The 144,179-nt window shown below is 45.0% G+C and overlaps 4 protein-coding genes across 7 annotated transcripts in view; all 4 read right to left on the reverse strand.

The window, feature by feature from the left end:
• Positions 1-43,960: 43,960 nt before the first annotated feature.
• LOC137326197 (ovarian cancer G-protein coupled receptor 1-like) lies at positions 43,961-45,278 on the reverse strand. The gene has a single exon (XM_067991069.1). The coding sequence runs from the start codon at positions 45,070-45,072 to the stop codon at positions 44,080-44,082; it is 993 nt and encodes a 330-aa protein (XP_067847170.1). The 5' UTR covers positions 45,073-45,278; the 3' UTR covers positions 43,961-44,079.
• Positions 45,279-48,036: 2,758 nt separating this feature from the next.
• Positions 48,037-51,688, reverse strand: LOC137326721 (ovarian cancer G-protein coupled receptor 1-like). Its single transcript, XM_067992079.1, has one exon. The coding sequence runs from the start codon at positions 51,686-51,688 to the stop codon at positions 50,687-50,689; it is 1,002 nt and encodes a 333-aa protein (XP_067848180.1). The 3' UTR covers positions 48,037-50,686.
• LOC137326720 (ovarian cancer G-protein coupled receptor 1-like) lies at positions 51,686-115,584 on the reverse strand. The gene is made up of 3 exons (XM_067992078.1): positions 115,488-115,584; positions 53,286-54,439; positions 51,686-51,772 (listed from the first exon to the last, which is right to left on the reverse strand). The coding sequence occupies exons 2-3, from the start codon at positions 54,306-54,308 to the stop codon at positions 51,755-51,757; spliced, it is 1,041 nt and encodes a 346-aa protein (XP_067848179.1). The 5' UTR covers positions 54,309-54,439; positions 115,488-115,584; the 3' UTR covers positions 51,686-51,754.
• Positions 115,585-138,753: 23,169 nt separating this feature from the next.
• The window catches only part of ccdc88c (coiled-coil domain containing 88C), a 290,680-nt gene continuing 285,254 nt past the window's right edge, over positions 138,754-144,179 (reverse strand). For all 4 annotated transcript variants that reach the window (XM_067992076.1, XM_067992075.1, XM_067992074.1 and 1 more), the window contains one exon: positions 138,754-142,193. In XM_067992076.1, the coding sequence (XP_067848177.1) occupies positions 141,126-142,193 (1,068 nt within the window). In that variant the 3' untranslated portion in view covers positions 138,754-141,125. The remainder of the gene's footprint in view (positions 142,194-144,179) is intronic.

The following is a 144,179-nucleotide window of genomic DNA, read 5'->3' on the forward strand; positions in this document are numbered from 1 at the left end:
ATGTTCAATCTCTACCAAAGGTAGCATATTATATGCAATACCTACAACAGTACCAGAGTACATTCAATCTCGACCAACAGTACCATAGTACATTCAATCTCAACCAATAGTACCATAGTATATTCAATCTCTACCAATAGTACCATAGTACATTCAATCTCTACCAACAGTACCATAATATCTTCAATCTCTACCAACAGTACCACAGTATATTCAATCTCTACCAATAGTACCATAGTACATTCAATCTCTACCAACAGTACCTAAGTATATTCAATCTCTACTAACAGTACCACAGTATATTCAATCTCTACCATCAGTACCATCGTACATTCAATCTCTACCAACAGTACCATAGTACATTCAATCTCTACCAACAGTACCATAGTACATTCAAACTCTACCAACAGTACCAAAGTATGTTCAATCTCTACCAAAGGTAGCATATTATATTCAATACCTACCAACTGTACCATAGTATATTCAATCTCCACCAATAGCAACATAGTATATGCAATCCCTACCAATAGCAACATAGTATATTCAATCTCTACCAACAGTACCATAGTACATTCAATCTCTACCAAGAGTACCATAGTATATTCAATCTCCACCAACAGTCCCATAGTACATTCAATCCCGAACAACAGTACCAAAGCACATTCAATCTCTACCAACAGTACCATAGTACATTCAATCTCTACCAACAGTACCACAGTATACTCAATCTCGACCAACCGTACCATAGTATATTCAATCCTGAACAACAGTACCAAAGCACATTCAATCTCCACCAACAGTACCATAGTACATTCAATAACTACCAACAGTACCATAGTACATTCAATCTCTACCAACAGTACCATAGTATATTCTATCTCCACCAACAGTACCACAGTATATTCAATCTCTACCAATAGTACCATAGTACATTCAATCTCTACCAACAGTACCATAGTATATTCAATCTCTCCCAACAGTACCATAATATATTCAATCTCTACCAACAGTACAAGAGGACATTCAATCTCCACCAACAGTACCACAGTATATTCAATCCCGAACAACAGTACCAAAGCACATTAAATCTCTACCAACAGTACCACAGTATATTCAATCTCCACCAACAGTGCCATTCTATATTCAATCTCCAACAACAGTACCACATTACATTCAATCTCTACCAACAGTACCAGAGTACATTCAATCTCCACCAACAGTACCTGAGTAAATTCAATCTCTACCAAAAGTACCACAGTGTACTCAATCTCGACCAACCGTACCATAGTATATTCAATCCCGAACAACAGTACCAAAGCACATTCATTGTCTACCAACAGTGCCATAATATATTCAATCTCTACCAACAGTAGAGGTTAGACAGACTGTAACTTCTATGATTCTATGATTCTATGATTCTAGTACCATAGTATATTCAATCTCTACCAATAGTACCAGAGTACATTCAATCTCGACCAACCGTACCATAGTATATTCAATCTCAACGAACAGCACAAAATACATTCAATCTCTACCAACAGTACCAGAGCATATTCAATCTCCAACAACAGGACCATAGTATATTCAATCTCCACCAACAGTACCATAGTATATTCAATCTCCAACTACAGGGCCATAGTATATTCAATCTCTACCAACAGTACCACAGTATATTCAATCTCTACCAACAGTACCATAGTACATTCAATCTCTACCAATCGTACCATAGTACATTCAATATCGACCAACAGTGCCACAGTATATTCAATCTCCACCAACAGTGCCATAGTATGTTCAATCTCTACCAACAGTACCAGAGTATAGTCAATCTCGACCAACAGTACCATAGTATATTCAATCTCCACCAACAGTACCATAGTATATTCAATCTCTACCAACAGTACCATAGTACATTCAATCTCTACCAACAGTACCATAGTATATTCAATCTCTACCAACAGCGCCACAGTATATTCAATCTCCACCAACAGTGCCATAGTATATTCAATCTCTACCAACAGTACCACAGTATACTCAATCTCGACCAACCGTACCATAGTATATTCAATCCCGACCAACAGTACCAAAGCACATTCAATCTCCACCAACAGTACCATAGTACATTCAATAACTACCAACAGTACCATAGTACATTCAATCTCTACCAACAGTACCATAGTATATTCAATCTCCACCAACAGTACCACAGTTTATTCAATCTCTACCAACAGTACCATAATATATTCAATCTCGACCAAAAGTACCATAGTATATTCAATCTCTACCAATAGTACCATAGTACATTCAATCTCTACCAACAGTACAATAATATATTCAATCTCTACCAACAGTACCATAGCATAGTCAATCTCTACCAATCGTACCATAGTACATTCAATATCGACCAACAGTGCCACAGTATATTCAATCTCCACCAACAGTGCCATAGTATGTTCAATCTCTACCAACAGTACCAGAGTATATTCAATCTCGACCAACAGTACCATAGTATATTCAATCTCCAACAACAGTACCACAGTACATTCAATCTCTACTAACATTGCCATAGTACGTTCAATCTCCACCAACAGTACCATAGTAAATTCAATCTCCAACAACAGGACCATAGTATATTCAAACTCCACCAACAGTACCATAGTATATTCATTCTCCAACAACAGGACCATAGTATATTCAAACTCCACCAACAGTACCATAGTATATTCATTCTCCAACAACAGGACCATAGTATATTCAAACTCCACCAACAGTACCATGGTATATTCAATCTCGAACAACATTGCCATAGTACATTCAATCTCGACGAACAGCACAAAGTACATTCAATCTCTACCAACAGTACCAGAGTATATTCAATCTCAAACAACAGGACCATAGTATATTTAATCTCCACCAACAGTACCATAGTATATTCAATCTCCAACAACAGGGCCATAGTATATTCAATCTCTACCAACAGTACCACAGTATATTCAATCTCTACCAACATTACCATTGTTCATTCAATCTAAACCAACAGTACCATAGAATATTCAATCTCTACCAACAGCGCCACAGTATATTCAATCTCCACCAAAAGTACCACAGTATATTCAATCTCCACCAACAGTACCATAGTATATTCAATCTCCAACAACAGTACCAGAGTATATTCAATCTCTACCAACAGTACCATAGTATATTCAATCTCCAACAACAGTACCACAGTACATTCAATCTCTACCAACATTGCCATAGTACGTTCAATCTCCACCAACAGTACCATGGTAAATTCAATCTCCAACAACAGGACCATAGTATATTCAATCTCCACCAACAGCACCATAGTATATTCAATCTCCAACAACAGGGCCATAGTATATTCAATCTCTACCAACGGTACCATAGTATATTCAATCTCGAACAACAGTGCCATAGTACATTCAATCTCGACGAACAGCACAAAATACATTCAATCTCTACCAACAGGACCAGAGCATATTCAATCTCCAACAACAGGACCATAGTATATTCAATCTCCACCAACAGTACCATAGTATATTCAATATCCAACAACAGCGCCACAGTATATTCAATCTCTACCAACAGTACCACAGTATATTCAATCTCTACCAACAGTACCATAGTACATTCAATCTCTACCAACAGTACCTTAGTATATTCAATCTCTACCAACAGCGCCACAGTATATTCAATCTCCACCAACAGTGCCATAGTATATTCAATTTCTACCAACAGTACCACAGTATACTCAATCTCGACCAACCGTACCATAGTATATTCAATCCCGACCAACAGTACCAAAGCACATTCAATCTCCACCAACAGTACCATAGTACATTCAATAACTACCAACAGTACCATAGTACATTCAATCTCTACCAACAGTACCATAGTATATTCAATCTCCACCAAGAGTACCACAGTTTATTCAATCTCTACCAATAGTACCATAGTACATTCAATCTCTACCAACAGTACCATAGCATATTCAATCTCTACCAACAGTACCATAATCTATTCAATCTCTACCAACAGTACCATAGCATATTCAATCTCTACCAATCGTACCATAGTACATTCAATATCGACCAACAGTGCCACAGTATATTCAATCTCCACCAACAGTACCACAGTATATTCAATCTCTACCAATAGTACCATAGTACATTTAATAACTACCAACAGTACCATAGTATATTCAATCTCTACCAACAGTTCCATAATATATTCAATCTCTACCAACAGTAGCATAGTATATTCAATCTCGACCAACAGTACCATAATATATTCAATCTCTACCAACAGTACCATATTACATTCAATCTCTACCAACAGTACCATAGTATATTCAATCTCTACCAATAGTACCATAGTACATTCAATCTCTACCAACAGTACAATAATATATTCAATCTCTACCAACAGTACCATAGCATAGTCAATCTCTACCAATCGTACCATAGTACATTCAATATCGACCAACAGTGCCACAGTATATTCAATCACCACCAACAGTGCCATAGTATGTTCAATCTCTACCAACAGTACCACAGTATATTCAATCTCTACCAACAGTACCATAGTACATTCAATCTCTACCAACAGTACCATAGTATATTCAATCTCTACCAACAGCGCCACAGTATATTCAATCTCCACCAACAGTGCCATAGTATATTCAATCTCTACCAACAGTACCACAGTATACTCAATCTCGACCAACCGTACCATAGTATATTCAATCCCGACCAACAGTACCAAAGCACATTCAATCTCCACCAACAGTACCATAGTACATTCAATAACTACCAACAGTACCATAGTACATTCAATCTCTACCAACAGTACCATAGTATATTAAATCTCCACCAACAGTACCACAGTTTATTCAATCTCTACCAACAGTACCATAATATATTCAATCTCGACCAACAGTACCATAGTATATTCAATCTCTACCAATAGTACCATAGTACATTCAATCTCTACCAACAGTACAATAATATATTCAATCTCTACCAACAGTACTATAGTATAGTCAATCTCTACCAATCGTACCATAGTACATTCAATATCGACCAACAGTGCCACAGTATATTCAATCTCCACCAACAGTGCCATAGTATGTTCAATCTCTACCAACAGTACCAGAGTATATTCAATCTCGACCAACAGTACCATAGTATATTCAATCTCCAACAACAGTACCACAGTACATTCAATCTCTACTAACATTGCCATAGTACGTTCAATCTCCACCAACAGTACCATAGTAAATTCAATCTCCAACAACAGGCCCATAGTATATTCAAACTCCACCAACAGTACCATAGTATATTCATTCTCCAACAACAGGACCATAGTATATTCAAACTCCACCAACAGTACCATAGTATATTCATTCTCCAACAACAGGACCATAGTATATTCAAACTCCACCAACAGTACCATAGTATATTCAATCTCGAACAACATTGCCATAGTACATTCAATCTCGACGAACAGCACAAAGTACATTCAATCTCTACCAACAGTACCAGAGTATATTCAATCTCAAACAACAGGACCATAGTATATTTAATCTCCACCAACAGTACCATAGTATATTCAATCTCCAACAACAGGGCCATAGTATATTCAATCTCTACCAACAGTACCACAGTATATTCAATCTCCACCAACAGTGCCATAGTATATTCAATCTCTACCAACAGTACCACAGTCTACTCAATCTCGACCAACCGTACCATAGTATATTCAATCCCGACCAACAGTACCATAGTATATTCAATCTCTACCAATCGTACCATAGTACATTCAATATCGACCAACAGTGCCACAGTATATTCAATCTCCACCAACAGTGCCATAGTATGTTCAATCTCTACCAACAGTACCAGAGTATAGTCAATCTCGACCAACAGTACCATAGTATATTCAATCTCCACCAACAGTACCATAGTATATTCAATCTCTACCAACAGTACCATAGTACATTCAATCTCTACCAACAGTACCATAGTATATTCAATCTCTACCAACAGCGCCACAGTATATTCAATCTCCACCAACAGTGCCATAGTATATTCAATCTCTACCAACAGTACCACAGTATACTCAATCTCGACCAACCGTACCATAGTATATTCAATCCCGACCAACAGTACCAAAGCACATTCAATCTCCACCAACAGTACCATAGTACATTCAATAACTACCAACAGTACCATAGTACATTCAATCTCTACCAACAGTACCATAGTATATTCAATCTCCACCAACAGTACCACAGTTTATTCAATCTCTACCAACAGTACCATAATATATTCAATCTCGACCAAAAGTACCATAGTATATTCAATCTCTACCAATAGTACCATAGTACATTCAATCTCTACCAACAGTACAATAATATATTCAATCTCTACCAACAGTACCATAGCATAGTCAATCTCTACCAATCGTACCATAGTACATTCAATATCGACCAACAGTGCCACAGTATATTCAATCTCCACCAACAGTGCCATAGTATGTTCAATCTCTACCAACAGTACCAGAGTATATTCAATCTCGACCAACAGTACCATAGTATATTCAATCTCCAACAACAGTACCACAGTACATTCAATCTCTACTAACATTGCCATAGTACGTTCAATCTCCACCAACAGTACCATAGTAAATTCAATCTCCAACAACAGGACCATAGTATATTCATTCTCCAACAACAGGACCATAGTATATTCAAACTCCACCAACAGTACCATAGTATATTCATTCTCCAACAACAGGACCATAGTATATTCAAACTCCACCAACAGTACCATAGTATATTTATTCTCCAACAACAGGACCATAGTATATTCAAACTCCACCAACAGTACCATGGTATATTCAATCTCGAACAACATTGCCATAGTACATTCAATCTCGACGAACAGCACAAAGTACATTCAATCTCTACCAACAGTACCAGAGTATATTCAATCTCAAACAACAGGACCATAGTATATTTAATCTCCACCAACAGTACCATAGTATATTCAATCTCCAACAACAGGGCCATAGTATATTCAATCTCTACCAACAGTACCACAGTATATTCAATCTCTACCAACATTACCATTGTTCATTCAATCTAAACCAACAGTACCATAGAATATTCAATCTCTACCAACAGCGCCACAGTATATTCAATCTCCACCAAAAGTACCATAGTATATTCAATCTCCACCAACAGTACCATAGTATATTCAATCTCCAACAACAGTACCAGAGTATATTCAATCTCTACCAACAGTACCATAGTATATTCAATCTCCAACAACAGTACCACAGTACATTCAATCTCTACCAACATTGCCATAGTACGTTCAATCTCCACCAACAGTACCATGGTAAATTCAATCTCCAACAACAGGACCATAGTATATTCAATCTCCACCAACAGTACCATAGTATATTCAATCTCCAACAACAGGGCCATAGTATATTCAATCTCTACCAACGGTACCATAGTATATTCAATCTCGAACAACAGTGCCATAGTACATTCAATCTCGACGAACAGCACAAAATACATTCAATCTCTACCAACTGGACCAGAGCATATTCAATCTCCAACAACAGGACCATAGTATATTCAATCTCCACCAACAGTACCATAGTATATTCAATCTCCAACAACAGCGCCACAGTATATTCAATCTCTACCAACAGTACCACAGTATATTCAATCTCTACCAACAGTACCATAGTACATTCAATCTCTACCAACAGTACCATAGTATATTCAATCTCTACCAACAGCGCCACAGTATATTCAATCTCCACCAACAGTGCCATAGTCTATTCAATTTCTACCAACAGTACCACAGTATACTCAATCTCGACCAACCGTACCATAGTATATTCAATCCCGACCAACAGTACCAAAGCACATTCAATCTCCACCAACAGTACCATAGTACATTCAATAACTACCAACAGTACCATAGTACATTCAATCTCTACCAACAGTACCATAGTATATTCAATCTCCACCAAGAGTACCACAGTTTATTCAATCTCTACCAATAGTACCATAGTACATTCAATCTCTACCAACAGTACCATAGCATATTCAATCTCTACCAACAGTACCATAATATATTCAATCTCTACCAACAGTACCATAGCATATTCAATCTCTACCAATCGTACCATAGTACATTCAATATCGACCAACAGTGCCACAGTATATTCAATCTCTACCAACAGTACCATAATATATTCAATCTCTACCAACAGTACCATAGTATATTCAATCTCTACCAATAGTACCATAGTATATTCAATCTCTACCAATAGTACCATAGTACATTCAATCTCTACCAACAGTACCATAATATATTCAATCTCTACCAACAGTACCATAGTATATTCAATCTCTACCAATAGTACCATAGTATATTCAATCTCTACCAATAGTACCATAGTACATTCAATCTCTACCAACAGTACCATAATATATTCAATCTCTACCAACAGTACCATAGTATATTCAATCTCTACCAATAGTACCACAGTACATTCAATCTCTACCAACAGTTTCGGAGCACATTAAATCTCGACCAACAATACCGTAGTTTTTTCAATCTCAACCAACAGTGAATTTATGTAAGGAATCTTACAACACCAGGTTATGGTGAATTTGATTGTGTTTTTTTAAGGGGTAACCAAGAAGATAGATGAGGGCTGTGCAGTCGACGTGGTCTACATGGACTTCAGCAAAGCCTTTGACAAGGTACCGCATGGTAGGTTGTTACATAAGGTTAAATCTCATGGGATCCAAGGTGAGGTCGTCAATTGGATACAAATTTGGCTTGACGACAGAAGACAGAGGGTGGTTGTAGAGGGTTGTTTTTCAAACTGGAGGCCTGTGTCCAGCGGTGTGCCTCAGGGATCGGTGCTGGGTCCGCTGTTATTTGTTATTTATATTAATGATTTGGATGAGAATTTAGGAGGCATGGTTGGTAAATTTGCAGATGACACCAAGATTGGTGGCATTGTGGACAGTGAAGAAGGTTATCTAGGATTGCAACGGGACCTTGATAAATTGGGCCAGTGGGCCGATGAATGGCAGATGGAGTTTAATTTAGATAAATGTGAGGTGATGCATTTTGGTAGATCGAATCGGGCCAGGACCTACTCCGTTAATGGTAGGGCGTTGGGGAGAGTTATAGAACAAAGCGATCTAGGAGTACAGGTTCATAGCTCCTTGAAAGTGGAGTCACAGGTGGATAGGGGGGTGAAGAAGGCATTCGGCATGCTTGGTTTCATTGGTCAGAACATTGAATACAGGAGTTGGGATGTCTTGTTGAAGTTGTACAGGACATTAGTAAGGCCATACTTGGAATACTGTGTACAGTTCTGGTCACCCTATTATAGAAAGGATATTATTAAACTAGGAAGAGTGCAGAAACGATTTACTAGGATGCTACCGGGACTTGATGGTTTGACTTATAGGGAGAGGTTAGATAGACTGGGACTTTTTTCCCTGGAGAGTAGGAGGTTAAGGGTTGATCTTATAGAAGTCTATAAAATAATGAGGAGCATAGATAAGGTAGATAGTCAAAATCTTTTCCCAAAGGTAGGGGTGTCTATAACGAGGGGACATAGATTTAAGGTGAGAGGGGAGAGATACAAAAGGGTCCAGAGGGGCAATTTTTTCACTCAAAGGGTGGTGAGTGTCTGGAACGAGCTGCCAGAGGCAGTAGAAGAGGCGGGTACAATTTTGTCTTTTAAAAAGCATTTGGACAGTTACATGGGTAAGATGGGTATCGAGGGATATGGGCCAAGTGCAGGCAATTGGGACTAGCTTAGTGGTATAAACTGGGCGACATGGACATGTTGGGCCGAAGGGCCTGTTTCCATGTTGTAACTTCCATGATTCTATACCATAGTACATTCAATCTTGACCAACAGTACCATAGTATAATCAATCTCTACCAAAAGTACCACAGTACATTCAATGTCGATCAACAATATCATTGTACATTCAATCTCTACCAACAGTACAATAGTATATTCAATCTCGACCAACAGTACCACAGAACTTTATAATCACAACCAAAAGTACAAAAGAAAGTTCAATGTCGACCAAAAGTACCATAGTACATTCAATCTCTTCAAACAGCACCAGAGGATATACTATCTCGATCAAAAGCACCATAGTATATTCAATCCCGAACAACAGTACCAAAGTACATTAAATCTCAACTAACAGTGCAACAGTATATTCAATTTCTACCAATAGTACCATAGTACATTCAATCTTGGCCAACAGTACCATCGTACATTCAATCTCGACCAACAGTACCATAGTACATTCAATAACTACCAACAGTACCATAGTACATTCAATCTCTACCAACAGTACCATAGTATATTCAATCTCCACCAAGAGTACCACAGTTTATTCAATCTCTACCAATAGTACCATAGTACATTCAATCTCTACCAACAGTACCATAGCATATTCAATCTCTACCAACAGTACCATAATCTATTCAATCTCTACCAACAGTACCATAGCATATTCAATCTCTACCAATCGTACCATAGTACATTCAATATCGACCAACAGTGCCACAGTATATTCAATCTCCACCAACAGTACCACAGTATATTCAATCTCTACCAATAGTACCATAGTACATTTAATAACTACCAACAGTACCATAGTATATTCAATCTCTACCAACAGTTCCATAATATATTCAATCTCTACCAACAGTAGCATAGTATATTCAATCTCGACCAACAGTACCATAATATATTCAATCTCTACCAACAGTACCATATTACATTCAATCTCTACCAACAGTACCATAGTATATTCAATCTCTACCAATAGTACCATAGTACATTCAATCTCTACCAACAGTACAATAATATATTCAATCTCTACCAACAGTACCATAGCATAGTCAATCTCTACCAATCGTACCATAGTACATTCAATATCGACCAACAGTGCCACAGTATATTCAATCACCACCAACAGTGCCATAGTATGTTCAATCTCTACCAACAGTACCACAGTATATTCAATCTCTACCAACAGTACCATAGTACATTCAATCTCTACCAACAGTACCATAGTATATTCAATCTCTACCAACAGCGCCACAGTATATTCAATCTCCACCAACAGTGCCATAGTATATTCAATCTCTACCAACAGTACCACAGTATACTCAATCTCGACCAACCGTACCATAGTATATTCAATCCCGACCAACAGTACCAAAGCACATTCAATCTCCACCAACAGTACCATAGTACATTCAATAACTACCAACAGTACCATAGTACATTCAATCTCTACCAACAGTACCATAGTATATTAAATCTCCACCAACAGTACCACAGTTTATTCAATCTCTACCAACAGTACCATAATATATTCAATCTCGACCAACAGTACCATAGTATATTCAATCTCTACCAATAGTACCATAGTACATTCAATCTCTACCAACAGTACAATAATATATTCAATCTCTACCAACAGTACTATAGTATAGTCAATCTCTACCAATCGTACCATAGTACATTCAATATCGACCAACAGTGCCACAGTATATTCAATCTCCACCAACAGTGCCAAAGTATGTTCAATCTCTACCAACAGTACCAGAGTATATTCAATCTCGACCAACAGTACCATAGTATATTCAATCTCCAACAACAGTACCACAGTACATTCAATCTCTACTAACATTGCCATAGTACGTTCAATCTCCACCAACAGTACCATAGTAAATTCAATCTCCAACAACAGGCCCATAGTATATTCAAACTCCACCAACAGTACCATAGTATATTCATTCTCCAACAACAGGACCATAGTATATTCAAACTCCACCAACAGTACCATAGTATATTCATTCTCCAACAACAGGACCATAGTATATTCAAACTCCACCAACAGTACCATAGTATATTCAATCTCGAACAACATTGCCATAGTACATTCAATCTCGACGAACAGCACAAAGTACATTCAATCTCTACCAACAGTACCAGAGTATATTCAATCTCAAACAACAGGACCATAGTATATTTAATCTCCACCAACAGTACCATAGTATATTCAATCTCCAACAACAGGGCCATAGTATATTCAATCTCTACCAACAGTACCACAGTATATTCAATCTCCACCAACAGTGCCATAGTATATTCAATCTCTACCAACAGTACCACAGTCTACTCAATCTCGACCAACCGTACCATAGTATATTCAATCCCGACCAACAGTACCAAAGCACATTCAATCTCCACCAACAGTACCATAGTACATTCAATAACTACCAACAGTACCATAGTACATTCAATCTCTACCAACAGTACCATAGTATATTCAATCTCCACCAACAGTACCACAGTTTATTCAATCTCTACCAACAGTACCATAATATATTCAATCTCGACCAACAGTACCATAGTACATTCAATCTCTACCAATCGTACCATAGTACATTCAATATCGACCAACAGTGCCACAGTATATTCAATCTCCACCAACAGTGCCATAGTATGTTCAATCTCTACCAACAGTACCAGAGTATAGTCAATCTCGACCAACAGTACCATAGTATATTCAATCTCCACCAACAGTACCATAGTATATTCAATCTCTACCAACAGCGCCACAGTATATTCAATCTCCACCAACAGTGCCATAGTATATTCAATCTCTACCAACAGTACCACAGTATACTCAATCTCGACCAACCGTACCATAGTATATTCAATCCCGACCAACAGTACCAAAGCACATTCAATCTCCACCAACAGTACCATAGTACATTCAATAACTACCAACAGTACCATAGTACATTCAATCTCTACCAACAGTACCATAGTATATTCAATCTCCACCAACAGTACCACAGTTTATTCAATCTCTACCAACAGTACCATAATATATTCAATCTCGACCAAAAGTACCATAGTACATTCAATCTCTACCAACAGTACAATAATATATTCAATCTCTACCAACAGTACCATAGCATAGTCAATCTCTACCAATCGTACCATAGTACATTCAATATCGACCAACAGTGCCACAGTATATTCAATCTCCACCAACAGTGCCATAGTATGTTCAATCTCTACCAACAGTACCAGAGTATATTCAATCTCGACCAACAGTACCATAGTATATTCAATCTCCAACAACAGTACCACAGTACATTCAATCTCTACTAACATTGCCATAGTACGTTCAATCTCCACCAACAGTACCATAGTAAATTCAATCTCCAACAACAGGACCATAGTATATTCATTCTCCAACAACAGGACCATAGTATATTCAAACTCCACCAACAGTACCATAGTATATTCATTCTCCAACAACAGGACCATAGTATATTCAAACTCCACCAACAGTACCATAGTATATTTATTCTCCAACAACAGGACCATAGTATATTCAAACTCCACCAACAGTACCATGGTATATTCAATCTCGAACAACATTGCCATAGTACATTCAATCTCGACGAACAGCACAAAGTACATTCAATCTCTACCAACAGTACCAGAGTATATTCAATCTCAAACAACAGGACCATAGTATATTTAATCTCCACCAACAGTACCATAGTATATTCAATCTCCAACAACAGGGCCATAGTATATTCAATCTCTACCAACAGTACCACAGTATATTCAATCTCTACCAACATTACCATTGTTCATTCAATCTAAACCAACAGTACCATAGAATATTCAATCTCTACCAACAGCGCCACAGTATATTCAATCTCCACCAAAAGTACCATAGTATATTCAATCTCCACCAACAGTACCATAGTATATTCAATCTCCAACAACAGTACCAGAGTATATTCAATCTCTACCAACAGTACCATAGTATATTCAATCTCCAACAACAGTACCACAGTACATTCAATCTCTACCAACATTGCCATAGTACGTTCAATCTCCACCAACAGTACCATGGTAAATTCAATCTCCAACAACAGGACCATAGTATATTCAATCTCCACCAACAGTACCATAGTATATTCAATCTCCAACAACAGGGCCATAGTATATTCAATCTCTACCAACGGTACCATAGTATATTCAATCTCGAACAACAGTGCCATAGTACATTCAATCTCGACGAACAGCACAAAATACATTCAATCTCTACCAACAGGACCAGAGCATATTCAATCTCCAACAACAGGACCATAGTATATTCAATCTCCACCAACAGTACCATAGTATATTCAATCTCCAACAACAGCGCCACAGTATATTCAATCTCTACCAACAGTACCACAGTATATTCAATCTCTACCAACAGTACCATAGTACATTCAATCTCTACCAACAGTACCATAGTACATTCAATCTCTACCAACAGCGCCACAGTATATTCAATCTCCACCAACAGTGCCATAGTCTATTCAATTTCTACCAACAGTACCACAGTATACTCAATCTCGACCAACCGTACCATAGTATATTCAATCCCGACCAACAGTACCAAAGCACATTCAATCTCCACCAACAGTACCATAGTACATTCAATAACTACCAACAATACCATAGTACATTCAATCTCTACCAACAGTACCATAGTATATTCAATCTCCACCAAGAGTACCACAGTTTATTCAATCTCTACCAATAGTACCATAGTACATTCAATCTCTACCAACAGTACCATAGCATATTCAATCTCTACCAACAGTACCATAATATATTCAATCTCTACCAACAGTACCATAGCATATTCAATCTCTACCAATCGTACCATAGTACATTCAATATCGACCAACAGTGCCACAGTATATTCAATCTCTACCAACAGTACCATAATATATTCAATCTCTACCAACAGTACCATAGTATATTCAATCTCTACCAATAGTACCATAGTATATTCAATCTCTACCAATAGTACCATAGTACATTCAATCTCTACCAACAGTACCATAATATATTCAATCTCTACCAACAGTACCATAGTATATTCAATCTCTACCAATAGTACCATAGTATATTCAATCTCTACCAATAGTACCATAGTACATTCAATCTCTACCAACAGTACCATAATATATTCAATCTCTACCAACAGTACCATAGTATATTCAATCTCTACCAATAGTACCACAGTACATTCAATCTCTACCAACAGTTTCGGAGCACATTAAATCTCGACCAACAATACCGTAGTTTTTTCAATCTCAACCAACAGTGAATTTATGTAAGGAATCTTACAACACCAGGTTATGGTGAATTTGATTGTGTTTTTTTAAGGGGTAACCAAGAAGATAGATGAGGGCTGTGCAGTCGACGTGGTCTACATGGACTTCAGCAAAGCCTTTGACAAGGTACCGCATGGTAGGTTGTTACATAAGGTTAAATCTCATGGGATCCAAGGTGAGGTCGTCAATTGGATACAAATTTGGCTTGACGACAGAAGACAGAGGGTGGTTGTAGAGGGTTGTTTTTCAAACTGGAGGCCTGTGTCCAGCGGTGTGCCTCAGGGATCGGTGCTGGGTCCGCTGTTATTTGTTATTTATATTAATGATTTGGATGAGAATTTAGGAGGCATGGTTGGTAAATTTGCAGATGACACCAAGATTGGTGGCATTGTGGACAGTGAAGAAGGTTATCTAGGATTGCAACGGGACCTTGATAAATTGGGCCAGTGGGCCGATGAATGGCAGATGGAGTTTAATTTAGATAAATGTGAGGTGATGCATTTTGGTAGATCGAATCGGGCCAGGACCTACTCCGTTAATGGTAGGGCGTTGGGGAGAGTTATAGAACAAAGCGATCTAGGAGTACAGGTTCATAGCTCCTTGAAAGTGGAGTCACAGGTGGATAGGGGGGTGAAGAAGGCATTCGGCATGCTTGGTTTCATTGGTCAGAACATTGAATACAGGAGTTGGGATGTCTTGTTGAAGTTGTACAGGACATTAGTAAGGCCATACTTGGAATACTGTGTACAGTTCTGGTCACCCTATTATAGAAAGGATATTATTAAACTAGGAAGAGTGCAGAAACGATTTACTAGGATGCTACCGGGACTTGATGGTTTGACTTATAGGGAGAGGTTAGATAGACTGGGACTTTTTTCCCTGGAGAGTAGGAGGTTAAGGGTTGATCTTATAGAAGTCTATAAAATAATGAGGAGCATAGATAAGGTAGATAGTCAAAATCTTTTCCCAAAGGTAGGGGTGTCTATAACGAGGGGACATAGATTTAAGGTGAGAGGGGAGAGATACAAAAGGGTCCAGAGGGGCAATTTTTTCACTCAAAGGGTGGTGAGTGTCTGGAACGAGCTGCCAGAGGCAGTAGAAGAGGCGGGTACAATTTTGTCTTTTAAAAAGCATTTGGACAGTTACATGGGTAAGATGGGTATCGAGGGATATGGGCCAAGTGCAGGCAATTGGGACTAGCTTAGTGGTATAAACTGGGCGACATGGACATGTTGGGCCGAAGGGCCTGTTTCCATGTTGTAACTTCCATGATTCTATACCATAGTACATTCAATCTTGACCAACAGTACCATAGTATAATCAATCTCTACCAAAAGTACCACAGTACATTCAATGTCGATCAACAATATCATTGTACATTCAATCTCTACCAACAGTACAATAGTATATTCAATCTCGACCAACAGTACCACAGAACTTTATAATCACAACCAAAAGTACAAAAGAAAGTTCAATGTCGACCAAAAGTACCATAGTACATTCAATCTCTTCAAACAGCACCAGAGGATATACTATCTCGATCAAAAGCACCATAGTATATTCAATCCCGAACAACAGTACCAAAGTACATTAAATCTCAACTAACAGTGCAACAGTATATTCAATTTCTACCAATAGTACCATAGTACATTCAATCTTGGCCAACAGTACCATCGTACATTCAATCTCGACCAACATTACCATAGTACATTCAATCTCTACCAACAGTACCTCGTACATTCTATCTCTATCAACAGTACGATACTACATTCAATCTCTACCAATTGCACCATAGTATATTCAATCTCTACCAATAGCATATACAATCTCTACCAACAGTACCATACTACATTCAATCTCTACCAACAGTACCATAGTATATTCAATCTCCACTAACAGTGCCATAGTACGTTCAATCTCTACCAACAGTGCCAGAGTATATTCAATCTCGACCAAAAGTACCATGGTATTTTCAATCTCTATCAGCAGTACCATAGTACATTGAATCTCTACCAACAGTACCACAGGATATTCAATCTCTACCAACAGTGCCATAGTACATTCATTCTGTCCCAACAGTACAATTGTACATTTAATCTCGACCAAAAGTACCGTGGTAAATTCAATCTCTATCAGCAGTACCATCGTACATTCAATCTCTACCAACAGTACCATCGTACATTCAATCTCTACCAACTGTAACACAGTATATTCAATCTCGACCAACAGTATCATAGTCCGTTCAATCTCGACGATCAGTACCATAGTACGTTCAATAACTACCAGCAGTATCAAATTACATTCAATCTCTACCAGCAGTACCATACAAAATTCAATCTCTACCAGCAGTACCATACTACATTTAATCTCTACCAACAGTACCATAGAAAAATCAATCTCTACCAAGAGTACCATAGTATATTCAATCTCTAACAATAGTACCATAGTATATTCATTCTCTACCAACAGTACCATCGTACATTCAATCTCTACCAGCAGTACCATACAAAATTCAATCTCTACCAGCAGTACCATACTACATTTAATCTCTACCAACAGTACCATAGAAAAATCAATATCTAACAAGAGTACCATAGTATATTCAATCTCTAACAACAGTACCATAGTATATTCATTCTCTACCGACAGTACCATCGTACATTCAATCTCTACCAGCAGTAGCATCGTACATTCAATCACGATCAACAGTGCCATCCTACATTCAATTTCGACCAACAGTGCCATCGTATATTCAATCTTGAACAACATTGCCATCGTACATTCAATCTCGAACAACAGTGCCATAGCATATTCAATCTCTACCAACAGTACCATAGTATATTCAATCTCTACCAACAGTGCCATAGCACATTCAATCTCTACCGACAGTACCATCGTACATTCAATCTCTACCTACAGTGCCATAGCACATTCAATCTCTACCAATGGTACCAAAGTATACTCAATCTCTACCAGCAGTACCATAATATGTTCAATCTCTACCAACAATACCATAGCATATTCAATCTCGAACAACAGCACCACAGTACATTCAATCTCGACCAACAATACCAAAGTACATTCAATCTCGACCAATATTACCATAGTACATTCAATCTCTACCAACAGTGCCATCGTACATTCATTCTATACCAACAGTACCATAGTACATTCAATAACTACCAACAGTACCATAGTAAATTCAATCGCTTTCAAAAGTACCATGGTATATTCAATCACTACCAACAGTGCCAGAGTATATCCAACCTCGACCAACAGTGCCAGAGTATATCCAACCTCGACCAACAGTCCCATAGTATATTCAATCTCGACCAACATTACCATCGTACATTCAATCTCCACCAACAGTATCATAGTACATCCAATCTCGACCAGAAGTACCATCGTACATTCAATCTCGACCAACAATCTCATACTACATTCAACCTCGACCAACAGTATCATTGTACATTCAATCTCTACCAACAGTACCAAAGTACATTCAATCTCTTCCAACAGTACCATTGTACATTCAATCTTTACCTGCAGTGCCATAGTACATTCATTCTGTCCCAACAGTACAATAGTACATTGAATCTCGAGCAACAGTACCATAGTACATTTAATCTCTACCAAAAGTACCGTGGTAAATTCAATCTCTATCAGCAGTACCATCGTACATTCAATCTCTACCAACAGTACCATCGAAAATTCAATCTCTACCAGCAGTACCAAAGTGCCTTCAATCTCTACCAGCAGTACCATAGTATATTCAGTAACTACCAACAGTACCATAGTATATTCAATCTCTACCAGCAGTACCACAGTATATTCAATCTCTACCAACAGTACCATAGAAAATTCAATATCTACCAGCAGTACCACAGTACATTCAATCTGTACCAACAGTACCATAGAAAATACAATCTCTACCAGCAGTACCATAGAAAATTCAATCTCTACCAACAGTACCACAGCATATTCAATCTCGACCAGCAGTACCATACCACATTCATTCTCAACCGATAGTACCATAGTATATTCAATCTCTAACAACAGTACCATAGTACATTCATTCCCTACCGACACTACCATCGTACATTCAATCTCTAACAACACTACCATAGTACGTTCATTCTCTACGAACAGTATCATAGTACATTCATTTTCTACCAACAGTACCATCGTACATTCAATCTCTATTAACAGTACCACAGTACATTCAATCTCTACCAACAGGACCACAGTATATTCTATCTCCACCAACAGTGCCATAGTATATTCAATCTCTTCCAGCCGTATCATGGTACATTTAATCTCTACCAACAGTACCACACTACATTCAATCTCTATCAACGGTACCACGGTATAGTCTATCTCTACCAACAGTGCCATGGTTTATTCAATCTCTACCAACAGTACCATAGCACAATCATTCTCTACCAGCGGTACCATCGTACATTCAATCTCAACCAACGGTAACACAGTATATTCAATCTCTAACAACAGTGCCATAGCACATTCATTCGCTACCAACAGTACCAAAGAACATTCAATCTCGACCAACAGTATCATAGTACGTTCAATAACTACCAACAGTACCATAGTACATTCAATCTCGACCAACAGTACCAGAGTATATTCAATCTCTACCAACATTCCCATCGAACATTCAATCTCTACCACCAGTCTCATACTACATTCAATCTCGACCAACAGTACCAGAGTATATTCAATCTCAACCAACATTATCGTAGTACATTCAATCTCGACCAACAGTATCATTGTATATTCAATCTGGACCAACAGTACCATAGTACATTCAATCTCTAGGAACAGTACCAGAGTCTATTCAATCTCTACCAACATTCCCATAGTATATTCAATTCTACCAACAGTACCATTGTACATTCAATCCCTACCAACAGTACCAGAATATATTCAATCTCTCCAAACATTCCCATAGTACATTCAATCTCTACCAACAGTGCCATAGTAAATTCAATCTCTACCAACAGTATCATAGTATATTCAATCTCGACCAAAAGTACCATGGTATTTTCAATCTGTATCAGCAGTACCATAGTACATTCAATCTGTACCAACAGTACCATATTACATTGAATCTTGAGCAACAGTACCATAGTACATTTAATCTCGACCAAAAGTACCGTGGTAAATTCAATCTCTATCAGCAGTAGCATCGTACATTCAATCTCTACCAACAGTACCATCGTACATTCAATCTCTACCAACGGTAACACAGTATATTCAATCTCGACCAACAGTATCATAGTACGTTCAATCTCGACGATCAGTACCATAGTACGTTCAATAACTACCAACAGTATCAAATTACATTCAATCTCTACCAACAGTACCATAGAAAATTCAATCTCTACCAACAGTACCACAGTATATTCAATCTCTACCTGCAGTACCATACAAAATTCAATCTCTACCAGCAGTACCATACTACATTTAATCTCTACCAACAGTACCATAGAAAAATCAATCTCGACCAACAGTACCATAGTACGTTCAATAACTACCAACAGTACCATCATACATTCAATCTCTATCAAAAGTACCATGGTATATTCAATCACTACCAACAGTGCCAGAGTATATTCAACTTCGACCAACACTACCATAGTTCATTCAATCTCCACCAACAGTATCATAGTACATCCAATCTCGACCAGAAGTACCATCGTACATTCAATCTCGACCAACAGTCTCATACTACATTCAATCTCTACCAACAGTACCATAGCACATTCAATCTCTACCAGTAGTACCACAGTACATTCAATCTCAACTGGCAGTACCACAGTACATTCAATCTCTACCATCAGCACCATAGTATATTCAATCTCTACCAGCAGTACCATAGAAAATTCAATCTCAACCAACAGTACCATAGAAAATTCAATCTCAACCAACAGTACCATAGTATATTCAATCTCTACCAACAGTACCATAGTATATTCAATCTCTACCAACCGTACCATAGTATATTCAATCTCTAGCAACAGTACCTTAGTATATTCAATCTCTACCAACTGTACCATAGTATATTCAATCTCAACCAACAGTACCATAGTATATTCAATCTCTACCAACAGTACCATACTACATTCATTCTCTACCAACAGTACCATAGTATATTCAATCTCTACCAACCGTACCATAGTATATTCAATCTCTACCAACAGTACCATATTACATTCACTCTCTACCATCAGTACCATCAGTACCATCGTACATTCATTCTCTACGAACAGTACCATAGTACATTCAATCTCGAACAACAGTACCTTAGTACATTCATTCTCTACCGACAGTACCATCGTACATTCAATCTCGACCAACAGTGCCACAGTATATTCAATCTCTTCCAGCCGTACCATGGTACATTTAATCTGTACGAACAGTGCCATAGTACATTCAATCTCGACCAACAGTACCATAGTATATTCATTCTCTCCCAACAGTACCAAGGAACATTCAATCTCGACCAACAGTATCATAGTACGTTCAATCTCGACCAACAGTAACATAGTACGTTCAATAACTACCAACAGTACCATCGTACATTCAATCTCTATCAAAAGTTCCATGGTATATTCAATCACTACCAACAGTGCCAGAGTATATTCAACCTCAACCAACGGTGCCATAGTATATTCAATCTCGACCATCATTACCATAGTACATTCAATCTCTACCAACAGTACCAGAGTATATTCAATCTCTACCAACATTCCCATAGAACATTCAATCTCTACCACCAGTCTCATACTACATTCAATCTCGACCAACAGTACCAGAGTATCCTCAATCTCAACCAACATTATCGTAGTACATTCAATCTCGACGAACAGTATCATTGTATATTCAATCTGGACCAACAGTACCATAGTACATTCAATCTCTACCAACAGTACCAGAGTATATTCAATCTCTACCAACATTCCCATTGTACATTCAATCTCTACCAACAGTACCATAGTACATTCAATCTCTTCCAACAGTACCATAATACATTCAATCTTTACCTGCAGTGCCATAGTACATTCAATCTGTACCAACAGTACCATAGTACATTTAATCTCGACCAAAAGTACCGTGGTAAATTCAATCTCTATCGGCAGCACCATCGTACATTCAATCTCTACCAAACGTACCATGGTATATTCAATCTCTACCAACAGTACTGACGATCCGGATTCTTTCCCCTCAGTCTGGTTCAGTAAAATCTGAGTCGAATACATTTTAAAGTTCAACACAACTTTAATAGCAGGTCTTAGTCTGTAGCTTCAATTCAGATTCCTGAGAGAATCCGAACGATTCTAACAGAATAAGGAGACAAAGACAAAGACAAAAACTCATACCTTTATACAGATCGATAGGGGTTGGAACATCATTAACACAAGAGTCAACACCAATCATAAGCCGGGCACAGGTTGCCATGCGAGGTTACATTATTGCCGGCCAATCATAGATCGTCCATGTGCTGACCATGTTGCTGTTAGACATCAAAGGGGATACTTCCTCACCTTCCAACTTGGAATGTTCTTCCCTGTTCCTTCTGTTCCTTATCTCCCAACCTGGAATGTCTTTCAACTTTGGCTAAGCTCGTTACCTATATTGATCTGCCATAAACATGGAGACATTCAGACCAGTCCTTGAATCACATCAAAGACTCTACATTGATGAGACAATGCAAACCTGCTGACTACGCAAACATATGGCCCAGCAGGAGGCCAGGCCACCTGTACCAATCTCAGTTACTAACTAATTAACCCTTTCTAACCATTTTGCATTCTGCTTCTTTGCCACGTAGGCATTTTAATATTTTACCGAAAACTGACCACGTAGGGATTCTCATTCCCCCCTTTTATCATTTAATGATAACCAATTATTATGGTGCTCACTGGTTCTGCAGGTTCTGCAGCGCAGCAACATTTAAGTAAGCAATAAACTATAAGAATTCTAACAATGAATATGACTAGCCTTTGAACTAGAGAAGTCCCAATAGAACACAGACATGTTTCATCAATACGCCTTTGTACTCTTATCTGTTCTCAGGAACAGACTCCTTCTAAACATCTCTCAAGTAAGCTGCGAATGTCCTTGGTCAACTAAACCTATTCATGTTAGTTTGAAAAGGCTAACATAGTCAAATATCTCATGGTGCTTTATATTTTGTTTCCAGCCTAACTAGACTGAATGGTACCTTTCAGACCATTTTATACCTGTGAATTGGTGCCCTCCCCATTATATCTCTTAATCCAAATTCTCCCTACAACATCCCGTTAAATGCTGTACCTCATCTTAACCAGGTTCCCTTCGTGTTGGCCACCAGTCCGGGTGGAAGAGAGGCAGAGCATCTGATAATCCTATCAAACTATAATTGTCTTCCCTTTTACATGCACCTTACCCCAGCGGGTGCTACTCCCGGTACCATTAAGATGTGTTCTTAGTTGAAACCACAGAGACAATGGGGACATTCTCACCCAGGCTCTGTTTTACTATCTTTGCCAAACCCTTCATCCTCTGCTTACATTTATTACATGCAATGAAAATCAAGAAGCACATTACAACAAACTGCACTACGACTAATACATATGAAATTAATCCAATCCAAAGATGGATCTGTATATTCAGTCCCAAATTCCAGAGGTCATTTCACCAGGTGGTGACTTTAATTTGGTCAATGTCATGCTTAATGTTGTTATTGTCCTGTTGTAGGTTATAATAAACCTTCTGGGAGAGGCGTATCTCCATTCGCAATGCTTTCAAGTATTTAGGCAACAGGGGTGTCAGATACCCAAATGTGTCCTGATATGCTTTTAAGTCCTTTCTGACATTCTCAGAAACTTGTAAGGTGGTGAGGTTATGCCGGTGTATCTCTACCAGTTCCTCGGGTCCAATCCGAACCAGGACTTCAGAAATGGAGTCGAATTCTGGACTTAAAATATCACAAGTTAGATTGGCATATTTAAACGTTTTCAAATTAGTTGTAACACAATATTCGCCCTCTCCAGCATATGCCACTTAAGTGGGTTTTAGATCCGCCTCTAGGGCCTCCATGGTACAGTTAATATCCGGATTGGTACCGGTATTATTAAACGCACACTGTGCTTCTAGGCTGTGTCCAACACTATGTGGACACACAGTGACAGCATGTCTAGTAACACATCCCTTTAATTTTGTTCCAGCCAATCAGCTTAAATCTACGTCCTCTAGTTCTTGAACCCTCTGCTAGGGGAAACAGGTACTTCCTGTCTACTTTATCTGGGCCCCTCATAATCTTGTAATTTTGTATCCATCGTGCGGATATCTTCTAAATATTGTTTCTCCCAATTTTATTGTTAACTGATGGGAACCTAACCCTGAATTTTGGAAATCCAAATGACTGTGTCCCTCTTTACTTTAATTTCAGTCCTTTTGATTGATACCAGTGTTTCCTGACTGTTTCATTAATTAATTGGTTTCTCTATGGACCATGTGTCAGTGCCTTGTTTAAAAGGATTTCTCACTCGCCTGGACCACATTAACCATTTTCCTGTTGTGCTGTTGTCAAGTAACTGAGCCTGTCTGAGACTCATTCTTCAATGTATCTTCTTCATGTATCTCCGCATACTAGCAGCATCTCATTCGAATGAGCTTAGTGTTCTTGGATATTAACTTTCTGCTGGCCAGTCTCTTCTTCCTCATGGTATTTCTGAACATTTTCCATGGCACACATCATATGTCTTGTAGGATTCAGTCCTGTAAAAGCAACTGGTTTGTTTAAAGAGTGGTTGCAATAGCTCACCAGGCCATAGGCCTTTGTAATCATGTTCTTCATCCTGATCTCCGTTTCAGATGATGGCAACATACATTTGTATCTTTTATGTCCACTGTAGCCATTCTTAGGTTTTCAGGTTATCTTATCAAAAAGATCAGGGGTGTCTAGAGTGCTTATCTCCCCCTGCATGGTCCCGATGTCAGGGTAGTGGCCAGGCTATTGAGTGTAGTTTTCTCATTATTCATTATAGGCAAGGACACAAATATCTCCACGAGAAAGCTATCAATTTACTATTCTCAACTACACTTTCCTGACTTCCACTAGATTGTATATTTATGCCAGATTGATTTTTTTATCATGCCCAATTCAATGACTTTAGAGAAATTCCCATATCTCCCCACCTCGAGCATTCTGTCTCGGAAGACAACAAATAGGTTAAAACAAAACAAATCAAAATGTTTTCAAAAGAAGAGAATCAGGTTGATATCACCACGCTGTGACATTTGGTATCCGCTGATGTCTGCAGCTAAAGTCTTAAATCTTTAACACCACTGGATCGTTTCCTGCACCAAATTTCTCCAGCAAAGGTTGCACCGTAACTTTGTAACTACTCTTGGTAATCCTGCACCATCAACACTCACGTGGTCCCAAAAAAAACCAGGGTCACCTGTTTTAAAAGAAACACAGAAAATCCATTGCGGCTGTTCTTGAGAGCCCAAGTGATTAATTTGTCAAATCTTCATTTATTATTTATTTATCCAAAGGAATAATCCCTTTACCCGAAACAAATTCAGAAAACAAAACAGGAGAGAGAAATTGCCTAGTCCCTCTCTCGCTCTCTCTCTGAAGCACGCAGCCTGTCTGAAATAAACACAGTCTCTCCCACATACAGATGTACGCAGGGCTGCAGACTGGAATTTCTAACTCCAAGTCCTAATCTCTGTGTTTTCAAGATGTAACCACATTAAGCAGATATCATTAGCAGCCGCCTGCTAAGATACCTTATGTTCCTCTTTTATTAATTTATTAATGGTTTTGGCATGTGTTTCTAGCACTGTAGCTATCCTTTGCAAATATATGGTCAGCATTTGATCCTCAGACAATTCCTTATCTGTATTTTCATTTATCTTTTAATATATCTTTAATGCGAGACCCTAAATCTCTGACCTTTTGATCTAATGTTGTCAAACCAATGGTATTAACAACTATGGCAAAGGCAGTTGCTATATCACTTATCACAGATCTTTACGTCTCCATTTTTGCCTATCTCTTTTTACGATGTCCACCTCCATTCCATGTCGCTCTTTGTTTTAACACTTGAGTTAGGAGGTGTTGATCTAATTGTTGAGTTTTCTTAGCATTCTCAATGCGAGTTATATAATTTGTCAGGGAAGGTCTCCCCTCTTTGGTCAGATCTTGTATTCTACTATTAATTTCAAATAAAATTGAATAGCCCCAGAACTTGTCAAAACTTCCTTATCATACTGTCATGATGTGGAGATGCCGGTGATGGACTGGGGTTGACAATTGTAAACAATTTTACAACACCAAGTTATAGTCCAGCAATTTTATTTTAAATTCACAAGCTTTCGGAGGCTTCCTCCTTCGTCAGGTGAACGATGTGAATCATCGTTCACCTGAAGAAAAGCTTGTGATTTTTATACATCGTTCACCTGACGAAGGAGGAAGCCTCCGAAAGCTTGTGAATTTAAAATAAAATTGCTGGACTATAACTTGGTGTTGTAAAATTGTTTACAATTATCATACTGTGGCAGGGTAAAACTGATAGGCGTTTAGTACCCTGTGTCAGTACATAGCTCAAGTAATGGACTTCCAATTGTCTAACCTATGCTTCCTTTTCATATGATTTGTTTTACATTCCTTTCTTATCAATTTTTCACTGTAGCGTGAAAACTTATATCTCAGTCAATTGTAGCCTTTGGCATTTCCGAGTAATTGGGACAATTTTACTAATATAACCTATACCAATTATTACCTCATGTTCACCTGTGTTCTGGGCAAGCCTCAGACAGTTCTCAACCGACTGGGTCATTTCTATCTGTTTGAACTGGTCTTGGCATGACAGTCTGGCTTCTTGGGATGGAAGGGGTTAATATTAACTTGCTCTTGTGGTAGGAGTAACTTGATCCTTCTCCCTTTGAGATTAAGTTTCCACCTTCAAAATTCTCTTCACACAGGTTTGACTGATTTTTTACTTCTCACATTTGTGGATTGCTTTATACTATATTTTTGCACATTATTTTTTCACATACTTTTCGTGGATGTGATTATAATCAACGCTCCGAGCTGTTCCAGCTTTCCGACTTTTCCTATCACAGTGATACCAGATAGTTTTTTAGTCTATCCCGTTAATTTTTAACCTCTTTTTAAACCACAGCCAATCACAAAATAAACATTCAAAATGCCAATTTTTTGAAGATCCCATGTCTGGAATTTAACATGCCCACACTTTATAAGAACCAGAATTTAATAGGTCACTTAACCTCAATAACTCCAAATTTAATTCAGCAGTATCAGAATTAAACACACGACAAGACAGATACATTACACAAAGGAAGAAAACACGTAAGACACAGTAAGAAGGGGGCGTGGCCCACAACACCGACAAAAAAAACACTGATCAAGACAGGCTTTTTAAAGGGACAGTACACTTAAACAACAGAACCTTTCTTTTTCGGGTCTCTGTCTTTTAAACATTTGTCTAGTCACTTAATTCTATCCATTTTTTTTACAGTACTGTCTCCATAAAGCAATTAGTTCTTTGGCTGTGGTACCTCTGTTATTTTTCCAAATTAACTCCTGAGCCTTTTTGGCGGCATCTAAGTTTTATCAATAGTTCCTGTTTATATCCAATCACCAGGAACTTAAACCCTGACTACCCTCAGTGATATTAACCACTGACCTACCGCTTACAAGTTATTCCCTCAGTGATATTCGACCACTGACCTCTTCCTGCTATTTCTGTGTATTCGCCAGACTGACCTGAATCTTGTAAGGACGCCACACGAGTGTTAGCGATTGGACGATTCGTCGTCAGACTGACGGATTGGAGGAAAACCGACGTAGTAAATTAAGACGACTTACATCGGGGCGCCATTTCCTTCCTCCGTGTCTGAGACAATCCGCCTCTTACTCCGCGAACTCTCGGCGAACGACCGTTAAGATCCCCGTACGGGCCACCAAATGACGAACCGGATTCTTTCCCCTCAGTCTGGTTCAGTAAAAACTGAGTCGAGTACATTTTAAAGTTCATCACAACTTTAATAGCAGGTCTTAGTCTGTAGCTTCAATTCAGATTCCTGAGAGAATCCGAACGATTCTAACAGAATAAGGAGACAAAGACAAAGACAAAAACTCATACCTTTATACAGATCAATAGGGGTTAGAACATCATTAACACAAGAGTCAACACCAATCATAAGCCGGGCACAGGTTGCCATGCGAGGTTACATTATTTCCGGCCAATCATAGATAATCATGTGCTGACCATGTTGCTGTTAGACATCAAAGGGGTTACTTCCTCACCTTCCAACTTGGAATGTTCTTCCCTGTTCCTTCTGTTCCTTATCTCCCAACCTGGAATGTCTTTCAACTTTGGCTAAGCTCGTTACCTATATTGATCTGCCATAAACATGGAGACATTCAGACCAGTCCTTGAATCACATCAAAGACTCAACATTGATGAGACCATGCAAACCTGCTGACTACGCAAACATATGGCCCAGCAGGAGGCCAGGCCACCTGTACCAATCTCAGTTACTAACTAATTAACCCTTTCTAACCATTTTGCATTCTGCTTCTTTGCCACGTAGGCATCTTAATATTTTACTGAAAACTGACCACGTAGGGATTCTCAATAGTACATTTAATCTCGACCAAAAGTACCGTGGTAAATTCAATCTCTATCAGCAGTACCATCGTACATTCAATCTCTACCAACAGTACCATCGTACATTCAATCTCTACCAACAGTACCATCGTACATTCAATCTCGACCAACGGTAACACACTATATTCAATCTCGACCAACAGTATCATAGTACGTTCAATCTCGACGATCAGTACCATAGTACGTTCAATAACTACCAACAGTATCAAATTACATTCAATCTCTACCAACAGTACCATAGAAAAATCAATCTCCACCAAGAGTACCATAGTATATTCAATCTCTACCGACAGTACCATTGTACATTCAATCTCTACCTTAGAGTTCCATAGTATATTCAATCTCGACCAACAGTATCATAGAACGTTCAATCTTGACGAACAGTACCATAGTACGTTCAATAACTACCAACAGTACCATCGTACATTCAATCTCTATCAAAAGTACCATGGTATATTAAATCACTACCAACAGTGCCAGAGTATATTCAATCTCGACCAACATTACCATAGTTCATTCAATCTCCACCAACAGTATCATAGTACATCCAATCTCGACCAGAAGTACCATCGTACATTCAATCTCTACCAACAGCACCATAGTATATTCAATCTCTACCAACAGCACCATAGTATATTCAATCTCTACCAACGGTAACACAGTCTATTTAATCTCTACCAACAGTGCCATAGCACATTCAATCTCCACCAACAGTGCCATAGCACATTCAATCTCTACCAACGGTAACACAGTCTATTTAATCTCTACCAACAGTACCATACTACATTCAATCTCTAGCAATAGTACCATAGAATATTCAATCTCTACCAAAAGTACCATAGTATATTCAATCTCTACCAACTGTACCATGGTACATTCAATCCCTCCCAACAGTATCATAGTATATTCAATCTCGACCAAAAGTACCAGAGTATATTCAATCTCTACCAGCAGTACCATAGTACATTCATCCTCTACGAACACTACCATATTACATTAATTCTCTACCAACAGTACCATTGTACATTCAATCTCTACCAGCATTACCACAGTATATTCAATCACTACCAACAGTACCATAGAAAATTAAATCTCTACCAACAGTGTCATAGTGTATTCAATCTCTACCAACAGTACCATAGTACATTCAATCTCTACCAACAGTACCATAGTATATTCAATCTCGACCAAAAGTACCACAGTACATTCAATCTTGACCAACAGTTCCATTGTATATTCAATCTCGACCAACAGTACCACAGTATATTCAATCTCTACCAACAGTACCATGGTATATTCAATCTCTACCAATAGTGCCATTGCACATTCAATCTTGACCAACAGTTCCATTGTATATTCAATCTCGACCAACAGTGCCATAGTATATTCAATCTCGACCAACAGTACCATAGTATATTCAATAACTACCAACAGTACCATGGTACAATCATTCTCTACCAACAGTGCCATCGTACATTCAATCTCGACCAACAGTACCACGGTCCGTTCAATCTATACCAACAGTACCGTAGTATTTTCAATCTCGACAAATATTCCATGGTATATTCTATCTCTACCAACTGTACCATAGTACATTCAATATCTACCTACAGTGCCATAGTATATTCAATCTCTACCAATTCAGTTCCAATAATACATTAAGTCTCTACCAACAGTACCATAGTATATTCAATCTCTACCAACTGTACCATAGTAGATTCAATTTCTAATGATGGACCACAATTTTGCATTACGTCAGTTTATTAAACAATGAATTTAATAAACAGATGGAGAACAAGACTCAAAAGCAAAATAGTACTGATGCTGGAAGTCTTAAATAAAAACAGAAAATGCTGGAGAAACAAGACAGTCCGCTTCTCTGGAGAAAGAAACGGAGTTAATGTTTCAGGTTGAAGACCTTTCTTCAGAACTGGAAGATGCTAAAAGAGTTAAAGTTTTTGAGCAATACAGAGCCTGGGAAAGCAGTGGGGTGGAGGTAAGGGAGGGGAGGGGAGGAAAGAACAAAGGGAAGGTCTGTGATAGGGTAGAGGGTACGAGCGATTAAATGACAAAAGGGATGATGGTGCAAGGCAAGGAAGGTGATAATGGAACAGGTTAGTAAACAAAAGATTGATCTGTTGCAGCTGTAAATTGTAAACAATTTTACAACACCAAGTTATAGTCCAGCAATTTTATTTTAAATTCACAAGCTTTCGGAGGCTTCCTCCTTCCTCAGGTGAACGAAATGAAATCCTCGAAATGAAATCGCATTTATAATTCACAGAACAATGCTTGGTGATTACAGACAGTTTTTTCAACTGCCCGTTGCCAAGGCAATCAGTGTGCAGACAGACAGGTGTTACCTGCAAGGTCTCAGAATATACAAATCACCAAAAAAAAAACAACAAACAAAAAAAAACAGAGATAGAGAGGTAGAAACATAGAAAAGACAGCAACTGACCCGTTATATTAAAAACAGATAACAATTGTTCGCTGGTGGGGTAACGTGTAGCGTGACATGAACCCAAGATCCCGGTTGAGGCCGTCCTCATGGGTGCGGAACTTGGCTATCAATTTCTGCTCTACGATTTTGCGTTGTCGTGTGTCTCGAAGGCCGCCCTTGCAGTACGCTTACCCGAAGGTCGGTGGATGAATGTCCATGACTGCTGAAGTGTTCCCCGACTGGGAGGGAACCCTCCTGTTTGGCAATTGTTGCGCGGTGTCCGTTCATCCGTTGTCGCAGTGTCTGCATGGTCTCGCCAATGTACCATGCTCTGGGGCATCCTTTCCTGCAACGTATGAGGTAGACAACGTTGGCCGAGTCACAGGAGTATGAACCATGCACCTGGTGGGTGGTGTCCTCTCGTGTGATGGTGGTATCTGTGTCGATGATCTGGCATGTCTTGCAGAGGTTACCGTGGCAGGGTTGTGTGGTGTCGTGGACGCTGTTCTCTTGAAAGCTAGGTAATTTGCTGCGAGCGATGGTCTGTTTGAGGTTGGGTGGCTGTTTAAAGGCGAGTAGTGGAGGTGTGGGGATGGCCATAGCGAGGTGTTCATCGTCATTGATGACATGTTGAAGGCTGCGGAGAACATGGCGTAGTTTCTCCGCTCCGGGGAAGTACTGGACGACAAAGGGTACTCTGTTGGTTGCGTCCCGTGTTAGTCTCCTGAGGAGGTCTATGCGATTTTTTGCTGTGGCCTGTCGGAACTGTCGATCGATGAGTCGAGCGTCATATCCCGTTCTTACTAGGGCATCTTTCAGCGTCTGTAGGTGTCCATCACGTTCCTCCTCATCTGAGCAGACCCTGTGTATTCGCAGGGCCTGTCCATAGGGGATGGCCTCTTTGACGTGGTTAGGGTGGAAGCTGGAAAAGTGGAGCATCGTGAGGTTGTCTGTGTGCTTGCGGTAGAGTGAGGTGCTGAGGTGCCCGTCTTTGATGGAGATTCGTGTGTCCAAGAAAGAAACTGATTCTGAGGAGTAGTCCATGGTGAGCTTGATGGTGGGATGGAACTTGTTGATATTATCGTGTAGTCTCTTTAGTGATTCCTTGCCGTGGGTCCATAGAAAGAAAATGTCGTCGATGTATCTGGTGTATAGTGTTGGTTGGAGGTCTTGTGCAGTGAAGAAGTCCTGCTCGAACTTGTGCATGAAAATGTTGGCGTATTGGGGTGCGAATTTGGTCCCCATGGCTGTTCCGTGTGTTTGGGTAAAGAACTGGTTATCGAAGGTGAAGACATTGTGATCCAGGATGAAGCGGATGAGTTGTAGGATGGCGTCCGGAGATTGGCTGTTGTTGGTGTTGAGTATTGATGCTGTCGCAGCGATGCCGTCATCGTGGGGGATACTGGTGTATAGTGCCGAGACGTCCATCATGGTGAGAAGTGTTCCTGGTTCAACTGGTCCATGGGTACTGAGTTTTTGTAGGAAGTCTGTAGTGTCGCGACAGAAGCTGGGGGTTCCTTGTACGATGGGTTTCAGGATGCCCTCGATGTATCCAGAGAGGTTCTCACACAGGGTTCCGTTGCCTGATACGATAGGACGTCCGGGTGTGTTGGCTTTGTGTATCTTTGGGAGGCAGTAGAAGTCTCCCACGCGGGGAGTACGTGGGATGAGAGCGCGTAGGATGCTTTGAAGGTCTGGATGCCATCCTACAACTCATCCGCTTCATCCTGGATCACAATGTCTTCACCTTCGATAACCAGTTCTTTACCCAAACACACGGAACAGCCATGGGGACCAAATTCGCACCCCAATACGCCAACATTTTCATGCACAAGTTCGAGCAGGACTTCTTCACTGCACAGGACCTCCAACCAACGCTATACACCAGATACATCGACGACATTTTCTTTCTATGGACCCACGGCAAGGAATCACTAAAGAGACTACACGATAACATCAACAAGTTCCATCCCACCATCAAGCTCACCATGGACTACTCCTCAGAATCAGTTTCTTTCTTGGACACACGAATCTCCATCAAAGATGGGCACCTCAGCACCTCACTCTACCGCAAGCCCACGGACAACCTCACGATGCTCCACTTTTCCAGCTTCCACCCTAACCACGTCAAAGTGGTCATCCCCTATGGACAGGCCCTGCGAATGCACGGGGTCTGCTCAGACGAGGAGGAACGCGATGGACACCTACAGACGCTGAAAGACGCCCTAGTAAGAACGGGATATGACGCTCGACTCATCGATCGACAGTTCCGACGGGCCACAGCGAAAAATCGCATAGACCTCCTCAGGAGACTAACACGGGACGCAACCAACAGAGTACCCTTTGTCGTCCAGTACTTCCCCGGAGCGGAGAAACTACGCCATGTTCTCCGCAGCCTTCAACATGTCATCAATGACGACGAACACCTCGCTATGGCCATCCCCACACCTCCACTACTCGCCTTTAAACAGCCACCCAACCTCAAACAGACCATCGTTCGCAGCAACTTACCTAGCTTTCAAGAGAACAGCGTCCACGACACCACACAACCCTGCCACGGTAACCTCTGCAAGACATGCCAGATCATCGACACAGATACCACCATCACACGAGAGGACACCACCCACCAGGTGCATGGTTCATACTCCTGTGACTCGGCCAACGTTGTCTACCTCATACGTTGCAGGAAAGGATGCCCCAGAGCATGGTACATTGGCGAGACCATGCAGACGCTGCGACAACGGATGAACGGACACCGCGCAACAATCGCCAAACAGGAGGGTTCCCTCCCAGTCGGGGAACACTTCAGCAGTCATGGACATTCATCCACCGACCTTCGGGTAAGCATACTGCAAGGGCGGCCTTCGAGACACACGACAACGCAAAATCGTAGAGCAGAAATTGATAGCCAAGTTCCGCACCCATGAGGACGGCCTCAACTGGGATCTTGGGTTCATGTCACGCTACACGTTACCCCACCAGCGAACAAATGTTATCTGTTTTTAATATAACGGGTCAGTTGCTGTCTTTTCTATGTTTCTACCTCTCTATCTCTGTTTTTTTTTGTTTGTTGTTTTTTTTTGGTGATTTGTATATTCTGAGACCTTGCAGGTAACACCTGTCTGTCTGCACACTGATTGCCTTGGCAACGGGCAGTTGAAAAAACTGTCTGTAATCACCAAGCATTGTTCTGTGAATTATAAATGCGATTTCATTTCAAGGATTTCATTTTGTTCACCTGAGGAAGGAGGAAGCCTCCGAAAGCTTGTGAATTTAAAATAAAATTGCTGGACTATAACTTGGTGTTGTAAAATTGTTTACAGTTGTCAACCCCAGTCCATCACCGGCATCTCCACATCGCAGCTGTAAATGACAGCAGCAGACCCATCACCAGCACTAGCTGACCGTAAACATGGGAACAGTGGTTATAATCTGAAGTTATTTAAATCAATGTTGAGTCCAGAAGGTTATAAATTGCCCAATGGAAAGATGAGGTGCTGTTCCCGAGCTTACGTTGAGCTTCATTGGACCAGTGTAAGAGGCCGAGGACAAAGAGGTCAGAGTGGGAGTGGGAAGAGAAATTAAAATAGCAAGCGACCGGCAGGTCAGGGTTACACGGAGGTGTTCAGCAAAGCGATCACCCAGTCTGCGTTTGGTCTCCCCAATGCAGAGGAGGCCAAATTGTGTGCAGCGGTAAATTGCAAGAAGTACAAGTAAACTGCTGTTTCACCTGGCAGGAGTGTTTGGGGCCTTTGACGGTGGGAAGGGAGAAGGTGAAGAGGGAGGACTTGCATCTCCTGCGCTCGCATGGGAAGTTGCCATGGGGAAGAGAGTGGGTGTTGGGGGTGATGGAAGAGTGGACCAGGGTGTCACGGAGGGAGCGGTCCCTTTGAATTTTTTTTATTTTTCATTCATGGGGTGTGGGCGTCACTGGCAAGGCCAGCATTTATTGTCCATCCCTAATTGCCCTTGAGAAGGTGGTGGTCCAATTAAGTTTCTGGTCAATGGTGACCCCCAGGATGTTGATGGTGGGGGATTCAGCGATGGTAATGCCGGTGAATGTCAAGGGGAGGTGGTTACACTCTCTCTTGTTAGAGATGGTCATTGCCTGGCACTTGTCTGACGCGAATGTCACTTGCCACTTATCAGCCCAAGCCTGGATGTTGTCCAGGTCTTGCTGCATGCGGGCATGGACTGCTTCATTATCTGAGGGGTTGCGAATGGAACTGAACACTGTGCAATCATCAGCGAACATCCCCATTTCTGACCTTATGATGGAGGGAATGTCATTGATGAAAGCTGAAAGGGGAGGGGAGGGGAAGATGTGTTTGGTGGTGGGATCGTGCTGGAGGTGGCAGAAATGGCAGAATATGATACGTTGAATGTGGAGGCTGGTGGGGTGGAAGGTGAGGGCAAGGGGGACCCTATCATGGTTCTGGGAAGGAAGGGAAGGGGTGAGGGCAGAAGTGCGGGAAATTGGACAGACATGGTCGAGGGCCCTGTCAACTACAGTGGAGGGGAATCCTCGGTTGAGGAAAAAGGAAATCATATCGGAAGCACTGGTGCTGAAGGTGGCATCGTCAGAACAGATGTGACGTAGACGGAGAAACTGGGAGAAGAGAATAGAGTGGGAGGAAGTGTATTCAGGGTAGCTGTGGGAGTCAGTGGGCTTATAATAGATATTGGTTGACAGCCTATCCCCAGAAATGGAGATGGAGAAGTTGAGGAAGGGAAGGGAAGAGTTGGAGATGGACCATGTGAAGGCGAGGGAAGGGTGGAAATTGAAAGCAAAGTTGGTGAAATATTCCAGTTCGGGGCGAGAGCAGGAATTGGCACCAATTCAGTCATCAATGTACCGGAAAAAGAGGTGAGGGAGGGGACCCGAGTAGGACTGGAACAAAGAATGTTCCAGGTATACCACAAAAAGGCAGGCATAGCTGGGACCCATAGGGGTTCCCATAGCTTCATCTTTTATTTGGAGGTGAAGGAGTGTTTGGACGGTGGGAAGGGAGGAGGTGAAGGGGTGGGTGTTGCATCTCCTGCACTCGCACGGGAAGGTGTCGTGGGGAGGAGAGCGGGTGCTGGGGGTGATGGAAGAGTGGACCAGGGTGTTGCGGAGGGAGCGGTCCCTTCGGAATGCTGAAAGGGGAGGGGAGGGGAAGATAAATCAATCCCCTCATTCTTCCTGTCAAAATGTATCACTTTGCACTCGTCTGTGTTAAATCTCATCTGCCACGTGTCCGCCCATTCCACCAGCCTGTCTATGTCCTCTTGAAGTCTATCACTATCCTCCTCACCGTTTACTACCCTTCCAAGTTTGTGTCATCTGCAAATTTTGAAATTGTGCCCTGTACATCCAAGTCCAAGTTATTAATATATATATAAAAAAAAGCAGTGGTCCCAGTACCGACCCCTGGAGAACACCACCGTATACCTCCCTTCAATCCGAAAAACAACCATTCACCACGACTCTCTGTTTCCTGTCACTTAGCCAATTTTGTGTCCATGCTGCTACTGCCCCCTTTATTCCATGGGCTTCAATTTTGATGACAAGCCTAATATGTGGCACCATATCAAACGCCTTTTAAAAGTCCGTATACACAACATCAACCACAATGGCCTCATCGACCCTTTCTGTTCATTATCCGGTCATTATTATATGGGATCTAAAGCAAAATACTGCGGATGCTGGAAATCTGAAATAAAAACAGAAAATGCTGGAGGAGCTCAGCAAGTCAGCCTGACTTTACAACAGCGACTACACTTCAAAAAGTACTTCATTGGCTATAAAGTGCCTTGGGATGTCCTGAGGTCGTAAAAGGTGCTATACAATTGCAAATTCTTTCTTACTTATTCTTTCTTAAGCTTAACTTGATACAAATGCTTTAAGTTTTGCTCAGTCATCTCCGCAGGAGCAAAAGAAGACGCTGTCTTGTTCATTATTCCTGGACACATCACCTCGACGTGGAGGCTTGTGAAGATACTACTGAAGGTACAGGGGGTTTCGAGACACCCAAGAATGGCTAAAGTATGGGAGCAGAAAAAATAAATCTAGAATAAGAAGGATTGAAAAGACTCAAAACTGTAACAAGCCGTTTTAGCCTGCTTAGAACCTCAGTCCTGATCTAATAAATTCTGCCGTTAAATGCTGCAAAATATACCGTTAAATGCCGAATATTTTCTGAGGAGGAAGCATGTCTTAACGTACACATTGTACCCACTGTTAAGACTGAAGCTGCTCCGGTCACTTTGCTGCTGTGTGGCTGAGAGTCAGACCCTCCAGCTGCCAGTAGAGGGAGCTACATACTGATGTTTGCACAATGTTTGACTCTCTAATAGCCTTGCTGATCTAAATAGGAATTACAGAGAATTACACAGCACAGAAACAGTCCATTCGGCCCAACTGGTCCATGACGGTGCTTATGCTTCATACGAGCCTCCTCCCTCCTCTCTTCGTCTAACCCCATCAATATATCCTCCTATTCCTTTCTCCCTCATGTGTTAATCCAGCTTCCCCTTAAATGTATCTGTAATATTCGCCTCAACTACTCCTTGTGGCAGCGAGTTCCACATCCTAGCCACGCTCTGGGTAAAGAAGTTCCTCCTGCATTCCCTACTGGATTTATTAATGACTATCATATATTTATGTCCCCTAATCTTGGTCTCCCCCACACTTGGAAACATTTTCCCAATGTCTAAATTGAATTGAAGGGACATTAACAGAAGGAAATCCGATCCAGGTTTAAAAAGTTTCTACAATTCTGCGGCCAACATCTTAGGAAAGACGATTGTAAGATTTTGAGACTTAGGTGGCGGGGGTACAGCGGGGAGTCGGGGGAGTGAAATCGGTCTCGGGCGGCAGTGTAAAACCAGCGATAGCGAATCGGCGGCTTGAGGCACGTCCCGCCTGATTTTTGTTTACATTTTGTGGCAAAGAGATTTGGACCGGGTGTAAATCCAGCCGCCAATGCCCAAAGCAAGTTTCACCCCCACAATCACTCCCTCGAGTACTCCAGAGTCCAGAATGAACCAAGGACCACTGAAGCTCTTGGCCTGTCACGACCGCCAACTTTCAGTTTGCAGGAAGGAAATCCGTGTTATATTCTTGTAGCAATCGGCAGGTTTGGAATAGAAAGTATTGAATTTCTTAAATATGATGTCAAATTTAGATAGATGTAAACAAAACGAAAATCCCGATTCTGGGTCAGAAGAACTCAATGGAAAAAGCAATTGAAAGGGTTCGGATTTCAATCAAAATTGGAGAATTAACTGCGGCAATTTATCTCTCTGTGTCCCAGTCTTGGAAGACTATATTTTGGAAAAAAGGCTACACTGTCTTGTCATGAAATTTGAATTGGTTGGCTTCCCTTTTTAAATTAAAAAAAGCAGATTGTCGCCAGATCTTTATTGGTTCATTGTTTTGATCTGCAAAGTGGGTTGTTTCATGGATTGATTGATTCTTGCGCCTCGCTATCTGTCAATCCTGCTTAGCTCCACATTCAGAAAATGTATTTCATTCCTGAAGCATTGCTCAGCAGACGTTTGAATGTGACATTATCAATTTGCCTCGTCTCAACTTCGAAAGAATTAAAGGTTAAAAGTGAGAGTTTGCTTCAAGTTTAGTAGATCTACTGTGAGTACATACAGTAAATAAGGAGAAACTGTTTCCAGTGGCAGGATGGTCAGTAATCAGAGGACACAGATTTAAGATAATTGGTAAAAGAACCGGAGAGGAGATGAGAAGAAATGTTTTTACACAGCGAATTGTTACGATCTGGAATGCACTGCCTGAAAGGGTGGTGGATGCAGATTCAATAGTAACTTTCAAAAAGAAATTGGTTATATACTTGAAAAGGAAAAATTTTCAGGGCTATGGGGAAATAGCAGGAAGTGTGTGACTAACTGGATTGCTCTTTCAAAGAGCCGGCACAGGCGCAATGGGCTGAATGGCCTCCTTGTGTGCTGCAAGATTCTATGATTCTACTGAGTTTGGTATCGAGTCAGGTGAAGTTCTCCATTCTGCTCCTTGTGTGCGATCGCCAGCACATCGACATTCCTTGGCGAATTCTACTGGTCTCCCACCTTGAAATACTTACACCTGGAATTTCCTTAGGGTGGTGTGGGGTTCTCCTTAATGGCGGGCGATCGGGGTTTACGTTGATCTTCTGCCGAAGTTTCGGAGGCTGATCGGGTCCCCCCCCTCCCCCAGTTAATCTTGCTGTCTTCAGAGATCTCTGACTTCTGCCCCGGGTGGGGGGCGGGGGAGTGGGACGGGGCGGGTCGGGCGGACTGCTCTCTGACCAGCTTTGCCCGCTCTAATTCCATCCCAATCCTTCTTGGAAACTGTAATCCAATCCTAATCTTTCCTGAAATCTCTAATTCTTACTGGATGCGCAAAGTCAACACTAAACATAAAAGGAGTTCATGGCGTTCACATGTTCATTTATAAAGAAACTGATGCTTGGACTGGCTTTTGAAGCTTTGGTTAATTTTTAATGATTAACAACATTCAACATTAAAGGGGAGGAATACCAAGGGAAAGTACTTTGAACACAAAATCCTGCACTGAACTTCCCTCTCCCCTTTAAAGCAACATCACTTCATACCAACAGATTTTTTTTTTCCAAAAATTATACTTTATTCATAAAATTTGCAACAATACATACAATGCAGTTGTCATATCTCATTCCAATCATACACAATATCGATTATACAATTTGCAGGTTACATCAAGTACAGCTCAATGAACACATTAGACATAATTACAGTTCATGACACTCTAGGGTGCCTCATTGCATCACAATCAATACAGGTGATTCATTACAGATTCATTACAGGTACATTACATTTCATTACATCAATTTGAATTTTACATTCTGCCCGAGGGGGTTTTTCCCTGATTGCAGCCCCTCGGTATACAATGGCGGGAAGGCTCTAAATGGTTGCCTTTCCCCACAGAGCCTTTGCGGCGGCTGCACCCATCCTCAGTGCATCCCGGAGCACGTAGTCCTGGACCTTGGAATGTGCCAGTCTGCAACACTCGGTCGAGGACAGCTCCTTGCACTGGAAGACCAGCAGGTTTCGGGCAGACCAAAGGGCGTCTTTCACCGAGTTGATGCTTTCCAGCAGCAGTTGATGTCCGTCTCAGGGTGCGTCCCCGAGAACAGCCCATAGAGCACAGAATCCTGTGTTACGGAACTGCTCGGGACGAACCTGGACAGATACCACTGCATCTCTCTCCAGACCTTCTTTGCAAAGGCACATTCCAGAAGGAGATGGCTGACGGTCTCGTCTCCACCGCAGCCTCCTCGGGGACAGCGCGCGGTGGCGCTGAGAGTCCGGGGGTGCATGAAAGATCTGACGGGAAGGGCCCTTCTCACCACCAGCCAAGCTAGGTCTTGGTGCTTGTTTGAAAGCTCTGGCAATGAGGCTTTCTGCCAAATGACATTGACAGTCTGCTCGGGGAACCAACCGACAGGATCCACCATCTCCTTTTCCCTCAGGGTCTCGAGGACGTTACGTGCGGACCACTTGCTGATCGCCTTGTGGTCAAAGGTGTTTTTCTGCACAAACTTTTCCACGAAGGACAGGTGGGGCGGAACGGTCCAACTGAACGGAGCGGTCCGTGGCAGCGTGGCCAGGCCCATCCTTCTCAACACCGGGGACAGGTAGAACCTCAGCACGTAGTGACACTTTGTGTTTGCGTACCGAGGGTCTATGCACAGCTTGATGCAGCCGCACACAAAGGTGGCCATCAGGATGAGGGCCACGTTGGGCACGCCTTTCCCCCCTTTCTCTGGAGATTTGTACATCATGACCCTGCGGACACGGTCCATTTTTGATCTCCAGACGAAGCGGAAGATGGCTCGGGTGACTGTCGCAGCGCAGGAGCGAGGTATGGGCCAGACCTGCGCCACGTACAGCAACACCGAGAGCACCTCGCACCTGATGACCAGGTTTTTGCCCACGATCGAGAGGGATCGTCGATCCCACAGTCCCAGTTTCTGCTTAACCTTGGAGATACGCTCCTCCCAGTTTTTGTGCACGCCCCGGCCCCCCCGAACCAGATCCCCAGCACCTTCAGGTAATCCGACCTGACGGTGAAGGGGACAAAGGATCGGTCAGTCCAGTTCCCAAAGAACATGGCCTCGCTCTTGCTACGATTTACCCTGGCCCCCGAGGCCAGTTCGAAACGGTCGCAGATGCTCATCAATCTGCGGACCGACAGCTGATCCGAGCAAAAGACGGCGACGTCGTCCATGTACAGGGAGGCCTTGACCTGAGTGCCTCCGCTGCCTGGGATCGTCACCCCTCTTATGCCCGCGTCCCTCCTGATGGACTCGGCAAAGGTTCGATGCAACACACGAACAAGATGGAGGAGAGAGGACAGCCCTGCCTGACTCCAGATTTGATCGGAAAGCTTTCTGATTCCCACCCGTTGATTGAAACTGCGCTACTGATGTTTGTGTAGAGCAGTTGGATCCAATTGCGGATTCCCTCCCCAAACCCCATTTTGGAGAGCACGTCCATCATGTACGTGTGGGATATTCTGTCAATGGCCTTCTCCTGGTCCAGGCTGATCAGGCAGGTGTTCACCCCCCTGTCCTGTACGTAGGCGATCGTATCCCTAAGTAGCGCCAGGCTATCAGAGATCTTCCTGCCGGGTACGGCGCAGGTCTGATCGGGGTGGATCACCATCTCCAGGGCTGACTTGACCCGATTGGCAATGCCCTTGGACAGAATTTTGTAGTCCACGTTAAGTAGTGAGATGGGTCGCCAATTTTTGATTTCTTCCCTCTCCCCCTTCTGCTTGTAGATGAGGGTGATGATGCCTTTCCTCATGGAGTCTGACATGCTGCCTGCCAGGAGCATACCCCCGTACACTTCCAGCAGGTCTGGGCCTATCCAGTCCCACGGAGCCGAGTACAACTCCACCGGTAAGCCGTCGATTCCAGGAGTCCTACTCTTCTCGAAGGAACGGACGGCCTTTGTCAGTTCTTCCAGAGTTAGCGGGTGATTCAGACTCTCCCGCTTGCTGTCGTCTAGAACCTCCGTGATAGATGACAAGAAAGACTGTGAGGCCGCTCTGTCTGTGGACTTCGCGTCGTACAGTCCGGCATAAAAGGACTTGCAGATCCTCAGTATGTCGGGCTGCGAGGAGGTGACCGAGCCGTCCTCTTCCTTCAGGCTGCTGATCACAGAGCTTTCCCTGTGGATCTTTTGGAAGAAGAAATGTGAGCAAGTCTCGTCCTGCTCCACGGAGCGGATTCTGGACCGGAAGATGATCTTGGAGGCCTCGGAGGCAAAGAGCGAGGCTTGCTGGTCCTTCACCTCTCTGAGTTCATCCCCAACATCGATCCCCATCGACTGCAGCAGGAGAAGATTCTGCATGCTTTTCTGGAGTCGGGACGTTTCCCTCTGCCTCTCTTTCGCCTTCTGAACACCTTTGAGGATGAAGAACCTCTTGATGTTCGCCTTGATGGCTTCCCACCAGTGCACTGGGGAATCAAAGGGGGGCTTTACGGTTCTCCAACCTTTGTAATCCCTCTTCAGTTCCTCAATGTTTCCCGGGGTCAACAGTTTCACGTTCACCTTCCATATCCCCCTGCCCACTCTCTGATCGTCCTGTAGGTGACAGTTGGCCAGGAGGAGGCAGTGGTCAGAGAAGAACACCGTTGTGACCTTGGTGGATCTAACCTTGAGCTTCCGGGACACAAACAGGAAGTCTATCCTGGAACGGACGGACCCGTCTGGTCTGGACCAGGTGTATTGACGCGCCGCTCCGTCTGCAGGGTTGCTGAAGACATCGCACAGCTTGGCGTCTTTCACCGCTTCCATCAGGAGTTTGGACTGGCGTCCAGATTGCTGACAGATATGGTGCCAAAAACAGGTATCTTGGTGACTGAAGTTTTACTAACATCTCACTCACCAACTAATCCAGTCAGAGCCAAAACTCTTTTATGTGGCTGGGTGTCGAATTTTGTTTAATATCGCCCCTGTGAAGCGCCTTGGGATATTTTACAACCTTAAAGGCACGATATAAATGCAAGTTGTTGTTGAAGATAGATAAGTATATGAGGGAGAAAGGAATAGAAGGATATGTTGTTGGTTGAGATGAAGTAGAGTGGGAGGAGGCAAGTGTGGGGCATAAACGCTGGAGCGATGGCCAGGTTCTGTGCTGTAAATCCCATGTAATCCTGTGTACTAGAGGGTGATGGGCTTTGCGGAAAGGAACCTGGCAGAATTGCTCATTGACTTCAGGAGAGAGAAGAAAATTGGAAGGAAATTTTTTTTTAAAGATTAAGATATACACAGACAGAGATACACATGCATGCCGACATACATGCACACACACATATACACATGAACACATGCACACACAGGCATGCACATGCATATATACATGGACACATACAAATACACAGAAGTACACACATAACACATACATGCACACCTACATACATATGTGCCGACTTGTGCACACACACATACACACACGTGCACACACACACATTACCATTCCATCATGTGGCTCCATTACCCATCGTGCATTGCTCATTGGCCTTTACACATCTGACGTCTTTCCTCAAATTCCAGTGAAGGTTTAATTAGCGATTCACACCTTTGCTGAATTTTTGTAAACGTTATTTGTATCTGGTGATTTGATCTTCATCTCCAGCGTCTCAATTTCTTGTCTCTTTTTACAATGAAAGAAACTTGTTACAGGATCCAGGAACCTGGCCAACCAGCCCTGTGAGCTCTGAGATATAAAGCAGTACAAGATGGGATCAGCGACACAGTTTAAACTCGTTAGGAGAAGCCCAAAATGGTAAACGTCAAAAATATTATCAGCAAAGTCACAGTCACGCTCGAATATGGTCCGAATCATCAGGAAAACGTGATAGGGAGCAAAGCAAGCCAAAAAAATGATGATTGTCGCAGACACCAATCTTTTAATTTTTAATTTTCGACCTCCTTTGAGCCCACGGACCTTGTGGACAACCGTCAATACTTTGTAGTAAGAAAAGAGTAATAAGACAAAAGGGAGGAAGAACCCAATAGAGAGCCTGTAAATATTTAATTTCCTGTCCTTTGGGCGCAGTGGATAATGTTCGAAACACAAGGTTTCATTCTCCTCGTCTTTACTGAGAACCTTGGAGCCTATGAAAAATGTGCAGATGGCTATCTCCTTGACCCAGATGATGATACTGATGAGCACTGCAGTCTTCATGGTGTGTAAGGATTTAAAGTTTACAGGGTAGACAACGGCGAGGAAGCGATTAATGGAGATGAAGCAGAGGAACCCAATGCTGATGTAGATATTCTGGTAGAGAAGCAGGCCACTGACCTTGCAGAGTTCTCGGGATAAGATCCAGTCATCGTGTTGCAGCATATACTGAACCCATAAGGGCAAGGAAATGAGGTACAACAGGTCTGAGATGGTGAGATTGCAGAGGTAGATTCCCAACTCGTTCTTCTGTTTGATCTGCAGGTAGCCGTGATACAGGGACAGGAGATTCATTGGGAGACTAATGATGAAGACAAAGATGTAGACAGGGGGGAACAAGGCCTGGTGAATACTGTGGTCTATAGAACAGTTCGTCAGCATTCTGCACAATACTGGAACTTTTTCTTATACTTATTGGAGTTGGCTATAGTTGGGTAAAACCAAAGTTCTCCCTCTTAGGTTTACAGTGGCTGCTGTAGCACCGAGGTTCACAGTGGCTGCTGTAGCACTGAGCCTGGGTTGGAGAGATCACAGTTGCAAACTTAAACAGGCAAAAGATAGAATCACTAATGGAAACAAACAGCATAACCTCATGAAATTGAGAGCAGCGAAACCATCAATGTCTACATTGATAATAGAGGCTGAAAGATGTGTTTATCCAAAAGCACACACACATCCTGTGTTCAACGTGGAGCCATCACAGTCATTATACTGAAATCCCTCTTGAAACATAAGCACTGAACTCTACAGGTCAGGCAGGTCCCAGGCTCAGTGCCTGCTATTTTCTGAGTTAGCTGATCTTAGACAGGACATCAGATGGACTCTACTATTGGCCTCAGCATCCCTAAAGCAGGGAACACAAAAAAATTATAAGCTTTTTTTTGCGCCAGCAGGGTGTGAGACTTGTGGGGAGCCTGTCACTGTGTTGAAAGAGTCAAATCGATACCCCTGAGAAATCCGTGTAAGTAGACTTTCCATTTGCTCTAATATAGAGTGCAAGCTCTCTCTCCGTTACATTGCCCCCACCCCTGATCACCAACCAGTGATCCCTGTTGGACAATGCACGCATGTTGACAATGGGTTGGACTGTGATGCCTTCCATCCATTTGGTGCCCTCAGCCAGCCAGCTTTAGGTTAATGAGGCCCAGTCCTCGAAATAGACCGGGCCTCCTGTCAGCATTATCAGGAGGCCAGATGGTGAGCTGCACCGGTCGGCCGCCCGATAGTTAAAATCAACCCCAGAGAGCTGCACTTCTACCATTGGGGCTTCACTGCCATGGGACTGCACTGATCAGGGATGGTGTCAGTCCCTCCCACTGCCAGCAGAGAGAGCTTTATTCCCATTTACCGCAAAGTTTGAATTCCTAATAACCTTGGTTTATGAAAATATTAATTGAAGGCCACACAGCATTAGAAAAAGAATGTTTCCAAGTTTAACACAATTCTATAACATTCGGAGGCCAAAATCACAGGTAAGATTTCCTTGATTGGAATATTTTGGGACTACGGTACACAAGCTCTTCCCTCAGATGAGACTTTAAACCGAGGCCCCATCTGCTCTCTGAGGTGGACGTAAAAGATCCCATTGCCACTATTTTGAAGGAGAGCAGGGGAGTTCTCCCCGGTGTCCAGGCCAATATTTATCCCTCAATCAACATCACTAAGAAAACAGATTATCTGGCCATTATCTCATTGCTGTTTGTGGGACCTTGCTGTGCGCAAATTGGCTGCCGCGTTTCCCCATATTACAACAGTGACTACACCTCAAATGTACTTCATTGGCTGTAAATTCCTTGGGACATCCTGAGGTCGTGAAAGGTGCTATAGAAATGCACGCTCGTTCTTTTCTTTCTTAAGTGATTCCAGGGCTCCCACCTCCACCGTTTTGCCTGGGAGTCCATCACATCAAGTGTTGATCATTCTCTGTGTGAAGAAGAACTTCCTGCTATCAATCCTAAACTTACCTTTCACTAGTTTGTACCTAAACAAAAGGGTAGTGGCAATCTGGAATTCTCTCCCCCAACAGGCTGTGGATTCTGGGGGTCAATTGAAATCTTCAAGCAATAGACTTTTGTTGGGGAAGGGTATCAAAGGGATATGGAACAAATTAAAATAATTTTCCGGCTTTACTTTTCCATTCCCTTAACAACATTCTTACATACCCCTATAAGGTCACCTCTCAGACACCTACTTCCTAGGTTGAAAAGTCCAAGTTTCTCCAACTTCTCCTCACCACTCATACCCCTGACACTAAGGATCAGTTCTCTATACTACCTCCAGAGCTTCACTGTATCCCTGGACACAGTATTTAAGGTGCGGTCTGACCAGAGCACAGTACAGTATGGGCATGACCTCCTATGATTTCTATTCCACTGTTTCGACTATATAGTTCCACTATTCTATTGGCTTCTTGATTGCTGCTCTGCATTCGTCAGGCCATTGAATATTGAGGCTTCAAGGTCCATTTGAACCTCATCCTCAACACCATTTATGAAGTATGTGTGTCTCCCAGTTTTCCTTCCTATATGCAGTACTTTACACCCGCCTGCATCTGCCACTGATCTGCCCACCTACATATTTGCCCAACGAATGTGGGGAGATTGGAGATGCTGGGGTTGTCCTTAGAGCAGAGAAAGTTAAGGGGAGATTTGATAGGGGTGTTCAAAATCATGAAGGGTTTTGATAGAGTAAACAAGGAGAAACTGTTTTCACTGGCAGGAGGGTCGGTAACCAGAGGACACAGATTTAAGGTAATTGGCAAAAGAACCAGAGGCGATATGAGGAAATAAGTTTATACGCAGCAAATTGTTACAATCTGGAATGCTCTGCCTGAAAGGGTGATGGAAGCAGATTCAATGGTAACATTCAAAAGGGAATTGGATAAATACATGAAGGGGAAAAATTTACAGGGCTATGGGGAAAGTACTGGGGAGTGGGACTAATTGGACAGCTCTTTCAAAGAGCCAGAACAGGCACAGTGGGCCGAATGGCGTCCTTCTGTGCTGTATCATTCTATGATTCTATGAACTCACTCTGTAATTTCTGAAAAAGTTTCTTCCGATTCCATTGTCCCGTCTCGTTTGGTCTGATCTTCAAATTTGACCAGATTGCATTGACTTTCTGAATCTAATGTAAATCAGAAACAGTATCTGTCCCAGCACCGAGTCCTGGGGCATCCCACTCAGTACTTCCCTCCTCCCTCACCCTGACATAACTCCTGTTAAGTTTCCCAATCAGAATTTCCATCCCGTGGGATAAACTGTGGGATTTGCTGTTCAAAGTCACATATTCTCCGTGATTGCAATAGATGGATTTTGGGGCATTAAAACCAAGCAAAAATGCATTTGACAAACTTTATTTAACTTTGATGGTACAAAGTTATTCCAATTTAAGAAAAATATAATTGCAAATCATATCGATAAAGTGTGGTACAGAAATAAAACCTTTAAATTGAGTACACACAAAAATAAACTATTAAAAGTACCGGCACAAAAGGCTTAATCAAATTGGCCCACTTCATTACATTTTCCCTCCACATTCTTTAGGCTGCTGTTGGTCCTTGTCCTGAGCCTGCCCAGGAGGTATGAGTGAGGGGAGTTCAGGGTGAAAATCTATCGTTTACTCTGCCTCCCTGTGTGGGAGTGCACTGGTCTCCACTCACAAACCTCCCTCAGATCAGTGGAATGCATTGAGTGTGAACTCACAAATTCTCATTCCATAGTACAGAGCCTTGTATCTCATGGCTGTTTGTGGGACCTTGCTTTTTACAAATTGGTTACCGCGTTTCCTACATTACAACAGTGGCGTCTAGACTTCAAAAGTACCTCATTGGCTGTGAAGCAGCAGCTAACTGTGCGTAAGACACATTGTGTCATCCGTGACTCAGTGGGTAGCACTTTCTTGCCTATGGAGTCAGAAGGTTGTGGGTTCAAGTCCCACTCCAGAGACTTGAGCACAAAATCTAGGCTGACACTCCCAGTGTAGGACTGAGAGAGTGCTGCACCGTCAGAGGTGTGGCCTTCTTGAGGTTGTGAAAGGTGTTATATAAATACAAGTCTTTCTTTATTGTCTTCTGTATGTATTAACAAAATAACAGCAACGACACTTCAAAAGCACAAAATTGGCTGGGATTCACTTTGGGACGTCCTGAATACGTGAAAGGCCTTTTATGAATAGAAATGTATTCTTTGTTTGGCTTTACAAAATCACACCCATGATTATTTTGACACCTCTTCTTGTTCAGTTGATTCACATTTTTTTTCATCCTTAATAAGAATTACAGCTCCCATCACTTTTGGGGGGGACATTCTTGCAAATGCGATTTGCCCATTGTACGCGATGGCTGGTAAATCCATTGGACTCCCTGATAGCCCTGTGGCGTAAGAGCAAATACCCCTCATAAGCATTTGCTTACTCTAGGCTTCCCTGCAAAACAATTTATTCCAGCAGTGAAGAGGGGGCCTTGTGGCCAGCAGTCAGTACACCGAAGAATCTGTCAAATTTGCTGAGATTAAAGTCCTGGAACTGTTTAAGAGGCGGTTCGACGGGGGAGGTCAAAAGGTGAGTCTGGATCTGGAGCAAACTCTAACATGAGTTGTCATATTCCCAACAACCTCCCACTTCAGTTGAAATCATCTTTCAAGAACGCTTACATGTGGGTTACTAATAGTTTACGGGACAGGGAAACGGCTTCTCAATATTTAATTAACGTCTGACGATGGGAAGCAAAATCAGGTTGGGTGCAAAATGGGCGGCCTATTTTGATTGTGTCAGTTTCCCGCCAGGCGGGTTAGGTTAAAATTATCTCCTCTATTTCAATTCCAACGCTTCCCTGAAACTCCAATCCAGTCCTTGTCCTCACTTGAAGCTCTAAACCAACCTAATTCTTCGCAGAAGTTCTAATCCATTCTTAATACTTATTGAAAGCTCCAATCCAATCCTAATCCTTCCTGGAAACTCAAATCTAATCCCAATCTTTATTGGGAGCTTTATTCCAATCTCAATCATTACTCGAAGCTCGAATCTAATCCCAATCTTTATTGGGAGCTTTATTCCAATCTCAATCATTACTCGAAGCTCGAATCTAATCCTAATCCTTGTTGAAAACTCTAATCCAACCCTAACAGTAAAAGGAGCAATAGCTTGTTGGTGGCACAGTGTAAAGAAATCTAGTGTCAGGATGGGGTTTTGAAGCATTGGTTAATTATTTAATATATTCAAAGTTAAAGGAGAGGATCATCGATGGAAAGTACTTTGAATGGAAGGTAATGCACTACACATTCCCTCCCCTTTAAAGCAGTATCAGTTGATGGCAACAGATATGGCAATAGCATAGGAGAAGCATGTTTCCTGGTAGAATAAACTTGGAGCCTTGGTTAGCAAGGCCTCTGAACGTCTCTAAATTTAAAGGAACAATCCATTAATTTGCCTAGTGGCAAGGCCGTACTTGATTACCTGAGTTGATTGGACAAGTATTTTTGATGGATGAAGTACATCAAATGTAGAAGAAGATTTATTTAATGTGGGTATTGTTACTTCCATTAAAGAAAGAAAGACTTGCATGTCGTGTTTTTCACAACCTCAGGATGTCCCAAAGCGCTTTAAGGCCAATAAAGTATTTTTGAAGTGTAGTCATTGATGTAATGTAGGAAAACACAACAGCCAATTTGCACACAGCAAGGTCCCACAAACAGCAACGTAGTAATGATCAGATAATCTGTTGGTCGAGGAATAAATATTGGTCTGGACACCAGTGGGGGGAAGCTTCCCTGCTCTTCTGCGAAATAGTACGATGGGATCTTTTACGTCCACCTGAGAGGGCAGACGGGGCCTTAGTTTAACGTCTCATCTGAAAGACAGCCCTTCTGACGGAGCAGCACTCCCTCAGTACTGGCACTGGGAGCATCAGCTGAGATTTTGTGCCAACAACCTTCTGACTCAGAAACAAGAGCACTACCCACTGAGCCACAGCTGAACCCTTGATATGGTCCTGAGGTTAAAGTTCAATATTGTGGGTTTCTGGTGTGTTGATCTGCATGCGTTTACGTTCTTCTTTCTTTTTGCGATGAAGGAGGTTCATAACAGGCTCGATGAGTCTCATCAGCATCCCCAGTGTGCTCTCGGAGGTGAAGCAGTACAGAATAGGATCGGCCACACAGTTCAAACTGGTCAGCAACAGCCCGAAGTGGTAATAGTGGTACGATTTCATCACAAAGTTGCAGTTGTCCTCGAATAGAGTTCTGATCATCAGTATAATGTGGTAAGGGGTGAAACAAACGCAAAAAATGATAATGGCGCTTAATATCAACTTTTTGATCCTTAACTTTTGGTCTTTTTGAATGCCTTGACTCTCCTGGACAGATGCCAAGACCCTGCTGTAAGAAAAGGCCAACAGAACAATGGGGAAAAGGAATCCGACTGAGAGGCGGTAATAGTTTATCGGCTTTTGCCAGGACTGCAGTGGATAATGTTCGAAACACAGTAGATGATTATTTTGATCTTTCACCGTCTCATGGTGCTTGAGAATGAAAAGACTGGTTACTATCTCTTTGGTCCAGACCAGGGCACTGACGAGAAATGCAGCCCTTAAAGTTCTGAAGGCGTGAAATCCAAAAGGATGGACCACAGCTAGGTAGCGATCTATGGAGATGCAGCAGAGGAATGCAATGTTCACGTATATATTCTCATAGAGGACAATCCCAGTGATCTTGCAAAGCAATTCGCCATTCACCCAATTATCTTGCATCAATAAATATTGGATCCATAAGGGCAAACAGGCAAGGTGCAATAGGTCTGAGATGGTGAGATTGCAGAGGTAGATTCCCAGCTCGTTCTTCTGTTTGATCTGCAGGTAGCTGTGATATAGGGACAGGAGATTAGTCGGGAGGCCGACGATGAAGATAAAGATGTAGACAGTGGGAAACAAGGCCTGGTGGATACTGTAATCGAGAGTACAATTCGTGCAATTGTCATCATCGCATTCAGTTTGATTTGTCATCTTCAGAGACGATATCAAAGGACCGCTCTTCGAATTCGAAATCAAGCAGTCTCGCTATTTGAGGCTTCAAGTTGAGAGATCTTCCTAAAGGGGGGAGGGAGGGGTGGGAAACAAAAACAAAGAAACAAGTTATTAAACAACACGATCGAGTCTCAGGTTCAATTTCTGGTCTGTGTAGTTATGGCTGGAGTAAAAGGCAACATCAGGTGGAGGAACATAGGACCAGGAGTAGGCCACTCAGCCCCTTGAGCCTGTTCTGCCATTCAATTAGATCATGGCTGATCTTTATCTTAACTCCATCTACCCACCTTGGTTCTGTAACCCTTAATACCCTACCTAACAAAAACCTATCAATCTCAGTTTTGACATTTTCAATTGACCCCAAGCCTCAACAGTTTTTTGGGGGAAGAGAGTTCCAGATTTCCACTACCCTTTGTGTGAAGAAGTGCTTCCTGACATCATCCCTGAAGAGCCTAACTCTAATTATAAGGTTGTGTCCCCTTGTTCTGGACTCCCCCCACCAGAGGAAATAGTTTCTCTCTATCTACCCTAAGAAATCCTTTCATCATCTTAAACTGATGCGTAATGGGCGGTCGTGGATTGGCCGTCCATTATTAACACCCGCCCCGATTTTCCTGGCCATTCAAGTCAGTGGAAAGGAAAGCCGTGCAAGTGTATAACTGGCAGCCAATCCACTACCGTCCTCCCCCCATCCTCCCATAGTTGTATTTTATCCCCGGTGGATCTTCACAGGTGGTTGTAGGGACGCTGCAATTAGCTTCGATGGCCCCCTGGGCTAACAAAGAGAAATAAACCCAAGCTCCTAATTCTAGCCATAACTCCAAGCAAGGAGGTTGCCTTCCATGGTCCAAACTTGGAAGCTGCGTTGACAAATTTGAAAGTGTTCCTGGGACTAATGCTTCTTTTTGGACTTATGGGGTTGGGGGTGGGGGCAGGACCGGCCATGAGCTTAATTTAATTTTTCTCCCTCACATTTCCCCAGTCAAACAAATTAACACATTGTTGTACTCAATGAATTATTGATCCATCTTCTTGCAAAATGTGGAGTAGCACATTCATGACCAAAACCCGCTTGACGTGTATTTGGAGTTATGGAAACCAAGTTAGTAGATTAAAAGTGTTCAAAGCCCATAAATGATAGGGTAAAAAAGTCATTGTAAAATGAATGTGCTACGATTAACATCCCCTGATTTTTAGAACTGGTATTTCTGTTCTTGCTGTTTTGCAGGTTAAAGGTACGATGCAAACATTGGGTGAGGGCAGAATGCCTGCTGCAGTAGAATAGCCTGCTGGCAGTCACTGCCTAGGCTCACACTTAAAGATTGGAGACTGGGTTAAGAAGGTGATGGACCTTGTGAAATGAAACCCGGCAGAATTGCTCAGTGACTTCAGGAGAAAGGAGAAAATAGGAAGGAAGGAAATGTTTCTCAATAGTGAGACATAACACACACTCTTCAGACAATCCTTGTAATGTGCCTCCATTACCCATCGTGCATTGCTCATTGACCTTTACACATTTAATCACATCTGACGTCTTTCCTCAAATTCCAGTGAAGGTTTAATTAGCGATTCACACCTTTGCTGAATTTTTGTAAACGTTTTCTTCCTGTTTCTGGGGTCCTTGAGGTAAAAAGTCAGATTGAACTGATGCTTTCATCTTCATCTCCAACGTCTCAATTTCTTGTCTCTTTTTACAGTGAAAGAGACTTGTAACAGGATCCAGGAACCTGGCCAACCAGCCCTGTGAGCTCTGAGATATAAAGCAGTACAAGATGGGATCAGCGACACAGTTTAAACTCGTTAGGAGAAGCCCAAAATGGTAAACGTCAAAAATATTATCAGCAAAGTCACAGCCACGCTCGAATATGGTCCGAATCATCAGGAAAATGTGATAGGGAGCAAAGCAAGCCAAAAAAATGATGATTGTCCCAGACACCAATTTTTTTATTCTTAATTTCCGATTTCCTTGAAGCCCGTGGCTCTTTTGGACAACCGTCAATACTTTGTAGTAAGAAAAGAGTAATAAAACAAAAGGGAGGAAGAACCCAATAGACAGCCTGTAAATATTTAATTTCCTGTCCTTTGGGCGCAGTGGATAATGTTCGAAACACAAGGTGTCGTTCTCCTCGTCTTTACTGAGAACCTTGGAGCCTATGAAAAATATGCAGACGGCTATCTCCTTGACCCAGATGATGATACTGATGAGCACTGCAGTCTTCATGGTGTGTAAGGATTTAAAGCTTACAGGGTAGACAACGGCAAGGAAGCGATTAATGGAGATGAAGCAGAGGAACCCAATGCTGATGTAGATATTCTGGTAGAGAAGCAGGCCACTGAGCTTGCAGAGTTCTTGGGATAAGATCCAGTCATCGTGTTGCAGCATATACTGAACCCATAAGGGCAAGGAAATGAGGTACAATAGGTCTGAGATGGTGAGATTGCAGAGGTAGATTCCCAACTCGTTCTTCTGTTTGATCTGCAGGTAGCCGTGATACAGGGACAGGAGATTCATTGGGAGACCGATGATGAAGACAAAGATGTAGACAGTGGGGAACAAGGCCTGGTGAATACTGTGGTCTATAGAACAGTTTGCCATCATTCTGCACAATACTGGCAGTTTTTGTAAATAAGATTATTTTCGTATTGGTTCCTTGGCAACGGCTTTGTTTATCGTGTCAAACTTGTTCTGACAGTTTTCTTTTTAATTCTTCTTTATTGAAATTTGTCTCCCTGGAGGAAAAAAGAGAGAAGCTATGAAATAACCTAATTAATTGCAGTTATAGTGAGTTATCAATCACTAAACATTTCAGTTAATCTGTTATGTGGAAACTTGGTCACAACATTATGTTAATAGGATTCACATCAGACGGAGACATTACTGGGTTGACTCTGCTTTCTTATCAATATCGTTATAGTTATTGATCCTCTGAAATGTCCTTTATTGATCCTCCTAAGCTTCAAATATGCAGTTGATTCTCTTGCCCCTCTCAGTGTCCACATTGTGTTGAAAGCAAGACTCATTGCAGCATTTTCTAGTCTAACTCATTCTTTTCCAGGATCTCAAACCCTCTTCCCTCCCTCAGTAATACCATCCTCCTACAATCTCGAGGCTCTTAAACCCCAACTTGGCATCACCAAACCACCATCCCTCAATCCATTCAATTCTCAGTCTCTTGTACTATTGGGTACATGGGCATAAAAGCTAGGAACTACTCACTGACAAAACAATAAGGGCAGATACCAGCCATTAATGTCAACTATATAGAGCATAATTCTTTGCAATACTTGAATTCTGCTCCGAAAACTAGCAACCCTCTCGCCCTCCTGGACAGGTTAGAAGGAGAACTCTGGTCATCCAATATCATCTGATAGATCCTTTTCTCACCTCTAGTCTTCAGCCTCTGTATTCGCATCACATTTTTTCTTGTCTTCCTCCACTTTATCAATATGGCTATGGTCATTGCTCGTCACGATTTTCCTCTAGGGCTATCTAACTTTCAATGACAACATCTAACACGCTCTTCCTCCTCTCTATCGTCACTGTGTTGAAGTCATTGTATTCATAGAATCATAGAATGAAACAGCGCAGAAGGAGGCCATTAGGCCCATAGTGCCTGTGCCTCTTTGAAAGAGCTATCCAATTAGTCCCATTCCCATGCTCTTTCCTCATAGTCCTATAAATTTTCTCCTTCAAGTATTTATCCAATTCCCTTTTAAAAGTTATTATTGAATCTGCTTCCACTGCCCTTTCAGGCAGTGCATTCCAGATCATAACAGCTCACTGCGTAAAAAAATTTCTCCCATCTCGCCTCCAGTTCTTTTGCCAATTACTCTAAATCTGTGTCCTCTCGTTACCAACTCTTCTGCCACTGGAAACAATCTCTCCCCATTTACTCAACCAAAACCCTTCAAGATTTTGAACATCTCTATTAAATCTCCCCTTAACCTTCTCTGCTATAAGGAGAACAATCTCAGTTTCTCCAGTCTCTACAAATAACTGAGAGCATTGTCTTTTGCTCTCATTCTTCTCCAGGGTCTAAACAAGTGAACTGTTTACCTGCCTCTGCCTTTCATTCAACAACAGCTTGGGCTACTATAGTGCCTTCATATCGATAAAATGTCATAAAATGCTTCATATAGAGGTGAAGATAACTGGACACTGAGAAGTGCTGGTAAAAGGTTTAGGGGAGAAGGTGATGATGAGGTCAAAGAGGTAGATTTAAGGAGGCTATTGAAGGAGGGGAGAGAGGTAGCGAGGGGAGGTCGGGGTGGGGGGGGGTGGGGGGAGGATTTAGGGAGGGAGTTCCAGGATGTGAGGTTGAGATGGCTGAAAGCCTTGTAATGAATGAGAACCTTGAATTAATCTTTGAGATCCATGGTCTGGAACTAAGTGAATAGCAAAGAAACAAATTTGGGGCCCTTTTACTTATTGCTTTGGAGGTAAGGGTCTACCTGAGATGACTTTTGTACAGTACATAGGCCATTATGGTAGCATAGTGGTTGTAATAATGGACTAGCAGCCTGAGATCGTGACTTCAATAAATCTGTTCATTTTTGGCCTGGCATCTTGACCATGAAGCTTGCCATAAAAATACCAACTGGTTCACTAATGTCCTTCAGAGAGCCTGCCGCCTCTACCTGGTCTGGCCTACACATGACTCCAATCCCACACCACATGCTTAATGCTCTCTGAAGTGACCTAACAAGCCACTCTGTTGTGAACAATCGCTACTAAGTTATGAGGTGGTTCATGAAGGCAACCCACCACTATGTTTTCAGGGCAGCTAGTGAATGCAGCCTTGCCACTGTCTCACATCCTGAGAATGAATTTAAAAAAACATTTCTCCTGCATTTTAAAATTGATTGTCATTTTACCTCATCTCTAAGTTAGAAGGTTGTGGGTTCAAGTCCCACTCCAGAGACTTGAACACGTAATCTAATCTGACGCTCCAGTGCGGTACTGAGGGAGTGCTGCACTGTCGGAGGTGCCATCTTTCGGATGAGACGTTAAACCAAGACCCCGTCTGCCTGTTCAGGTGGACGTAAAAGATCCCCCAGCACTATTCAAAGAGGAGCAGGGGAGTTCTCCCTGGCCAATACTCCTCCCTCAATCAACACCACCAAAAACACATGAGCTGGTCATTTATCTCATTTGGTTTTTTCTGGGACCTTGCTGTGCACAAATTGGCTGCAGCAGTTGCCCACTTTACAACAGTGACGTCTATTCCCTCTTTAACCAACACCACCTCTCCACCTCCTGTCTCATCTCTTCGATTCCTCCTAAATATATTATATCCTATTATTATATTTACTTTCCAGTCTTGTCCATTTTGCAGCCAGTTTTCCATTAGTGCTTTTCCTGTAAAATAATTGCTTCCAGTTGCTCCAGTTTATTTCCCACACTCTGTGCATTGCAGTACATGCGTTTTAACCTTTTTTTTAACACTGATTCTTTTCCCGTGACTTTGACTTTGTCTAAGCTCTTACCTCCACCTTCACTTCAGTCTTTTCTCCGTTTATATCTAATCAATTTGATTTTGTTCCTCTACACCATATCCCTCTCAGGGCAGCTAGGAAACGGGCAATGAATGTGGCCGAGAATTACATAGAATTTACAGCACAGAAACAGGCCATTCGGCCCAACTGGTCTATGCTGGTGATTATGCTCCACAGGTGCATCCTCCCACTTTACTTCATGAACTCTATCAGAATATCTTTCCTATTCTTTTCTCCCACCGTGTAAAAAGTAATTAATTGGCTTTGAGATGTCCTGAGGATTTTCTTTCACAGGCCCGAAATAAATGTGAGTTTGTTCTTTGGTTATAGAGTTGTGAGCAAATTGGTACTATTGACCTCTATCGATCATTCTCCCCTCCCCTCTGTTTTGGTCAGTCTCGCCCCCGATCAGGGCAGTCCTAACGAAACCGTTAACCCGTCCTTTCTCTCTCAGTCACTGATGGGCCTGCTCCGTGGTCCAGCACTTTCCGCTATTATTTCATTACATGAGCAGGCAGCAGCATGACTTCATTCAGCATTGATTCTTATGACAATTTATGATGATTTGATGCTCATTAAACTGACAAACTATTACTCTCCAGAGATGAAAGGAAAACTGTGAATGCTGGAGATCTGCAATTAAGAAGGAACTAACCCATATTTCTATAGCACCTTTCACGACCTCAGGACTTCCCAATGTCACTGTTATAACGTAGGCAACATTGCAGCCAATTTATGCACAGCAAGGTCCCACAAACAACAATGTGATAATGACCAGATAATCTGTTTTTAGTGATGTTGGCTGAGGGATAAATATCGGCCAGGACACCGGGGAGAACTCCCCTCCTCTTCTTCGAAATAATGCCATGGGATCTTTTACATCCACCTGAAAGGGCAGACGAGGCCTTGGTTTAACGTCTCATTCGAAAGATGGCACCTCTGATAGTGCAGCACTCCCCGAGCACTGCACTGGGAGTGTCAGCCTGGACGATGTGCTCAAGTCTCTGAAGTGGGACTCAGAGGCGAACCGCCCCATCAGCTTAGTGGGTAGCTGCACTGGCCAGTGTGGAACTGAGTCACAAAGTCTATGAGGCGTAAGAACATAAGAAATAGGAGCAGGAGTAGGCCATATGGCCCCTCGAGCCTGCTCCGCCATTCAATCAGATCATGGCTGATCTTCGACCTCAACTCCACTTTCCTGCCTGATCCCCATATCTCTCGATTCCCCTAGAGTCCAGAAATCTGTCTATCTCAGCCTTAAATATATTCACCGATTCAGCGCTCACAGCCCTCTGGGGTAGAGAATTCCAAAGATTCACAATCCTCTGAGTGAAGAAATTCCTCCTCATCTCAGTCTTGAACGGCTGACCCCTTATCCTGAGACAATGCCCCCTAGTTCTAGACTCTCCAGCCAAGGGAAACAACCTCTCAGCATCTACCCTGTCAAGCCCCCTCAGAATCTTATATGTTTCAATGAGATCACCTCTCATTCTTCTAAACTCCAGAGAGTACAGGCCCATTCTACTCAACCTCTTCTCATAGGACAACCCTCTCATCCCAGGAATTAATCTAGTGAACCTTCGCTGCACTGCCTCTAAGGCAAGTATATCCTTCCTCAGGTAAGCAGACCAAAACTGTACACAGTACTACAGGTGAGGTCTCACCAAAGCCCTGAGGCATCTAGACTTATTCCGCTGGATGTTCCCTATCGTCAGTTGTAAGCTCAGCAGTCCAAGTTGTTTCTCCAGCATTTTCCGCGGACCTTTTGCTGAAGTTACATCGAGCAATTGGGGAAACCGCCCCCTCCCCCCAACCTCGGTGTCTATGTTCGTACGGAGATTGGCCACTTTAGGGTTGTTACTGGAAGGTTTCCAGCAGCTCGTGAGGCAGTGGTCCCAGGAGAGTAGGAAAGAAGATTGGAGAGGGCAGAGGGAAGAAAGGCCAATCTGGTGATCGGTTCCAGAAGGTTCTGTTTTTATTAATCCTTGGAGTTAACACTTGGTGGCAAAACTGATACCATTTAATGTAAAATAAACATTGGCTATGTTAGGGACAGAGTGGTAGGAAATCAGCCCAAGGCAACAGATGTCTGGGGTAAGCTAACCATCGCTGAAAGGAATATTTATTATTAGTTCATTAAACCAAATATGACTTGCTAAAGATTTATGCTGCCTTACTCAATACGAACCACGGTTTCAGTTTTCAGATAATGTACTAGTTCATCATCTAATTAGCCTGCTAAATAAATACTTGCATCGATACAGTGCTCTATCATGTCAAAACATCTGAAGCTATTCCACACAATGAGATACTTTATCAAAGTGCGGTGATTGCTGTTATGTCGGCATAATTTAAAGGAGTAAACTCCTTAAAGGGAGTGGTAAGTAGTTTTTCTTTCCTTTTTTTTCTCTTGACATTGTAGTTGTTGTTAAGCTAACTTAAGGGTTAAGTCATGGCAGGAGATCCCAGAGCCGTGTCATGTTCCTCTTGTGGGATGTGGGAATTCAGGGATCCTTCCTGTGTCCCTGATTCCTTCACCTGCGGGAAGTGTGTCCAGCTGCAGCTACTGTTTGACCGCTTGACGGCTCTGGAGCTGCGGATGGACTCACTTTGGAGCATCCGCGATGCTGAGAAAGTCGTGGATAGCATGTTCAGTGAGTTGGTCACACCAAAGATAAAAATTACTGAGGGAGATAGTGAATGGGTGACCAACAGACAGAGGAAGAGTAGGAAGGCAGTGCAGGGGTCCCCTGCGGTCATCTCCCTCCAAAACAGGTATACCATTTTGGATACTGTTGGGGGAGATGGCTCACCAGGGGAAGGTGGCAGTGGCCAGGTTCATGGCACCGTGGCTGGCTCTGCTGCACAGGAGGGCAGGAAAAAGAGTGGCAGAGCTATAGTGATAGGGGACTCGATTGTAAGGGGAATAGACAGGAGTTTCTGCGGACGCAACCGAGACTTCAGGATGGTATGTTGCCTCCCTGGTGCAAGGGTCAGGGATGTCTCGGAGCGGCTGCAGGACATTCTGGAGGGGGAGGGTGAACAGCCAGTTGTCGTGGTGCATATAGGCACCAACGATATAGGTAAAAAACGGGATGAGGTCCTACAAGCTGAATTTAGGGAGTTAGGAGTTAAACTAAAGAATAGGACCTCAAAGGTAGTAATCTCAGGATTGCTACCAGTGCCACGGGCTAGTCAGAGTAGGAATGACAGGATAGCTAGGATGAATACGTGGCTTGAGAGATGGTGCAAGAGGGAGGGATTCAAATTCCTGGGCCATTGGAACCGGTTCTGGGGGAGGTGGGACCAGTACAAATTGGACGGTCTGCATCTGGGCAGGACTGGAACCAATGTCCTCGGGGGAGTGTTTGCCAGTGCTGTTGGGGAGGGTTTAAACTAATGTGGCAGGGGGATGGGAACCGATGCAGGAAGTCAGTGGGAAGTAAAGAAACAAAAGGCAGTAAGGGAGAGTGTACAGAACATGACCGGACAGATGGTCTGAGAAAGCAGGGCAAAGACCAAGGGCAGTCTAGATTAAACTGCATTTATTTCAATGCAAGAAGTCTGATGGGCAAGGCAGATGAACTCAGGGCATGGATGGGTACATGGGACTGGGATGTTATAGCTATTACTGAAACATGGCTAAGGGAGGGGCAGGACTGGCAGCTCAATGTTCCAGGGTACAGATGCTATTGGAAAGATAGAGCAGGAGGTAAGAGAGGAGGGGGAGTTGCGTTCTTGATTAGGGAGAACATCACGGCAGTAGTGAGAGGGGATATATCCGAGGGTTCGCCCACTGAGTCTATATGGGTAGAACTGAAAAATAAGAAGGGAGAGATCACTTTGATAGGATTGTACTACAGACCCCCAAATAGTCAACGGGAAATTGAGGAGCAAATATGTAAGGAGATTACAGGCAGCTGCAAGAAAAATAGGGTGGTAATAGTAGGGGACTTTAACTTTCCCAACATTGACTGGGACAGCCATAGCATTAGGGGCTTGGATGGAGAGAAATTTGTTGAGTGTATTCAGGAGGAATTTCTCATTCAGTATGTGGATGGCCCGACTAGAGAGGGGGCAAAACTTGACCTCCTCTTGGGAAATAAGGAAGGGCAGGTGACAGAAGTGTTAGTGAGGGATCACTTTGGGACCAGTGATCATAATTCCATTAGTTTTAAGATAGCTATGGAGAAGGATAGGTCTGGCCCAAAAGTTAAAATTCTAAATTGGGGAAAGGCCAATTTTGATGGTATTAGACAGGAACTTTCAGAAGTTGATTGGGAGAGTCTGTTGGCAGGCAAAGGGACGTCTGGTAAGTGGGAGGCTTTCAAAAGTGTGTTAACCAGGGTTCAGGGTAAGCACATTCCTTATAAAGTGAAGGGCAAGGCTGGTAAAAGTAGGGAACCTTGGATGACTTGGGAGATTGAAGCCCTAGTCAAAAAGAAGAAGGAGGCATATGACATGCATAGACAGCTGGGATCAAGTGGATCCCTTGAAGAGTATAGAGATTGCCGGAGTAGAGTTAAGAGAGAAATCAGGAGGGCAAAAAGGGGACATGAGATTGCTTTGGCAGATAAGGCAAAGGAGAATCCAAAGAGCTTCTACAAATACATAAAGGGCAAAAGAGTAACTAGGGAGAGAGTAGGGCCTCTTAAGGATCAACAAGGTCATCCATGTGCGGAACCACAAGAGATGGGTGAGATCCTGAATGAATATTTCGCATCGGTATTTACGGTTGAGAAAGGCATGGATGTTAGGGAACTTGGGGAAATAAATAGTGATGTCTTGAGGAGTGTACATATTACAGAGAGGGAGGTGCTGGAAGTCTTAACGCGCATCAAGGTAGATAAATCTCCGGGACCTGATGAAATGTATCCCAGGACGTTATGAGAGGTTAGGGAGGAAATTGCGGGTCCCCTAGCAGAGATATTTGAATCATCGACAGCTACAGGTGAGGTGCCTGAAGATTGGAGGGTAGCAAATGTTGTGCCTTTGTTTAAGAAGGGCGGCAGGGAAAAGCCTGGGAACTACAGACCAGTGAGCCTGACATCTGTAGTGGGTAAGTTGTTAGAGGGTATTCTGAGAGACAGGATCTACAGGCATTTGGAGAGGCAGGGACTGATTAGGAACAGTCAGCATGGTTTTGTGAGAGGAAAATCATGTCTCACGAATTTGATTGAGTTTTTTGAAGGGGTAACCAAGAAGATAGATGAGGGCTGTGCAGTAGACATGTTCTACATGGACTTTAGCAAAGCCTTTGACAAGGTACCGCATGGTAGGTTGTTACATAAGGTTAAATCTCACGGGATCCAAGGTGAGGTAGCCAATTGGATACAAAATTGGCTTGACGACAGAAGACAGAGGGTGGTTGTAGAGGGTTGTTTTTCAAACTGGAGGCCTGTGACCAGCGGTGTGCCTCAGGGATCGGTGCTGGGTCCGCTGTTATTTGTTATTTATATTAATGATTTGGATGAGAATTTAGGAGGCATGGTTAGTAAGTTTGCAGATGACACCAAGATTGGTGGCATTGTGGACAGTGAAGAAGGTTATCTAGGATTGCAACGGGATCTTGATAAATTGGGCCAGTGGGCCGATGAATGGTAGATGGAGTTTAATTTAGATAAATGTGAGGTGATGCATTTTGGTAGATCGAATCGGGCCAGGACCTACTCCGTTAATGGTAGGGCGTTGGGGAGAGTTATAGAACAAAGAGATCTAGGAGTACAGGTTCATAGCTCCTTGAAAGTGGAGTCACAGGTGGATAGGGTGGTGAAAAAGGCATTCAGCATGCTTGGTTTCATTGGTCAGAACATTGAATACAGGAGTTGGGATGTCTTGTTGAAGTTGTACAAGACATTAGTAAGGCCACACTTGGAATACTGTGTACAGTTCTGGTCACCCTATTATAGAAAGGATATTATTAAACTAGAAAGAGTGCAGAAAAGATTTACTAGGATGCTACCAGGACTTGATGGTTTGACTTATAGGGAGAGGTTAGATAGACTGGGACTTTTTTCCCTGGAGAGTAGGAGGTTAAGGGGTGATCTTATAGAAGTCTATAAAATAATGAGGGGCATAGATAAGGTAGATAGTCAAAATCTTTTCCCAAAGGTAGGGGAGTCTATAACGAGGGGACATCGATTTAAGGTGAGAGAGGAGAGATACAAAAGGGTCCAGAGGGGCAATTTTTTCACTCAAAGGGTGGTGAGTGTCTGGAACGAGCTGCCAGAGACAGTAGTAGAGGCGGGTACAATTTTGTCTTTTAAAAAGCATTTGGACAGTTACATGGGTAAGATGGGTATCGAGGGATATGGGCCAAGTGCAGGCAATTGGGACTAGCTTAGTGGTATAAACTGGGCGACATGGACATGTTGGGCCGAAGGGCCTGTTTCCATGTTGTAACTTCTATGATTCTATGATTCTATGATGCGGTAGCCAGATCTCACAGAGAAAAATGACCAGTTAACCTGTTTATTGGGTGGCATTGGGGTTGGGGGGAGAGATGTGGTCTGGACACTGGGAGAACTCCCCACACTTCAAATAGTGCCAAGGGATCTTTAGTGTTCACCAGTGCTAGGGTCGGTATTAGGCCTTTCTTTTTTCCCCCCCAGAGGATCTTCGGAACAAGCTGCCGGCTGGTGCGGTGAGGGATCACTCTCTTACAAACCTACAAAAGGAAGCTTGGACCAGGAGTGAAGATAACGGCCCAGCATTTCCTGCCAAAATAACAGCGAGTTTAATGGTGTAAATCGACCAGAGACTTGTGGCGAGGAAGAGTTACCCGGTGAATTGCGAATCACCACCAGTTGCTGGGCAATTTGTGCTGCTCCGCTGTTAGCTTCGCAAAAATGGTATCTCACCCTCAACCTCCCCGTGAGTTTCATGGAGTTTCTGCATTTGCACATTAATTGCCAATTAAACTCGCCGCAGAAAGTTAGTGCTAGTACTGAACAGCGTAAGTACTTTTTTAATGACCAGATTTATGTTCCTGCAATGCCAATTAACCTCTCCAGCCCAGAAAGAACTATTTAAACCGTGGAATCTCATTCCTGCAGGCTGTGAGTTGTTGTTAGAGGTTTTAAAATTTTAATTTTTTTCTTACTTTTCCTTTCTCTCTCTCTTAATCCAATCTTTCTTTCTTTCCCTCCCTTTACTCCTCGTTCTGTACCTGATTTAACTCTAACGCACCCTATTTCCTTCTCTGTCGTTCCCTCTGTTTCTTTCTCAATCCTTAAATCTCAGCCCTGCAGATGTGTCCGCCTGCTGCTCATACACGCTCCCACCTGCCGGTTAGGCTTTCAATCTGGTCAGGCTGTCGGGCGGGAGACTGCAGCACTTTATTTGAATGAGGCCCTGACTTTAAGATCGGCAGGGCCTCCACGTCCCCCGGCCTCGCCGGGTTTCCCAGGCGCTCCCGCGCTCCCCCCGCACCTTCCCCGCCTCCCCGTTAATATCGGGGCCTTTCAGTCCACCAGCCTCTCTTCATTTTACACAGGACTAGAGTCACGTGTAAAATGATGCACTCGTCAGATAACCATCATCACATTGTGAGGTGGTTCCAGCCTCCACTTCCAGAGGCAAAAGCAAATGGCGGCCTTTTATCCAGGCTGTGCTGACAGCCCCATTGATCCTCCCTCCCTCCACCCCCATGCAGCCCACCAGTGCGATTTTCAAAATGCTGCCCGTGTGAATCTTCGCCTCACACCGGGGAAGGTTCGGTGCCAGAAACATAAAGTGGTGCTCGTGACTTTACGTCCTCCTTGCCAATTTTCTCCCTCCCCTCCCTTCCTGTCCTCAAGGTGCTGAATCCCTGCTGAGGGTCTATTCAATGGTACCTTACCAAAGTACCCAATCCTCACCCATGAACCTAGACGGTAAGTGTCAACAAGCTATTCGACCGTGGTGGTCATCAGAGCTGAGCCCAATCCTAATCACACCCAACACACACTTTCAAGAAGGGCTGGCTGGACAGCAGTCAATAACTGGCTGCTTTATTCCCCTCCCTAACCCAAGGGGACATCGAGGGCAGCTGCAGCATCCCTATTGCCGCCCTCATCGAGACCGGCTTGCCCAGCGCAGACTGGAGAAAGAACTTGGGAATTCCCTCGTCTCCGCTACCCGCTGTATAATCCCCCTGAGCCATTGGGGCAACGTAAAACTGCAGGGCTATCCCGCTGTTGGCGTTGAGGTGTAAACAGAGTGTTGCAGAACTGAGGGAACCAGTTCATACAGCGGGACTGGTTCCATTGGCTGTAACAAAGGAGGCCAGAGGATGTCCATATTCTGCCAGGAGTGAGCACTGATCTCTCTTGTCATACCCAGTGGAATAACATGGTTCGTGCTAGTACCAGATGCCATCAGCATGGGCCCAAGCCAGGAGTAATTTAATTGACCCTATAAGGAACACTTTATGCTTTGTGCAATGAAAGTCTGTTTTTGCCAGACTTTTCATGTAAATGACACTGATGTAAACAAGGCAGGGTCTGGGGGAGGTGTAATTACAGAGCTCTGCCGGTGGCAGTTAGGTTAGGCAATGGGCTGACTGCTCACCAACAATGCGGATTCCTCTCTGTAACACACTGAAGTGAGGAAGCATCATCCAGTGATGGCTCATGCTTTAAATTACTTCACTTTCCTCTGATGCTGTCGCCCTCAGGGAGCGAGCGAGCGTGGCTGGGTTGGGAAAGGATTCACTTATGTCTATAATAGCTCGCTGGTGGTTTAATTGGGTAAAGGCACCACCCAATTTAATACTTAACAATGTAAGTCACCAACTCCTAGGTTCAAACCCCCTGGCGCCATGATAATTTAATCCAATAGTTTAAGGGGGCATTAGAGGGGGATTAAAGGAGAGCGGGGGTGGGGGGGGGGAAGGGGGAATTATTCTTTGTAAAGTACTGCCTTTAGGCCCACCTCTCAGAACCCACTGGGGTGATTTTAACTATCGGCCGCTCCCTCTGGGCTTCGAGGTCGGAGCTTCATTAACATGCTGCCCTCGAGCTGTGATTCTCAGCCGGACGCTCACCAGCTCCAAGCAATATTGGGCTGTCTGGAGTCCGATCCGGGGACAGGAAAGGGCAGATCGCAGGGGTGAGGAAGAGTCCGGGGTTCACATTATTCTGCTGCCCGGTGACTCCCGGTCCGGGAACGCCTCGAATTTTTTAATTCTCATCCCCATGTTCCAATCCCTCCGTGGCCTCGCCCCTCCCTATCTCTGTAACCTCCTCCAGCCCTACAATCCTCCGAGATCTCTGCGCTCCTCCAAATCGTGCCTTCAGCTGCCTAGGCCCTAAGATCTGGAATTCCCTCCCTCAACCTCTCTCCTCCTTTAAGACGCTCCTTAAAACCTACCTCTTTGACCAAGCTTTTGGTCACCTGTCCTAATGGCTCCTTCTTTGATTTGGTGTCAGTGTTTGTTTGATAATCACTCCTGTGAAGCACCTTGGGACATTTTACTATGTTAAAGGTGCTATATAAATGCAAATTGTTGTTGTTGCTGTGGACCAATCCTGCTCCTCCTGGCCTCACAAAAATAACTTTATTCTTACCTTTTTGGGGCCTCACCCTCTTCACCGTCAGGATTACTGAGCGGAGTGTCCATGGTACACGCTCTCCCCACTGGGCCCTCTAAACTGCATTGGGGGTCCGATATACATCATTGCATGGATTAATGAGGCTCCCACCTGATTCACACAGGAGCCTAGGCCGCTCAGCGGAAGGCAGGGGAGTGGGAACAGGAGCGGGAGGCGGGGGAGGGAGCAGGGGAGGGGGAGCGGGGGAGGGGGAGTGGGATAGGGAGTGGGGGAGGGGGAGTGGAAGATGGGGTAGCGGGAGTGGGAGCGGGAGCAGGAGGGGGAGAGGAAGAGGAAATGGGTGCAGGGGAGTGGCAGCGGGAGTGGGAGCAGAAGACGGTGAGGGGAGCGGGAGTGGGGGAGGGGGAGTGAAATGCAGAGGACAGGGAGTGGAAGGCGGGGGAGTGGGAGTGGAAGGCGGGGGGAGTGGGAGTGGAAGTGGAAGGCGGGCGAATGGGAGTGGAAGGCGGGGGGAGTGGAAGTGGAAGGTGGGGGAGTGGGAGCGGGAGTCGCGGGAATGGGAGCGGGAGGCGGGGGAGTGGGAGCGGGAGGCGGGGGAGTGGAAGGCAGGGGAGTGGGAGCGGGAGGCGGGGGAGTGGGAGCGGGAGGCGGGGGAGTGGGAGCGGGAGGCGGGGGAGTGGGAGCGGGAGGCGGGGGAGTGGGAGCGGGAGCGGGAGGCGGGGGAGTGGGAGCTGAAGGGGGGGAGTGGGAGTAGGAGTCGGGGGAGTAGGAGCGGAAGGCAGGCGAATGGGAGCAGGAGGCGGGGGAGTGAGAGTGGAAGGCGGGGGAGTGGGAGTGGGAGCGGGAGGCGGGGGAGTGGAAGGCGGGGGAGTGGGAGTGGAAGGCGGGGGAGTGGGAGTGGGAGCGGGAGGCGGGGGAGTGGGAGCGGGAGGCGGGGGAGTGGGAGGGGGAGTCGGGGGAGTGGGAGCGGGAGGCGGGGGAGTGGGAGCGGGAGGCGGGGGAGTGGGAGCGGGAGGCGGGGGAGTGGGAGCTGAAGGAGGGGGGGAGTGGGAGTAGGAGTCGGGGGAGTGGGAGCGGAAGGCGGGTGAGTGGGAGTAGGAGTCGGGGGAGTGGGAGTGGGAGGCGAGGGAGTGGGAGCGGGAGGCGGGGGAGTGGGAGCGGGAGGCGGGGGAGTGGGAGCGGGAGGCGGGGGAGTGGGAGCGGGAGGTGGGGGAGTGGGAGTGGGAGTTGGGGGAGTGGGAGCGGGAGGTGGGGGCGTGGGAGCTGAAAATGGGGGAGTGGGAGCTGAAGGGGGGGGAGTGGGAGCTGAAGGGGGGGGAGTGGGAGCTGAAGGGGGGGGAGTGGGAGCAGGAGGCGGGGGAGTGGGAGCAGGAGGCGGGGGAGTGGAAGGCGGGGGAGTGGGAGTGGGAGCGGGAGGCGGGGGAGTGGGAGCGGGAGGCGGGGGAGTGGGAGCGGGAGGCGGGGGAGTGGAAGGCGGGGGAGTGGGAGTGGGAGCGGGAGGCGGGGGAGTGGGAGCGGGAGGCGGGGGAGTGGGAGCGGGAGGCGGGGGAGTGGGAGCGGGAGGCAGGGGAGTGGGAGCGGGAGGTGGGGGAGTGGGAGTAGGAGTCGGGGGAGTGGGAGTAGGAGTCGGGGGAGTGGGAGCGGAAGGCGGGGGAGTGGGAGTAGGAGTCGGGGGAGTGGGAGCGAAAGGCGGGGGAGTGGGAGTAGGAGTCGGGGGAGTGGGAGTAGGAGTCGGGGGAGTGGGAGTAGGAGGCGAGGGAGTGGGAGCGGGAGGCGGGGGAGTGGGAGCGGGAGGCGGGGGAGTGGGAGCGGGAGGTGGGGGAGTGGGAGCGGGAGGCGGGGGAGTGGGAGCGGGAGGTGGGGGAGTGGGAGTAGGAGTTGGGGGAGTGGGAGCGGGAGGTGGGGGAGTGGGAGCTGAAAATGGGGGAGTGGGAGCTGAAGGGGGGGGAGTGGGTGCTAAAGGGGGGGGAGTGGGAGTAGGAGTCGGGGGAGTGGGAGCGGGAGGCGGGGGAGTGGGAGCTGAAGGGGGGGGAGTGGGAGCTGAAGGGGGGGGGAGTGGGAGTAGGAGTCGGGGGAGTAGGAGCGGAAGGCAGGCGAATGGGAGCAGGAGGCGGGGGAGTGAGAGTGGAAGGCGGGGGAGTGGGAGCGGGAGGCGGGGGAGTGGGAGCGGGAGGCGGGGGAGTGGGAGCGGGAGGCGGGGGAGTGGGAGCGGGAGGCGGGGGAGTGGGAGCGGGAGGCGGGGGAGTGGGAGCGGGAGGCGGGGGAATGGGAGTAGGAGTCGCGGGAATGGGTGCGGAAGGCAGGCGAATGGGAGCAGGAGGCGGGGGAGTGAGAGTGGAAGGCAGGGGAGTGGGAGCGGAAGGTGGGGGAGTGGAAGGCGGGGGAGTGGGAGCAGGAGGCGGGGGAATGGGAGTGGAAGGCAGGGGAGTGGGAGCGGAAGGCGGGGGAGTGGAAGGCGGGGGAGTGGGAGTGGGAGCGGGAGGCGGGGGAGTGGGAGCGGGAGTAGGAGTCGCGGGAATGGGATCGGAAGGCAGGCGAATGGGAGCAGGAGGCGGGGGAGTGGGAGTAGGAGTCGGGGGAGTGGGAGCGGGAGGCGGGGGAATGGAAGTAGGAGTCGGGGGAGTGGGATCGGGAGGCGGGGGAGTGGGAGCTGAAGTGGGGGGAGTGGGAGTAGGAGTCGGGGGAGTGGGAGCGGAAGGCGGGGGAGTGGGAGCGGGAGGCGGGGGAGCGGGAGCGGGAGGCGGGGGAGCGGGAGCGGGAGGTGGGGGAGCGGGAGCGGGAGGCGAGGGAGTGGGAGTAGGAGGCGAGGGAGTGGGAGTAGGAGTCGGGGGAGTGGGAGCGGGAGGGGGGAGTGGAAGCGGAAGGACGGGGGAGTCGGAGCGGAGGCGGGGGAGTGGGAGTAGTAGTTGGGGGAGTGGGAGCGGGAGGTGGGAGCGGGAGGCGGGGGAGTGGGAGCGGGAGGTGGGAGCGGGAGGCGGGGGAGTGGGAGCGGGAGGCGGGGGAGTGGGCCTATTGGTCATCCACCTCGATTCAAATTCTGCTTCCGCCCAGTGGAGGAGGTAAATCATCCCTCATGTGTCTCCACTGGGAACCCCAAGTTCCTTCCTTTTATCTGCGTACAACTAGGAGACCTTCTGAGGATTAATCGCCAGTCATCCTGTGGGAAAGTACTATCATCATCAAAAAAGATAACCCAGGACTGATGCTTGATACACTAGACAAATAATACTTAAGAAAGATCTTGCATTTATATAGTACCTTTCACTACATCCCAAAGAGCTTTACAGCCAACTAAGTACTTTTTGAAGTGTAGTGACTGTTGTAATGTAGGAAACACAGCAGCCAATTTGTGCACATAAAGATCCCACAACCAGCAATGAGTTAATGACCAGATAATCTGTTTTAGTGATGTTGGTTGAGGGATAAATATTGGCCCAGGACACCGGGGAGAACATCCCTGCTCTTCTTCAAATTAATACTACGGGATCTTTTACATCCACCTAAGACGGCAGACAGGGCCTCAGTTTAACGTCTCATCGGAAAGACAGCACCTCCAACAGTACTGCACTGGGGGTATCAGCCTGGATTATGGTGCTCAAGTCTCTGGAGTGGGACTTGAACACACAACTTTCTGCCTCAGAGCCAGGAGTGCTACCCACTGAGCCACAGCTAACACCTACAATCAAACAGCTCTCTAACAACAGCAGCACAAGCCGGTACGGAGAAAGTTAAGGAATGCCTTGTTGTCCATCACAGAAGGAAAACTCAATCCCGATCCCAACATTAGTTGAGTAAATAAATAAGGAAGTGGCGAATGAGGAAAGACCATTGGTCAGTCAAGTCCTATCCTGTCACAGCGAGTGTTCAATTTATTCCACCCATTTAACATCCTGACAGAATCAGAATCATAGAATCTTACAGCACAGAAGGAGGCCATTCGGCCCATCATTCCTGTGCCGGCTCTGTGGAAGAGTTGTCCAATTTAGTCCCACATCCCAGCTTTTTCCCCATAACCCTGTAAATTAGTCCTCTTCAGGTACAAGTCCAATTGCCTTTTGAAAGTTCCTATGAAATCTGCTTCCACCACCTTTTCAGGGAGTGCGTTCCTGATCTTAACAACTCTCCGTGAGAAAAAATTTCTCCTCGTTTCCCCTCTAGTTCTTTTGCCGATTATTTTCAATCTATGACCTCTGGTTACCGACCCACTTCCCAGAGGAAACAGTTTCTCCCTACTTGCTCTATCAAAACACCGCATAATTTTGAATACCTCTATTAGGTCTCCCCTTAACCTTCTCTGTGCCAGAAGGTTCTGTAGAAATACTCCCTGGTGTGCAAAGGTAATCGTACAAAACTTGGTGAGTATGGGATTCTTCACCTAATGCAAAAAGAAACGTGGAGTCTCCCACTTTCTCCTTAATCAACAAAACAAAACCGCACTCTCGGGAACCGCACTTTTCAAAGGTACGAGTTCCTGCGATTTGATTCGCTGACTCCAGGGGGGGAAAAAGTAGGCATCCTCTCTTTCAAAGGACGGAATTTCACCCACCATATAAAGGACTAACCCAGTCAGCCCGGACAAACAGGTACAGCAAATGGCACAGTCAACACAAGCTCCAAACTCCTGTAACTGTAAAATCTCCGCCCTCAGATGCAGAACATACCATCTGAGTCGGACTGAACAAATCTTTGACCAAATCTTCAACCTTTCCCCTTATCAGCCGATACTCATCTCCCTACATCCGCTTTTCAGTTGCCACTACCTTTTTACATCGAATTTTACAGCACAGGAAAAGGTCATTCGATCTATGCCGGTGTTAATGCTCCACTCTATTTACTTCATCCAACTCTATCAGCATAATCTTCTATTCCTTTCTCCCTCATGTACTTATCCAGCTTCCCCCTAAATGTCTCAAACAGAATGATTATTCTCCCTCCCTCTCCTTCCCCTTCCCCAAAAAGAAAACAGTAGAGAAACAGTTCAGTTCGATTGAACCCAAAAACTTACTTGAGAATTGCTTACTTCGATGAACTTTTGTCTTAGCTTCGCACAGACAAGTTTAGGCACAGTCAAGAAAAGATTATGTTGACTGTAAAACAGGATGAAAGCTTCCACAGCAACTATGGTCAGCACATAGCTCTGGTTGTAGTTTCTCGATGCGTCTGGAAGTCATTCAATGCCAAACATTAAAAAAAAGACCCTGAGGTATGAACTGAGACAGGTTTGCTTCAATCCTCTTAATACTGGTTGCTACCAAACACTTGTGTGACACTTCTCGGGATCTGCAGCAGCAACAAATGAAAGAAGACTTTAATCAGCAGGAGGGAAACCACAGAGCAGACGCTCAAGGGTTTGGCAGAATATTGTTAAGGGGCGTGTTTAAATCGAGGCTAAATCGTGTCTGAGCACAGATCCCAGAAAGCACTGAAAAGAAACTCTTAACAAAAAAGGAATGTATTTTGGGGATAAACAACAGCAATTCCTGGATGTTTGTCACTGTGATTGCATAGGGTCGAATTCTGTTACTACATGGGATGTCCTGGAATTTTTTTAACGGGCGCTTTGGGGAAAGCATTCCGCAATCCCATCAGTTTACATTGCCAATCAGTCAAAATCCATTTGTGCCACGAGAGAATATACAGGATTTTTGTGCCCGTGCCCTGGGGCGGAGGGGGGGGGCGGGGAAACTGCGCTCCATAATCGTCCGTATTACCCGGGGAAAAAAAAAAATCGCAATTCCACGTGGCACCAATCGGGGAGGAAACAATTTGACCAGGCTCCCCGAGCTCCCCCCCACCCCAAAACCAAACCCCGAGCCGTCATGCCCCAGTCCTGCTTCCAACAGTTGGCTGCCAGGGGGCCAGTTCGACTTGTGTGTCGGAGTAATTCTGTCTAATTGTTCACCCGCTCTCTAGGTACTTCTCTATGTCTGTTTGTTTGTTGGTGGTCTCTTTATTTGGATTCTGGCAGAAGCTGCACCATTCAGCAGGCTCTCTGCCGGTTACACTCTCAAATCCATCAGCCTTATCCTAGAGGCAGATCCATAGGCCCAGTTTTCTATGGGGCTGTAGGGATGAAACTGGACCTCGCCAGTAAAAAGAAAAGACATGCATTTATACTGTGTTTTTCATGACCTCAGTTCGGCCCAAAGCGCTTTACAGCCAACGAAGTACTTCTTGTAGTGCAATCACTGTTGTAATGTAGGAAACGCAGCAGCCAAAACCCACAGTCAGCAATGAGATAATGACCAGATAATCTGTTTTAGTGATAAATATTGGCCTCGGACACCTCCCCTGCTCTTCTTTGACATAGTGTGAGATCTTTTACATCTACCTAAGAGGGCTGCCAGGGCCCTCAGTTTAAAGTATCACCTGAAAGATGGCACCTCCAACACTCCCTCAGGACTGTACTGAAATGTCAGCCTAGATTTTATGCTCAAGTCTCTGGGGTGGGACTTTAACACACAACTTTCGAACTCAGAGATAAGAGTGCTACCCACTGAGCCACAGCTGACACCATAAACATAGATGGGGTACATGGCCTTTCCTCATTGCTAAGGCCTAGGGGGGTAAAATTGGTGTACACCAGTGGCATGAAACAAGCTCATAACAATCGGCAGCCTGATTGACAGAAGTCAATGGAAAAACAAAATTGGAACATTCAAGTATTTATTTGACATAAATATATAGATTATAGAGGGTGCAATTTATATCACTATCATAAAACGAGGTGCTGATTCACTCAGGACGCTAAGGTGTAACCCAATTACCCACCCTATAATCTTCATAGTTTATGTCAAATAAATTGTTGATCAAGCTACTTTTGAGACTTACCATAGAATGATACAGCACAGAAGGAGGCCTTTCGGTCCTTCATGCCTGTGCTGGCTCTTTGAAAGAGCTATCCAAATAGACCCACTCCCCCTATTCTGTCCCCATAGCCCTGCAAATTTTTATTGAACAAGTATTTATCCAATTCCCTTTTGAACATTACTGTTGAATCTGCTTCCACCACCCTTTCAGGTGCTTTTCATGTTTATATTTTATATCGCATCTTTCCCATCCTCAAGATGTTCCAAAGCAATTCAGACCCAATAAATTACTTTTGAAATACAGTCGCCACTGTTATGTTTTAAGTCTTGGTTTTGTTTATCAACTTCAGGTCTCCTCCGACAAAATCAATTGTCAACCCCAGTCCATCACCGGCATCTCCACATCCCGACAAAATCAAAGTTATTTACCACAACTCCTCGCTCGCAATGAGCCTCACCAGGCTCTACTTGAAGAATCTCAGTGACGTTGTTAAAACCTATAACATCAGCTCTTAATGTAAACAATCTTACAACACCAAGTTATAGTCCAACAATTTTATTTGAAAATCACAAGCTTTCGGAGGCTTCCTCCGTCGTCAGGTGAATGTCAGGAAATCCTTGAACCTTTCGCATTTATATTCAGAGAACAATACCTGGTGATTACAGATAATCATTCCAACGCTTACCCGAAGATCGGTGGCTGAATGTCCTTGACTGCTGAAGTGTTCCCCGACTGGGAGGGAACCCTCCTGTCTGGCGATTGTTGCGCGGTGTCCGTTCATCCGTTGTCGCAGTGTCTGCATGGTCTCGCCAATGTACCATGCTCCGGGGCATCCTTTCCTGCAACGTATGAGGTAGACAACGTTGGCCGAGTCACAGGAGTATGAACCATGTACCTGGTGGGTGGTGTCCTCTCGTGTGATGGTGGTATCTGTGGCGATGATCTGGCATGTCTTGCAGAGGTTGCCGTGGCAGGGTTGTGTGGTGTCGTGGACGCTGTTCTCTTGAAAGCTGGGTAATTTGCTGCGAACGATGGTCTGTTTGAGGTTGGGTGGCTGCTTAAAGGCGAGTAGTGGAGGCGTGGGGATGGCCTTAGCGAGGTGTTCGTCGTCATCGATGACATGTTGAAGGCTGCGGAGAACATGGCGTAGTTTCTCTGCTCCAGGGAAGTACTGGACAACGAAGGGTACTCTGTTGGTTGCGTCCCGTGTTAGTCTTCTGAGGTGGTCTATGCGATTTTGCGCTGTGGCCCGTCGGAACTGTCGATCGATGAGTCGAGTGTCATATCCCGTTCTTACGAGGGCGTCTTTCAGCGTCTGTAGGTGTCCATCGCGTTCCTCCTCGTCTGAGCAGATCCTGTGTATTCGCAGGGCCTGTCCTGCGACAACGGATGAATGGACACCGCGCAACAATCGCCAGACAGGAGGGTTCCCTCCCAGTCGGGGAACACTTCAGCAGTCAAGGACATTCAGCCACCGATCTTCGGGTAAGCGTACTCCAAGGCGGCCTTCGAGACACACGACAACGCAAAATCGTCGAGCAGAAATTGACAGCCAAGTTCCGCACCCATGAGGACGGCCTCAACCAGGATCTTGGGTTCATGTCGCGCTACATGTAACCCACCAGCGAATAAAAGTTATCTGTTTTTAATTCAACGGGTCATTTTCAGTCTTTCTCTTCTTTTCGGATGTTTCTCCCTCTCTCTCTCTGTTTTGTGTTCTGGCCGTTTGTATATTCGGTGGTCCTGTAGGTAACACCTCTCTGTCTGAACACTTTGATTGCCTTGACAACGGGCAGTTGGAAAGATTATCTGTAATCACCAGGTATTGTTCTCTGAATATAAATGCGAAATGTTCAAGGATTTCCTGACATTCACCTGACGACGGAGGAAGCCTCCGAAAGCTTGTGATTTTCAAATAAAATTGTTGGACTATAACTTGGTGTTGTAAGATTGTTTACATTTGTCAACCCCAGTCCATCACCGGCATCTCCACATCATCAGCTCTTAACTTAACCAACAAAAAAAACCTCACATTAGCCTTTGTGAAGCACAGATTGCAAACTGCAGAGAAAGGTCTCGAATCCGCTCAGCTGAAGGTTGTCGAGCGTAATTACAAAAAGACAAGCAATTAGATTATATTTCCGAGCAAAACTTCATGTATATTTATATTTATATTCCTCCTCCCAATGTTCTTCCCTTCTCTTCTAAAGTGCTCACTCAGTCCTGACTCCACAGTCACCATCAGCCCTCCAACACCGCAAAAAAAAAAACAACAACTTGCATTTATATAGCGCCTTTAACGTGGTAAAACGTCCCAAGGGGCTTCACAGGAGCGATTATCAGACAAAATTTGACACCGAGCCACATAAGAAGATATGCGCAAATCGGCTGTTGATAATCCAGGATTGTGACTTCCAGCAAACGATTTAATGGTTGAGAGTGGGGAGGTTAATCACAGCTGAGACTGAGCTTGCCTGGGATCCACACAAGTTAGTTAAGAATGTGAATGGCCGTTCGGCCCATCTTGATACACCCATCCAGAGAGATCCTAACATTACCTGCCCCCCGCCCCCCCGTTGTATTTTAGATGATTGTATGGTTTTAGCCTCCACTAGAATGAAGTGTTGATTACTCGTTGCATGAAGATGAATTTCCTGATAAAATCACACATTTCCAGCAGGAAGCAATGGACAATTATCAGGAACCCTGGCACGGGCACGATGGGCTGAATGGCCTCCTTCTGTGCTGTGTGATTCCTAGCCCATGGGTATCGAGGTCAATTGGAACACTTTATTGCTGTACTGGTGGAGTCATCTAATTCAGACCAGGGATTGAACCTGACCTTTATGACTCAGTTCTACCCTTGTTTTTCCAACGCCTTTTGAAATGGCTGACAGAAGACCTTTATATAGAGCCCGTCAGACCAACTTTCAGCGTTTTAATTTCTACTAGTCGACTAGATGCTTTTCCCTTCAACAGCTCCATGAAGCCCATCTGCAGGGAAGACATGAACACTGTTTCCTTATCAGTGGAGGGTCTTTCAACACATCTCATGCACTCCTGGACTCCTAGATGGGACACAAGAAAAAAGCCTGTAGCCTGGTAGAGGATTCCCCCTCTCACTCTTGAACTCTGGCTGACCTGTTACACATTTCTAGTAGTTTTGGTCAAAATTATAATGGAGTTATGATCCTACTGAAACATGCACAGGCTGAACAGGCAACAGAGCACTTGCATTTATATAGTGCCTTTAACGTAGTAAAACATCCCAAGGTGCTTCACAGGAGCGATTATCAAAATAAATTTGACACTGAGCCACATAAGGAGATATTAGGACAGGTGACCAAAAGCTTGATCAAAAAGATAGGTTTTAAGAAGCGTCTTAGAGGAGGAGAGAGAGGTAGAGAAGTGGAGAGGTTTAGGGGGGGAATTCCACAGCTTAGGGCCGAGGCAGCTGAAAGCACATCTGCCAATGGTGGAGTGATTAAAATCGGGGATGTGCAAAAGGCCAGATTTGGAGGAGCGCAGAGATCTCGGAGGACTGTAGGGCTGGAGGAGGTTACAGAGATAGGGAGGAATGAGGTCATGGAGGGATTTGAAAACAAGGATGAGAATTTTAATATCGAGGCGTTCCCGGACCAGGAGCCAATGTCAGTCAGCGAGCACAGGGGTGATGGGTGAATGGGACTTGGTGCGAGTTAGGATTCGGGCAGCAGAGTTTTGGATGAGCTCAAGTTTATGGAGGGTGGAAGATGGGAGGCCAGTCAGGTGACCATTGGAATAGTCGAGTCTAGAGGTAACAAAGGCATTGATGAGGGTTTCAACAATAGATGAGCTGAGGCGGGGTAGAGATGAGCGATGTTACGGAGGTGGAAGTAGGCAGTCTTGGTGATGGAGCGGATTATGTGGTGGGAAGCTCAGCTCAGGGTCAAATAGGATCCAAGGTTGCGAACAGTCTGGTTGAGCCTCAGACAGTGGCCAGGGAGAGGGATGGAGTCGGTGTTAGAGGAAATTGTTGCACATTCAGTCGGACAATCTTTCCTTTTTTGCCTCATCTTACCCTGTATGCTCCTTGTCATCCAGGGGGCTCTAGATTTGGCAGTCCCTCCCTTTTTCTTTGTGGGAACATGTTTACTCTGAACCCCTTGAATCTCCCCCTTGAATGCCTCCCACTGTTCTGACACTGATTTACCTTCAAGTAGCTGTCCACTTTTGCTAAATCACTTCTCAGCTTAGTAAAATTGGCCTTTCCCCAATTTAGAACTTTAACTCCTGTTCTATCTCTGTCCTTTTCCATAACTATGCTAAAACTAACTGAATTATGATCACTTCCACAAAAATGCTCTCCCACTGATACTCCTTCCACCTGCCCAGCTTCATTCCCTAAAACTAAATCCAGAACTGCCTCCCCTCCCCCGCTTCTTGTTGGGCTTGCTAGGTACTGGCTAAAAAAGTTCTCCTGAATGCAATTTAAGAATTCTGCACCCTCTATACCTTTTACACTGATTGTATCCCAGTTAATATTGGGGTAGTTGAAATTCCCTACTATTACTGCCCTATTGTTTTTGCACGTCTCAGAAATTTGCCTGCATATTTGCTTTTCTATCTCCCTCTGATTGGGGGTCTATAGTACACTCCCAGCAGTGTGATTGCCCCTTTTTTATTCTTTAGCTCAATCCATATGGCCTCATTTGCTGATCCTTCTAACATATCATCCCTCCTCACAGCCGTAATTGTTTCTTTAATCAATATTGCCACCCCCCGCCTTTTTTATCCCCTTCTCTACCTCATGAGAAAACCCTGTAACCAGGAACGTTGAGCTGCCATTCCTGGCCCTGTTTAAGCCATGTTTCAGTAATAGCTAAGATATTGTACTTCCACATGTGTATCTGGGCCCTGAGCTCATCTGCCTTATTCACTGTACTCCTTGCACTGCAAACCAAGCTAATGAGAAATCCTGCACAGGTAGAGTTTCTGTTGGCCCAATATGGAGGGCATACACTCTCCCCTCTTCCTCCCAGCCATAAGGACACACCCACTTACCTAAGTGCAGAGAGCTTAGGTGCAGTATGGCAGAGGGCAATATAATAGAATCATAGAATCATAGAAGTTTACCACATGGAAACAGGCCCTTCGGCCCAACATGTCCATGTCGCCCAGTTGAAGTAATCTTCCTGTTGAAGTTTGAAGCCAGGTCATGTGAAGCCGGGGAACTGCCATTGTGAGATTCCTAGATATTACAATGAACCGTTAGACCTGATGACAGGAAATTCTTTCCCATAGTGCCAACCACCTTAATGTTCCACTGAAGGCTTCCTGACAGGGAAATGGAGGCCTATTCAGGAAATAATCGAACGCTGTAATGGGGGGGAACTGTACTGGGTGGATAACAAGAGGTCCTACCCCCTTCAGTATCCATCATGTGAATCACAGTGTTAATTTATGCATTTATGGGGAAGCCAGATAAGTACATGAGGGAAAAAGGAATAGAAGGATCTGTCGATAGATGAAGTGGGGAGGGAGAAGGCTCATGTGGGGTATAAACACTGGCATAGACCAGGTGGGCCGAATGGCCTGTTTCTGTGCTGTAAATTCTATGAAATTTAACAAGGTCATAGCAGGCCTCTCTACTGTGTCAATTTCCTGTTTATTTCAGAAGATTTTTTTTAAAAACCCCAAGAGATCCGCTAAATGGTGGAGCAAGAAGATGTGTTCTGGTTATCGTAAGATTTGAATCGTCATGGTTACTGGGAGTTGGCAGCTCAAAACTCAGGGCCTCTCAGGAAAGAGTAAAGAAAAGTGTTGGGCCATTGAATAAAAAAATATAAAAATTAGTGAAGCTCAAAGCTTCTGATGATGTAAATAAACACCCTGGGGGAAAAGTTGGATAAGGGTCCGTTCTGGGCGATGGTGTGCGGTGCACTACCACCCCATGCCTGACGGACCCTCGCAGGCAGCACGTGAACTTCGTGCTGCCTCTACTTACCATGAAATCTCCGTGCAGCAAGCGCAGCCCTCGCTGCTGAAAGGTTGCACGGAGAATGAGGAAGTTGGAAATGGGGCGTGCACAGCGCACGTCATCAGCAGCCTGCACTACTTAAAGGTGTAGGTGCACATTTCAAATGGCAGGTTCACAGCTAACTAGGAGAAGGGAAAATGGCCATGAGGGTAGCTGCACCGGCAAGGGAGAGGGCTCCATGCTTCTCCGATGATGCTCTCCAGGCCTGGCGGAAGGCATGGACCAAAGGAGGGCCAGCATGTACCCGCAGGGTGGCCGGAGACCCTCCAGACTACAGCTCCGCAGGCATTGTCAGGCTGTGGCACAGGAAGTGAATGCTAGGAGCATTGCACCATGCACGTGGGTGCAGTGCCGGAAGATGTTTAATGATTTGACACGAGTGATCAAGGTGAGTGAATACAAGTGTCAAGTGCCACATCCTACCAACTGTACCAATACTCCAATGCACAACACCTCCCGTCACACACCCACCTACCAACAAACACTGCCCATCCATATGAATGCTGCATCTCACCCGTACGTAGTGCATGTGGTGAGACACCGAGCATAAGTGCGTAGGAGCCGGGGCGGGGGGAACGGATACCACAGGTGCCAGCTCACCGGAGGGCGAGGTCACTCACTAGTTCTGCTGCAGAGGAGTCAGATGAGGACTTCTATGGGCCAGGCTACAGAAGATGGCCGATGGGTGTACACCAACAAATGCTTGGGGCACTGGAAAGCCTGCCAGAAAGCCTGCGCACATTGAGAAGGGATATGGAGGAGTCCAGCTCCAACTTGGCACAGGGCTTTGCGCAGAGCTTGGAGCCCATCCTTTCCAACATGGAACGGGTGGTCACCTCCATCAGCGCACCCGTGGAACCCACCATGATGCAGCGTCTGATGACTGATGTCACAGCTTCCATTGCAGCACAAACATCTGCCATCCAAGGTCTGACTGCTGCATTTTCAGCTCAGACTGCTGGCTTGGAAGCTCAGACTGCTGCTATTCTGGGGACCACTGTGGAATGGGGCTTCCAGGGCGTCACAGCACTCCAGCAATCCGTTCTCCAGCCGATCACCAGGATTGCTGAGGCGCCGCCCCGGGAGAGTGGCAGTGGTGCCATGGCAGTCGGACCTGCTGTCCTCTCTCAGGATGATAGCATTCCTGCTCCCACCCCTGCCACTCCGCCAGTGCCCCTGCTGTTGCCTCTCGGCCAGCCAGGCCAGACTGCTGAAGCCCATGGTGAGATGGTGCAGTCTGAAGCTGGGCCCACCAGGCCTAGAGCTGGGTTCCTCCATTGAAGGCCAGCAGCCTCCCACCACCCATGTTCCAGCCACTGGGGAAGCACCTCGTAGGAGCACTAGGATAGATAAAGACACACAAACCACAGGCACTAAGGGAATGCACAAGGGTGAATAGTTCTGGTGTGTTTGCATAATTTAATTTATTCATCGATAAATGAGAGTTTGATTTTGCATTTGGTGGTGGCTTTTATTTATGCAATGAGCTGAGAGGGACACCAATGTGTAATTAGATGGAGGGTGATTAGATTGTCTTGTGGGAGCGGAAAGGTGGGGAGTGTAGAATTGTTGGTGAGTTGGGGGATGTGGTTCACATTATTGATAGCGGGCACGGATCAGGCGAGCACCCAGAGCCCTTATAGACATGGCATGTGGTTCCTGTTGCACCCTTGAGTCTTCCTCCACTTCCTCTTCCGGCTCCACCCCCTCCTCCTCCTCAACCTCTTCCTCCTCCTGCTCCTCTGCCTCTTCCTCCTCAGCCTCCTCCTCCTCCACCTCTGGCTCAGGGTCTTCTGCAATCATTGGTGGCAAAGGCTGGTCCCTCATGATGGCGAGGTTGTGCAGCATGCAGCAGACCACCACGAATCTGCCCACCCGCTCAGGGGAGTACTGCAGGGCTCCTCCAGACCGGTCGAGGCAGCGGAAGCGTTGTTTGAGGAGGCCTGTGGTGTGCTCCACGATGTTGCGTGTGGCAGCATGGCTCTCATTATAGGCCTGCTGTGCACGTGTGCGTGGGTTCCTGACTGGTATCACAAGCCACGTCGTGAGGGGATAGCCCTTGTCGTCCAGTAGCCAGTCTTTGACTTGCCGAGTCGGATGAAAGATAGCTGGCACATTGGACTGCCGCATGACAAAGGCATCGTGACTGCTCCCAGGGTAGTGGGCATCGACCTCCATGATGCGATGCGTGTGGTCGCACATCAGGTTCCCATTGAGGGAGTAGACGCCCTATCGGTTTGTTGGCCAGGGGCTGCAGAAAGTAACCTGAGATTCCCCAGCTGCTGACACACAGGCAAGAACAACTTTTGAACTGACGTAACCTGAGTTCAGTCGCTGGCCTGAGCTGGCTGGAACCGGTTTGAATTAGCTAAGTTTTGTGAAAGACAAAGGAGATGTGATAAGACACAAGTCCTTATTTAGAAAAGGAGTAATGAGGTAATGCTACCTACGTCCTTGGGACAGAGCCAATGAGGAGAAGACACAGACTAGGCAAGCAAGCCTAAACCAACGGGAGAGAGACAGCACAGCTTGAAGAGATAAGATTCGGAATAAGAATGAAGGATCTGGGGCGTGGAGCCAGAGCGAAGACTCCGGAGACCAACCATCGCTGAAGTGGAAGAACCTACGTCAGGGACGTAGAGACGACATCGAAAGAGAGAGAGAAGGGAACGCCTGGCCAGCATCAGCTCTCCTTTTCGGGTATTATCCTTTATATTCTGTGACCACTCAGGGAGTGTCAGAGAAACCTAGTGGGTGTGCGTTTAGATCCTAGTTTGGGTATAAAACTGTATAACCTGGTGCAAACTGCATGTCTATATCTAACCAGACGTATAAGATATATGTGTATGATCTAACGACGTGAATAAAGCGAATTGAGAGTTAAGAGAGAATTAGCTCTTCTCCTCTTTGTACTAAGCCAGTAACCGTAATTGGTGACCTCCAGTCAACATATTTGGCGTCCCTGGGTGGGCTCGAGAATAAATCTCTCCGTTGAGTCAGCGGGAGACTCGAGCCGAACTGAATTGGCAAAGGGTGGGCCAGAAAATAAATCTCTCCGTTGAGTCAGCGGGAGACTCGAGCCAAACCGAATTGGCAAAGTACACAGAGAACAGGAGTTTGGATTAATTCATTGCTATTAACATAAGATGACGAATCAAGGGGAATCTCCAAGCCCTGGGGACTTGGCCTGTTTTGACTGGAAGGGACTCCTCCAAAAATACGTAATAGGGAAGTGGCCGCAATACGGGGAGTATGCGGGTCACGTTGGAGACAAGGGAAAACCCGCTGGGGAGGTCCTTTGGAGAATTGCGCAAACAAAGATGTCAGATAAGAAATTTAAAAAGGTACAGAAGTCCGTAGCGGTCGGATGTTTACTTGAGGAATGGATAGAATGCCGACAGCAGGCTAGGAGAGAGCGGGACAGACTAGAGGAAGAGAATAAAAAACTCCGTGAGGAGATAGCCCGCCTTAGTGAGAAGGTAACTGATCTAAAGGGACAGAGAAGTGCAGATTTGATGCACATGAACCAATATCAGTTACAGTGCGAAAAATTGGCTAATGAAAAGAGTAAGAGAGAGGGAGAAGCCCAAGCAGCTAAAGCTGAGGTGGAGGGATGGAAACAACAATGTAGTGATTGAAAAGCTGTTATGAATGTGATTCACAGAGCAGCTCAGGAGAAGAGGAGTAGTACCGGTGATCACACAAAGTGTCAGAAACTGATAGGCTGCAAGATCAGCTAGCCGCACAGAGAGGCAATCTGTATGCTTTCACACCCAGTAGAGGTGAAGAAAGCGGTCAAGGGGATGTAGATTGGGATGATTTAGCAGACGGGGCGGATAGATACAGCAGCGGTGACGGAAAACCTCCACCAGAGGATCCACCGCCAGCATATGCTCCAGAGCAGAAAAAACCATCTGCACCAATGGCCCCCCTTGTAACCACTAGAGCACAGATGGGGGAAGATGGCCAGGATATGACATATTCCACCCCACTCGGGGTACAAGAACTGAGGGTTATTGTGAAAGATATTGGAACGTGTGCGCCCGGGGATGATCCAAGGGACTTGATCCTAGCGGTCAGGCAACAGAGAGCGATACACGGCTTAGACGATGCCGAGGAAAGAAAATTAATCCTAATGTGCCTACGCCCACATATACACTCCGCCCTACCGGAGGAACAAAAACTTGGTAGAGGCACAAATGAGGACTTAAAGAACCAGATGTTATCTGTCATGGGCGATAACAGAGGGGATCCAGTGGAGGCACTAATGAAATGCTATCAAAGAAAAGATGAACACCCCACCGCATTTTCGGCCCGCATTTGGGCGGTGTTTCAAGGGGTCTACGGCACGGGCTTAGATAGGGATAATTTACAGCTGGAGGTTAGGAACCGATGGCTAGAACACTAGTGTCGCATGGCACTGAGGAGTCGAGGAGGGCACTAGATCAGTTTGATCCCACTGATGACACACATACGGAGCCCTGGATAATTAGGAAGATGGTTAGAGTATGGGAAAGGGAAGCACCAAAACTATTCAAGGCATCCGGGGACAGAGCAATGCCTGTTAAGGATCAGACGACAACCTGGAGAAATGAAGGGAGGGGACCTACTCAGGGAGAACCCCCTCCAGCTTATCAGACAGTGGGAAGAGGTAGAGGCAGAGGAAAAGGAAACTTCTCGGGAACGGGGAGAACTCAAGGCGAGAACTCCAAATGCTATAACTGTGGCCAAGAGGGACACTTCGCAAGGGACTGCCCGAACCAGAGCCGAGAGAGTGCAGGTCGGGGAAGAAACCAGAGCCTACCCGTGGAAGGGCCGAATAGACCAAGTCCTCAGAGTGATACGATAGAAATATCACCGAGTTCCGGGTTGTACCCCAAACTGCAATGACGGTCTCAGGCCTCTCCGTTATGGGTGTGTGACGCGCGGTTGGATGACACGGGGAGACCCCCAGTGAATGGTAGGGTCGGAGGCCGCCCTGTTACATTCCTTTGGGACACAGGGGGATCTCGAACCACCGTTAACACCACTCAGGTCAATGAGGTAGATTGGAAAATTCAAAACAAAATTATTCTAAGTGGATTCACAGGGCATTCACAAGTGGGATATGTGAGTGTGCCGTTGGCAGTCGGTGTGGGAGACATAGTGATAGAGCATTCAGTGGTCCTTATCAAATTACCCAGAGAACAAGAACATATATTAGGGAGTGACTATATGGCCAAAACAGGACTCTGCTTTGACCCCATTAATTGTATGATTTGGCAAATGCCTTTGGGCATGGGCAGTATAAATCACACACTCGTCCCGGTGGGGGAATATCAGGATAGGATATGCACGATCAGGGAAATGTGGATAAAACCAGGAGAAATGAGTGACGATAGTGAAGTACAACAAATTATTGCACAAAACTCAATAGTATTCGCCCAACATAAACCTGAGTGTCAATTGATGATAGCAAATGACCCCAAGGGTCCATTTGTATCAAAAAAAAGGGAGGGGGTAAGATGGGGCCTGAAAGCAGAAAAACAAATTGGGAACAGGATATGGACAGTCTGGCTCAGTATATGGAGAGACTGGACTTAAGATAGTACTTAAAAGAAACTGTAAATAAGAGCAGAAATTACGCTTGTTTATTCCAGGTCCAGCCTAGAATGAAGGGGATGATGCATTTTGTTGCTATCGGATTGACCATCATCAGAACTGTGGTTGAAACTGCCTCGGAGCCGTCACGACGAGTGAACGTGCCTGAATCGGTGTCGATGGCGGAGGGATATCCCGAGACCAGGGACAACTTTGCTCTGCAGAATAAGACAGTCCGAACCAAAGGGAAAAGAGAGGATTTAAATTTGTATTATACGGGAGTGGATGGGTTAGCGTGCGCAGGAAAGACTTTGAGTATACCGGAGGGAGCGTGAGTGCAGTTTTCATGCAACAAAGTTCATTGTCAGGGAAAAATCATTAATCAATTTGTGGGTCCATTTATTGAGCGACCGTCGGGAAGCGACGGTCGAGGTAAAATTATGGTCCACTGGGACCACACCAATGTGAATATTGACTGGGGTAGCGACTCATACCAGAGATATATTGATTGGGGTGGGATATAGCAGGCGTTTTAGAAAGATAGAATCATAGAAGTTTACAACATGGAAACAGGCCCTTCGGCCCAACATGTCCATGTCGCCCAGTTTATACCACTAAGCTAGTCCCAATTGCCTGCACTTGGCCCATATCCCTCTATACCCATCTTACCCATGTAACTGTCCAAATGCTTTTTAAAAGACAAAATTTTACCCGCCTCTACTACTGCCTCTGGCAGCTCGTTCCAGACACTCACCACCCTTTGAGTGAAAAAATTGCCCCTCTGGACCCTTTTGCATCTCTCCCCTCTCACCTTAAATCTATGCCCCCTCATTATAGACTCCCCTACCTTTGGGAAAAGATTTTGACTATCTACCTTATCTATGCCCCTCATTATTTTATAGACTTCTATAAGATCACCCCTTAACCTCCTACTCTCCAGGGAAAAAAGTCCCAGTCTATCTAACCTCTCCCTATAAGTCAAACCATCAAGTCCCGGTAGCAACCTAGTAAATCTTTTCTGCACTCTTTCTAGTTTAATAATATCCTTTCTATAATAGGGTGACCAGAACTGTACACAGTATTCCAAGTGTGGCCTTACTAATGTCTTGTACAACTTCAACAAGACATCCCAACTCCTGTATTCAATGTTCTGACCAATGAAACCAAGAATGCTGAATGCTTTCTTCACCACCCTATCCACCTGTGACTCCACTTTCAAGGAGCTATGAACCTGTACTCCTAGATCTCTTTGTTCTATAACTCTCCCCAACGCCCTACCATTAACGGAGTAGGTCCTGGCCTGATTCGATCTACCAAAATGCATCACCTCACATTTATCTAAATTAAACTCCATCTGCCATTCATCGGCCCATTGGCCCAATTTATCAAGATCTCGTTGCAATCCTAGATAACCTTCTTCACTGTCCACAATGCCACCAATCTTGGTGTCATCTGCAAACTTACTAACCATGCCTCCTAAATTCTCATCCAAATCATTAATATAAATAACAAATAACAGCGGACCCAGCACCGATCCCTGAGGCACACCGCTGGTCACAGGCCTCCAGTTTGAAAAACAACCCTCTACAACCACCCTCTGTCTTCTGTCGTCAAGCCAATTTTGTATCCAATTGGCTACCTCACCTTGGATCCCGTGAGATCTAACCTTATGTAACAACCTACCATGCGGTACCTTGTCAAAGACTTTGCTAAAGTCCATGTAGAACACGTCTACTGCACAGCCCTCATCTATCTTCTTGGTTACCCCTTCAAAAAATTCAATCAAACTCGTGAGACACGATTTTCCTCTCACAAAACCATGCTGACTGTTCCTAATCAGTCCCTGCCTCTCCAAATGCCTGTAGATCCTGTCTCTCAGAATACCCTCTAACAACTTACCCACTACAGATGTCAGGCTCACCGGTCTGTAGTTCCCAGGCTTTTCCCTGCCGCCCTTCTTAAACAAAGGCACAACATTTGCTACCCTCCAATCTTCAGGCACCTCACCTGTAGCTGTTGATGATTCAAATATCTCTGCGAGGGGACCCGCAATTTCCTCCCTAACCTCCCATAACGTCCTGGGATACATTTCATCAGGTCCTGGAGATTTATCTACCTTGATGCGCGTTAAGACTTCCAGCACCTCCCTCTCTATAATATATACACTCCTCAACACATCACTATTTATTTCCCCAAGTTCCCTAACATCCATGCCTTTCTCAACCGTAAATACCGATGTGAAATATTCATTTAGGATCTCACCCATCTCTTGTGGTTCTGCACATAGATGACCTTGTTGATCCTTAAGAGGCCCTACTCTCTCCCTAGTTACTCTTTTGCCCTTTATGTATTTGTAGAAGCTCTTTGGATTCTCCTTTGCCTTATCTGCCAAAGCAATCTCATGTCCCCTTTTTGCCCTCCTGATTTCTCTCTTAACTCTACTCCGGCAATCTCTATACTCTTCAAGGGATCCACTTGATCCCAGCTGCCTATGCATGTCATATGCCTCCTTCTTCTTTTTGACTAGGGCCTCAATCTCCCGAGTCATCCAAGGTTCCCTACTTCTACCAGCCTTGCCCTTCACTTTATAAGGAATGTGCTTACCCTGAACCCTGGTTAACACACTTTTGAAAGCCTCCCACTTACCAAATGTCCCTTTGCCTGCCAACAGACTCTCCCAATCAACTTCTGAAAGTTCCTGTCTAATACCATCAAAATTGGCCTTTCCCCAATTTAGAATTTTAACTTTTGGGCCAGACCTATCCTTCTCCATAGCTATCTTAAAACTAATGGAATTATGATCACTGGTCCCAAAGTGATCCCTCACTAACACTTCTGTCACCTGCCCTTCCTTATTTCCCAAGAGGAGGTCAAGTTTTGCCCCCTCTCTAGTCGGGCCATCCACATACTGAATGAGAAATTCCTCCTGAATACACTCAACAAATTTCTCTCCATCCAAGCCCCTAATGCTATGGCTGTCCCAGTCAATGTTGGGAAAGTTAAAGTCCCCTACTATTACCACCCTATTTTTCTTGCAGCTGTCTGTAATCTCCTTACATATTTGCTCCTCAATTTCCCATTTGGCTGGATCATCATCAATTGTACAAAGGAAGACACAACACAGGAAAGGGATAGAGCAAAAAGGGCATTCATCAATGGACTAAACACACTAAAATAATTAGAACTCATGCTGATAAAGCAGATGAACTGCTACGGGACCCCGGATTCTGGGATAAGTTTTGGAATTGGGGATCTAATGTTCAAATACATCCATGGGTCAGGATTTTATCACAAGCTGCTGTAGTTGTGATTTTATGTGCATTAGTGCTTGTCATATTCAACGTATATCAGCTTAGAAGGTGGAAAAATGAAATTTTGCAACGATTGAATGTTAGTGCTATAATGAAACAGAAGAAGCGATTATCAATATAAGGACACTGTGTGAAGTTTACTTTATATACGCCTCTCTTTTATATTTTTCTATAACCATATGATATCACGGATGTAATATGCCCATTGGGGGACAATGACAAACTCAGGAGTGGTACACAGAAAGGGAGAATAATCATCCTAAGATAAGCATCTTTGGATCAAAAGGTGGGAGGATGTTGGCCAGGGGCTGCAGAAAGTAACCTGAGAGTCACCAGCTGCTGACACACAGGCAAGAACAACTTTTGAACTGAAGTAACCTGAGTTCAGTCGCTGGTCTGAGCTGCCTGGAACTGGTTTGAATTAACCAAGTTTTGTGAAAGACAAAGGAGATGTGATAAGACACAAGTCCTTATTTAGAAAAGGAGTAATGAGGTAATGCTACCTAAGTCCTTGGGACAGAGCCAATGAGGAGAAGACACAGGCTGAGGCGAGCAAGCCTAAACCAAAGGGAGAGAGACAGCACAGCTTGAAGAGATAAGATTCGGAATAAGAATGAAGGATCTGGGGCATGGAGCCAGAGCGAAGACTCCGGAGACCAACCATCGCGGAAATGGAAGAACCTATGTCAGGGACGTAGAGACGACGTATATTCTGTGACCACTCAGGGAGCGTCAGAGAAACCTAGCGGGTGTGCGGTTAGATCCTAGTTTGGGTATAAAACTGTATAACCTGGTGCAAACTGCATGTCTATATCTAACCAGACGTATAAGCTATGATCTAACGGCGTGAATAAAATGAATTGAGAGTTAAGAGAGAATTGACTCTTCTCCTCTTTGTACTAAGCCAGTAACCGTAACCGGTGACCTCTGGTCAACAGGTTGACGAAGACGGCCGAGTTGATGTGCGGGGCACGCAGGGCAATATGTGTCCATTCCATGGCACCCTGCACCATGGGGAAGCCAGCAATGTGGGCAAACCCTCGTGCTCGCTCGTTCTGATTGTCTCTGTTGAGAGGGAAGGTGATGAACCTGTTCCTCATCTGGTACAGTGTGTCTGTGACCTCCCTTATGCAGCAGTGCACTGCATACTGTGAGGTGTTGCACATGTCGCCAGCAGAGGCCTAAAATGCTCCTGAGCCATAGAAATTCAGCGCCACGGTGACCTTCACAGCCCCAGGCAATGCTGTCCTCACCCTGCTCTGAGGCTGCAGTTGTGGCCGCACCAGTCGGATGCAATCCTCTTCGGTCATGTTGACGTAAGAGAATTGATCCCGGAAGGCCCTCATTGGGTAGGACCTCCTGCTCAGTGCCCTGCGCCTCCTCGTCCTCCGTCTCCACGCAGCTTGACCTGCTGGGCGTGGCCTCTCTGCATGCTCCCAGTCATGCTCAATGCCCAGCGGGAGCCCTAGCAGACCACCCATGGTTGGCAGGAATGTTGTTCCACCAGGGTTGTAACTTTCCGACCCATAAGGCAATACCTGCCAAAGCACTCTCAAAAGTAGTGTAGGAACGCTCAATAAGTTTAGGGAGCTTCAAAAAACACTTCCTACTCCTCCAGCAGCAATAATCCAGCAACTAACCTGCAACACCTGCATAACCCCTTTAAATAGCGCTGGTGGGGGGGGTCCTTCAGGCACTGTAAGAAACATTTAGATGGTCGGGGATAAGACTGTGCGTTGAGTTGAGCGTTAAGGTTAAAAATGGTGTGTATCACTTTAAATCAGCGTTGCACACTGATTGCAGCCTTTTTCTCCCTACTTTACATGCTTCCAGCGTCAGGTATTTGCGCATGCGCTAACTCCTATACCAAGATAGAGTCTGGCGCACGTCACGCAGGAAACGTGCGTGCGCATCCAAGACGCCATCTTGGATGTTGGAGAGGCCGTGTAGCGCTACCGCTGTAACTTCCTCCAGTCCTACAACCCTCCGAGAGCTCTGCACTCCTCCAATTCTTGCCGCTTGCGCATCCCTGATTTTCATCGCTCCACCATTCGCGGCCGTGCCCTAAGCTCTGGAATTCCCTCCCTAAATCTCTCTGCCTCTCTCTCCTCCCTTAAGTCACTCCTTAAATCTTACCTCTTTAACCAAGCTTTTGGTCACCTGTCCTAATATCTCCTTATGTGGCTCGATGTCAAATTTTATCCAATAATGCTCCTATGAAGGGCCTTGGGACATTTTACTAGGTTAAAGGCGTTATATAAATGCAAGTAGTTGTCGTTGAGTGTGCATCATGTGAACTTCACATCGAGAGACAATGAGGGCAAGACTGGTCTAAACTTCTATTGTACTTAAATCAGTAAAGGAATTGGCGTCACGATATTTCAGCTGCTCTCTTCCAATGCCCCAGCCTGAGAGACCAAGAACATTGAGAGAAGGCCATTCTGCCCATCAGGCTGTCTCCTTCCACAGAACGTGGACATTTCACTCTACCGTGGAATCTACCCAATCCGTTGAACTCCTGCGGAATTTTTCTGCAGGAATGAGGAGAATGTATTTCGCAACCTGGCTACTACCTGAAACACTGTGACCACGCAGAGGCGGGGGTAATCTAATCAAACACCTCCAGACAACCCTCACCACCCCTCGATCTTTTGATATATAGCCCAGGTGGGCAGGAATGATTTGTACCCGATGTCTTGTGCTTCATGCTTTTGGGATATCGCTGTTTGTGCAGAAGTGAGCACTTCTGAGGAGTTTTGATAGAGTAAATAAGGAGAAACAATTTCCATTGGTGGGAGGGTTGGTAACCAGAGGACACAGATTTAAAATATATGGCAAAATAGCCGGGCTTGGGGGTGGGGGGCGGTGGATAAAGAGAGGTTTTTTTTAAACGCAGCCAGTTGTTACGATCTGGAATGCGCTGCCTGAAAAGGAATTGGATAAATACATGAAAAGGCAAAATTTGCAGGGCTCTGGAGGAAAGTGCAGGGGGGAGAGGGACTAGTTGGATAGCTCTTTCAAACAGCCGGCACAGGCACAATGGGCCGAATGGCCTCCTTCTATGGTGTATCATTCTATGATTTTTATGATTCTATCATAAAACAGCAAGCAGTAGAAAAGATCCAAAGTTTTCTCTCTAACCCTTCCCGCTCCAACCCCCCTCCCCGCCACCTGCAACCAAAGATAAGAGTAAGTAAAACTCCAGAATACCCATCTAGTTTTACATCCGACCCTACACGTCCCTCGCTGCTTAGTTTCATTGAAAGTTATTAATTGACACGGTAAGAATAGTTTTATCTCAAAATCATTCACAATCTTTGAACATTGGGTACGTGAGACTCTGTGCCCAACTTTATGATTGTGCCTGGCAGTTTATGCACCACTCGTGGAGCTGGGCCAAATTTACCTTATTATTCTAAATGTGCCCTCACATCTGATCAGCGTAAGTTGGAGTAATTTGTTTTGACTTCTTGTCCAATACCCTCGAGGTGCACCCATTACACGATTGCTGCCGACAGCCTCATTAGCTGAAGATGTTTAGACGATGAGTCATACTTGGAACCAGTCATCGTATTTTTCCATCTCTCCTAATGGACAGTCCTTCATCATTTATGCCTCCTCAAACAAACTCAAGTTTAGTCCATCATATCCCTTTGAATCTCTCTTATAATCATCAGTTGGCCACCTAATTTGGTGCTAGCAATATAGGATTCCCTGGACAGCATGCATTCGAACAAACGGAACAAACTTGCATTTTGGCAGGAAAAATCAGTTATTATCTTAATGGCGTGAAACTGGAAAGTACTGCAGTACAAAGGGATCTGGGGGTCCTAGTGCAAGAAAATCAAAAAGTTAGTATGCAGGTGCAGCAGGTGATCAAGAAGGCCAACGGAATGTTGGCTTTTATTGCTAGGGGGATAGAATATAAAAACAGGGAGGTATTGCTGCAGTTATATAAGGTATTGGTGAGACCGCACCTGGAATACTGCATACAGTTTTGGTCTCCATACTTAAGAAAAGACATACTTGCTCTCGAGGCAGTACAAAGAAGGTTCACTCGGTTAATCCCGGGGATGAGGGGGTGGACATATGAGGAGAGGTTGAGTAGATTGGGACTTTACTCATTGGAGTTCAGAAGAATGAGAGGCGATCTTATTGAAACATATAAGATTGTGAAGGGGCTTGATCGGGTGGATGCGGTAAGGATGTTCCCAAGGATGGGTGAAACTAGAACTAGGGGCATAATCTTAGAATAAGGGGCTGCTCTTTCAAAACTGAGATGAAGAGAAACTTCTTCACTCAGAGGGTAGTAGGTCTGTGGAATTTGCTGCCCCAGGAAGCTGTGGAAGCTACATCATTAAATAAATTTAAAACAGAAATAGACAGTTTCCTAGAAGTAAAGGGAATTAGGGGTTACGGGGAGTGGGCAGGAAATTGGACATGAATTTAGATTTGAGGTTAGGATCAGATCAGCCATAATCTTATTGAATGGCGGAGCAGGCTCGAGGGGCCGTTTGGCCTACTCCTGCTCCTATTTCTTATGTTCTTATGTAGCGCCTTACACAACCTCAGTATGTCCCAAAGTGCTTTACAGCCAATGAAGTACATTTTAAGTATAGTCACTGTTGTAATATAGGAAATGCAGCAGCCAATTTGTGAACAGCAAAGTCCCACAAACAGCAATGTGATAAATGACCAGATAATCTGTTTTTTAGTGATGTTAGTTTAGGGATAAATATTGGCCAGGACACTGGGGAGAACTCCCCTGCTCTTCTTCCAATAGTGCCGTGGGATCTTTTACATCCACCGGAGAGGGAGACGATTCCTAAAGGATCTCACACACTAGTCACAACAGGAAGGTAATAATTTCGAGAAAGCTAAAGTAAGGACCAACTTGTTAAACAAGACCAGAAAACGCTGGAGACACTAAGCTGGTTAGGTATCTTTCATCGTGAAAACTCCAGACAGTTTCAGGTTTTAACCCTTCCTCAGAACTGAAAGATATTACAGATCAATAACTTATTTTTAAAAAGATTTGCACATATACAGCGCCTTTCATGGTCTCAAGACATCCCAAAGCGCTTTACAGCCAATGAGATACATTTGAAGTGTAGTCACTGTTGTAATGTAGGAAATGCGGCAGCCAATTTGCACACAGCAAGATCCCACAAACAGCAATGAGATAAGTGACCAGTTAATCTGTTTTGGTGATGTTGGTTGAGGGACAGAACAAGGGAAAGGAGTAAGGGACAACCCACAAATACACACACACACAGAAACAACGACCAGACACACACACACAAATGACAACACACACACAAACACACATAAACATTAACCACACACACACAAAAACACACACACAAACAATGACCACATACACACAAACGACCACAAACACACAAAGAATCATAGTATCGTAGAAAAGGTTACAGCACAGAAGGAGGCCATTCAGTTCATCGAGTCCCTGCTGGCTCTATGCAAGAGCAATCCGTCTAGTCCCACTCCCCTGCCCGATACCCGTAGCCCTGCAAATTTTTTCCTTTCAAGTTCTTATCCAGTTCCCTTTTGAAAGCCATGATTGAATCTGCCTCCACCACCCCCTCGGGCAGTGCATTCCAGAACCGAACCACTTGCTATGAAAAAAAGTTTTTCCTCATGTTACCTTTGGTTCTTTTGCCAATCACCTTAAATCTATGTCCTCTGGTTCTTGGCCCTTCCGCCAATGGGAACAGCTTCTCTCTATCTACTCTGTCTAGACTTTTCATGATTTTAAATACCTCTATCAAATCTCCCCTCAACCTTCTCTGTTCCAAGGAGCTTCTCCAGTCCCTCATCCCTGGAATCATCCTAGTAAATCTCTTGTACACCCTCTCTAAGACCTTCACATTTTTCCTGAATTGCGGTGCCCAGAACTGGACACAATATTCTAGTTGTGGCCGAATTAGTGTTTTGTAAAGGTTCATCATGACTTCCATACTTTTGTAATCTATGCCTCTATTTATAAAGTCCAAGATCCCATATGCTTTTTTTAACCACTTTCTCAACCTGCCCTGCCACATTCAATGATTTGTGCACATATACCCCCAGATATCTCTGTTCCTGTACCCCCTTTAGAATTGTGCCCTCTAGTTTATATTGCCTCTCCACGATCCTCCTACCAAAATGTATCACTTCGCATTTTTCTGCATTAAATTTCATCTACCACGTGTCCGCCCATTCCACCAGCCTGTCTATATCCTCTTGAAGTCTATCACTATCCTCCTCACTGTTCACTATCCTTCCAAGTTTTGTGTCATCTGCAAATTTTGAAATTGTGTCCCAGCACTGACCCCTGGGGAACACCACTGTGCACCTCCCTCCAGTCCGAAAAACAACCGTTCACCACTTTTTCCTGTCACTTAGCCAATTCTGTATCCATGTTTCTACTGCCCCCTTTATTCCGTGGGCCGCAATCTTGATGATGAGGCTACCATGCGGCACTTTATCCAATGCCTTTTGAAAGTCAACTACATTGCCCTCATCCACCCTCTCTGTTACCTCATCAAAAAACTCTATCAGGTTAGTTAAACACGATTTGCCTTTAACAAATCCGTGCTGGCTTTCCCTAATCAATCCACACTCATCCAAGTGACTGTTGATTCTGTCCCGGATTATTGTTTCTAAAAGTTTCCCCACCACTGAGGTTAAACTGACTGGCCTATATTTGCTGGGTTTATCCTTACACCCTTTTTTGAACAAGGATATAACATTTGCAATTCTCCAGTCCCCTGGCACCACCCCTGTATCTAAGGATGTTTGGAAGATTACGGCCAGTACCACCGCAATTTCCACCTTTACTTCCCTCAGCAACCCAGGATGCATCCCATCCGGACCGGCTAGCCTTTCAAGTTCCTCCTCTTTATCATTTTTTAGCTCATTCAGTATATCTTCCTTTACGGAGACTCTGGCAGCATCTTCTTCCTTGGTAAAGACAGATGCAAAAGTATCATTTAGTACCTCGGCCATGCCCTCTGCTTCCATGAGTAGATCTCCTTTTTTGTCCCTAATTAGCCTCACCCCTCCTCTTACTCCCTGTTTACTGTTTTCTTACCTGTAGAAGACTTTTGGATTCCCTTTTATGTTGGCCGCCAGTCTATTCTCATACTCTCTCTTTGCCCCTCTTATTTCCTTCTTCACTTCCCCTCTGAACCTTCTATATTCTGCCTGGTTCTCTTTTGTATTATCAACCTGACATCTGTCATACGCCCCTTTTTTCTGTTTCATCTTACTCTCTATCTCTTTTGTTATCCAGGGAACTCTGGCTTTAGTTGTCCTACCTTTCTGCCTTGTGGGAATGTGCCTAGACTGTACCCAAGCCATCTCCTCTTTAAAGGCTGCCCCACTGTTCAAGTACAGTTTTGCCTGCCAATCTTTGATTCCAATTTACCCGGGCCAAATCTGTTCTCATCCCACTGAAATTGGCCCTCCTCCAATTGAGTATTTTTACTTTTGAGTGATCCATGTCCTTTTCTATAGCTATTCTAAACCTGATCATACTATGATCGCTGCTCCCTAAATGCTCCCCCACTGACACTACCTCCACTTGGCCCGATTCATTTCCTAGAACCAAGTCCAGCAGTGCCTCCTTCTTTATTGAGCCAGAAACATACTGGTCAAGAAAGTTTTCCTGAACACATTTCTAAAATTCCTCCCCTCTTTGCCCCTTATATTATTATTGTTACAAAAACAATGACCACACAAACACACAAAACGGCCACACACACACACAAACACAAACAATGACCACACAAACACAATGACCACACATGCACAAACAAACACACAATGACCACACACACACAAAAATACACACAATGACCACACACACACAAAAATACACACAAACAACGACCACACATACGCAAACACACACACAAACAATGACCATACACACACACACAAATACACACAATGACCACTCACACGAACACACGCACAACGACCTCACACACAAACGCAAACACACACTCAACTATCACACATGCACAAACAATGACCACACACACAGATACAAACACACACCGACTACACACACACACAATGATCACACACACACAAACACACACACACACACACACAATGATCACACACACACAAACACACACACACACACAATGACCACACACACAGATACAAACACACACTGACTACACACACACACAATGATCACACACACACAAACACACACACACACACACAATGACCACACATACGCAAACACACACAAAAACAATGATCACGCACACACAAACAACGACCACACAAACAAACACACACACACATCCATACATACACAAACACACACACAATGACTACACGCACAAACACACGCACACACAACGACCACACATACACACAAACAACCACACACACACACACAAATACACACAATGACCACTCACACAAACACAAACACACAACTGTCATACACACAAACATAAACACACAACGACCTGACATACAAATGCAAACACACATTCAACGACCACACGCACACAAACAATGACCACACACACAAATACAAACACACACAGACCACACACACAAACAAACAACCTCCACACACTCACACACACACACACACATGCACAATGACCACAGACACACAAACACACACAAACAACGACCACTCACAAACAAATACACACATCATGAGGGGTCTAGACAGAATAGATAGAGAGAAACTGTTCCCATTGGCAGAAGGGTCGAGAACCAAAGGACACAGATTTAAGGACATTGGCAAAAGAACCAAAGGCGACATGAAGGAAAACGTTTTTGCATAGCGAGTGGTTACGATCTGGAATGCGCTGCCTGGAAGGGTGGTGGAGCAGATTCAATCATGGCTTTCAAAAGGGAATTGGATTAGTAATTGAAGGGAAAAAATTTGCAGGGCTACGGGGAAAGGGCGGGGGAATGGGACTAACTGGATTGCTCCTGCAGAGAGCCAGCACGGGCTCGACGGGCCAAATGGCTTCCTTCTGTGCTGTAATCATTCTATGATTCTATACGATGACCATTCACACACATACACACACACAAACAGTGACCACACAAACAAACATATACACACACACAATGACCACACACACAAACAGTGACCACACACACAAACACACACACCCAACGACCACATATACACACAAACAATAACCACAAACACACACAATGACCACACACACACACACCCAACGACCAACGACCACATATACATACAAACAATAACCACAAATACACACAATAACCACTCACACACACACAAACACACAACAACCTCACACACAAACACAAACGCACAATGGCCACACACACAAACATAAACACACAACCTCATACACAAATGCAAACACACACACAATGACCACACACACACACACACCTACCACACACACACAATGACCACACACACACAATGACCACACACACACAATGACCACACACACACACACTTACCACACACACAAACACACCACGACCACTCACACACAAACACACACAGATGCACACAAACAACGACCACACAAAAACAAACACACATAAACAACGACCACACACACACACACACACACATAAACAACGACCACACACACACAAGCAACGACCGCACACAAACCTTAACACACACAAACATACACCACACACACAACGACCACAGACACATAAACACAAACAATGACCACACAAACACACACACTCAAACACACTTGCACAGACACACACAAACTATGACCACACAAACACACACACTCAAACACACACACACTCAAACACACACAATGACCACACTTGCACAGACACACACAGATGCACACACAAACAATGACCACACACGCACACAGACAGTGACCAAACACACACCAATAACGACCACACAGACACAGGAAAAGATATGGAATGACCCATAAAGTGCCAAGGAAGTGATCAGGAAATGGTTTAAGGGCAGATGTGATTGGCAGAGGAGATGAAAGGGGGCATAAAGAGAGAACTCAATGAAATCAAAGACATTGACATATTCTGCAATATCTTTCAGTTCTGAGGAAGGGTTTATTTTATGAAACGTAACCACTGACTGTTTTATTTTCTGCACAGATGCTGCCTGACCTGCTAAGTGTCTCCAGCCATTTCTGTTTTTGTTTCAGATTTCCAGCATCTGCGGTATTTTATTTTTTCCCACCAATCATTGTTATCGCACGTCGCAGATTCAGTTGAAATCATTCTCTTGGATTAAGTTTCACACAACTCTAAATAATGTGTGTGAGGCACTTTGAAAATCAAGATGTCACTGATTGGAATTGGACCAAGACTGGCTTCCCTCAACTTCACACCAGGCCTACCACTGTCACCAAGCTGGTGCGTGGAAAGCTGTTCAGATAAAACAATAGATAAGACTTTAAAGACCCCCAGAGTAACCAGATGGAGGACAAGCTTCAAATGCATCTTTTGGATGAGATGTTAAACCAAGGCCTCGCCTGCCCTCACAGGTGGACGTAAAAGGTCTCATGGCAACTATTTTGAAAAAGAGCAGGGGAGTTCTCCCCGGTGTCCTGGCCAATATTTATCCCCCAACCAAAAAAAGAAAAGAAAGACTTGCATTTAAAGGCCGTCTTTCACAACCTCAGGACGTCCCAAAGCACTTTACAGCCAATGAAGTACTTTTGAAGTGTAGTCACTGTTGTAATGTAGGAAACATGGCAGACAATTTGCGTACAGCAAGCTCCCACGAACAGCAATGAGATAAATGAGATATTCCTTTCTCCCTCACGTGTTTATCCAGCTTCCCCTCAAATGTATCTATGTTATTCGCCTCAACTACTCCTTGGGATAGCGAGTTCCACATTCTAACCACTTTCTGGGTCAATAAGTTTCTCCTGAATTCCCTATTGGATTTATTAGTGATTATTTTATATTTATGACCCCTAGTTCTGGTCTTCCCCGCAAGTGGAAACATCTTCTCTACATCTACCCTATCAAACCCTTTCATAATCTTAAAGACCTGTCAGGTCGCCAGGACATCAGGTCGATTTTAGTGATGTTGGTTGAGGGATAAATATTGACCAGGATACTGGGGAGAACTCCCCTGCTCTTCTTCGAATAGTGCTGTGGGATCTTTTGTGTCCACCTGAGAGGGCAGATGGGACCTAAAACCTAAATCAGATGATCTGGTTAATTTATCTCATTGCTGTTTGTGGGACCTTGCTGTGCGCAAATTGGCTGTCACGTTTCCTACATTACAACAGTGACTACACTTCAAAAGTACTTCATTGGCTGTAAAGTGCTTTGAGACATCCTGAAGTTGTGAAAATGCAAGTCCTTTTTCCTTCCTTTCTTATTACTTTCCAACCACTGCTTGTAGCAAACATTTTACGTCCACCAATTTACTTAGAACCATAGAACCATAGAAAAGATACAGCACGTAAGGGGGCCATTCGGCCCATCGTGTTCGCGCCGGCTCGAAGAGCAACCAGGTGCTCATTCTAATCCCACTTTCCAGCACCCGGTCCGTAGCCCTGCAGCTTACAGCACTTTAGGTGCAGGTCCAGGTACTTTTTAAAAGAGTTGAGGGTCCCTGCCTCTGCCACCAATTCGGGCAGCGAATTCCATACACCCACCACCCTCTGGGTAAAAATGTTTTTCCTCATGCCCCCTCTAATCCTTCCGCCAATCAACTTAAATCTGTGTCCTCTAGTTCTTGATCTCTCCGCTAGGGGAAACAGGTACTTCCTGTCTAGGCCCCTCATAATTTTGTACACCTCAATCAAGTCTCCCCTCAGCCTCCTCTGCTCCAAGGAAAACAACCCCAGCCTATCCAATCTCTCCTCATAGCTGCAATTTTCAAGCCCTGGCAACATTCTTGTAAATCTTCTCTGCACTCTCTCCAAAGCAATTACGTCCTTCCTGTAATGTGGTGACCAGAACTGCGCACAATACTCCAGCTGTGGCCTTACCAGCGTTTTATATAGTTCCATCATTACATCCCTGCTTTTGTATTCTATACCTCGGCTAATAACGGAGAGCATTCCGTATGCCTTCTTCACAACCTTATCTACCTGTACTGCCACCTTCAGGGACCTGTGCACATGCACTCCAAGGTCTCCCACTTTTCTCTACCCCTCTCAATATATTCCCGTTTACTGCGTATTCCCTTTTACTGTTTGCCCTCCCTAAGTGCATTACCTCACACTTCTCCGGGTTGAACTCCATTTGCCACTTTTCCGCCCACTCCACCAACCCATTGATATCTTCTTGGAGTCTGCAGATATCCTCTTCACTATCAACTACACGGCCAATTTTTGTGTCGTCCGCAAATTTGCCAATTATGCCCCCTACATTCGAGTCCAAATCATTAATATATACCACAAACAGCAAGGGACCCAATACTGAGCCCTGTGGCACACCACTGGAAACGGATTTCCATTCACAAAGACATCCATCGACTTTTACCCTTTGTTTCCTGTTACTGAGCCAATTTTGGATCCAATTTGCCACAATTCCCTGTATCCCATGGGCTTTTACCTTTCTGACCAGTCTGCCATGTGGGACCTTGTCATATGCCTTACTAAAATCCATGTAGACAACATCCACTGCACTACCCTCATCAATCCTACTTGTCACTTCCTTAAAGAATTCAATCAGATTTGTAAGACATGATCTTCTCTGAACAAATCCATGCTGACTATCCCTGATTAAACCATGCCTTTCCAAGTGACAGTTTATCCTATCTCTCAGTATTGATTCTAATAGTTTGCCCACCACCGAGGTAAGACTGACCGGCCTATAATTGTTCGGCCTTTCCCTCGTACTCTTTTTAAACAATGGTACTACGTTTGCAGTCTTCCAGTCCTTCGGTACGTCCCCTGTATCTAGTGAGGATTGGAAAATGATCCTCAGAGCATCTGCTATTTCCTCCCTGGCTTCCTTCAATAGCCTAGGAAACAATCCATCCGGCCCTGGTGACTTATTAACTTTCAAGGATTCCAGTCCCTCTAGTACTTCCTCTCTCGTTATGTTTACCTTATCCAATATTTCACACTTCTCCTCTTTAACTACTATGTCTGGATCATCCCTTTCCTTTGTGAATACGGAGACAAAATATTCATTTAAAACCCTACCCACATCCTCTGCTTCTACACACAAGTTACCCCTATCATCCCTGATAGGTCCCACCTTTTCCTTAGCTATCCTCTTGTTCTTAATGTACTGATAAAACATCTTCGGGTTTTCTTTAATCTTAGTAGCTAATATTTTTTCATGCCCTCTCTTTGTTTTCCTCATTTCCTTTTTTACGTCATCCCTGTACTTTCTATCCTCCTCTAGGCTTTCTGCAGTATTTAGTTTTCTGTGACAGTAATAAGCTTTCTTTTTCTGCTTTATCTTGCCCCGTATACTTCTAGACAACCAGGGGGCTCTAAATTTGGCAGTGCCACCCTTTTTCTTTGAGGGGACGTGTCTGCATTGTACCCGTAGAATTTCACTTTTAGTGCCTCCCACTGGCTTGCCACTGATTTCTCCTCAAGTATTTGTGTCCAGTCCACTTCTGCCAAATCACCTCTTAGTTCTGTAAAATTTGCCTTCCCCCAATTTAAAACGTTTACTCCTGATTTAACTCTGTCCATTTCCATAATAATGCTAAAACTAACTGATTTCCATAATAATGCTAAAACTTACTTAATTTATTTATTTCCATTATTCTAATAGCAAAGCAAAAATCTGCCGACCTTTAGGAAACATTAATCCTACACCAATTTTAGCAACCGCCCAGGTACCAGAACATTCCCTTAGTTGGTCACACGTCTCCGCACTCTCGGAAGCCCAGGGAACCGAGCAGAGAGCCGCTGCCTCTGTTCCGGCTATTGTGACAGAATCAAGAGTTTTATTTTAATTCTCGGAGCAAAGCGCTGAGGGAAACGACAATCAGGAAGACAGAAAGCAGTGAGCTGATATGGTCTGCTCGTGCTTGACCTCCAGTGTGTGCTGTGGGCCTCACAGTTCCTCCCGATGCCAGGTTCCCACATCGGCCACGTCACTGTGGGTGAGCTTTGAACAAAGGCCAGGGCACCTCTCTATGGAGACAGAGAGAATTGAGAGTTATGCTGGGGCCAGTTTTCTAGCAGCTGGACCTCTCACTGGACTGGGGACTAGGCAGTCTGCCAGCCTCCTTAATGTCAACCTCATCTATCATAAGGAAAAGAGTTATACCTCAGGAATGTCCCCCATACAACGAATGACCTTTAAAGGAAGTGCACGCAAATAAAGTAGATTCAATACATAGCGTTCAGATGAATGACCAGTTAATCTGTTTTTGACAATGATGATGATTAAGGAAGGAATATTGGCCCAAGACACAGGGGAGAACTCTCCCCTTTTCAAATAATGTGCCAGCATCTTTAACATCCACCACAACTCGCAGACAAGGCCCATCTGTTCAAACTGTTCAATTATCAATGCTGAATTTCGCTATAAACCCCCTTTCAGGGAATGGGCCCAGTGCTCAGACCCTTTTGGCCTTGGTTTACTCTGAGTGTTATGAATGATTCAATTTGATTCTTTCATGCAGGTGAACAGCAACCAGTGGGTGCCCTTTTCTAACATGGGGTCAGCTTCCACATGTACGCTGTTGACACCCAGCTGATGTGCCCCCTCCTTGTCTCTGTAACCTTCTCCAGCCCTACAACTCCTCCTCCCAAACTCTCTGTTCCTCTGACTCTGGCCTCTTGTGCATTCCTCTTTCCTTCAACCCACCATTGGCGGCTGTGCATTCAATTGTCTAAGGTCCATACTCTGAAATTCCCTCTCTAAACCTCTCCATCTCTCTACTCCTTTAAAACCCTCCTTAAAACCTACCTCCTTGACCAAGCTTTTGGTTACCTGTCCTAATAAGAACATGAACATAAGAAATAGGAGCAGGAGTAGGCCATAAGGCTCCTTGAGCCTGCTCCGCCATTCAATCAGATCATGGCTGATCTTTAACCTGAACTCCACTTTCCTGCCCGATCCCCATAATCCTTGATTCCCCTAAAGTCCAAAAATCTATCCATCTCAACCTTGAATATACTCAATGACTCAGCATCCACAGCTCTCTGGGGTAGAGAATTCCAAAGATTCACAACCCTCTGAATGAAGAAATTCCTCCTCATCTCAGTCTTGAATGGCCGACCCCTTATCCTGAGACTATGCCCCCTAGTTTTAAACTCTCCAGCCAGGGGAAACAGCCTCTCAGTATCTACCCTATCAAGACCTCTCAGAATCTTACATGTTTCAATGAGATCACCTCTCATTCTTCTAAATTCCAGACAGTATATACCCATTCTACACAATCTCTCCCCATAGGACCACCCTCTCATCCCAGGAATCAATGTAGTGAACCAATCTAGTAATATCTCCTTGTGTGTCTCGGTGTCAATTTTTGTCTGATAGTGCTCCTGTGAGCGTTTATCATGTTAGAGTGCTATACAAGTGCAAGTTGTTATTGTTTAATGTGTGACGTGTCATTGAAAGTGTTTCAGGGCCTGGTGGAGTGGGTGGGGAACGATACCTTCAGGTAGGTTTGCTGCTGAACTTGAGTTGCTGATGTCATGAAAATAATGTGTGAGTAAGTGACCGCAAAGAAAACCCACCCCAACTTACTTAAAGGATTAATTAACAATCTTGTTGTGCGGGGTCCCTTAGGGAAGAGCGACCATAACATGATAGGATTCCTCATTAAGATGGAGAGTGAAGTAGTTGACTCTGAAACTAGGGTCCTAAATCTAAATAAAGGAAATTACGAAAGTATGAGGTGCGGGTTGGCTATGATAGATTGGGGAACTTTACTAAGTGGATGGGCAATGGCTAATATTTAAAGAACATGTGCAGGAATTATTCATTCCTGACTGGCGCAAAAATAAAACAGGGAAGGTGGCTCAACCGTGGCTTACAAAAGAAATTAGGGATAGTATTAGATCCAAAGAGGAGACCTATAAAATTGCCAGAACAAGCGGCAAGCCTGAGGATTGGGAGCAGTTCAGAATTCAGCAAAGGAGGACAAAGAGATTGATAAAGAGGGGAAAAATAGAGTATGAGAGTAAACTAGCAGGGAACATTAAAAACTGACTGTAAAAGCTTCTATAAATATGTCAAGAGAAAAAGATTAGTGAAGACAAATGTAGGTCCGTTACAGTCAGAAATGGGGGAAATTATAATGGGGAACAATGAAATGGGGAACAAAGAAATGGCAGAACAATTAAACACATGCTTTGGTTCAGTCTTCACAAAGGAGGACACAAATAACCTGCCAGAAATGTTAGGGAACCAAGGGTCTAGTGAGAGGGAGGAACTGAAGGAAACCAGTATTAGTAAAAAAAATAGTGCTAAGGAAATTATTGGGCCTAAAGGCTGACAAATCCCCAGGACCTGATAATCTACATCCCAGAGTACTAGAGGGAGTGGCCCTGGAAATAATGGATGCATTGGTGGTCATCTTCCAAAATTCTATAGACTCTGGAACAGTTCCTACAGATTGGAGGGTGGCAAATGTAACCCCACTATTTAAAAAAGGAGGGAGGGAAAAAACAGAGGATTACAGACCAGTTAGCCTAACATCAGTAGTGGTGAAAATGCTAGAGTCTATTATAAAAGATGTGATAACAGGACACTTGGAAGGCATTAACAGGATTGGACAAAGTCAGCATGGGTTTATGAAAGGGAAATCATGCTTAACAAATCTACTGGAGTTTTTTGAGGATGTAACTAGTAGAATAGATAGGGGAGAACCAGTGGATGAGGTGTATTTGGATTTTCAGAAGGCTTTTGATAAGGTCCCACACAAGAGGTTAGTGTGCAAAATGAAAGCACATGGGATTGGGGGGAATGTACTGGCATGGATTGAGAATTGGTTGACAGACAGGAAACAGAGAGTAGGAATAAACAGGTCTTTTTCCGGGTGGCAGGCAGTGACTAGTGGGGTACCGCAGGGATCAGATGCTTGGGCCCCAGCTATTCACAATATAGATCAATGATTTGGATGAGTGAACTAAATGTTACATTTCCAAATTTGCAGACGACACAAAGCTGGGGTGGAATGTGAGCTGTGAGGAGGATGCAAAGAGGCTCCAGTGTGATTTAGACAAGTTGGGTGAGTGGGCAAGAACATGGCAAATGCAGTATAACGTGGATAAATGTGAGGTTATCCACTTTGGTTGTAAAAACAGAAAGGCAGATTATTATCTGGTGATAGATTGGGAAAAGGGGAGGTGCAACAAGACCTGGGTGTCCTTGTACAACAGTCACTGAAAGCAAGCATTCAGGTGCAGCAAGCAGTTAGGAAGGTGAATGGTACGTTGGCCTTCATTGCAAGAGGATTTGAGTAGAGGAGCAGGGATGTCTTACTGCAGTTATACAGGGCCTTGGTGAGACCACATCTGGAGTATTGTGTGCAGTTTTGGTCTCCTTATCTGAGGAAGGATGTCCTTGCCACGGAGGGAGTGCAATGAAGATTTACCAGACTGATTCCTGGGATAGCAGGACTGAGGTATGAGGAGAGATTGGGTCAACTAGGCCTATATTCACTCGAGTTTAGAAGAATGAGAGGTGATCTCATCGAAACATATAAAATTCTATCAGGACTAGACAGACTAGATGCAGGGAGGATGTTCCCTATGGCTGGGGAGTCCAGAACCAGGGGTCACAGTCTCAGGATACGGGATAGGCCATTTAGAACCGAGATGAGGAGAAATTTCTTCACTCAGAGGGTGGTGAACCTGTGGAATTCTCTACCACAGAAGGCAGTGGAGGCCAAGTCATTAGATGTATTCAAGAAGGAGATAGATAAATTTCTTAATGCTAATGGGATCAAGGGATATGGGGAAAAAGCGTGAATAGGGTACTGATTTAGACGGTCAGCCATGTTCATTTTGAATGGCGGAGCAGGCCCGAAGGGCCAAATGGCCTACTCTTGCTCCTATTTTCTATGTTTCTATGTTTCACCTTTTCTCAGCACTACTGAATTGGCTATCTTGCAATCTCGCAGGAAATGTAACATTGGCCAGTGACTAGGCAGCATTGTCATTGCTTCTTGTTCTCTCTGATCTAAGTGTAACGCAAGAACCAAACATGCAACAGCAGCAGACTGAAAACACTGGCCTGTGCTATACATTAAAGGCTGGATTCCACCAAAAGGCAATGGAACATTCCAGTAAATGTGACACGAGTGTAAGATTTTACAACTGTGTGCAAAATGGGAACAGACCAAAAAACAGGAGAATGGGACGGTCCCCCATTGGTACCCTGGGCAAATGGGCTGACCAATATAATGAGCAGGGTCTCAGATTCAACAACTGGGCTGATCTCAGGCAGAGCAGCATAGGACCCTAAAATTGGCCTCAGTGCCCTGGGCCAGAGAAGGGGAACAAATCAGCCTGGGTTCCTGCTGCTGAGCCCCTCTAGGAAAGCAATAGATGCTTGCTCAGTTAATCATTTTAAATCTGAGAGCGATAGATTTTTGCTAGCAAAAGGTATTAAGGGATATGGAGCTAGGATACAGATCAGCCATGATCTCACTGAATGGCGGAACAGGCTCGAGGGGCTGAAAGGCCTACTCCTGACCCTATGTTCCTACATGAGCAGGGGCTTCAGGATCGGTCTCAGCTTTGGTGCTTTCCTCCACAGTGGAATAGACTACCAACACTCACTATCTGGGGCTAGTTGGGTAAATTAACAGAGAGCAGGAAGCTCCCATCATGAATCCATACCTCAATGCGAAGTCAGTTCCTCTTTAGGGTGCGATTAGGGGTGGGGGGGGGAGGGGGAAGAGAAATTTATGTTTTTGAAAAAGGCACCGAAAACAAAGAATTGACAAAAGATGATGCATTTAAGGGGAAGCTCGATAAACACATGAGGGAGAAAGGGTTAAGTGAAGTAGGGAAGGAGGAGGCTCATACAGAGCACAAACACAGGCATAGACCTGTTGGGCCAAATGGGCTGTTTCTGTGCAGTATATAATTCTATGTAATTCTATGCAAGAAACTTTTTAGTCAAATGGCCATGCAAAAATATCACAGATTGAAAATAAACGTTGAATTACCCACCTTAGGTGTGATCTTCCTCTGTCTTCGCATCAAGCTTGACTTCCACGTATAAAGGGATAGGTCATCTTCTGATGGAGGGAGAATATCTAAGGGCACTATCCCTTTAAGATCGTCGTGCCATTGGCGCATGGTCATCTTGGTCAAAAGCTCCTCTTGTCTCTCACGGAACACAAGAGCGTCATCCTTAGCCGTGCTGGTCACTGCTGACGGACACAGAGAAGTCTGTTGTGCCCGTGTAAGTGGACTGACAGTCAGTCTGCTTCGGTGACAGTACCTACAAGTCTTACTCGTTTCTTCCGACAGGGTTCCGATCTTATGAGGCGATTGCTGCTGTGGTGCCCTTAGTAAGGTACGATAGAGCAGTAGTGAAAGGCGGTCGGTGTTACACCTCAAACTAGGCCTCCATATTCCACCCTTCACCACCAGGTTCATTTCCAGTTGGTCAAATGCTGACGTCCCATTACAGAATTTAACTCACCATCGACACCAAGTTAAGAAGCCCTCGATCTCCAAATGGTGCACGAATGGCTCACTGGTCAGTGAAGAGGGAAATGTCCAAAGGCCAAAATGCCTTTACATCTGTAACCCTGAACTCTGACCCTACTTTTTTTTTTGATTGAGAAATTTAGATCAAGGCTGAAGGTACACCAACTAGATTGGAATGCGTAGGAGAGAACACAAGTAAGGGTCGCCAAAACTCCAGGATTGTCCTGCAGTCTCCAGGAATTAAAGATTAATCTCCTGGACACTGCTGCGAGCAACAGCAGGGAGAAAAATCATAGGGGCATTAAAAATAATTGTGTGTATTTCCAATTTCTTTGAACACTTTCGTTTATTAGTTATAAAAATATTGGACAAGGGAAAAAAGGCTGTTTGACCGAACAAGGTGGTTGGAGGCAGGTGGTCATAGAAACATAGAAACATAGAAAATAGGAGCATGAATTGGCCATTCGGCCCTTTGAGCCTGCTCTGCCATTCAATATGATCATGGCTGATCCTCTATCTCAACACCATATTCCCGTACTCTCCCCATACCCCTTGATGCCTTTTGTGTCTAGAAATCTATCTAGTTCCTTCTTAAATGTATTCAGTGACTTGGCCTCCACAGCCTTCTGTGGTAGAGAATTCCACAGGTTCATCACCCTCTGAAGAAATTTCTCCTCCTCTCAGTCCTAAATGTCCTACCCCGTATCCTGAGACTGTGACCCCTCGATCTGGAACCCCCAGCCAGGGGAAACATCCTCCCTGCATCCAGTCTGTCTAGCCCTGTCAGAATATTAGACGTTTCAATGAGATCCCCTCTCATTCTTCTAAACTCTAGTGAATACAGGCCGAGTCGACCCAATCTCTCCTCATACTACAGTCCTGCCATCCCAAGAATCAGTCTGGTGAATCTTCGCTGTACTCCCTCTATGGCAAGTATATCCTTTCTTAGGTAAGGAGACCAAAACTGCACACAATACTCCAGGCGTGGTCTCACCAAGGCCCTGTAGAACTGCAGTAAGATATCCTTGCTCCTGTACTCAAATCCTCTTGCAATGTAGGCCAACATACCATTTGCCTTCCTAACTGCTTACTGCACTTGCATTTTTGCTTTCAGTGACTGGTGTACAAGGACACCCAGGTCCCTTTGTACATCAACGTTTCCCAATCTATCACCATTTAAATAATACTCTGCCTTTCTGTTTTTCCTTCCGAAGTGGATAACTTCACATTTATCCACATTATACTGCATCTGCCATGTATTTGCCCACTCACTCAACTTGTCTAAATCGCCTTGAAGCCTCTTTGCATCCTCCTCACAACTCACAATCTCACCTAGTTTTGTGTCGTCAGCAAATTTGGAAATATTACATTTGGTTCCCTCATCCAAATCATTGATATATATTGTGAATAGCTGGGGCCCAAGCACTGATCCCTGCGGTACCCCACTAGTCACTGCCTGCTACCCCGAAAAAGACCCACTTATTCCAACTCTCTGTTTCCTGTCTGTTAACCAATTTTCAATCCACATTTGTCTTCACTAATCTTTTTCTTTTTACATATTTATAGAAGCTTTTACAGTCCACTTTTATGTTCCTTGCAAGTTTACTCTTATGCTCTATTTTTCTCCTCTTAATCAATCTCTTGGTCCTTTTTTGCTGAATTCTAAACTGCTCCCAATCCTCAGGCTTGCTACTTTTTCTGGCAACTTTATATGACTCCCCTTTGGATCTAATACTATCCTTAATTTCTTTTGTTAGGCATGGTTGGGCCGCTTTTCCTTTGTGTTTTTGCGCCAGAAAGGAATGTATAATTGTTGCAACTCATGCATTCGTTCCGTCATGCCTTTTAATGAAGATTCCCAATCTATCATAGCTAACTCACTCCTCATACCTTCGTAGTTTCCTTTGTTTAGATTTAGGACCCTAGTTTTGGATGTGATGAGATCTCCAGGAATACATCCAACCAGAGTTGGCAACCCTAAATGCAAGGTAAATCCAGATTTGTGATTAGGTGACAACAAGCTAGGCCGATGAATACCTACAGAGTGTAGGCAGGATTGAGGCAGGTGAGGGGATCCAATGTTTTGAGGTCCTGGGGAAGAATGGGTTAGAGTAGGGAGCAGGAAGAATTCGTGGGATGGTTTACTTGGAGCTTAGGATGAACAAAAGAGGAAAGTTCAGAGGGGCAATAATTGAAATAGCACTGATGAAATAGAGAGACAGGAAAATGTGATGCATGAGTGAGCGAGAGAGAGAGAGAGACACACACACAAATGATTAGAGACAGAGACACACACATGACAAGAGAGACAGGAAAATGTGATGCATGAGTGAGCGAGAGAGAGAGAGAGAGATACACACACAAATGATTAGAGACAGAGACACACACATGACAACAGAGACAGAAAGAGACATACACAAATGATTAGAAACAGAGACACACACATGACAACAGAGACAGAAAGAGACATACACAAATGATTAGAAACAGAGACACACACAACATTGGAGACAGAGAGACACACACAACATTAGAGACAGAGAGACAGACACAGACAACAATAGAGACAGAGAGACACACACAACATTAGAGACAGAGAGACAGACACAGACAACAATAGAGACAGAGAGATACACACAACATTAGAGACAGAGAGACACACACAGCAATAGAGACAGAGAGAGACACGCACAACATTAGAGACAGAGAGAGACACACACAATAGAGACAGAGAGAGACACACACACACAACATTAGAGAGAGAGATACACACAACAATAGAGACAGAGAGAGAGACTCACAACATTAGAGACAGAGAGAGACACACAACATTAGAAACAGAGAGAGACACACACAGCAATAGAGACAGAGAGAGACACACACAACAATAGAGACAGAGAGAGACACACACACACAACATTAGAGAGACACACACACAATAGAGACAGAGAGAGAGACTCACAACATTAGAGACAGAGAGAGACACACAACATTAAAGACAGAGAGAGACACACACAATATTAGAGACAGAGAGAGACACACACAATATTAGAGACAGAGAGAGACACACACAATATTAGAGACAGAGAGGGACACACAACAATAGAGATAGAGAGAGAGACACACACAAAACAATAGCGAGAGAGAGACGCACACACAAATCAATAGAGACAGAGAGAGACACACACACAAAACGATAGAGACAGAGAGAGAGACACACACAACAACAGAGACAGAGACAGAAAGAGAGAGGCACACGCACACAACAATAGAGACAGAGAGAGACACACAAAAATAGAGACAGAGAGAGACACACGCAAAACAATAGAGACAGAGAGAGAGAGACGCACAACAACAGTTTAAGACTCGAGTTTCGGACTTAAGTACGTCACTCTCAAACTCAATGTGAAATTCTATCATATTATGATCACTCTTCCTCAGAGGATCCTTTACTATGAGATTACTAATTAACCCTCTCATTACACAATACAAGATCTAAAATAGCCTAATCTCCTCCCACAGCCCATGTACACTCTCCCCTATCATGGACTCTACACACCCATTTAATCTCCTTCCACAGCCCAGATACACTCTCCCCTATCATGGACTCTACCCACCCATTTAATAACCTCCCACAACCCATGTACACTCTCCCCTATCATGGACTCTACCCACCCATTTAAACACTTTCCACAGCCCAGATACACTCTCCCCTATCATGGACTCCACCTACCCATTTAATAACCTCCCATAGACCATGTGCACTCTACAGTTCTGTTCGCCATATTATAAAAAGGATATAGAGGCACTGGAGAAGGTGCAAAAAGGATTTACCAGGATGATACCAGAACTGAGAGGTTATACCTATCAGGATAGATTGAACAGGTTAGTGCTCTTTTCTCTAGAAAAGAGAAGACTGAGGGGTGACCGGATAGAGGTCTTTCAGGTTATGAAAGGGTTTGATAGATATAGAGAAGATATTTCCACTTGCGGGAGGAGACCAAAACTAGAGGTCATAAATATAAGATAGTCACTAACAAATCCAATAGTGTTAATTAGAGGGTTAATTCAGGAGAACCTTCTTTAGCCAGAGAGTGGTTAAAATGTGGAACTAGTTACCACAAGAGATAGTTGAGGCGACTAGCATAGATGCGTTTAAGGGGAAGCTAGATAAACAGATGAGGGAGAAGTGAATAAAAGGATATGCGGATAGGGTTAGATGAAGTAGGGAGGAAGGAGGCTCGTGTGGAGCATAAACACCGGCATAGACCTGTTGGGCCGAATGGCCTGTTTCTGTGCTGTATACTATGCAATTCTATGTAACAGAGACAGAAAGACACACAACAACAGAAACAGAGACAGAAAGAAAAAGACACACACACACACACACACACAATAAGAAAGAGATAGAGAGACACACACATAACAACAATAAGAAAGAGATAGAGAGACACACACATAACAACAGTGATAGACACACACATAACAACAGAGAGACACACACAGCAAGAGACAGAAACAGAGAGAGAGACACACACACAACAGGGACAGAGAGAGACAGAGACACAAACAACAATAGAGACGGTGTATACCATGTGAACATAGCAACTGCTGCATGAAAAATATCAAGGTCCATCTAGTTCGCCTTCTACCATTCTGGTAGTTGCCTGATACAAAGATAATGGAGTTATTGACTAATGATAGCAATCAATCTCTACCATGCTGGGCCCTAAATTAAAGTCTGCTGAGCTGGGTTTTATTGTGCAGGAGTCTCCAAAGGTCTACGACTAGTGCCGGGAAGCTACAACGAAACTAACTAAACGATTAGGATGATCACATATAAAATACAGAGCACATAGTGTCCTTGTTCAAGACTTTGTTTAGACCCCATCTATAATATTGTGTCCATTGCTGGCCCCTTCACATGGTGTGAGTTACAGAGGGCCTAGTAAAGGTTCAGGGGAGGGCCACTAGACCAATATCTTGTCTAAAAACCATTACTTATTGTGAAAGGCTCGGGAGCTGGGTCTTTTTACTCCAGAAAAACACAGATTTCAGGGAGACTTGATTGAAGTATTTAAAACGATGAAGGGACCAGAATGTGTGCACGTGGACAAATTATTTGAATTCGGTCAGTTAGTGAGAACGAGGGGACATGTGTATAAGTAACGTAAGCAGAGAACTAGGTTAGATATCAGGAGGTTTTTCTTTCCCCAGAGGGCCATTCACCGCTGGAACAGATTGCTGGCTTGTGTAGTGGGTGCAGTCGTTCAAAGGGGAGCTGGACAAATTCCTGGAGGAGGCTGATATCACTCCGTACAAAAGGTAGGTGGGATGTTGGGTGATGTACCTCATGGTCGCCTGGAATTCGATTTTGATCGCCTCTGGGGTGGGGGGGTCGGAGAGGAATTTCCCAGATTCCTTTCTCCACCCTGAATTCTAGGTTTTAAAAAATCTGTTTTTAATCAACTCTCCCAGGAGATTACATGCTGCTGCTGGGTGGGGAGTATTGGGGCCTGTGTTACCAAGACAACACAGCTCAATGGGACGGACTCGGCCGGCTAGTTGGTCTTTTTCTGTCCACCTTTTTCGTATGTTCTTACACACAAAGTGATAGAGACAGAGTGAGAGACAGAGAGAGAGACAAGTGAGAGAGACAGAGAGAGTGAGAGAGAGAGTGAGAGAGAGTGTGTCTCTCCCTGTCTCTAATGTTGTGTGTGTCTCTGTCTCTAATGTTGTGTATGTGTCTCTCTCTAATGTTGTGTGTGTGTTCTCTCTGTCTCTAATGTTGTGTGTGTGTCTCTGTCTCTAATGTTGTGTGTGTGTCTCTGTCTCTAATGTTGTGTGTGTGTTCTCTCTGTCACTAATGTTGTGTGTGTGTCTCTGTCACTAATGTTGTGTGTGTGTCTCTCTCTGTCTCTAATGTGTGTGTGTGTCTCTCTCTCTCTCTAATGCTGTGACATTCATGACTGCAAGTGTCATCACATTGTTCATATGGCTCCCCAGTTAAATTTCTGGTCAGTGGTTATCCCCAAGATGAAGATGGTGGGAAACTCAGTGATAGTGGTGCCATCGAAGGTCAGGGCGAGGTAGGTGAACTTTTTCTTGTTGGAGATGGTCATTGCATGGCAATGTTACCTGCCAATTGTCAGCCTACCTCCATCTACACCCCACCTCAACTGAACTTAAAACTCTTACCTCCAAGTTTGACTTCTCCATTACTGTCTGTGCTGGTGTGCCGAGCTCCACCTCCAACTTGTCTGAAAATCAGCCACCTGCATCCTATCCAGCATTCACGACACTCACCCAACACTCTTGTCGGCCTTTCACTACACCATCAGTGGCTGAAACTTCTGTTTTGGCTCTCTACAACTTCCTCACTAAACTCCCCCCACCGTATAGAGATCTTTCTTGCCGCCTTGAAAAACCTCCGTCATCAACCAGTCCTGACGCCAAATTCTCTTAAACCATGAAATTACTCTCAAGGGTGTTGGGGTGCATTTATAGGACAATTGACTATAAGACAAAGCATACCATTTTGTCCTTGTACAAGACCGTGGTCAGGCCTCATTTGGAATGCTGTGTCCAGTTTTGGACGCCTCACACGGTGGGTGATATTGAGGCTTTGGAAAGGGTGCAGAGGTCAGGTGACCAACTCCCAATTTAAAGCATCTGAGTTATCAAGATAGGCTAAAGGAGCTTTAGAGAAACATAGACCTGGGGGGGGCCCGATTGACGTTTATAAGATGATGAAGGGAATAGATTATGTTCGAGTTGACAGTTTGTTCTAATTAAATACATTAGGGAGGACCAGGGGTCACGATTTTAAGTTGTACAAGACCAGGTTTAGATTGGATGTCAGGAGGTGGATCTTTTCCCAGAGAATAGTGGACCTCTGGAACTGGCTGCCAGCTCGTGCGGTGGACGCGATTCACTGAATTCCTTCGTGCGAGACCGAGAGCTGTTTCTGGCTGGGGCAGAGACCACCTCTTACAAAAGGTAAGTAATGGAATGCATAGAATGATCAGGACCAGAGTAATCTCCTGAACTAGTTTCAATCACCTAAGGGGGGGTTGGAGAGGAATTTCCCAGATTTTTTCCCCAAATTGGCTTGGGTTTTTATCTGTTTTTTTGCCTCGCCCAGGAGATTACATGATGTGGGGTGGGGAGCGTATATATTGTGATGCACAAGTTATCACGGTTGTGTGGGACAGGCTGGATGGGCCTGAGGGTCTTTTCCTGTGCATCATTGTTCGTGTGTTCGTAACCCCAAACGTCTAGCTTCATAACTGAATGAAAGAAAGACAGGCTCTTTTTGTTCTTTTACTATAGCTACAGTTCAACTCTGAGGCCATGAAGACATTAATAACGTGGCCTATAACACAAGACCTGGAACAGCATGTCAGAAACAAAACTCAGCCCAACACAAATAAAAAATCTTACCTTAAATCATCTTGAAAATGGATTGTCCCGCGAATTTACGCACCATGTTCAGGGTTATTCCCTCTTCACTTGTTCCAGCGTAGCACAGTGAGAAGCAGCTTGTTGCTTCCGTCTGAACAGATAGCGAATGAGCCTTAGCTTGTGGTGTGCACTTGTGGCTTGTGTGGGTAAAGGCTCTACGCACAAAGCAGCACCGTTCATGGAAACTAGCAGAAGCCTCAAAGCAGCTGGAAGGAAACGTTTGGATTTCAGCGTGTAGGCTGTGAAATTTCGGGTTGCCATCATTGTCTGGTTTTTGGGTAATCGATGACGCAAAAGTGGCAACGTGACTAGAGAATCGGACCGCAAAGTCAAGCTGAATGACACTGTGGTCAGAGAGAGTGCCTCATAGAATCATAGGGTTACAGCACGGAAGAAGGCCATTCAGCCCATCGAGTCTGCGCTGGCTCTATGCAAGAGCAATCCAGCTAGTCCCACTCCCCTGCCCTCTCCCCGTAGCCTGCAAATTTTTTCGTTTCAAGTACTTATCCAGTTCCCTTTTGAAGGCCATGGTTGAATCTGCCTCCACCACCCCCTCAGGCAGTGCATTCCAGATCCTAACCACTCGCTGTGTAAATAAGTTTTTCCTCATATCACCCTTTGGTTCTTTTGCCAATCACCTTATATCTATGCCCTCTGGTTCTGCCAATGGGAACAGTTTCCCTCTATCCACTCTGTCTAGACCCTTCATGATTTTGAATACCTCTATCAAATCTCCTCTCAACCTTCTCCGTTGCAAGGAGAACAATCCCAACTTCTCCAGTCTATCAACGTAATTTAAGTCCCTCATTCCTGGAATCATTCTAGTAAATCTCTTCTGCACCCTCTCTAAGATCTTAACATCCTTCTTAAAGTGCGGTGCCCAGAACTGGACACGATACTCCAGTTGTGTCCGAACCTGTGTTTTATAAAGGTTCATCATGACTTCCTTGCTTTTGAACTCTATGGGCTCGATTTTACCGTCGGGTTTCCTGTGGGTTTCCAGCGGGGGGGCCCCGAAAATCCCGATATCCAGTCACGTGACCGGATCGCGCCACGATCCCGACCACTTCCGGGTTCCCCGATGACGTGCGGGGCTGCGTGCGCGCCCCCCGCTGGTGGGAATCCCGCAGGCAATTAAAGCCAGCGGGGTTCCACTTGAGTGTACTTACCTTGCTTGTTGAGGTCATTAAATGAGCTGAATTAGCTGTCAAAACAGGAAGTGTGGGATTTTACCTTCAACGCAGAGTGTTTCACACACTGGGGGAAACAGTCTCCCTTCAACCGGTCATGTTCCAGCCAGCAGCCTGTGGCAGCTGCCAAGGTGCACTCCACAGCGGGTGGGAGAGCCCTCACCCACGCAGGAGGCCACCGCGTCACATAGGGCAACCCCTGCCCCTCACCACCCCCCGCCAAGCCAGAGGACAGACCGACGTGAAACCGCAGCCCCAGTCCCAGGAACCACCCACCTACCCTGCACAACCCCTCAAACCAACACCTGCCAGATGGGTGGTGCGTGCACACCCTCGGAGGACGAACAGCATGACCAGCCCCAGCAGCCTCGCAGTCCACGCCGTCCGCCGCAGAGACGTGGAGCCCCCCCAACACGGTGCTGGTGCACGCCCCCGCTTCCATGTCCCCGGTCACCATCATCCCTCTCGTGGCCTCGGCCCACATCACCCCTTCCACCCTGCTGGACGGCAGTTTGGATGGCATGTGTGAGGCCTTGCAACGCCACCCCTAGCGTATCTGTCAGCCTGTTTATGGCGGCGGAATGTTGCTCACCCTGGATCCGTACAGCCGTTGTCAGGGCCTGCACGGACTCAATGTGGAGCTGTGCGTGACGCTCGAGGGAGGCCAGCCTGTCCTCCACCGCAGATGCCCCCGCACCTACCCGCGACACTGTGTCGCCGGTACCCTCCTGTGCCTGCGCCACCAATGCCCGCATGCAGGAGTTGGACTCCTCCATCGCCTGCACGATTGCCGACAATGCGCGCGGCACCTCTCCCAGTACCTCGGCAATTGGCTGGTGCCCCTCGATGACTCTCCTTTTCACTGGTGGCCCCCTGGGTTCAGCATCTGGGTCCGGCTGAGCAGAGCCTGGAGATGAGTGCTCCCACCGACGCGGACCCTCCGCGGCTGCCCCTGCCACCAGGGTCTGCTCATGCTCACACGTGCGCGGTGATTCACCAAGTGCAACCCCAACTAGTTGGCGAGGGGGACCCACCGAGGTGCGTGTCTCTGCGCTGGTGGATGGTTGGCTCACATGTGACGATGCACCCTCAGAGACCGGCATGTCCTCGGAGGAATCGCCCTCCTCGCACGAAGCGCTCGCAGACGGCCCTGCAAGGGAACAGAGGGCACCATGAGGCATGTGCACAGAGGTCACGGTGCGCCAGATGGCAGGTGATGCTAAGGTCATTCGCGATCATGAGTGTTGAGTGTCGGCTGTCCCTTACCGGCCGATGCTGTAGCGCCAGACTCGCCATCGCCCACCGACAGGCACAGTGGCATTCCACTCAGCTCCAGCGCCTCCGCCTCGGCGTCCGTGAACTCGATCACGTGCGGCGGGCCCCCTCCAGTGCGGTCCCTTTCCCGCGCGTTCTTGGCTGTCTTCTCCTGTGAAGGCAAAACACAGATGCGTGAGTACGTGCAGATTGCATAGTGAGACGCCTGGAGCATCGGTGTGGGTGGGTTGCGCGTGGGGCAGATGGATGGGAGGATGCGTGTGCCACATTGGGGTTGGGACGTGTGGTGGTGTTCCAGTGGGGACGGGGATGGTGGGTGAGTGCAGGCACGGTGAGGATGGTGAGTGAGTGGCTGTGAGGATTGCTGTGGGAGCGCTGTGGTGGCTGTGCGGAAGGGGTCGTGGGGTGTTTGGCGTGATGGTCGAGACGGGTTCTGGTGGGGGGGGGGGGGCGTTCGTGTACTCACCTTGCCGGACCTCGTGAGGTCGTTGAAGTGCTTGCGGCACTGCTCCCAAGACCTGGTTGTGTTCGACCTGCTGGTCACCTCCGCCGCCACCTCTGCCCATGCCGTCCTGGTTACCGAGCCAGGGCACTTCCGTCCGTCCCTCGGGAAGCGGGTGTCCCTCCTCCTCCACACACCGTCCAGGAGGAGCTGCAGCGCGTTGTCGGAAAAGCGGGGCGCAGCCTTACCCCTGGGTTGCGCCATGGTCCGCTTCCTGGTGCTGGATGCAGTGGGGGCTCTGTGGGACTGCCCCTTTAAGTGCGGCTCCAACATCGCGCTGGCGTCACTGCGCATGCGCGGGCGGCCGGCGCACAGCTGGCCTGCGGCGAACCCGGAACCACAGCTCAACTAGATCAATTATCCCGCGATCGGGCGGGGGGCGCCCTCAATTAACCGGCCGCGTTTTCCACGCTCCCGGAGGACCACCCGCTGGGAACCCGCAGGCCTGGTAAAATCGGGCCCTATGTCTCTACTTATATAGCCCAGGACCCCGTATGCTTTTTTAACCACTTTCTCAACCTGCCACCTTCAACGATTTATGCACATATACCCCCAGATCCCTCTGTTCCTCCACCCCTTTTAGAATTGTGCCCTCTAGTTTCTATTGCCTCTCCTCATTTTTCCTACCGAAATGCATTACCTTGCATTTTTCTGCGTTAAACTTCATCTGCCACGTGTCCACCCATGCCACCAGAGTGTCTTTATCCTCTTGAAGTCTATCACTATCCTCCTCACTGTTCACTACCCTTCCAAGTTTTATGTCATCCGCACATTTTGAAATTGTGCCCTGTACTCCCAAGTTCAAGTCATTAATGTATATCAAGAAAAGCAGTGGTCCCAGCACTGACCCCTGGGGACCACCACTGTACACCTCCCTCCAGTCCAAAAAACAACTGCTCACCACTGCTCTCTGTTTCCTGTCATTTAGCCAATTCTGTATCCATGTTGCTATTGTCCCCTTTATTCCATGGGCCGCAATCTTAATAGCAAGCCTCATAGTGATTTGAGTTCATGTGGGCTACTGTATAAAAAGAACTTGAATTTACACAGCGCCTTTCACAATTTCAGGACGTCCCAAGGTGCTTTACAGCCAATGAAGTACTTTTGAAGTGTAGTCACTCTTGTAATGTAGGAAACGCGGCAGCCAATTTATGCACAGCAAGATCTCACAAACAGTAATGTGATAATGACCAGATAATCTGTTTTAGTGATGTTGGTTGAAGGATAAATATTGGCCAGAACACCAGGGAGAACTCCTCTACTGTTCTTCAAATAGTGCTGTGGGATCTTTTATGTCCACCAGAGAGGGCAGACACCTCTGACAGTGCTGCACCGGGGGTGTCCTAGATTTTAAAGAGAAAAGAGGGAATGGGGAAATGAAATTAATTGGATAGCTCTTTCAGATTATATGCTCAAATCTCTGGAGTGGGACTTGAAACCCACAAACCTTCTGCCTCAGAGATGAGAGTGAGACCGACTGAGCCACAGCTGACATCTTGCTAAGACTGCAAGTACAACTCCAGCCTCTTGGAAACTTTTAAACCTTTGTGTCAAGGAGAACGGGCGTTCCGGGCTGAGGACCAGACGTTCCACAGAGATCCTTTGTAACTGATCTTATCCTGGCTTGGGCGGGGCACTGCAACTCTGCCAGCAGTGCAACTCTGATCTGCCAGCTGTTCAATTGCACTCCGCAGTCTCGAGACCAGTAGCTGGTTTATAAACTGAGTCTTATCAAGCTGTGTTAGTAAATAACAAGACACGAGCTATGATTTAAAAATTCCACGAATAGGCCTACGTAATATTGTTTTTTTTAAATCAACCGAACGGAAGCTCACTCAACACATGGCCAGAAGGGAGAGTTTGGGGAAATATATTCCCTCGGCTGGGTACCATTGGAATTACTTTTATGGTTTGATGTTTCAGCCACAGTTTCAAAACAAAAACGAAAGCAAGAATTTTTTGTAACATTTCCCATCATTTGGGGTCACCTGATATCTTTGCTTTGTAAAAAACAAAGAAATTTAGATGAAGATTCAGGGCCCAGATTACTACCAAGATTACATAGAATTTTACAGGTCAGAAGGAGGCCAGTCAGCCCATCATGTCTGTGCTGGCTCTCTGAAAGAGCTGTCTGATTAATTCTATTTCCCTGCCATTTCCCCATTCCCTCTTCTTTTTAAAATTTTGAACCAATTTCCTTTTAAAACCTATATTATAGGTTCTATTGCCCCCACTGTTTCTGGTTGGGCATTCCATGTCTTAACAAGCCCCTTACACAAAAGATTGCTCCTAATCTCTCCCTTTGTTCCTTTGGTGAAGATCTCAAATTTATATCAAACTTAATTATATTATGGCTCACTGTTTCTAGGTGTTGCCCTAATCTTGCATTAACTACTTATCATATTTCATCTCTGGGAATTAGATCCAGGACTAGTATTCCAGAGATTGTGAGTTCAAATCCCACCATGACAGTTTGAGAATTCAAAATAGTTTTTTTTTTAAATCTAGGAATTAAAACGCTGGTATCAGTAAAAATAACCATGAAGCTGTTGGATTGTTGTAAAAATCCAACTGGTTCACTAAATGCTCCAGAACTAGCTGTGTCTCCAGCCAAGCCATTCCAGTACAGCTACAACACTGGCATCTACCCGACAATGTGGAAAATTGCCCAGGTATGTCCTGTCCACAAAAAGCAGGACAAATCCAATCCGGCCAATTACCGCCCCATCAGTCTACTCTCAATCATCAGCAAAGTGATGGAAGGTGTCGTCGACAGTGCTATCAAGTAGCACTTACTCACCAATAACCTGCTCACCGATGCTCAGTATAGATTCCACCAGGACCACTCGGCTCCAGACCCCATTACAGCCTTGGCCCAAACATGGACAAAAGAGCTGAATTCCAGAGGTGAGGTGAGAGTGACCGCCCTTGACATCAAGGCAGCATTTGACTGAGTGTGGCACCAAGGAGCCCGAGTAAAATTGAAGTCAATGGGAATTAGGGGGAAAACTCTCCAGTGGCTGGAGTCATACCTAGCACAAAGGAAGGTGGTAGTGGCTGTTGGAGGCCAATCATCTCAGCCGCAGGGCATTGTTGCATGAGTTCCTCAGGGCAGTGTCCTCGGCCCAACATCTTCAGCTGCTTCATCAATGACCTTCCCTCCATCATAAGGTCAGAAATGGGGATGTTCGCTGATGATTGCACAGTGTTCAGTTCTATTCGCAACCCCTCAAATAATGAAGCAGTCCGAGCCCGCATGCAGCAAGACCTGGACAACATCCAAGCTTGGCCTGATAAATTGCAAGTAACATCCACAGGATGCACTGCAGCAACTCGCCAAGGCTTCTTCAACAGCACCTCCCAAACCCGCGACCTCTACCACCTAGAAGGACAAGAGCAGCAGGTACATGGGAACAACACCACCTGCACATTCCCCTCCAAGTCACACACCATCCCGACTTGGAAATATATCGCCGTTCATTCATCGTCGCTTGGTCAAAATCCTGGAACTCCCTTCCTAACAGCACTGTGGGAGAACCTTCACCACACGGACTGCAGCCGTTCAAGAAGACGGCTCACCACCACCTTCTCAAGGGCAATTAGGGATGGGCAATAAATGCTGGCCTCGCCAGCGACGCCCACATCCCATGAACGAATAAAAAAAAGAGGAAAGAAAACCTGCCGTCCTTACCTGGTTTGGGCCTACATGTGACTCAAGTCCCGCACCAATGTGGTTGACTCTTAACTACCCTCTGAAATGGCCTAGCAAGACACTCAGTTATATCAGGCCCATCACCACCTTCTTGGGGCAACTCAGAATGGGCAATAAATCCCAGCCTTGCCAGTGACACCCACATCCAGAGAATTAATTTAAAAAATGAATCCACCTTTCTCCATCTCCTTTCCGCTGTCCGGCAGTGTACAGTATACTCCTCAAAGAGTAATAGTTCCCTCCTTACTCCTTAACTCTAAACATCTCCCTATGTCGCAGTGCTATAATAAACACTGGGAATTTCCTCAGGAGTTTGCCTGATCTGCCATCGTAACTTTGGCGGAAGGTTGTCGGAATCCGTGGACACCCCGTGTAAATGGGGCTTCTGCCAAGGTGACGGTGGTCGATAGTGTAGTCCGGAGGAAATTCCCAGTGAGAATCTTTAATTAACACTGCCATCCCAACTTCCTTTTTTTATCCTGTATATTTGGTAACAAATAGGCACAAGGGTTTGGTCTATTTACTTTAGAGAAGTGTAGACTTAGAGGTGACCTGATTAGCATTCCTATTGATTGATTATTCCAGTTTAACAGGTTGGGGAGGACCAGGGCACACAAGTTTAAACTATGGAAGTTTAGGAATAGGCCGGATGTTTGGTGATTCTCCTTTTCCCAGAGAATTGTGAGCCTCTGGGATACATTGCCGGCTGGTGTGGTGGGTACCGACTCTCTGCCTTCATAAGAACATAAGATAAGAACACAAGAAATAGGAGCAGGAGTAGGCCATACGGCCCCTCGAGCCTGCTCCACCATTCAATCAGATCATGGCTGATCTTCGACCTCAACTCCACTTTCCCGCCCGATCCCCATAGCCCTTGATTCCCCTAGAGTCCAAAAATCTATCGATCTCAGCCTTGAATATATTCCAACGACTCAGCTTCCACAGCCCTCTGGGGCAGAGAATTCCAAAGACTCACAACCCTCTGAGTGAAGAAATTCCTCCTTGGAGAGGGAGCTGGACCATTTCCTGACAGGGGCAGAGGTCGTATCATATAGAAGGTAGACATCTTTATAGATAACACTTGGTCCATGTGATCTCCTGGACTGGTTTCAATCACCTAAGGGGTTCGGAGAGGAATTTTACAGAGAATTTTTTCCCTTATTGGCCCTGGGTTTTTTCTGCTTTTTGCCTCTCCCAGGATATTACATGGCTGCGGGGGGGTGGGGAGGGAGGTCGGGGGAGGGAAGAAGTGATGTTGGTTGAGGGATAAATATTGGCCTAGGATACTGGGGAGATAGTGCCATGGGATCTTATATGCCCACCTGAGAGGGCAGTCTCATCCAAAAGTCCCGGGGAAGGGAGTCTTAGGGTGCCGAAGGGAGATCTGGTGCACAAAGGGAGGTGCTGATCACGATTAACACGGACAAACAATCTTTGTTCTGCTTTCTAAATAGTAACAAAATAAATTACAGATGCCTTTAATCACAGGTGTTGTCGAATTGTCTGGAGGGGCTCGGGCACTGCATCACTTAGTGCCTCTGGGAGAGAGGAGAAAGTTTATTATTTTTTTTAAAACTGCATGAGATAGTGTAAATACGATGCCAGTGAATGCAGGGTTTTTTTGTTAAATGCACATATCTTCAATCGGACCCTCACAGTCAGAAATGAGTGAATGGGCTGTTTCAGTGTTGTAACTTCTATGTAAAAAGGCCAGCCTGCAGAGGGTCAGCTATCAAAGCAAACAGGAAATTGATCATTTGTGTGCTGCTCCCAGGAGCTAATCATTAACCAAACCGTCAGCTCTACAGAGACAAAGGGAGCAGGGGTGGGTCTGAAAAGTCCAAACTTTCCTAGATCGGATATCTTTTTTGATCATTAACTGGGGTACAGCATTCACATGTAGGCTCCTCAGAAAGTTGGTACTTTGCCAATCTTGTATAAACCATCAGTCAGAGGGAGAGGGGAATGGTGGGGGGTGGGGGCAGTGCTGGCAGGGGGGGCGGTGTGGAGGGAATCTATTACTGCATCACTTGCTCATTCGATTGGAAGATTGGGATCTGCCAAAGAGGCTTCATAAACTGAATTGTCCAAGTTTTATAGCTGAATTCTTAGCTTTAATGTAAACACAACAATGAGAATCAGTTCATAATATTATAGAAACAAATCAAGTCGCCTCGTCCAGCTTGTATTTTGTAATATAATGTTATATATTTCTATAAACCCCCCTCCCTGCTCGCTAGGTAAAATGGGAATATCAGGAGGAAGTTTTTTTATTCTATAGTAGGAGCCCAACATTCTTATGGTTTAAAAATAAAACATAATTGCAATCAGCTTTCAGAGAAAGAAAAATGTTATTGGATGGAAGCCAAGAGAACAAGTTGGGAGGGGGAGGTGAATGAGTTTCAGAATCCTCCATGACCTTAATCTCAATGTTTGCAATGAACACTGGGGCAGTGTGATGTGTTCCTGGAGGATTCAGGTTCCTTTATTGCCCATCCCTAGTTACCCTGAGGGCACTCAGAGTCAACCAAGCGATGTGAGCCAGGATAGGGGTGCCAGGCTCCCTTTTCCAATGCCCTTCAGGGAAGAGAACCCAACAGCCCCTAACCAGCCTGGCCTACTCATGACTCCAGTATTAAATGTCAGCCATGGCTCAGTGGCTGAGTTGAGCTACAGGTCAGCCATGATCTAATTGAATGGCGGAACAGGCTCGAGGGGCTGAATGGCCTACTCATGATCCTATGTTCCATCCTAGCAACAAAAGGGCCAGGACTTCTTTCCATATGGTAGTCGCTCCCCCACTGCAACATGCTCCATTTCATTCCCCAGAATTAGATATCCAGCACTGCTTCCTTCCTGGTTGGGCTGGGAACACACCGATCAAGAAAGTTCTCTTGTACACATTTGAAGAATTCTTCCCCCTCTTTGCCCTTTACACTGTTACTGTCCCACTCCATATTGGGATAATTGAAGTCTCCCATTATCACTACTCTATGATTCTCGCATCTTTCTGTAATTTGCCTGCAAATTTGCTCCTCTATCTGAGCTTAGGGCCTAGGCAGCTGAAGGCATGGCAACTAACGGTGGAGTGATTAAAATCAAGGGTGCAGTGGTTAAAAGGGAGAAATAGATTCTTCTTATTTAAAAATTCCAGATGGAGCTGCCTTCAGATTGCTGTCGCAGGTTTGAGTCATATGGTCCAACGGCTCTTTGGCCGAGTTTCTCACTTCTCTATTTGGTGAGTTTGAGGCAGGAAAAAAAAGGAAGAGGTCAAAAAAAAAGCGGCCTTTTTCCGTCTCAATTGCAAAAGCCTGGGTTTGGCCCTGAACGAGGCTCTTATCAGAGGTCAGTGCTACATGTGGTTGTATTTGTGGTCGTGAATCATAGAGCATCAGAGAGCCTCCAGAAGTTCAAAGTCAGTTTATCTCCATTACTCTGTGCAATTACTTGGGGAAGGAGGAGCCATTTTGCTATTAACCAAACACATAACAGAACAGAAGTTCTGCTCTTCTCTCCGACAGGAATTTTGTCGGTCTCTTTTACTCTGTTCACTTTCTTTCCCTGTCCCCTCCCCCCCCATTTTCCCTACCTCTGTATTTGCTTAAAAGCTGCTCATCTCTAACATCTTCCAGTTCTGATGAAAGGTCATCGGCCTGAAACGTTAACTCTGATTTCTCGCTCCCACAGATGCTGCCTGACCTGCTGAGTGTTTCCAGCATTTTTTTGTTTTTATTGCATACAGCAACAACTCGCACCCCCGGGGTCTACCTGCCTTTCTCCACCACATTCCCGGGCCACGGCAGCCTTCTCCTCTTTGCCAAATTTTCCATGCTTCCCTCGCCCTCTGCTACTCTGCTGTAACCATTTACACCTCCTCTGGACCCATCTTTTGTCTCTAGACTTCCCATTCCCACTCTGACCTCTGTCCTCTGCCTCTTACACTGATCCAATGAAGCTCAACAGAAGCTCGAGGAACAGCACCTCATCTTTTGATTAGGCACTTTACAACCTTCCAGACTCAACACTGATTTCAATAACTTCAGATCATAATCACTGCTCCCATTTCTTCAGACAGCAGTTCTGCTGTTGCCATTTACAGCTCCTCTGGACCCATCTTTTGTTCCTTTACTTGTCCCATTCCCGCCCTCCTTGCCTTGCACCATCATCCCTTTTGTCATTTAATCACTCCTGCCCTCCACCCTATCACAGACCTTCCCTTATGTTTGTTCCTCCCCTCTCCCTCTTTCCCTGGCTCTGTATTTGTTCAAAAACTGTTAAAATCTCAAACTTCTTCCAGTTCTGATGAAATGTCATCAACTTGAAACCTTAACTCTGTTTCTCTCTCTCTCTCTCCTGCTGAGTGTTTTCCAGAATGTTCTGTTTTTATTAAAGGCTAAGACGACTGATCACACCCAGCTGCTGTTTCAGCCTTGCCACACTCCCTCCCACCCACATCACTCCAGCCTGGCCTGGAATTTTCCTCAATGTGATTTACTCGGCAGTTAAACCTTTTCAAAAAAAAGTGTTGCGTCTGCCTTTGGCCTCTAGGGGGAGGATGCACACGAATATCCTGGGTCTGCTCATTTGCATACTCCTTGGTGCAAGCATTGGTGTAAAACATGTGTAAACAGCTGAACTACCAGGAAACTTCTGTGCAGCTTTTATAAAAGGCACTGACTGCCAACTCCCTCACCCCGGGACTGCGGATCAGGGCCGCCAGAAGTTCCACATCTTCACCAGGGCAGGCAAGGTAACACACTCTCCCTTTCATTTCATGCCCACACTGGGCATCAGCACACTCTTCACCCTCTTAAAGCAACACTTCCATAACTAACTCTTCACACTGCTCTCTGGATAAGTGGGCTCTAACTCCGCATCTTATATGATGACTACCCAACTCCCCATAGCAATTACTTACACGTACGACCCTAAAACCCCTTTCTCCACTTTAACAGCCTTACACCCCCATATCTCTTACTTCACCTCCGCCATGCCACTTGGCGCACACCCCTCAACTGCTAGCCTTACACTTATTCACTCTATCATCTTGCAGGATAAATTGGTGCACATTACTTGCCATAGACAGGGCACCAGAAGAGGCTTCCCCAACCTCACCCTCTTCGAGGAGGCGGCCAGGCAGCTCGTGGGGTGGCACGTAGCCCTTGCTGTGGGACACGACAAGATTCTCGGCTTCTTGCTGGCGCTGGGTTATCGACTAATCACCTGCACTGTTGCCCTGGTATCCCTGGAAAGCACCTCACATCCACAGCCTTCCGTCTCCATCTCCTTAATCCCAAGGGCTTCTACCTTTCTTTCCTGCAGACCCACCACAGCAGTGGAGAGCGGAGGAGGATGAGGAAGAGGATGGTGAAGATGATGAGGAGGAGGACCAAGCCACCCAGGAGTCACAGCTGGATGACACTGCCGTCTCCCATGCCAGGCCTCTGGCCATCTCCCTCTCAGCTCTATCACCAGTGGAAGGTGGGAGGTGACACCCAGCTACCCAGGAGCAAGCTACCATGAGACGAGGGTTATCTTAGTCCCACCTTCAGCCAGAAGTGCAGAGTGGATGATCCTTCTCGGCCTCCTCCCAATATCCCCACCATCGTAGAAGCCGATTTGATTCACTCAAGAAATGGCTGAGTGCATTGGGTACAGCAATGGCTATGGGCTCTGACAACATTCCGGCTGTAGTGCTGAAGACTCATGCTCCAGATCTAGCCACACCTCTAGCCAAGCTGTTCCAGTACAGCTACAACACGGCATATACCCGACAATGTGGAAAATTGCCCAGGTATGTCCTGTTCACAAAAAGCAGGACAAAACCAATCCGGCCAATTACCGCCCCATCAGTCTACTCTCAATCATCAGCAAAGTGATGGAAGGTGTCGTCAACAGTGCTATCAAGCGGCACTTACTCACCAAGAACCTGCTCACTGATGCTCAGTTTGGGTTCCGCCAGGACCACTCGGCTCCAGACCTACTTATAGCCTTGGTTCAAACATAGACAAAAGAGCTGAATTCCAGAGGTGAGGTGAGAGTAACTACCCTTGACATCAAGGCAGCATTTGACCGAGTGTGACACCAAGGAATCCTAGTAAAATTGAAGTCAATGAGAATCAAGGGGAAAACTCTCCAGTGGCTGGAGTCATACCTAGCACAAAGGAAGATGGTAGTGGTTGTTGGAGGCCAATCATCTCAGCCCCAGGACATTGCTGCAGGTGTTCCTCAGGGCAGTGTCCTCAGCCCAACCATCTTCAGCTGCTTAATCAATGACCTTCCCTCCATCATAAGGTCAGAAATGGGGATGTTCGCTGATGATTGCACAGTATTCAGTTCCATTCGCATCCATTCAGATAATGAAGCAGTCCGTACCTACATGCAGCAAGACTTGGACAACATCCAGGATTGGGCTGATAAGTGGCAAGTAACATTCGCGCCAGACAAGTGCCAGGCAATGACCATCTCCAACAAGAGAAAGTCTAACCACCACCCCTTGACATTCAACGGCATTACTGTCGCCAAACCCCCATCATCAACATCCTGGGGGTCATCATTGAACAGAAACTTAACTGGACCAACCACATAAATACTGTGGCTACAAGAGCAGGTCAGAGGCTGGGTATTCTGCGGCGAGTGACTCAGCTCCTGACTCCCCAAAGCCTTTCCACCATCTACAAGGCACAAGTCAGGAGTGTGATGGAATACTCTCCACTTGCCTGGATGAGTGCAGCTCCAACAACACTCAAGAAGCTCAACGCCATCCAGGACAAAGCAGCCTGCTTGATTGGCATCCCATCCACCACCCTAAACATTCGCTCCCTTCACCACAGGCGCACTGTGGCTGCAGTGTGTACCATCTACAGGATGCACTGCAACAACTCGCCAAGGCTTCTTCAACAGCACCTCCCAAACCCGCGACCTCTACCACCTAGAAGGACAAGGGGAGCAGGGACATGGGAACAGCACCACCTGCACGTTCCCTTCCAAGTCACACACCATCCCGACTTGGAAATACATCGCCGTTCCTTCATCGTCGCTGGGTCAAAATGCTGGAACTCCCTACCTAACAGTACTGTGGGAGAACCTTCACCACACGGATTGCAGCGGTTCAAGAAGGCGGCTCACCACCACCTTCGCAAGGACAATTGGGGATGGGCAATAAATGCTGGCCTTGCCAGCGACACCCACATCCCATGAACGAATTTTTAAAAAATGAGCACCCAAGCACCTCCTGCAATCCTGGCCCTTTGGTGGCACCTCGAAGAATCACGAGAATAGGTTAAAAAAAAAAGCACATGTCGGTAATCTGGGGAAACATGGGGCCGAGAGAGGAGGTTGATTGTGTGCACTTTGGAATTCACGATAATAAAATAGAACATGTGCTGACATGCCTTGTTCCAGATGGAGGCTAGAGGCATACAGGAAAAGGGGGCACTCACATAGTGCTGATGATTGGCACAGTCAGTTATGGGCAAAGAGAGCTGCTGTGATATCATGTGATGAGATGGTTATTGGTTTAGGGGAATATCCCTCTGGCAAGAGCAGGTAGAAGATGAGGCTGTGGTATCAAAGCTAGACTGTTCTACAGTAGGGAAGACTTCAGTGAGGACATGGGCTGTGATGTCTCTTGTAATAAATGCCACCCAAGTCTCTTTAGTTCCATCTTGAGCTGCAGCTGCCTGTCCACGATAATGGGATAGAAGGCTATGGCCATAGGGAATGTCATTCCTGCTCTTGAGATGGGTGGGGGGAGGGGGGGGCGGGGAGTCTGGGAATCTACTGGACCCTCTGAGAAGCAGTCAGAAGCAAGTCCAGCTATCCTGGTAGAATGCAAAAAAAATACTTTAAAATCATTTCCTACCTTCAGAAAAAGAATCTGCATACTCTTGCCATTCCCACCAATGTCCACTGACCCTGGCAGCTACTGCCCCTCCTACAGACAGATAGAACTTATCCAGAATGGAATAGTGGGCAAGTCCAGGAAACTCCCATCTGCAGCACCGCTGGCTGACGGGCGGCTGTGTGTTATCAATATGCCACAATATGTCCCAGAACCAACAAGGGGGCAGGCCATATTAGTTTCAATACTGAATAATGAGCAGATTTAGTTAACAGCCTAATGGTATGTGAACATTTATCTAATAGCGATCATAATATGTTAGAGTTCAACGTTGTGTTTGAAAGGGAGAAACCGTATCAGCTACTAAGATTCTAAATTTAGGTGAAGCCAACTTCAACAGGATGAGAGCGAGATGGTCCACAGTAAACTGGGCAAATCTGTTAATGGGTAAAACTACGAAGATCAGTGGGAGCTGTTCAAAAAAGAATTCAACGTGATGCAGAACCAGTTTATACCCCGATGGGGCAAGAGCTCTATTTGCCAAAAAAGAATAGCCATGGACGACAAAAGAAGTAAGGGACACCATAAAACTAAAAGAAAAAGCATACAAAAATGCAAAAATAGCACTGGCGACTGGGAGAGATACAGTGAACAGCAAAGGGTGACAAAACAGATAGTAAGAGCTACAAAAAGCGAGCATGAAAAGCAACTTGCAAGGGATATCCAAATCAACACAAAAATTTATTAAATTCTATTAGGAAAAAGAGGGTGGTCAAGAGCAATGTGGGCCCCTTAAAAACTGATAGTGGTGATACTGTAAATAAAAATAAGGAAAGGGCAGACGTTAAATAATTATTTTGCTTCAGTATTTACAGCAGAGGAAGAGGATAGCATGCCAGATACCCCAAGGAAACTAATTTTGAATCAGGGACGGGGACTCACCACAATTAATGTAAGCAAACTAACAGTAATTAGGAAAATAATAGCACTAAAGAGTGACAAATCTCCAGGACCAGATGGTTTCCATCCCAGAGTTTTAAAGGAAGTAGGTGAGCACATTGCAGATGCCCTAACTATAATCTTCCAAAGTTCTCTCAATTCAGGAATCGTTCCTTTAGATTGGAAAATTGCAAGAGAGGGAAACCAGGGAATTATAAATCAGTTAGTCTAACATCCATTGTCAGGAAATTACTAGTGTCAATAATTAAGGATAGAGTGACTGAACACCTTAAAAATTTTCAGCTGATCAGAGAGAGTCAGCATAGATTTGTAAAGGGTAGGTCATACCTGACAAACCTAATTGATTTTTTTGAAGAGGTGATTGAAGTAATGGACAGGGGAATGTCTATGGATGTCATTTGTATGGTCTTCCAGAAGGCATTCAATAAAGTCCCTCATATGAGACTGTTAGCTAAAGTTGAAGCTTATGGAATTGAGGGCAAATTATTGACCTGGTTAGGAAATTGGCTGAATGGCAGGAGATGGAGAGTAGGGATAATGGGCAGGTACGCAAATTGGCAGGATGTGACCAGTGGTGTACCACAGGGATCTGCGTTGGGGCCTCAACTATTCACTATATTTATTAATGACTGAGATGACGGGATAGAGAGCCACATATCCAAGTTTGCCGATGATACAAAGATAGGCAGCATTATAAGCAGTGTAGATGGAAGCATAAAATTACAGAGAGATATTAATAGATTAAGTGAATGGGCAAAACTGTGGCAAATGGATTTCAATATAGGCAAGTGTGAGGTCATCCATGTTAAATAATTATTTTGCTTCAGTATTTACAGCAGAGGAAGAGGATAGCATGCCAGATACCCCAAGGAAACTAATTTTGAATCAGGGACGGGGACTCACCACAATTAATGTAAGCAAACTAACAGTAATTAGGAAAATAATAGCACTAAAGAGTGACAAATCTAAAAAGGAGAGATCAGAGTACTTTCTAAATGGTGAAAAGCTCAAAACAGTGAAGGTCCAAAGAGACTTAGGGGTCCATGTACATAGATCATTAAAATGTCATGGACAGGTACAGAAAATATTCAAAAAGACTAATGGAATGCTGGCCTTTATATCTAGAGGACTAGAATACAAGGGGGTAGAAGTTATGCTACAGCTATACAAAGCCCTGGTTAGACCACACCTGGAGTTTTCAGTTCTGGGCACCGCATCTTAGGAAGGATGTGGCCTTGGAGGGAGTGCAGCGTAGATTTACTAGAATGACACCTGGACTCCAAAGGTTAAATTACGAGGAGAGATTCCACAAGCTAGGGTTGTATTCCCTGGAATTTAGAAGATTAAGGGGTGATTTGATCAAAGTTTTCAAGATTAAGTAGAGAAATTATTTCCGCTGGTTGGGGAGTCTAGAACTGTGTCTAGAACTAGAGCCGGGGCTTTCAGGAATGAAGTTAGGAAACACTTCTACTCACAAAGTGTGGTAGAAGTTGGGAAATCTCTTCCACAAACAGCAGTTGATGCTAGCTCAATTGTTAATTTTAAATATTAGATTGACAGATTTTTGTTAGTCAAAGGTATTAAGGGATATGGGACTAAGGCGGGAAATGGAGTTAGGTCACAAATCAGCCATGAGGGGCTAAATGGCCTACTCCTGTTCCTATGTTCCTAAGGCCAGTGGCGACTAGCAGGAGCATTGCGGAATGGTTCCAGAAGTCCGAGGAAATTCAGAGGTGGAGGGGAATGGTTTAAATGTTTACGAGTGCCGGAAACACCTTCCATGCTGGAAAAATTCCCTACACCATTCCAGCACCACTATTGGGTCAGAAATGGCAAGGAAATTCCTCCCAGACAATGAACGGTACATCTCGTACACAAAGCTAACTATGAGTGACTGTCGGTAGTTCAGGTAGAGTTGTAGTGCTATATTTCCTCTTACACTCATTTCCATTTGCACCCTACTCTGCCCTCCACCCAGATCTGCTGAATCTGCAGATCATAATTGTAAACAATTTTACAACACCAAGTTATAGTCCAGCAATTTTATTTTAAATCCACAAGCTTTCGGAGGCTTCCTCCTTCGTCAGGTGAACATCGTTCACCTGACGAAGGAGGAAGCCTCCGAAAGCTTGTGAATTTAAAATAAAATTGCTGGACTATAACTTGGTGTTGTAAAATTGTTTACAATTGTCAACCCCAGTCCATCACCGGCATCTCCACATCATGCAGATCATAAGACACATGTAAGAGTGGGTCCCTACTGCTGCCAGAACAAGTCAGCTCTTTATACTCTACCTCTCTCTCCTCCTTTAAGTCACTCCTCAAAACCCACCTCTTTGACCAACTGTCCTAATTTCTCCTTATGTGACTTGGTGTCAAATTTTGTCTGATAATTGCTCGTGTGAAGCGCCTTTGGCCGGTTTACTACGTTAAAGGCGCCACATAAAGGCAAGTAGTTGTTGCACCTGTTTAGATTGAGTACATATTGTAAAACAAAGAATGACTCCAATAAACACTTGGTCCGTCATGTGGAAAGGAATGCTTTCAACAGTCTACTCTCCTGATTAACACCACATTCTAGTACAAGCTATTAAACGTGTTCTGAAAATACAGCACTGGTCCCCGGTTCACGGCCCCAAGATGTACACTCTTCTGAAGTTGAACAGCGAGGCCCATTGGGTGCGATTCTCCTCGGCAAGTGTGGGGCTGAGCCATACAGGCTAGGAATATTCCAGGTCCATCCCAGGCTGAAGACAGCTGAGCTGAGCTGGGGTGGGGTGGGGTGGGGTGGGGTGGTGGCGGTGAGGTGGGGGGAGTGGGCACTAGCTATAACTGGCCCAAGTGCTTCCAAGCTGGCAATCAGGAGCCCGGGAAGTGGCGGGGGGAAGGAAAGGCCAGGGCTACAATTTCTAATCAACAATTTGTATTTATATAGCATCTTTAACATGGAAAAAATCCTAAGGCACTTCACAGGGGTGTAATCAGAAATAAATGGATGCTGAGCCAAAGGAGGAGATATTAGGAGGGGGTGAGCAAAACCTGTGGGTTTTAGAGAAGAGGGATGTGAAGAGGAGGGGATGCAGAGGGTGTGGTCTAGATGCTTACGGCACAGCTGCCAAAGGTGGGGCAAAGGGAGACGCGGAATGCACAAAAGGCCAGAGTTGAAGAAACTGTGAGTTTGGGGGTGGGGGGGGGGGGGGTTGTGTGGCTGGAGAGGTTCACAGAGATAGGGAGGAGCGAGGCCATGTAGGAATTCAACACAAGGGTGAGAATTTTAAGTTTGAGGTGTTAGGGGACCGGGAGCCAACATAGGTCAATGGGGGCAGTGGGGATTGGTAAGCGGGACTTGACGCAGGATGGGCAACAGAGTTTTGGATGAGCTGAAGTTTAGGGAGGGTGGAGGATGGGAGGTCAGCCTGGAGAGGATTGGAATAGTCGAATCTGGAGGTGACAAAGACGCGGGTGAGGGTTTCAGCAGCAGATGGGGCATAAACAGGTGATGTTATGGAGGTGGAAGTAGGCGGTCCCTGTGATGGAGAGGATAAGGGGTCGGAAGCTCAGCTCAGGGTTGAAAGGACACTGAGGTTGCGAACAATACTGAATGACTGCTGCTGGAAAGTGCACGTGTGGAAGATGGAGGAAGGACCTGATCAAACTTGGCTGTGATGCCCTGCCCGCCCCACCCAACAGAAACATTGCCTGTTATAAGATGATCTTCCACTAAGTAACTGAAGAGATGAACGACAGTCACCCCCCCAGCTGTAGAGACTCCTGCCAGGGCTTGAACTGTCCTGAATCCAGGGTTCCACTCTGTTGCTATTGTCTTAACCCATCTATTTACCCATCCAGACACAGATGGAGAACAGTTAACATCATTCCCAAATTCCATGAGGCTTCCATTCAAACATTTGTGTATTTTGATTTGGGCTGCCAGAGAATCAACAGAAACCCACCACTGGTCACCAGTCATTACTGGGGCAGTGGGTATGCTTAGTGTGCAGTATCTGACCTGTGGCGTATTTCATTGCGGAGCTGTGGATAGTGACAATAACCACTATTCCCAATCCCCCAGACAGTTAGTCACCACCTTAGTAGACACACACTCATACATAGCACATACCAGCTGCCGATTCATCCTTTCCAGAGACTGGAATATTGGTGGTCACCTTCTAAGTCATTGCCGGAAGGGTTCCCTTTGGTTCGGAGGTTACAGAGGGACAGGAGTCGGGCATTCAGCCTCTCGAGCCTGTTTCATCATTCAATTGGATCATTGCTGATCTGTATCTTACATAAACATAAGAAATAGGAGCAGGAGTAGGAGGAGGCTATGCGGCTCCTCGAGCCTGCTCTGCCATTCAATAAGATCATGGCTGATCTTCTGCCTCAACTCCACTTTCCTGCCCTAACCCCATATCCTTTGATTCCCTTAGTATCCAAATATCCATCGATCTCAGTCTTGAATATACTCAATGACTGAGCACCCACAGCCCTCTGGGGTAGAAAATTCCAAAGATTCACAACCCTCTGAGTGAAGAAATTTTTCCTCATCTCGGTCCAAAATGGCTGAGCTCTTATCTTGAGACTATGGCTATGGCAAACGTAGGTCCCTTAGAGGATGAGACCGGGAAATTAATAGTGGGAAACATGGAGATGGCAAAAATGCTGAACAAATATTTTGTTTCAGTCTTTACGGTAGAGGACACTAAGAATATCCCAACACTGGACAAACAGGGGGCTCTGGGGGGGCTGGGGGGGAGGAGCTAAATACGATTAAAATTACTAAGGAATTGGTATTCAGTAAATTAATGGGACTCAAGGCGGATAAATCCCCTGGACCTGATGGCTTACATCCTAGGGTCTTGAGAGAAGTGGCAGTAGGGATTGTGGATGCTTTGGTAATAATTTTCCAAAATTCTCTGGACTCGGCAAAGGTCCCAGCAGATTGGAAAACTGCTAATGTAACACCCTTATTTAAAAAGGGTAGTAGGCAGAAGGCTGGAAATTATAGACCAGTTAGCCTAACATCTGTGGTGGGTAAAATTTTGGAGTCTATTATTAAGGAGACAGTAGCAGAACATTTGGATAAACATAATTTAATAGGACAAAGTCAGCATGGCTTTATGAAGGGGAAGTCATGTCTGACAAATTTGCTTGAGTTCTTTGAGGACATAACGTACAGGGTGGATAAAGGGGAACCAGTGGACGTAGTGTATTTAGACTTCCAGAAGGCATTTGACAAGGTGCCACATAAAAGAATATTGCTCAAGATAAAGAATCACTGGATTGGGGGTAATATTCTGGCATGGGTGGAGGATTGGTTATCTAACAGGAAGCAGAGAGTTGGGATAAATGGTTCATTCTCGGACTGGCAACCAGTAGCCAGTGGTGTTCCGCAGGGGTCGGTGCTGGGTCCCCAACTCTTTACAATCTATATTAACGATTTGGAGGCGGGGACCGAGTGTAACATATCAAAGTTTGCAGATGATACAAAGATGGGAGGAAAGTGGAGAGTGAGGAGGACATAAAAAACCTACAAGGGGATATAGACAGGCTGGGTGAGTGGGCGGAGATTTGGCAGATGCAATACAATATTGGAAAATGTGAGGTTATGCACTTTGGCAGGAAAAATCAGAGAGCAAGTTATTATCCTAATGGCGTGAAACTGGAAAGTACTGCACTCCAAAGGGATCTGGGAGTCCTATTGCAAGAAAATCAAAAAGTTAGTATGCAGGTGCAGCAGGTGATCAAGAAGGCAAACTGAATGTTGGCTTTTATTGCTCGGGGGATAGAATATAAAAACAGGGAGGTATTGCTGCAGTTATATAAGGTATTCGTGAGACCGCACCTGGAATACTGCATACAGTTTTGGTCTCCATACTTAAGAAAAGACATACTTGCTCTCGAGGCAGTACAAAGAAGGTTCACTCGGTTAATCCCGAGGATGAGGGGGCGGACATATGAGGAGAGGTTGAGTAGATTGGGACTCTACTCATTGGAGTTCAGAAGAATGAGAGGCGATCTTATTGAAACATATAAGATTGTGAAGGGGCTTGATCGGGTGGATGTGGTAAGGATGTTCCCAAGGATGGGTGAAACTAGAACTAGGGGGCATAATCTTAGAATAAGGGGCTGCTCTTTCAAAACTGAGATGAGGAGAAACTTCTTCACTCAGAGGGTAGTAGGTCTGTGGAATTTGCTGCCCCAGGAAGCTGTGGAAGCTACATCATTGAATAAATTTAAAACAGAAATAGACAGTTTCCTAGAAGTAAAGGGAATTAGGGGTTACGGGGAGCGGGCAGGAAATTGGACATGAATTTAGATTTGAGGTTAGGATCAGATCAGCCATGATCTTATTGAATGGCGGAGCAGACTCGAGGGGCCGATTGGCCTACTCCTGCTCCTATTTCTTATGACCCCTAGTTCTAGACTCTCCAGCCAGGGGAAACAGCCTCTCAGCATCTACCCTGTCAAGCCCTCGAACAATTTTATATGTTTTAATGAGATCACCTCTCATTCTTCTAAACTCCAGAGAATATACTCAATCTCTCCTCATAGGACAACTCTCTTATCCCAGGAATCAATCTAGTGAACCTTTGTTGCACCCCCTCCAGGGCAAGTATATCATTCCTTAGATAAAATAAAAACAGAAAATTCTGGAAAGACTCAGCAAGTCAGGTAGCGTCTGTGGAGAAAGAAAGAGTTAATGTTTCAGGTCGATGACCCTTCATCAGAACTGAAAAAGTTGATGATTAAAAGTTTTTGAGCAAGTACAGAGCCAGGAAAGGGGGCGGGGGGGGGGGGTGGGGTGGAGAGGAGAACAAAAGGGAAGGTCTCTGATAGGGCGGAGGGTAGAAGTGATTAAATGACAAAAGGGATGATGGTGCAAGACAAGGAGGGTGGAAATGGAACAAGTAAAGAAACAAAAGATGGGTCTAGAGGAGCTGTAAATGGTGACATCAGAACCATTAGCAGCACTTGCTGTCCGAAAAAAACGATCTGAAGTTATTGAAATCAATGTTGAGTCCAGAAGGTTGTAAGGTGCCTAATCGAAAAATAAGGTGCTGTTCCTCGAGCTTCCGTGGAGCTTCATTAGAACAGCGTAAGAGGCTGAGGACAAAGAGGTCAGAATGGGAGTGGTACGGGGAATTAAAATGGCCTTCTTTAGCTCCATCTTTACTCCATTTACCCATCTTGGTTCCATATCCCTTAATACCATTTCCTAACAGCAATCAATCAATCTCAGTTTTTACATTTTCAATTGACCCCCAGCCTCAACAGCTTTTTAGGTGGGGAGGGGGGGAAAAAGAGAGTTCCAGATTTCCACTAACCTTTGTGTGGAGAAATGCTTCCTGAGATCACCCCTGAATTGTCTAGCTCTAATTTTAAGATTATTCCCCCTTTGTTCTGAACTCTTCCCACCAGAGGAAATAGTTTCTCTCTATCTACCCTATCGAATCCTTTAAGCATCTTAAACACCTCAATTAGATCACCCCGTAATCTTCTACAGTCAAGGGAATACAAGGCTTGTAGCTAGGCAACGTTAAGCCCGGGTTTTGAAAAGCCTGTGGGAAGAGTCGATGGAGGAAAGTGAGGGATTCAATGTTTATCAGAAGCTCAAAACTAATGAGGGAGAGCTGGAGACAACATGACCAGAATAAATTTCAAAATGCAGGTCACTTGGCTTATTTACAAATGGGTGCCATTTTTAGGAACCGTGTGCTCCCAAGGAATAACTTATTTCTGCTGTAAAATGATTTCTCAAAGTTTATTACAAAGAATTAAATGTTAGTTTAAAAAGTACATTTTCAAAATTAAACTCCATCAGTCTGTTTGTCAAAGGCCAGAACATATTGACAAAATTAATTACATTAAAGTCCATCTTCCAGACCTTATCTACAAAAGGAAATATACAACACAGCGGCCAATTACTGTTTCTCAAAGAACTCAAACTCATTACATTCTTAGAGCATGCAAGGACATTCAGTGATTCATTCTCCCTCCCGATAAGCAGACAGTCCTTCTTCCAGAGCCAGTAAGGGATTTTGGGAGGGCAAAGAAAACCAACACGACAAATTTGGTCCAAGAGGTTGCTTTTCCAGTGTTCCCATTTAATCCCAAATTTGGTTCGTATGTGAATTAATAACAAAAAAAAAAATCAATCGGGCACTCTCTTGGGATGTAGTGCAAACTACACACAGTTGCAAGAGAGTCCGTTCTCAGCGGAGTATATGCAACACTTAAATGAAAGGAAAACCATAACAGTATGAGATACGATCAAGACTGGGCACAGAATACAGACAAAACACTTGTCTTAGAGGCCACAGATTAACCCGTTCACTTCAGTTACAGATAGAAGAACAGTCCTTCAAATCGTGCATTTTAAACTCCATAATTAAGTAAAAACAAAAACTTGCAGGGTTTCAGAATATACAATGCAATAAAAAATTCCATATTGGTGCCAATGCATTCTCTCCATTTACATTTATTTACAGAATGAAGAAACATGCCCAAGTATGTACAAGGCAGCAAAGTGACAGGCAACATCGCAATATGTGCAGCGTTAAAAGGCAAAGTCTATCCTCTTGTTATTTTCCTGGAATGGATGGGTTATAACTAGCAGCATTCTCTCTTCCCTGTTCATGGAAGATGGTTAGCAGCTTTTGAAGGGCGGGATACTATGGGTTGCAGTTCTATGAACTTACCCCCACACAGAAATTGATTGAGTGGAAACACATTGAGAGCGTGAAGTGATTCATTTTGGTAGGAAGAATGAGAGGCAATTTAAACTAAATGGTACAATTAACTGGGGTGTAGGAACAGAGAGACCTGGGGGTGTATGTACACAAATCTTTGAAAGTGTCAGGACAAGTTGATAAGGCTGTTAAAAACAGCATTTGGGATCCTGGGCTTTCAAACAGAGGCATAGAGTACAAAAGCAAGGAAGTTATGGTAATCATTTATAAATCACTGGTTAGGCCTCACCTGGAGTACTGTGTCCAATTCTGCACCCCACACTTTAGGGAGGACGTCATGGCCTTGGGGAGGGTGCAGATGAGGTTTATTAGAATGATACCAGGGAAGAGGGACTTCAGTTATGTGCAGAGACTAGAGAAGCTAGGGTTGTTCTCCTTAGAGCAGAGAAGGTTAAGGGGAGATTAATAGAAATTTTTTAAATTATGAACGGTTTTGATAGAGTAAATAAGGAGAAACCGTTTCCAGTGGCAGAAGGGTCGGTAACCAGAGGACACAGATTTAAAGTAATTGGCAAAAGAACCAGAGGGGAGATGGAGGGGGAATTTTTTTTTATGCAGCGAGTTGTGATGCCTGAAAGGGTGGTGGAAGCAGATTCAATAGTAACTTTCAAAAGGGAATTGGAAAAAAATTGCAAGGCTATGGGGAAGGAGCAGGGGAATGGGACTATTTGGATAGCTCTTTCAAAGAGCCGGCACAGGCAAGATGGGCTGAATGGCCTCCTTCTGTGTTGTATGATTCTAAAGAAAGAATTTGAAGCCGAGTGAAAGATCTTTGTCTGTAAGCCAAACTCTTGAAATATTAAATGTGTGAACGATTTGTATAAAATTCCTTTCTCCACTATTTTAAACATGGCAGCTAACCAGTTTAAAATAAAACCAGTTAATGGCTCTGTTACGCAGCAGGTAAATGAATGAAATACAAACACACTGCTTGAAAGTGCGGTGGAAGCAGATTCAATCATAACTTTCAAAAAGGAATTGGATAAATACTTGAAGGGAAAAAATTTGCTCGGCTATGGGTAAAGAGCAGGGGAATGGGACTAATTGGATAGCTCTTTCAAAGAGCCAGCACAGGCACGATGGGCCGAATGGCCTGCTCCTGTGCTGTAACATACATTAACCACTCATGCCAACATTCCAAGAGACTCATATCGAGGCACTAGTTTCGAACCATTGCTCCAAGTGAATTTAAAAGCCAAAATCATGAGGATCTAAACTCGAGTGCAGACTTCTTTCACGTTCGCATAGTGTTTACATAAACCCTTTTTGGGAGACAATGCCTTTTTAATATTAGAAACGCAGAGGATTTTTTTCTTTTAAACTGATGCAGTAAGCGAGTTATCCGGTGGTACAGTGCAGTGTGAAAGATGAACGGCTGGTTTTTACACACATCCATACTCGTACCACACAGTCTGCTGCTCTCCACTGGGGTCAGGAGATGTCGGGGAGCTTTTCTGGCCGTTGGTGTTCCCTTTACTCGAGTCCTCCATGCCGGTCATGGCGTTGATGTACTCGGGAGACCTGCTCTGGGGGCTGGCGTTCGAAGCTTCGCACGGCCTGTGACTTCTACCTTTCTGCTCCTCGCTTGGATAAGAAACCGGCCGTACAGGAGAGACCAGAGCCACCTCTCCGCAGCGGGGGAGGGGTTTCGACTGGGCCGTGCGCTCGGTGGAAGGCAGGGCCGACGGGTGGTGCTGGTGCTGGTGCGGGTGTGGGTTGGGTGCGGCAAGCCTGTCCAGCTGGGCGTTAGAGTTACTGGGCGAGGAGCCTAGGCCTCGTCCGTTTCCGAGGCTGGCGGAGTGCTGCAGGACGGTTAGGGTCTTCTCGTCTTTTGGGGGAGCCAAGGAAAGGCGCCTGGGGTCCAAGGTCCGGCAGCTGATGTCGGCTATCGGAGAGGACCCCAGCACCCTGGCGGACTGTGGCCTCTCTCGTGGCGCCGGCTGGCTCCCGCTGCTTCTGCAGTCGCCAGTTGATTTCCAGCTGCTCTTCCCGTTGTCTCTGCTCAGCGGACTGTCCGTCGCCGACTTGTGCTGCGTCTCTTGCCTGTAGCCGTCGGGACCGTTGGCTCTCAGCACGTCGGCAGAGGCCAGGCTGAACGCCCGAGTCAGTGCGCAGTTTCTGGTATTTCCGGCAGGCGGGTGCTGGGGCTGCGCTGTTTTCTCAGTCTGCTTGGACGTGTTCGGAATGTTACCATGACTGGGGACCGTCAGCCAGGGAGAGGCCGGGCAGCTGGGCTGGGCCTGAACCGCGCTGGGGCGAGGGTTAGGTTTCACGTACTGCCCAGGTTTGGAGACTCTCCCGTCTCCTGAGTCAAAAGTGGTCTTTGTAGTGGGGGACACATAGCTGGTTGGCATTTTAGTACCTTCCTTTCTGTTGGGCTGCTCTCTAATCATTGACGGTTCACTTTTTTTCTTAAAGTAATCGCTCAGCATGTCATCTCGAATGCTGACCTGGAAGGGGGAAAAAAAACACACAAAGGACGTGTTGAAAATGTTTATTTAAGTCGAACATTTCTGAAATCTACCAGACCAAGTATCTAAAAAAAATTTTTTAAATGACTGGGATCTTTTAAACCTTTAGAAAATTCTGATTGGGCCTCAGCTGGAGTATTGTGTTCAGTCTGGGCACCACACTTTAGGAAGGATGTCAAGGCCTTAGAGTGGGTGCAGAAGAGATTTACTAGAATGGTGCCAGGGATGAGGGACTTCAGTTATGTGGAGAGATTGGAGAAGCTGGGGTTGTTCTCCTTAGAGCAGAGATTTGATAGAGGTGTTCAAAATCATGAAGGGTTTTGATAGAGTAAATAAGGAGAAACTGTTTCCAGTGGCAGAAGGGTCGGTAACCAGACGACACAGATTTAAGGTGATCGGCAAAACAGCCAGAGGTGACATGAGGAAACATTTTTTTACGTAGCGAATTGTTATGATCTGGAAAGCACGGCCTGAAAGGGTGGTGGAAGCAGATTCAATAGTAACTTGCAAAAGGGAATTAGATAAATGCTTGAAGGGAAAAAATTTGCAGGGCTATGAGGAAAGAGATGGGGAATGGGACTAATTGGATGGCTCTTTCAAAGAGCCGGCACAGGCACGATGGGCCGAATGGCCTCCTCCTGTGTTGTACCTACTATGATACTATCTTTAACGGAGGGGGAAAGGGAAGATCCATCCAATATCACATCCTTTAGGCAATAGGTATAATGAAGGGGGACAAGACAGTTCCTGTTCATAGCGAGTTATGTTAACTTAAATTGTCAATAGAAAAAAAACTAACAGCTCAGAAACAACTCCGAGTATAGTCCCATGTCATTCAGTTACACTAAAAGTGCAGTTGCACGTGGGTATGTCATAACTTAAGCTGCAAGTATACCCAAGATTCCATCACATATAGAGGAAGGTTGAGGCAAAAATTGCTGTGATTGACCCTAATTTCAGGTGGAGAAATTTTGGGCTGTTCTGGAGGGGGTGGAGGTGATAAATGTATCGGTAGCTGTACTAAATCTGATTGTTAAATTATTTTAAAGAAAGACTTGCCTTTTACGACCTCAGGGAATCCCAAAGCGCTTTACAGCCAATGAAGTATTTTTTTGAAGTGTAGTCACTGTTGTAATGTAGGAAACACAGCAGCCAATTTGCACACAGCAAGGCCCCACAATCAGCAATGAGATAAATGACCCGATAATCTGTTGGTCGAGGGATAATAGTGATGTTGGTCGAGGGATAAATATTGGCCTGCTCTTCTTCAAAATAGTGCCGTGGGATCTTATACATTCTCCTGAGGGAGCAGACGGGGCCTCGGCATAACATCTCATCCGTAAGACGGCACCTCAGGCAGTATAGCACCATGATCCTGAGGCAGGAGATTATGGCGAGTGTCCCAGCTAATCTGGGAGAGTTGTCAGTCCCATTTATTATCAACATGTATTTTCCAATTCTCACATTTCCATCAATTCTCCCAAACTAAAAGACTATTCTGAAAACACTGGAACTAAATTCTATTTTAAAAAATGATTAATTTTCTTCTCTCAGACCCGGATGCCAAGATTAGATATTTCCATTTTCTAGGCTTTATTCCTGGGCCATTAGTCCTACCCATGAACTCCAAGAAAAAATAATAGCAGTGTGAGCCACGCTATTCTATAGGGCTGATAGGAGGATGTGTACTCTTCAAGATACAATGCATTGAAACACACCAGGTTGGGATCATGACTCACTGTCTGACTGCATTCAGGAAATCCCCAAACCACTACAAAAAAAAGGCAGAAGTAATTACATTCTCAGCAGTCTTGGTGAATCATAACAGGCAAGAAATCTTTAAATGGCAACCAACTGCATTGATCACAGCTGTAGGATTAGGCACACAGCTTCAGGAAAGGGAGTCTGATTTTGCAATACTGATACTAATTGTGGGGAGACGGAAGTCGGCTTGCTCACATCACC

This window comes from Heptranchias perlo, chromosome 10 (genome assembly GCF_035084215.1).
Source record: "Heptranchias perlo isolate sHepPer1 chromosome 10, sHepPer1.hap1, whole genome shotgun sequence".
NCBI lineage: Eukaryota > Metazoa > Chordata > Chondrichthyes > Hexanchiformes > Hexanchidae > Heptranchias > Heptranchias perlo.

What these genes read in the sequence shown, in the direction of transcription:
- LOC137326197 (XM_067991069.1), bottom strand. Translation starts at nt 45,072, where the DNA reads ATGCTGACGAACTGTTCTATAGACCACAGTATTCACCAGGCCTTGTTC.
- LOC137326721 (XM_067992079.1), bottom strand. Translation starts at nt 51,688, where the DNA reads ATGACAAATCAAACTGAATGCGATGATGACAATTGCACGAATTGTACT.
- LOC137326720 (XM_067992078.1), bottom strand. Translation starts at nt 54,308, where the DNA reads ATGATGGCAAACTGTTCTATAGACCACAGTATTCACCAGGCCTTGTTC.